The 103,799-nt window shown below is 41.6% G+C and overlaps 1 protein-coding gene across 1 annotated transcript; it reads left to right on the forward strand.

Moving 5' to 3' along the window:
- Positions 1–14,392: 14,392 nt before the first annotated feature.
- On the forward strand, positions 14,393–101,491 carry PLCXD3 (phosphatidylinositol specific phospholipase C X domain containing 3). The gene is made up of 3 exons (XM_052777750.1): positions 14,393–14,525; positions 67,481–68,189; positions 94,976–101,491. The coding sequence occupies exons 1-3, from the start codon at positions 14,423–14,425 to the stop codon at positions 95,130–95,132; spliced, it is 969 nt and encodes a 322-aa protein (XP_052633710.1). The 5' UTR covers positions 14,393–14,422; the 3' UTR covers positions 95,133–101,491.
- Positions 101,492–103,799: the final 2,308 nt, after the last annotated feature.

Raw genomic sequence — 103,799 nt, forward strand, 5'->3', positions numbered from 1 at the left:
ACATGATGTAAAGGGGGATGGACTAATAATTAGGAAATGCTCCACAGTAAGACTCTACTGGTACTTTTCCAAAGGGATGAGGCCCAAAGAAAAGCCAAAAAAAGAGGAGGAAACCATTTAGCACAAACCTATGCAAGTGAAAAAAACCCAAGCAGGTACAAGGCAAGGTGGCTATTGCCTAATGTACTGAAATTAGGCAGTTTGGCTTCAGAGTACAACTGCTTAGATAGCACTCCAAGAAGTGAAATGTTGAAAGCTTAAACGAGGATGGTAAATGAATTCCTGCCTGGCAAAGGCAGGAAATGTGGTTAACTCTGGTTAACCGGGCTGGGATAAACCCTGAATGGTACTGCCAGGAGTAGTAATACAAACCTGACCCCAGCCACCCAGCTCTCTGGAGACTTTCATGCACCCACTTTGTTGCTGCCATTTCAGAGCTGATCCCTAAAAATGAGGGATGGTCTAGTGGTCTTTACGAAGTCTTTCCCCTCCAGGCTGTAGATGCTGGTGGGTGGGAGGCGCTGGCCTGGTGGTGTTTTCCATCTTGCAAAGCACTAAAAGAAAACCCTCTTCACAGGGCAGAACTTCATCCCAATGCTGATGTAGCAGGGAAGGCCCAAGGAGAGGTGATGCTCTCTGCCCACTCTGCTTCTGCATCAGCCCTGACATGGGTAGCATGTGCTTAGGGATGTGAAACATGGGTGCATTGGTTCCACTACCAGCGGGTGGTGACTCCATGGGAGATCCCAGCATTTCCATGCTCCATCCTCACCTGTTGGTCAGCAGGTCTTCCTTGATTTTAGTGTTACAGGATCTGGCACTTCCTACACAAACCACTGCGTTTTCAGCAGTGGAATGAACACTGGTATTTCAGAGGTTTTGTGGATTTCCAGTAAGAATAAACCAGGTGTGGGGATGAAATGTCGACAAGAGGGAGTGCTTGCTTGCCTGCTTTTTGTAACCTACAGGTGGTGTTAGCTCGCACCTGAAAAGCACCTAAAAAGCATTGGCTCAGGGAAACTGATACATAAACAGCAGCTTTTGCTTGCAAAACCTCAGCTTCCAAAGCAAATTTCACCTTAACTCAAACAGTATTTTTTTTCAGGAAAATAGTGCTATCTGTCATGATTGCATTTGGCAAGCCTCACTAGCTTTACAGTTGTTTAGAAACGTAGTGTTGGCCAACACGATACAATCATAGATGCAAGTCTTTTTGCTTCAAAGAGGAAACAGCTTTGAAATGGCAAATGAAGTTTGGCAAATTTTGGCAACTACTTTAACAGTGAATTATTACTGAAAATATTCTTTTGCTATGCAATTACTCTGTTTCCCATGAGAACTCCTGCTGAGCCAGCTCAGGGACAGCAGACGCAGTGGTACTACTTTCATAAGCTAAGGCAAAGCCTCGGTCAAGTATTAATAGACATCTACAGCTGTCACCTAAGCGCTGACTGATTTAAAATAGATTATTCTTTGCATACTGAGCATTTGGCAGGCTGAACTGAGATGCTTAGATCATGTGATTGATTTCCATTTTTATGATAATCCAGTGTTTGTTCAGTCTTGCCTCCTGTTTGATACCAGTGATAGGTATTTGGGCTCCAGAGTTTTCCCTCAGCTCCCTCTGTATATTGTGCATACAAGAGTTGGCATTGCAGTTTGGTTTGTTGCTTGGAGACAGCTGCAGGGACGCACAGTGGCATAAATCACACCTGACTCTGTTGCTAAGGAAATAAGACCGTCTCCTGCTTTTCCTTCAGGCCTTCCAATAAGAGAAGCAAACAAAATTTGTATTCAGGATATTTAAAATATTGCTTTAATTTAACAAAAGTGAAAAGGAAACTACATAATGCACATCTGCAACAGCTTTCCTGGGGAACAAATACAGCATTTTCTTTCTTCTGGAGGTGATTACTGGAAGCACAGGATTCAAACACATTGTGTGATGGAGGAGAATAGTTAGACACAATCTGGATTTGGGGCATAAAAACTCAATAAACTTTTTGGAGGGTTTTTAAACTTGCAGAGTGGTGCCTGCTGCTCACCCTAATGTTTATGGAGCTTCAAAGAAAAAAACAAGAAATCTTTGCTACCAAAAGCTTGACTGTAAAAGTGAAAATTGGACTTGAGAAGCTAGTTTTTCCTTTAGGAATACCATAAAAGAAATGAATTTGTCAAGCTAATGAAGAATCACAGATGCATACTTCAGTTGTCCTTGACAAAATGCTCGTTAAAGAGTTAGCTAAGAAAATATATTTGGGGAGCAACAGAGAATCTGTGAACACATTTTTCAGTCTCTCCCAGCTCTCCCTCAGGCTTCTTTCCCAAGAGGAAACTGGGAAGCAGCATGAGCATGAAGGCTGGTCAGATGGACCTACTGCTGCGGCTGGTCCCTCAGAGCAGTGGGAAGGAGTCAGGCATCCTCTGCTCTGAATTATTCTCTCCTCTTGTTGAAAGTGGTGTGCAAATATCTACCATTTTGTAAACACCACTTCACAATGTGCAGCATGTGTTATTTTGCCCTTTTTCAAATAAGACAAAGTTTCTCATCTTTTATCCTTTGCAAAATCCATATAAGTCCCCTAATCAGCACAGCATACCAAATCTATGTGTTGCATTGTGTTGGAAACAAAGTTCATCACTACAGGGAAACACATCCTTGGAAGCTTTACTCGTGAGAGGTATTAAGAGGTTTAGAGGTACCTAAACATTTAGAGTCTGTTACCAGTACTGGCACTGATTTGCAGGTCTCATAATTATTTCTTTATGTCTCATTTATTTACTTTGATTTATACAACCAATAAAGGAAGAACCTATCCCTGTCCCTAAGCATTCCTCATAACTTTTGAGATGTGTCTTAGACTTCCCAAGCTTTATCAGACAAATCACAAGCAACAACATTTATTCCCTCTTGTGAATCTTTTACAGATGCCAGCTTAAATGCTCATTATTTATCCTCCTGAGATGTTTTGCCTTCAAAATTCAGGAAACAGAGCTGGCCTTTGTAGGCTTGCCCAGAATACCTTTCTTTAGGCGAAACACAAATGTCGAACAATACAAATCTTTCTCAGTAATTCCTCCCCTCTGATGCAGGGCAAGGCTGATGGCATGAATGGCTGGTCCTGGTGATGACCCGTGGATGGTGGGTCCTGCAACTTTTCCCACGATGGGGGGCTTTGGAGTTGTGGGAGTCACTGAGGCAAGCTGTAGAAATGCCAAAGCAAAAACCTGCCCAGGATTTCACATGCACATTTAACCACCTGAATACTAGTATGCTAATCATTCCTTCAGGTTATTAATTTGTGTTGCATTAGTGAGTAGGGGTCCCTATTAGCATGTCACTGTAAACAACACCTGAGATGAATAATTTATTACTATAGTAAAGAAAGTGAACTGCAAGGAGAGGGAATAGTGAGGAAACAGTGAGGGTCAGGGTAGTACATAATGCTGCCAGGGCGTCTCCCTAACCATTACAGGGTGTTTTGTAGGTGCTGCACTGTAAGTGGATTACAAGAAGAATTTAAAAGAAATTACTGTTCTTTCTCCTGCCCTCTTATCTCTCACAGACACAGGCCGTTTTAGCAGACAGATTCATTGCCTTTTCATACTTATGTTTTAAATATTTTCTTTATGTGTATATGAAATGCCAGAATTTCCTTCTGTATCTAGCAAGACTTCCTTTTTTCAAGGACTAGGTGCACAGTAAAAGGACGTTCAGATTATACCAATGTACTTTCATGATGATTTGGTTTTCTGAAGGTATTATTCCTTGGCTGGCAAAGGATTTATCCACTGCTGGCACACACACAGCTTCTGAAATCCTTTGCTTTTATATTTTTCTTAATTATCCTTCTTCATTGTCCTAGAGCTCCTCTCCATGCAGCAGAAAGAAGGTGGCACTTTAAACCAATCTCAGCTGAACTTCCCTAACTTACTGAAAGTCGCTCAAACAGCTTCTCCCAATAAAGAGAATTTCTAGAATATTTTATGGTAAGAAGTAATGGAGAATAGAGTTGGGGAGGTGATTAATAGATATTCTTCTCTCTGAGTGTTGAAATCTCTCTAGTGCAGGTGATGCACCATGTCCCAGCTGGACTTCCAACTTCAAACGTGCATGCATGAAGCATGTTTCTCAAAACAGCTTTGCTCTTCCTGGAGGCAGTAGATTTTCAAAAACTACTTAATTTGCCCTCTGGGATGCTTTGGTTTGGGGGATTAAGGACATCTGTCTCCACACAGGTCAAGAAAATTTTCAACCTGGAATCCCAAGTTTATTTCCAGGGAAGAAGAATGATGCAGATCAGTGCGTGTTTCTGACTCTCATTTGCAATGGAGAAAGTAGCTCCTGCTTCTCTTCCTCCTTCCACAACACTCTGGCTGTTTAGCCAACAGTGTGACTTGCAAAACTCTGGCAACATCCCAGGGAAAGCCAGAACAGCGCTCATGAAGGCTGGCTCCCTCTCGCTCGACAACGAGCCTCACATTGACTTCAAAGGGGCAAGGATTTTACTCACTGTGTCTCCTCAGTCTGTGTGTGATTCAAGTCGTTTATCATCCAGACCATTCACAAACCTCCCGCTGCCTCTTCCCTTTCAGCAGTGGAAAATTCTTCCAAAAATGAAATTCTAAAAATGGGACAGAGTTTTGCTGGCTTTTTCACTTCATATGGCTAGTGGAATAACGCATCAACAGTCCTCTTTCTCAGATGGCATATGCTTAATATAACAGTGAGGAGACCTTATCAAGGCTATCTTTACAATTTAGCTCCTGCTGAATACCATTTCCACACAGAGATTTTCAACAAAATAGTTATGCCCTGAATCAATGTACATTTTCTTCCATTCATAAATACGTATTGTCTGATTTTGATATGGTTACATATGTACACTTGCATAACTCTGTAGATTTACATAGAACTACATCTCACCACACTTCAACCCAGAAAGAATCCTGTTAAAATGAAAGGCTACTTAAAAATCTTCAAATTGATCCTAGCACTTAAAATTACACCGATTAAGCCTATGTAAATATTCTGTTTTGTTCTGCCACTATGCTCTGCTCAGAAAGGTCTTTTCATCTGTCTGGAGAGCGATGAAACCAAACACCAGGCTTCTTTTCTCTCCAGCTTCTTCCTCTTCTCCAAGTCTATCTGCACCTTCTTCGTTTCATGGTGCCCTTGCTGGTGCTGGGGACTGCCCTGACAGCAGCTGCGGACACGACCCAGCCGTCCCCTGGCTCTCCAGAGCCAGGCTCCGTGCCAGCCCCAGCAGCTGAGGAGCTTTCTCTGCACCGCAGCCTGCTGACACCACATTCCCAGCACTGCTCCCACCAGCCCCCTCCCGAGGCTAGTTTAGTTTCATGCTCAGGTATGTGGGCTTCATAAAGCTGGAATTACCACGAGGAAAACACGCTGGATCTCCCCTGAGGTGAAAGAAAACAGCATGTGCACTGGCTGGATTAAGTTTCTGCTTTCTGCAGAAATTGGAAATCTGTTGCTTTGCACACACAAGAAAGGGTATTTCAATGAAGTTTGTATGTCTGGGTGCAGATTGCTGCAGAATTCTTTTGCTTTTTGTTGTCTTGCCTGTGTGAGCCCCCACCAACCTCCACAGAGTCTGCAGCCGACATGAGGAAGAGCAGATGCTGCACATTATAGCACAGTCATGCTCTAACCGGCTCAGCCCTTGCAAAAACACGTGTTGAAAGCAGCAGGTTTGTGGAAAGGACAGGGAATATTTACTGCTGTAAAGGGTTGCTTTTCCCTATTGCCCCAAAAAATTGTAACAAGAAGACTGAGTAGCTGAAGAAAAGCAGAACAACAAAAAAAGCAGATGTGTATTAAGGCAAAGTGATGGTACGCTGAGTTCAGGCTATGGGTAAAGGAAAGGAGCTGCCCAGCACTGTTGTGGGAAGCACTGTGGCTTTGTTTTGCCATCCGAGCGCCACTTTGGATTTGCAAGTGACACTTCGAATTTAGACTCCACTTTTGATGAGATATCTTTCTGCCCTTAAAAAAAAAAAATTAATCTCTAGTGCTTGCAGTGGGCATTGTGGAGGTAAGGCATGAACAGCCATGCTCCCAGCCCCAGCACTGGTCCTGCTGGCAAAGACGCAAGCACTGCCTTTCCCTCCAGCTGCTCATCCCGAATGGTCCCATCCCTCCTATCACTGTCTTGCTGGGATCCATCACACCTTATTTGATTTAGTTGATGGCAAAAGATGACTTTTGAAAGGATGATTTTAATTTGGCCAATGTCTATTTTTCAACAGGGCTCTGGATGTCGGGAAAAAGCAACCAGACTTTAAGGTCTTGAATCCAAAAAGCAGGTGCTGAAACCCTCTTTGTCAGACTATGACCTTATGTAGGTCCTTCACTGGATCAACGTCTTACTCTGATTTCCAAGCTACTGCATCCAACAAAAACCAGTTAAAAATTGGTAAAATGGGAGAACACTGCTAAAATACTGGCAGGCTGTGAGGAGCACTGTATTAAAGCTGCAACCCGTATGAGCTGCTGGAAGCGTGCAGCACTAGCAGTGCGTTGGAGGGCGGTTTGCAGGCTCTCCTAAGCTGCTCAAGGGCAGTGGGAGGAGGCTGGTCAGAGCCAGACTGCACCTTTTGCCCTTTGCGTTGGTTTATGGTGCTTGTGGGTTATGTGGGGAGAAGTCTCTGATGGCCTTTTTAATCCTGGTCTTTCCCAAGAGAATTAGGCAAATATTTTACAGTTTAGTGGCTAAAATGTGTGACTTTATGGTGCAAAAAATAATGAGTTTTAATCTTAAGGGGATTGTATTTTTATTAGGAATTCCTCATATCTTATTTGCTCAGTGTCATACGGATCATTACATTTTCAAACTTAATTATCTTTACAATCCAGAGCTGCACTGCGTTTAATGAAACTGTTTTTAACAACTTTTCATTCTGGTAGCAAGTTGTGATGCACAGCAATTAGGGCCCAATCCTGTGGGCAGGAAATTCTTTTGGAAACTGATGCCTGATTTCCAAGCTCTAGCTAGAAATATTTACAGCCCTTTGGAATGGTTCATTAGGTACAGTGCGGTCAGGCAATTAAGGTCTTGGGTGCATAATTTAATTTGCCATGTAGGTCAAGGGTGAGGCAGCAATTCAAAGCAGAAAGAAGCAGAGCAGAGCCCACAGGAATCAGAAGTAGCTGGACGGCAGAGGGACAAACGGTCTGTGAAGGAAAAGCAAGACCAGCTCCTCCACCTCATTGCCCCATGGGATGGAGGTCCAGGGGCAGAGGTAAGCCCCAGAACTTGGCCTCTACCCTCTTGGTGATACGGTCACCTTTGGACATCAACCTTCTCCATGTCCTTGGGGGATTCTATTCCTCTTTTTGTTACCACCCACTTTTTCCATTCACTTGTTCTATCCCTCTTTCTCTCTCACTTCATTTGCTTGACCTGGAAGGAGAAATATCCCTGGTTTCAGGTAAGAAGTTTTATGTTGTTGCATAGGATATTACCTTTGAGCAACGACCACGTAGCATTCCTTAACATCACAAGATGGAGTGGAGCACACCATGGAAACGCTGATTTCCCACAATTAGTTGTCATCTCTGTTTCTCTAGCGCCTGTGCCAACCTCTTTCTACACCTTCCTCTACAGAAGCCAGGTGCACCACCCCTTTCTTTGGGGTTGAGACACTGCCCTGCATCCTGTACTACCCGATGTGCAAATCCTAAGCTGGAACAACTGCACTGCTCACACCCATCATGGGGGGTGTGTAATTAAAAAGGAACATTATCTCTCATCCCGCCAGCAGACACTGACAGCAGCCTGTGATATGGGGCTAGCATACCTATTCAAGTAGTATGCTAAAATCTCATTGGATCTGCTGACTATTTTCAACACCTTCTGGGAGTGCTTCTTTACCATGCAAGCAGCAAGAGCCTGTTTGGAAAGCCTCATCCAGGAGGCAGAAATGCATCTTGCATGGAACATGACTCCAGTTGCCAAGAATGGAACTGACCACTGTTAACACTTTGCAGCTCCTCTTGGAAAGTCTCTGTGTCATGCATTATCCTATTTAAAAATAGAAAAGACTTTTCACCTCCAATGGATTAGGATATAAGTACAGTAGATATATCCGCTTTTAACCAACTGATACTAGTTTTCCACCCAGGGATCCAAATCCCACTGAATTCAGTGGAGTATTTTCATTATCTTCACTGATTTTGGACTATTCTCCAATGGGGACAGAAATAAAAATAATTTGCTTGTTATTGCCTAATATTCTTTGCTTAAGCAGCCATTATACCTTTATTTGATTTCTTTATTTTCTCATTTAATGCAGTTCCCATTTCTTTTAGCCTCTTCTAAGTAACATTTACTACAGACCATGAATGGTTTGACTGATGTTTGCTCTTTTAAAAATAATCCTACAGCAAAGAAATGGGAACTACATAATAGTGCATATGTGCTGTTCAGTCATAGCCAAGATCAATTACAAGATGTCATTCTGAATATATCGATGGTAAAGAAACAGTTGTAAAATCTGAGAGTCCCTTTTTATAGCATATAATTTCCATACTTAAACAAATTAAAAAGTACTTTACTATCTATTTAGAAACACTATTTTCCCCTTCTCCCTCAATTGCTAAATAACCTGCCCAGTAGGTCTGAGTTCATCCTAAACGGCTGACACATACAAACTGATTGCATCTCCTGTTTCTGGGGGTCCGCTGTAAAATCTTGCAAGAACTATCCACTGCTGATTATCTCATCCATTTCATTCCTATTACTTTCACTGATTTTTCTTTGTATGGGTTTGTCTTTCTTACCACTATGTGATAACATAATAAATATTGTCAACGAAAATCATTTTTCTCTTGACTTGGTTCTGGCTTGCATTTTTAACAGTTTTTACCCTGCCTTGAACATTCCCAATATATCTATGCTAGCTACAACCCCAAAGGTAAGATCCCAACATCCAGACAATCTGAATTCTTCTGGAGTGTGTTGTTTATTATCATATTGCTTTTTAGTTAAGATTTTAGTTACACTCATCAAAATTTTCTATTCATACAAAGGGCTCTGTTTTCTGACAAAACTAAGTAGAGTCATGGCACTATCTGACTGCCTTGAAAACTTTTTATTCTTTTTTTCTGCTGCTGAAAAACTTAAAAGTTAGGAGGGGAGAGGCTGTTTTGGGGCTTTCAACTCTATTTTTTTTTAACCAAAGGTAGATATTTTCATATTGATAGTCTTTTGTGACCATGTCAACAGTACACTGGGTGGCTACATGGATTATGATCAGCACTGGAACTTGCTTCTGCATTGCCTGTGGTAACTCCACCACTAAACTAGCTCATTTAGCTCTTGTTTTTGGTAAAACACAGTTTTCTACCTTGAGAATGTGCAGAAATTCAAATGCTTGAGTCAAGCCTTCTCTGCAAGTTCTTCGCCAAGCTAAATGTGGGGCCTTCGAGTCACAGAGACACTTATTCATGACAAAACATTCATGGTTTCTACAGAAAATTTTTAAACATTGTCAGGTCTGTTTAGAAGTAAAAAGCAACCTCTCATCCTTCCCTGTACAAAACCTGCATACTTTGCCATGGTCTTATAGAACCAGCTAGAAAATAGGGCTTTTCATGTTCTGCCATCGCTGCTCTCTGTAATGCCATTAGAGTCTTTGCAGTAATGCCAACATAACCAAACTTGTTTGTTTTTAACCAGGTGAAAAAGTAGCCACTGCTGTGGTTTTAATCAAACTTCTTAGGTGAGACATAGTATAACTCTGCATGACAAACTTAGAAAAGAAAAAACCAAACCAAACCAAACCAAACCTTCTTCCAGAAACCTTGGAAGTAATCTTCAGAAAGGAGTAGCTACGGTGAAATTGATTTCCACCTGAGGACTGGGTACAAATATTATCATTCATCTTTTAGCCTCTTTATTTCAAGTTTCCAGAATTTGATTAACTATAACAAACTGTTTTTCTATACACTTTAATTATTTTATTCTGTTCTAATAGTAGCTGTAGTATGCATTTTGGACTTGTTCTTTATTTGCATTAAGACACATATACTCCCTTGGGTCCTCTGTATATTATTGTAATGTCTCTGCTTTGGTTGTAAAGTATGCAAGTAAAAACATATGTTGGATCTTTATATTAAGCCATCACGTTCACAGTCTCAGTAGTTCACAACAACAAAGAGGGGGGATAACACTAACATCCTGACATTTGTCAGAACAAATACGGCTCCTTCTCAGACTCAATATCAGCACTGGCATGGATGCTCAGATTTTCTTAGTAGAGAATAACAAATCAGAGTGCAGAATAAACCGCATTTTCTTTTGCTTGAAAAGCAGAAATAGACATATTCTTTCCCATAAAATGAAGAAAAGACTATTCACCCTGTTTCTACAAGCCTTTTTTCTGTCTACTCAGCAATTTTGTAAGATGTTTTGACAGGATGAATACTGCTAAATACAGATTGCTTAATGAATGCAAGGCGAGGTTGTCAAAGTAGCCAGATGAAGTATGAAACGACAACAAAAATACTTGTCACCTCTTTACCCATGTAGTCATTTAAAAAATGATCTCATTCAATCAGTCTACTTATTTCGACTTTTTAGGATTTAATGTACTTGTCTTACAGATTAAAAATTACTTTTTACACCTGTTAGCCACGAGGAGTAACAAAGTTGGGAATAATAAGGATCCACTGCATTCTCAGGTAACAAGAAGATAATTGGGAACTCAGCTGCAAACAACTAGAAGAGCTTTGCTGCCCAGATGTGACTTGATGGTGTCACTTAAAGCCATAAGAGCTGCAAACATGGGATGGCAGCCAGGATTTGTTCTGAAAAACTTCTATTAATAGAAATGGGCAGTAAGAAGGAGAAAGAGACCAAACCTCATAAGCAGAATCCACTGAAAAACTTCAAATATTTAAACAATAGTAATTCTTCTATTCAAAGCCTCATTCTGAATTCAGCAACAACAGATTTCGAGTAACCTCTAAATAAATCAGATATAATAGCAAAATTACAGGGAGACAATGCCCCATTAAGCCATTTTTTCTTTTACCTTTCAGAGTGGAATGTATTCTATGTAATTTAGAGAAAGAGATCCTGTTACTCCTCTGTTATTCACACGATTAAATTAGATGCCAAGGACATATGAAAAGGCAAAGTATCTGACTGTTAAAATGACAAAGTGTAACAGTGAATGTTTACCATTATAATGCTAATTTTTAAGAGAATAAAAACAATGGAACGCCTTTTTTAAAAATTACATTAATTTTGAGTGCTGAAGCGACATTCCTACTGGCTAAATTACTCTGTTTTTCTGTTCCATAGAAGCAGAGGTGTCACTATCCATCCATGCTGTTATAGCTTCAGACTGGAGAGAACACAATACATATGAACAGATAGTACGATTTCAATTTTCCTTCTCTTCATGGCATCTTCAGTGAACTCAGCATTGCTGTGAATAAAAGAGCAAAGATGGTATTTTTTCAGTATCTTGGCACTGCCTTTCATTTTCATTGTACCTGGCCTCTCTTAAGCTTTTAGACTATCTGATTCCTGGAATCCACTTTCTTTGACAGTTCAGACTTCTTATGCGTAGGGATTTCAGTAATTTGTCAAAAAAATGTGATTTTTATTTTTTTACTCTTTTTAAATAGGAAAAAAAGTTTGTATGGACGCTCTGATTTTGATTTAGAGGCTGCCATTGTTTATAAATCGGTTAAAATTAGTAAAATGGCACGTTCAAGCTAAATCACAGTAAGGTGTTCTTCAATCAAGACATGCAAAGAGTTTGCTCTGGTTTTTATTAAACTCTTCACAAGCAGATACATAGATAAATGTTGAAGTTTAGAACCACCGAAAAGCTCCAAAAAGCTACCTTTTTATTTTAAGGCAAAGCTTCCACATAAATGTTTCTCCAGGTTGCTGTAGAAATGTTTCCTACTTTCTGACCCATAAAAGCTTCCTCTCCTATCCCACTTCCCTTCAAATTATTTAAGCCTGCATTCCCACAAGTTCACACAGACCCAGTGACAGATTTTAAGCCTGCTATTTTAGCAGTTACAGTGCATTAGAAACAGCGGCAAACCTCTTCAAACATGATTAGTGTGAGACGTGTTAGAGGGGACTGGTTTTTACAAAGCAGAGTATCCATGGTTTGAAAATCCAGACTATGAAGAATCTTACTTTGGGCATTAAAAGAAAGAGAAGAGGATACAAAAGCTCTAATTACTTGTGGAAGCAAAGGCCAACAAGTTTCTAGTCAGTGCAGAGAGGGATGTTTAAAGTTCTCCAATAAAGTAGAAAGCATTACTGAGAGACCTGGAATGATATGAGATAGTTTAGGCTTTATTATACATAATAATAAATTTTAAAATTACAGCGTTTTGCAGGTATTTGTTGTATTTTGCTCTGAGCTACACCCAAAGCTTTAGGGACTGGAAGAGATCAACAACAGTATTAACAACTTGTTTAACCTTTCAAAAAGCTATGTACTTCAGTTTTATCTCAGAAAAGATAGAACACACAGCAGAGTGGATAAAAATTCAGCAGCAGTTTTCCAGGTAACCAGTGCAAGCCATTAATAACTTTGCCACTTAAACTGATTTGATCCAGTCATGTTGATAAAAACATTCATTACTCCTTGCTTGAATGCTCTTTAGAATTCTTAAATTTTTTTACTGTAATTTCTTCCTGTACTTTGAAGATGATGTAAACTAACATCTTCCATCTTTAGGTCATGAGTTGGCTTTAAGTCTTTGTACCCAAAATGTGGATTAGTCTTCCCCCCCCCCCCCCCCCATGTTTACTAATACCAGTGACTTTGGAAGTAGCCGGTTAGCATCCTAATAGGCAGGATGTAATACTGCACAAAATTAAACCTGTTTCAGTGACTGTTTGCTTACTCCTCCCCCTTTTTCATGTACTACTCGATTCAGACTGGACATCTCCCCCAAGGTCAACCATCTGTTCATATTTCCCCGGTCAAATCCCACCTTAAGTGCTATTTCTACGGCAAAAAGTGATTCAGCAAAATTTGCTTTATTAAAATACCTCAGAAATATTCACTCATTTTTCAAGAAATCATTCCTTTATTTTGTGGCTGAAGGAAGAGCTTTTCTTCATACTTGCTCTGGAAACGTGGACAGAAAGAGAAAAGAGGGCTATTATTAGTTGTTCCCTGTATTTTTATTTCCAAAGCCAGCTGTTACAGAAGATGTTGTGTGCGAACACAAACTACAGGACCACAGCTGACCCTCCTAAGAATTCAAGGTGAACAGACAGTTGATCCTGGCTGAGGCATGGCTCTCTCCAGGCACTGTTCTTGGCAGATCTACCAGGTGAACTTCCACACGGGTATCAACAACTTTGATAAAGAAGTCATGAGTCATGCTGAAGTCAAAAGATCAGGCTTGTTGTAACAGTTCAAGGTGGCTCGCAGCGCCTTACCAGGTTCATTCATTCATTGATCTGGCGGCAGTAATGTAAATGCTTTGTTAATGCCAACACTTAAGATGCTTCTCCAAAGACGGTTATATTGGGAATGAGAATGGAAGATGCTGCCTTGGATCATCCTCAACGGACAATAAAGAATCAGTGCCAAAGAAATCAGAGGTCGCAAAGGGGCGTTCAAGTAAGGAGCGATGTTTTTTTCATGTCAGTAACCCACTGAAAAAGGAGAAGTTCGTGCCAGAGGCGGACAAGCCTGCCCCGGGAATCAGGGGCGAGACAGGCCCGCGTCCCAGCGGAGCAGCCATTCCGCCAACTAATCGCCAAGGTCAGGGCCGTTATTGCAAAGTCTCGGGGCTACCCAGGGGAACAAAAGCCCGTCAGTGCGCCTAACCGCCGTCCCAGGAGCAGATGCCTTGCCGGCTACGGCTCCGCGGCCGAGGCCGAGCTCTCGGGTGGGCTCTGCTGCCTCCACCCGACCGGGGAGGGGGGGGGGGGGGAGCGGCGAGGGGCTACGGAGCCGGCCGGCGGGAGCGGGGCACGTTGGCGGGTGCGAGGGGCCGGTGCGGCTGCGGCTGCCCGCCGGGGCCTGGGCAGTGAGCCTGCTCCCCCCGCCCCCCAACCGCCCTCCGTGTGTGTTCGAGCGGGTTCGCCCTCCCGAGCACCCCGGGCCGGGCCGCGCCGCCGGTGACGCCGCCCGGCCCCGCCAGCACACGCCGCTGAGAGGGCACCGGGCGGCACCGGCGGGGAGGCCGCGGCGGCAGCCCCGAGGGGTCTCACGGCACCCGGCGCCGCGCCGCAGGCAGCGGGGGGGAGGGAGGGAGGCGGCGGGAGGCAGCGGCCGGGGGCTCGGTGGGGCGGGCGGGGGGAGGTGGCGCGGGGCGGGGCCGGGGCCGGGGCCGGGGCCGGGCCGGGCTGCGCTGGAGGGAGCCGGAGCGGCGGCGGGAGAGCGCCAGGGGCACGGCGGCGGCATGGCTTCGTCGGAAGGGAAGAACGATCTGTGGTTCGCCGACTGGATGGCAGCTCTGCCCGGCAGCATCCACCGCACCCCGCTCACCAACCTGGCCATCCCAGGTAGGCGCTTCCGTCCGCCGTCCCCGCGGGCTGGGATGCGCCGGGGAGAGGGGAGCGGAGCGTTCTTCATGCCGCCGAGGAGGCAGCGAGCCCCGGGCTGTGCTGCTGTGGCTCTCCTCCGGAGATGCCTTACCGTGCTCCCGGGCGCTGCCTCTCGTGTGAGCGAGCGCGGCCGATGCGCGGAGGAGAGGTGCCTGCAGGACGCGGTTCTTGCGGCCCCAAACTGTAACCAACTTGGAGGTGACGGGTGGCAGAGTGCACAGGCTGCATCTGTTACCTGTATGGAAAAGTGGCGTGTTCCTATAGCGCTTTACTGGCCTAACAGTCTGTTTATTGGACCTCATGTACGACCAAAGTGCCAGAATTGCCCGTTTCCTCATCCACTCGTGTCGTGAGGTCGGGTCTGAGCTCAGGGGGAGCCGGGGAAGGGTGCAGGGCTGCCGGCTGTTGCCAGGGCAGATGGATCGCACCGCTTGTGCGACTTCATTTCTTGTCGCCATCAGAAAATATTCGATCTCAACACTAATTTAAGTAAGATGAGAAATGGCAGGTTATGGGGCTCTGACTATGAACTCTTTCTTTCCTGCACCCTCTGCCTTTTTTGGGTAAGGTATTAACTATAACTGTAGACTTACGTAAAATACATGTCAGAATCCAAAACGGTAATTGATTCACATGATTCCTGGTTTGAGGGAGCACCTCATTTTGCAAGACCTCTTTGTCAGCATCCTGTCCCCTCTGAGATGTCTAACAGGAAGGAGGTTTCAAGAGATGCTGAAGCTCAAATGTCTCTTAAGCTCCTTAGGAGAAGTGTTCACTTCTTGCAAGTTTTGTGTAGCAGCTGCTGGTGTTACAGCAATTTTTATAACACTAGTCAGATATTTTTTTAAGACGTTGTAGTTGCAGCAACTGTTTGCTGGCATGTGTTTTCTGTAGTTTCATTTTAACACAGGTGTGCCCTTTTAAAATGCTGTGTCTGTTAGTTTCTTACAGTTTACACAAGCTATGTCTAATATTTTACTTGCTACACTGTTTTTTGCTATTGGTTGAATATATCCTGTATAAAATTTTGTCCCTCCAAGGCATAGGAATTCAGCATCTATAACTGTTACGTCAAATTGTGTTGGAGCTGTAAAAGATTTTGCTGTTAATAACTTTTCATTAACCCACAAGCTGCGGAATGTTCTTGCAGAATATTGGCTATGATGAGAAATTAGTCTGTTTGCAATTCATTGGGCCTTTACAGGTTAAATGTGTTGGTTTAGAGACTTTTTCATGGGTTTGAGGAGATCATGATCAAACTTACTTGCTTCCAGACACAGGAAACTGCCTTTGATATGTATGACCTTTAACTGGCTTCCTTGACTGAAGCATCATGAGACTGTTATTGGTGCATATATCTCACCAAGATATATCAGTTACTTTCTCATAGCCTCTTTGTAAAATACAGGATGGTTTTTCACAGTGGACGTTCTTCAGAGCTTTGGCAGCGGTAGTATAAGCTCTCACACTTTGTTAACATGGTTAAATTAAAAAAAAACCCAAACCCAAACAAACCCTACTGTGGCCTGTAAGTGCTGGTTAATCCCAGTACAGCATTAAGCAGTGGACAAGTTCTGCAGCCTGTAAGTGCAGGGATTGACCCCTTACATTGACAGAAGGGTTTTATTCATGTAACAGCCATGCACAGCCTTGCATTTTGTGAAATTAGCAGCAAAACTTCTATGACTTGAGGGCCATAGTGTTAAGACCTTTGAAATTTGCCCTTCTGTTACTGCAGATTGACACAAAGGTCACGTATCTGCCTATCTCACTTTTAAAATGCTAGTTTTGGCAAATAGAGACGTATGGAGAGGGGGGCACTATACTTCATACGAATTTTGTCAATTAGGGAGCCTGGCACACAGGCTATAGGCATCAGTGCAGTTTAAATACTATCTTCTAACAGTAGATTTATTATTATATTCAACATACAATATGGAAATATACAGTATTAGTACAAAGGTGAACATGGGATTGGTTTCATCTTTTAAGAAGAAATGACCTTTGAGACATTCATAATGTTTATTTGGAAGTTTCCTCCCATATGACCACAGGTGAACATTAACACTATGTGTGCATAATAGCTATTAACATATAACTGCTGTTCAAGTAGTTAAGGCAAGGAATGTGTAGAATCCAAAACCTCATATGTCAAATCTTCATAGTTTCACTTGCAAATTTTTAACTGTTTTGGAAACTAACATTTAATTACTAATGTATTCATAGAATTACTACTATATCTTGTAAACAGCATTTTGTTTACATTGCCTTTTTCATTTTCCTTACCAAAAGAAGTTAACAGTACATTTTTATTTTTTTCCAGCAGATTGTAAACTTCCCTTGTGCAGTAGGAATACTGATTTTGACCTTAATTCAGCAGCATAGAACTTGGTTCCGGAGCCAGAGTAACAGTCCAATGCTAATGTTGAAGGAATCAAACTATTAGCTTGAAAATGTTAGAATGAATTTTCCAAATGAATGTATCATCACTTATCCAATACAGAGGATGTTCCGCTATATTAGGGGAAAAATGTTGTTGTTTTATTAAAAATCATCAGTACATTTCTCATTGTTTAGAAGGAGTGCTTGGAACTGAGATGATACACTGTGTTGTTTTTGCACAGACGTGTGTAATATTTTAACTGCTGCAAAGAGAAGCACAAAACCCATAGTATTATGTCATGATACTATTTAAACAATACTGTTGAAGGTATGTTATGTTCATGTTATGTTTAAAAACATGATTGATCACACATCCTTTTTTTTTTTTTTTTTTCAATTGGTCAGTTGTTAAGCTTATGCAGGCACAAATCTATACTATTTATCACCACTTATGCTTCCATAATCAGTGCTGGATTTTGTTAGTATTCCAGTAAATTCATTTACTCGTTTCATTCTCTCGTTCAAGCCAGATACATTTGTTTTCCTAAGATAGGAATCCAGTAGATGAGGCAGAGATCTCTAATATAACTTGGGCCAGCTTTGTCAATCAGAAACACTTTTCCATTTGGATTTCTTCCAAATATGAGGATGATGTGTTATATCATGATGTTTTCTTCTTTCATTGTGCTGTCTATGTCTGTGTGCTCTTGCACTGCAAATGGCAGATTTTCCTCAAGTGAAGGTTACCAGTAGCAAATAATAGTATACACTATTTGGAATGAAAATAATCTCTTAGCTTCCAGAAAACACCATGCGTATTTAATCTTCTATTGCTATGACAATTAGAATAATGAAAGGATATATTCTTAGGATTTCAGCCCAAGGTGTATGTCTCCTAGTGTTTGTAAACTGCCTCTTGTGTTAAAAGATATGCCTGGCTAAACTCACAACAGTCTGGGTTAAGGAAAAGGTGGAGGATTTTGGATTATTTTTTTTCTTGTTTGGGGAGGAGTGTGTCTTTTGGTAGTTGGTAAAGTGTAGTTTTGTTCAATGCCTGTGCCTCTTTGACCATGATAAAAACCAGTTTTTTGTAGATAATGTACGTTTATAGAACTGAAATCTTTGTGCCCCTAAACTGAGGATAGAAGGTGAAGTATAGAGAGCCTACGCATTCTGCTGTGTTAATGCCGTCTTCTTAATCCAAGTTGAGGATATAAGCTATGTGCAATGCAGTAAAATACACATCAGTAGGCAGCATCTCCTTATGAATTGACCCACTTACTGATCAATTAACTTTCTTATTGACAATGTGTAAATATATATCTAGTTTTATATCAGTCTGAGTTTTTCTACAAATAATATGTGTAATACATGTTGCCTTTTCCCCTGGTGCTAATATTCCAAGCCTCTGAGAAGTCTGTAAGAATAATTTATGATGGAAAAAAGTAACTAATCCCTCCACCAAAATTGATGCTAGCCTAAGATCTGCTGTATGAGGAGTCCTGATGTGTGCTAGGGACATGTCTGTCCTTCATATAATGTAGATGAAATCTTCTGAATGAATTTGAGACCCAAAATATCCCTTGAGTGCATAATTTTGAGAGCTGGGACTCTTCAGGCTTTCATTTCATCGGAGAGTTTTCTACTTTCTTTGAGCAGATGAAACCTCAGCATGTGCTCTCATCGCTAGAGGATTCACCATGAGCAATACAATTATCAGGGAATATTATTTTCACAGTGATACCAGCTTGGCAGGTATGTTTGTTTAATGTAGTTCCTTCTGAGGAATGCACAGGACCTGACTGGCTTCTTTTGTTTCTCAGATGAGAGGGGGGTTTTTTTGTATTTTGACCTATAAAGTTCTTTTTCCATCAACCAGAAAGCAATTACTAGACACAGCAGAGCTTAAGTTGGTTCATTTTAAATAAGAAGCTGTTGGCAGGTGGAATTTTTTATGCTACCGATCTTTAGAACGAGGCTCTGAGACTTGAAATTTGTATTTCCCACTATCCCACTGTCATCATGCTTTGAAAAGAAAGAGCAAGACCTCATCGAGAAGTAGTTTACAAAGAGGGAGGATGTGTGTTAGGGTCACAGATGTATTAAGAGATGGGACACGGTATGGGGAGACTTGGGAAAATCATGCATATTACTGTAGCTGGAATATTTTAGCCATTTTATGACAGCACTGCTGAGGTAACATAACAGCTCTGTTTCAAATATTTTGAATTCCTGTCTTCCATTGTAATACCTTGCAAGTGTCAAGTCATTACTTCTTGGGTGGACACTTCTCATTCTCAGCCCCACAGGGAAATTCTTTCATCTTAAAAATGGCTAGAAATACTTCATTGTTGGTTACATAGATAAACAACATTTTCACTATTTAGATGGTATTAGGGAGCTCTTTAATTTTGAGTGTGAATAGCTGATAAATTGGATGTTCTTAGAGTGAACAGAGATTGTCTTTGGGAAGCACTTGGGACTTGTTTCGTCCTTGTCTGTCCACTAGTGGTCAATAGAGTACCTCTGCATTGCTTGCCAGGGTCCAATTCTGTACAAAATTAGCTCTGCCTAGAGCCATAAACTGATGATACAAGTAAACTTATAAATAAACCTATAATGCAGTTTGCCCATTATCTTTTGACATGCATGCATCTGGAAGAACAGTTTCTTTTTCCAGTGCACCCTGTACTCTATTTCAGTGTTCTACTTGAAATAAGCACTTTATGCTTTATTTTCCACTCAGAAAAATGAGCAAAGATATTTTCATGACTGACCTTCCTAAAGCTCTCTTCTTCCTTATTGATGGTCTTCTTTTTATATCACTTTTTATCTACAAAACAGTCTCTCTGTGGCCCTGCACATGCTAATGTGTCATTTCCAACACTTTCAGAAATATTTCTGTGTGATACAGTTTCCTGTGGCATTCACCATTAATTTCCCCTGCTGTGACACATTTCTAGCATGCACAGAATGAAGCTGTTTGCTTCCTCACACTGCCATAAAAATCAAACAGTTCAAGCCCTTCAGTTACTTGCCCATCTGCTACAAGAAGTAATTTGAAACTGCTTTTGCTTGGTTTCCCAACAGGAGCTATTTATTTAATCCAGCAATCTCTGTCCACTCTGTCTCCTGCGGCTTAGTTCCAGCAGAGCTGGCTTCTTCTCTGACCTGCCTCGCATCCCACCACCATGGCAGGTGCGGCAGAGAGAATGGCTTTATTGCCATCTGGAATTACTCCTCTCTTTCCACCTCATTGAATTTCTGTTTCATTTCATCTCTTGGCTGAAAACTTAGTAACTGTTCTGTGTATCCAAACTGTCCTTACATTCTGAAAATTTTTGTGTTTGGTACGTGTTTTATGTTTGCTAACTTTCTACAGTTCTTAATATAGTGCAACTTGTACTGTATCTTTCACACAAAATGATACTTGGTTTGAAGACACTCAGACACACTCATCTGTGCAAGTAATGAAAAATGCAGGTGCAAAGTAACAGAGACTATAACTTTAAGCCCCCTAAGAGGGCTATGTAATCTCTTCTATTGCTCTGCATAGAGAGATAAATTCAATTTTAGCTACTTAATTAGAAATTAATTGTATATCTTTAATAAATACTTTTCAAATTTAGTAAACAGATTTGTGTTTAACAGTTCTGGTCTTCAAAGAGCAGCCAGTTCCAGGGAGAATAACCTCCATGCCCATCTTGTCCTTTCTCCAGAGTAGGTACAAATTATAGGTGCCTAATTTGTGAACAGATCTGCTTGTGCAGTTGTTACAGTAAAGTCCATGAGACACTGCAAAGAATATAATTTGGAAGAATGATGGTCAAAATCTGAAAGTTTGCATTTTAATCTAATCTTTTGCAAAGTTGAATGGTTTTTCGTTTGACCTATTGTGGCATACCTTGGTTTAATCTTAAATGTTCCATTATTTTAAACAGCTGTATGGTATCAGCTAATAACTGTACAGAAATACTGAAATGCTGACCTTGGTGCCGGGGAAGGTTATGGACCGGATCATCCTGAGTGCCATCACACGGCACGTACAGGACAAGCAGGCGATCAGGCCCAGTGAGCGTGGGTTTATGAAAGGCAGGTCCTGCTTAACTAGCTTCATCTCCTTCTATGACAGGGTGACCCACTTAGTGAAAGGCTGTGGATGTTGTTTGCCTAGACTTTAGTAAAGCCTTTGACACCATTTCCCACAGCATTGTCCTGGAGTAACTGGCTACTCATGGCTTGGATGGGCATACTCTTCACTGGGTAAAAAACTGGCTGGATGGCCGGGCCCAAAGAGTGGTGGTGAATGGAGTTAAATCCAGTTGGCAGCTGGTCACAAGTGGTGTTCCCCAGGGCTCAGGTTTGGGGCCAGTTCTGTTTAATATCTTTATCAGTGACCTGGATGAGGGGATTGAGTGCACCCTCAGTAAGTTTGCAGACTCTGCAGAGGGATCTGGACAGGCTGGATCGATGGGCTGAGGCCAATTGTATGAAGTTTAACAAGGCCAAGTGCCGGGTCCTGCACTTGGGTCACAGCAACCCCAAACAGCGCTACAGGCTTGGGGAAGAGTGGCTGGAAAGCTGCCCGGCAGAGAAAGACCTGGGGGTGCTGGTCGACAGCCGGCTGAATATGAGCCAGCAGTGTGCCCAGGTGGCCAAGAAGGCCAACGGCATCCTGGCCTGTATCAGAAACAGTGTGGCCAGCAGGAGCAGGGAGGTGGTTGTTCCCCTGTACTCGGCACTGGTGAGGCCGCACCTCGAGTCCTGTGTTCAGTTTTGGGCCCCTCACTACGGGAAAGACATGGAGGTGCTGGAACGTGTCCAGAGAAGGGCAACAAAGCTGGTGAGGGGTCTAGAGAATGAGTCTTATGGGAAGCGGCTGAGGGAACTGGGTCTGTTTAGTCTGGAGAAAAGGAGGCTGAGGGGAGACCTTATCGCTCTCTACAACTACCTGAAAGGAGGTTGTAGTGAGGTGGGTGCTGGTCTCCTCTGTCAGGTGGCTGGAGATAGGACGAGAGGAAATGGCCTCAAGTTGTGGCAGGGGAGGTTTAAATTGGATATTAGGAAAAATTTCTTCACTGAAAGGGTTATCAAGCATTGGAGCAGGCTGCCCAGGGAAGTGGTTGAGTCACCATCCCTGGAGGTATTTGAAAGACGTGTAGATGTGGCACTTAGGGACATGGTTTAGTGGTGGACTTGGCAGTGTTAGGTTAACAGTTGTACTTGATCTTAAAGGTCTTTTCCAAACTAAATCATTCTATGATTCTGTGATTTCAGTGATTAATAGTTTGTGCACTTATTTTCATGTATTTATGCTTCTGATAGAAAACTGTACCAGTGCTGCATATGTTTGCACAGCTAGACCACTTGGGGTCATGTTTCACATTTTTATAGTAAGGGTTCAGTTTCCTTATTGGGTATAGATAGGTAGCAAAGAAATAGTTTGTGCTAAGAAGCGGTTGGTTAATGTGGAGTTCTGAAATATTTTTTTTTTTTTTCTACCATTGGCTGCATGGAAGAACAGCTAAACAACAAAAATAGAAATTACAGTTTATAATACCAATAGTAATCCCTCCTTAAACTGTCATCTGTCCAAAATGCTTGTGGCAAAGCTGAAGATCTTTCTTCCCTTGTAGATTAGTGCCTGGCAGATAAGGACTAAATGCTGAAAGGTGCTGAGCGCTGCTAGCTCCCTTGGAAGCTGAGAGTCCTCAGTCTTCCATTAGCTCAGGTCCAAGTATCCAAAGAAAATCATCACTGTGTGATGTTCCTACTGTAGCAAAATGTCATAGCTACTTAAAAGTTGTTTTTCTTGAGGTGAAAGGGAATGTATTGTTTCCTCTATTTGGAAGTACAGATTTGGTCTTTTTCTATTTTAAAACCATCTCATAGTTTTCACTGCGATCTAATTTAAAACAAATCACTAGAAGAGTTTTCTGATGCATTGCCACCTTTTAAAACATTTCTGTTCATATTAAATAAAGTTTAATACTTGCTTCATCTAATCTCTTATCTGGTTAGCTTGCATACCTCATGCTTAAATACTTCATCTTAGTGTTTCAACTATGAAATAAAACATTGCAGAATAGCTAGAAAAAGAGAAAGGGAGGGAGGAAAAAATGGATTTCCTTAGCTGTGGTTCCAGGCTTTGCTCCTCTTTGTGTGTGACAGTTAGAGTGTTTCAGATGATTGGAGATGTATGATGTGCTGCTACTATGAAGGTGACAACTACCCACGAAGTTTATTGGATTATAAATTTTGCTTGTGATTTAAAAAAGCTAGGATAAAGGGCACTGAAATAACATGGCCTTTAAATAAATTCTGTAGCTTTTTTTTTTTTTTTATAAAACAAAACCCAGTGAGATGAATAGTATACTTTATGCTTTACCTTGTTGTCGTGCTATCATCCACAATGTATTTGTGTTTTGATAGAAGATTTAAAAAAAAAAGAATTATTAAACATTTGGCATGTATTTATACTTTGGCAGCCATGCAACTTGGTTTTATAACTACGAAAGGTTGCTAAACTGGGACTTAAGTGAGAGTAGAAAAAATGTACAGTATATGAGTTACGTGTAGTGCTATGCAATCAAACTGTTGGCTTAGGGCCTCAAAGTGTATTAGGTTGTTGGTTTTGCTAAATCCTTTTGTTAAAACTTTGCATTTTTCAAAAATACACACTTTGAACTAGTATGGATGTTCACACCAAAGCCAAATCACATGTTTGTACATGTCCTGAACCAGCGCGTGACTGGAATTGTCCTCTCGTGTTTCACTCAGATGCCTGCCATCAAAAGGTAGAAGAGATAGTCATTTTCATTATCTGTGAAGCTGCTGTGTGGTCCTAAGAAATCTGTTAGAAATCTCTGCCATGTTTTCTTCTTTGTAGACTGGGGTTGGTAATCTCAAGAAGACTGAGCCACTGATACTGAGGCTGGCCTTATTCTTAGGAGGAGAGCTGGCTTAGGAATCGTGCCCCATGGGTTGTGGAACATTTCACTGACCCCTAGGCAGTGCTTTGGAAGAAAAGCTGTTTGTTTTACACTGCAAAGCTCACACAAGCTTTTGGTGGAGTACTGCTCTCCAGCCATGTGAATGCTACCCAGAAGTTGCTTTGTCAGTAGAGGAGAAGTTTGAGTAGGTACTGGTTCTAGTTGCTAGCACAGGAATCCCAACATGTTTGCTGTTTTAGGATTAGTTTTATTTCTTTCTGTTGAAGCCCTTAAATTTTGCAAGACTGTTTGTTCTAGTTCTGTAGATAATGTTCACAAATATTGTCTCAGAAGCCATGTGATCCAGGGAGGTGGCGTTCCTTATATATCACATATGCAGATTCACGTTCTCATCGTGTAATCCAAAAATGTGCGTCTTTTGCATTGGTTCCCTCAGACTTGAAGTGTCTGCTTTGACATCGCAAAAGTGGCTTAACTGTGTATGATGGACAGATCAGGAGATCACTTTGACGCTACTGCAGAAGACATCTGCCAGTTGCTTTTTCCATTGCTGGAACGCAAAGAGGTGCTCTGTATTGCACTGCAGTAGGAGTGAATCATTAGTGCATGGGGGTGAGCTGGAGCTGGATGAAGCTGGTTTAAGCTGGTTTTGAGCAGAAGTTCCCTGGTTATCCTCAGCCACAAAAGGGGGGAGGAGGGTGTTGACTGCAAGTTCTCCTGGAGGCGAAGATCTGACTTAGACATTGAATAGCAGATGCTATGGGTTTTTCTGCATTCATCTCTGTATCTTGACTGCACTAAAAAAAGTGCTTTTAGGGAGTTCCACCATTGGATCCCCAGAACCTCTTCTCAGCAGGTGCATGCTGGAATTAGCTGTGCTCACTGCCTGTGCGTAACGGGCCTTGGAGGACACCATAGGAGTCAGCAGTGTATTTTTTTGGTCAACAAACTGTATGTTTAAATTCAGGACTACTTAGGCCATGTAAGTATGTGAATCCAAGTCTGGAATCTTCTGGTTTGGGCAGTGTTTGTGGGTTGGTTTTTTGGTTTTTCTTTTTTTTTAATGCTTCAATTTTCCCCCAGTTGGTGTAGTTCTCTCACCATCTCCAGGGTTGAAGTGCAGGCTTTTCCAATGGCATGGAGATGCTCAGTTTTGATGAACTTTAATCTTCAGAGCATTGCTTGGTTGGAGTTCTGGCTTACCCTGCTTCTGATGCAAATTTGACAGCCTTTACGCTTTCCAGAAGGAGACGTTCCCTCAGAAGAGTCCTGTCTGAGATGGGAACAGGGAGCACATGTATTTTGACCTTCTAGTCATGCTTCAAGGCTTTATCTAGTAGTGCAGGCTCTTGCTGAGAGAGGGAGCTGGACTTGTGCCGTTAGCCAAGTGTTATTTAGCGCATGTGCCTAGTGAGTGTTTTGAGAAACATTTTATAAGTTGACTATAAATAAGGAGAAATGAAGCCAGCTTCAGTAATTTTTGGATGTAGCTGTCTTATAGGGGAAACAAGACAAGGGACACTGAGAGACATGAACAGTGCATGTACAGATGAATGCTGTTGCTTCTAGTGTGCAAGAGGCAGGAATCCCTTTAGAAATCACAGTGTGGAATATGGAGAAAACCGGGATTTCCAAGATCAGTTTTAATGAACTGGCTGTCAATGATGCAGGCTGTTCTGGGTGGAAACAATGCAAGTATGAACCGATAAAACTAGACACTGGCTTGTTTGAGCCCAGGATGATGCTTGGGTGGTACTGCTGAGAAATGGTTTGCTTTTGTGCCATTATGTATTTGGCCTTGTTGCATCCTCCTGTTCTGCAGGGATCAGAACAAGTCAGTGAAAGGTTGGCTGGTCTGGTCCACCTTATGGTTTCAACTCCTAGCTGTTTGTTAATGTACTTTCTACACCACAAAATTCTTAGTTTCCTTTGAGGCTGGATCCTTTAAAAAACAGGAGTAATCTCTGCTATTGGAAAGTGTTTTTGCAGGAGAGTTTTGCAGGAGAGCCCTGTTGGTAGACAGGCAAATAAACACAACGAGGATTAAGCCGAGCCGGGATCACATAGTGTGGGAGATGCGAAGGTGGAGATCTAAGGCCAGCGTGAGAAGTGCTGTGCTGAAGGAGATCAACGGTGCAGTGGGTTTAGTGACCTGGCTCTGGCATCTTCTCTGGCCCATGTCAGGGAAAGGGCTTAAGGATGAGGTGAGAATAAAGGGATATTCCCCCTCTGCTATGTACCCATTTACTCTTCTGGCTTGTGGATTTCTTGAGCCAAAATATTGCATCCAAATTATGCTATATAACTCCTGATGGACTGCTTTTACAGTGGCTTTCAAGGGAGAGCTGTGTCCCTTAGTCTGTAAATGAGACTGTAGTAGGGACTTTCCCTATTCCTCTTGGCTGCTGGAGAGTACAAGGTTTGGACGGCTATGGGAGTGGGCACAAGAGGGTTTGTGACACTGGGTCAGTGCTGGGAGAGCGTGACTGGGACAAGAGAGGACTGAGACAAGTTTGGGTCCCGGCTTCTGGGACTGCTTAGGTTTTTGACACTGAATAGATACTGGATGGAGCAACAGAACCTGCGCTGGGGGCAGTGGATGAAGCCTGAATGCCTCCTTCCCAACCGAGCATGGATGTTCATCTTGTTTGGGGTCTCCTGGGTGGGGCCTGTGAATCTCGCTCACAGCTGCAGAGATGTAGGGACATGGCTGGAGGATGTCCTCTTCTTTCTCCCAATGCTCAGTAGTTTCTGGCTATTTATAATCCATATAAATCAACATTTCTCTGCTTTGGATGAAACGTATTTTTCCAAATCACATGCATTGTGCCACCTACCTTAGAGGAACTAACATCTGTGGTGGCCTCTTTCCGGCCCAGCCTGCTTCTCAGGTAAGTCTTGAGGCAACAGTAAGCCACCAGTATGATTTTCAGAACTGGATTTTATCTCTCTTTGGCACTGCTTTCCCAGATGTGCCAAGAGTTTCTAAATCTTTAAACCGCCTTTATAGGCTGTGAATTAGCTTGAATTTTATCAGGGAGAGGGGAGGTCATGGTGTTTTGTTGTCATTTTAAATTTTTAATAATAGGTGTTTTCGTATTCCAAATGGTATACAGAAGCGCCGATAAACAAACTTAATGCCTTGAAAGCAACTTCTCCGAGTCAAGTGAGAGGTAATGCCCTTTCCTTTTGAAACTGCTGTTGTCTACAAGAGCATGCTGTTCCTGGAGCACAGAAGCCAAGAAGCTAAATGCAATCCCTTTTACGTCACACTTTCCTTCAGGTATCATTTCAGCTGTCCTAAGTGTGGGATACAGGCCAGAAACACTTTGTTAGAGAATATATAAAGCCAGTAGAAATATGGAGAAGCATTCTTCTAACATGGAAATCACATTTAAAAGTAAGTGGGGATAGGCTAGCAATCATGTCTCTGTCTTAGATAATAATTTGTGAGCACTGATTTAATCTAGGAGGCAAAAAGTAATGTGTTTTCAAAACTCCCAGCAATTTATGGACAAACCAGGAAAGATCCAGGACAGAGAGAAGGAAACGTTATGCTTGAAGTAAGCTTTTTGCATGAGTTCAACCTAGTTCACAGTTAAGTTTGGGTGTTGGTTTTTTGGTTTGGTTTGGTTTGGTTTTGGACAGTTTATTGGATAATAGAATTCACCAACTGCCAGGAGAAATTTTGACATTAGTCTGACTGGACCTGATTTTCCACTGCCTTGTCCCATGTGTAAATGCAGAGCTATAATGAAATGTCACTAAATCAGAGCAGTTACTCTGTATTTTTACTTTGTGCACTATGTGGTGTGGAACTGAGTCTGTCTTGGTTAGCTCTTGATGAATAAATTGTTCTGAGCAGCTGAAGAAAGCAATGCTCATTAGATGATAGACTTAAATATGGCCATCTAAAATACCTGATGCAACTCATTTGTCAGAAGGATGAGTACCAACTTATGTTGCTTCCAGTCTTTTAAGTGAACCATTATTAAATACCTGCATGAAAGAAAAGATGATCTGTCTTCAAAGTGAAAAAATCGCAGGCTTTACAATTCAGCCTTATCCAAAAATTCCATTGTCTTTGATTATGACCTAAATATAAATTAGGGAACAACTAGAGAAAAACAGGATTTGGGATTTTGCCTATTGCATTTTGAAGTCAACTGACAGACCCACAGTGATGACTAATAGTGCTAGATCAGGCTCTTAGTCTGTTACTGTAGCGTGTTAAGGAACATGCAGAAGAGGAGGAAATAGCATATAATTTAATCTTTTTTGAGACAGTGCGCTGCTGAAATGCCACTAAGTAGTATTTTGGTTTTGGTCTGCATTATAATGATACTGGAGCCAGCTGGCCTTTCACAGACTTGCTCATTTTTACTGTAAAATTAAGAAAATAAATGAGGCTTTCAAATGAATTAAGATTTATTTATAATAATATGTTTTAATATTTAGGCAGCAGTATTTCGAAAACAAGCTAGCTTATTTTCAAAGTCTTAACATATCTTTTAAGATGTTCATATAATTGAAGTCCGGAGAACTCCTGGGACAAGTAAAGGTTGTAATTTCTGGTTTTTGTCTCCCAGTTCAGATGTAGTGATCTGTTCTGGAATTACTATGGAATTGAGATACAGGTAGAAACAGACAATGTTCTCTAAGAAAGGGCTTTAAAATGTCCGTGGTGTACTTGAGGCCATGTATGGTTGTTTCACGACAGCAGTATTGGTCTGTTTTCTGAAGCCCTGGAACACCAAGGCTCATTATATCTCTTTTGAACAGCTTCTTACAAAAGACCAATCCTCTTGCTTTGGTGTCTGATCTTGGCTGGATTTTCATGTCATATTACTAACTATGGAATAGTTTGAAAACAAGTATTTTAAATAATACTGAGATGCAAGTGGAGAACAGAAGAGCAGCTGTCAGAAACACTGTGTGCATTTGTGTATCTCATTAAAGGTAAGGATTTATGGAATTTTTGATGCCTGGACTAGGTGCTGAGAAGAGCAGTAGAGCTGGAGATCCTTGAGACATCACAGTGCAAGTAACCAGACTGGGTGACTTTTATATTAGCCCGACCAAAGCATGCAGCAGACACATCTCTGTATCAATGTGTAAGAACACTGATGATTGGTGGTATGGCTGATCTAGGACGGGGCTTCTGACTTCTGGCTTTTGCTCATGCTTCCAGAGGGAGATGTGAGATCAGATTCAGTGAAGTGGACTTAGAGCAAAAGACATGTACTTAAAGCTTGTCTCAAAAGAAACAATCAGAGCATTGAAAATGTGTGCATCATTTAACCATCTCCATAGCCTCCGTACTAAACACAAATGTGAAGGATTCATATTCTGTATTACGACAGGATGTTTTCCATGTTTCATGGACCAGAAAACTAAATGTCTTGCTTAAAATGGGGGAAGCTGAGGCAGGAGTAAGAAATGAATGTGAGTTTTATAGATCTTAATTTAGTGACTTAGCCTTTGAACCATGCTTTTTCTGAAACAGTAGTGTAATTTAGAATTCATGTATTCTGCTCTGACAGTGAATTACAGTGTTGTATAATAGAGGACAAAGAGAGTATCCAAAGCTTCTTGTGACAGCTGACACATTAGGTTTTGATATCTTGTACATGAGACTTGTGTGGTTTGCACTGTGTCGTACCAGGAAGGAAAGGAAATGTTTCCTACAGGAAAGCAACACAGGTTCATTCATCATCAGAGGGTGTGATGGCATATGGAGTGCTAGATTGCATCACCCACCTCTGAGGTGGTCTCTGAAGAGAAGGTCCAGTCAGAGGTGAGACCAGATCATAAGTGATTGCAGCAGATCCTCACGGGTTAGATGGTGAGCTGCAGGAGGTGAGGTTCCTGGCCTCATTTGAAAAGCAAAGAAAGTGTCACAGCAGCTTCAGCTAAATGGGAGGTTTGCAAGGTCTCCAGAGAAAGGGCTGGCCAGTTAGCAACAAATTCTGAGTTAAGGGTTGCACGTGCTGTCCATTGGAGTTACATGCAAACACTGCCTTGCCAGTGCGCTGGGTGTTTCCTGGTGCCACCCAGCAGTACTTCTTCCCCTTTCAGCAGGTGGACCATAGCCAGCAGGTTTTATCTGTGTCCTTCAGTCACCCGTGTGAAGAACCAGAGTGTGGGATTTGCTTCCTGAAGTGGAGATTGTTGAGTGTTGCATATCGCTGTAGTCTTTAATATATGTTAGGGACAAGGTGTGAGCACTCAGAAGCGTCCGCTAGCACTGTCTGAAAGCTTGAAGGCACCAGTAGTTCCACTGATTCACCCAAAATCATGCAAGAGAGGGAAATACAGAAAGTTAAAAGGGGAATAAATACACTGAAGGCTGTCGGGATGAGGACAAGCCATTTAGGTTACTACCCTGAATCCCTGCCCACAGATTAGGGGGTGAGTGGTGCCAGATTTAGCTCCATCTTTTTGCAAAGCATTGCTTCAGAAAGCATTTAGAGCACAGCCCAGGAGTGGTTTGCTGACTGATTTCGCTTCTAAGGGTTGAGCAAAGGTGAAAGAAAACATGTGCTCGGAAAGCGGAGGCACAGGTATTACACTGCTATTGGGAAAATAAGTGAAATTTACAGTAACAAAAAACACATTTTACTGCTAAATAAAAGTATATACCCAGGCACTTCACCACCTGCTAAGTTAATTTGTGGGCTCTGAAAAGGCTGCTTTACTTCTGTCGTTCTTGCATATGTTCTGAAAATATGTATCGTTGCAATATCCCTATCTATTAAATTTTGTCCTCAGGACCTCTGTTTGAAAATACTGTCTGTATATCATTGCAGCCCAAGCCTTTCTTCAAAAAATGTGAAAGTGACTGAATTTGCTGTGGAGAAGTTTAAGTAAAACAAATGATAAACCATGCAGGAAAAAGGTTTTTGTGAGCTCCCAGCATAATGGGGCTGTGTTCTGACGATTCAGCGCTGAGATCAAGATATTTTGCAGTATTGAAGTATTCCATGAGTGCCAAGCTAGGATATTTAAAGTGAAAACTGTTGATGGAAGATTTTTTTTTTTATAGCTGCCAAATTTAAATCAGGGTATGGAATTGCTGAGGGCCTAAAATGATGTTTGCCAGTAGACCTGTCCCTGCTGTTACATGCCCCTTGCTGCTCTCCTTGACAGAGAATTTATGTTGACTTTAGAGAGATAAGCTTCAAGTAATGTCTTTTAAGGGGGAGCTGATGAATGACTTTGGCAAAACCACAAGTGAGAACTTGTTTCCTATTGTCCTGTTTTGTATGATACTTGCTAAAAAAAAAAAAAAAAATCTTAGTAGTAGTGTTTGCATCCAATCAATGTGAGCGGCTTTCAGGTGAAGACAGCACTGAATTGCTAAAATTGGGTTCTGGACAGGGTGTTTTTGCACTGCTGCAATGTTTGGGTCCTGTTTCATCTAACGTTTTTCATTAATAACCTAGACGAGAACAAGCTCATTATGGAAATACATGAGTAATAACAATTGAAAGAAGCACAGGAGGAAAACAGTAGCCCATACTGCACCACAGTGAAATGAACTTCGTTTGGATAAAAATAAACTAATAGGCTGGGGCTGAACTGTAGAATTATTCAAAAGGCAGCTGTTTTTTCAGAAGAGGGATTTAAAACGTGATAATTCAGGAAGAGACCTGGAGGGTAGCGGTGGCTAGGATTTTGACATGTGAGGCAGCTGGGAACAAATCACCACTGCAGGCTTCTGGCACATGCTCAGAAGCACAGTGTGTAGCGTAGTGATTGTAGTCTGGTGTGGCTGCAAATGAGGTATGGTATTCATTGTTACTGGAAATACAGACAGAAGTGGAAGCTGGAAGTGAAGTGAAAAAGCCCTTTGAGATAGGCTGTCAGTGTGACGAGCAGTGAAGCACCCGGGTAGAGCTCTGGAAATTGGGCTGAGATCAGCAAGAGGCAAGAACAACAGGAAAATGTATCGATGGTGGATTAACTTACTGTGTGATTCAAAGAAAAGAAATGAGGTATGATCCATTTGAGCTCCTTTAAACGTGGATTGGAAGGAGTGCCTCGTTGTAAAACAGAAAGTTAGCACGTTACCAGGTGGGTGCCCTGCCTCACGTCAGAAACCCTTTCTTCCCATCCTTTACTCATCTTCAGGAAACCTAAGTTGAAATGTGGTGCTTTCAACCAGCCTCAGTTGTAGTAATGAGTGATTAATCACAATACTTCATCTGTAAAGACTTGAGGGCTCCTGGGGGATCAAGCTTATACAATCTTCTTGAAGCTGCAGCTTGGCACATCTTCACCATCACCTGCATCTATCTTCAAATCTCCCTTCTCTTCCAGCAGCTTTAGCTGTCAGGCCTCTTGGGCAAGTTACACTGCATGTAGATATCATCAGATGGGTTCCACCGAGCACTGGTCATCAGCTGCGCAGGGGACTTTCTGCTGCGGGTTGGCGGCACATCAGTGATGGTTTATTCCTGAGGGAACCTTCCACGGAACACTTCTAGAAACTTCTTCAGAGATGAAGAATGTTCATCCATGCCTCATTGATTTCTCTTGAATTGAGATCACCTTCTGGCAAAAAATATTTAGGAGAAGTAGTTTAGAGAGTAGCAATTAAGATGCTTTTATATTTCTTCATCAGGGACAAGTTTGGAGGGGTACTGTAAATTCAGAGTTTGCTGCTAGTGCAAACCACAGGTTAGTTACTGGAACCATTGCTCTATGAAAATTGATGCTGCTAACGGCTTGGTAAGGTTATTTTTGCCATGCTGTATAAAAAGTCTAGGCAAGCACTGGAAGAGTAGATCTTCTTAAATGACATGACCTGCTCTCTGAGCTTTTCTGTTGCAGGGGGCATCTTAAATTCTGTCAAAATGCAGCACTCCTTTTCAGTGAAATTTTGTGCTGAGTAGCTCCGTCTGGTAAGGAGACGAGATCTGTAACCTTGGAGCCTCTCTCTAGGTGGTGGTGTGTGTGGCAGAGCCTATCCAATTGAATTACAGCCTGATAATTATGCAGAAATCACTCCTCATTAAGAAGCAAAATTGGAATTCTTTTGCTCTTACCAGTAAGGTTTTTTTACATGAACAAGCCCACTGGTAGGACTGCTTACACCTTAAGAAACCTCTTACAAACTGGAAGATGACAACCACAGTTGAGCCTTAAATAGTCATGGGTGTAATTCAGGTGAGAATTAAGTTAATGCCTTAATGCTTTGCTGGAATCAAAGCACATTCTGTGTTAGAAGAAAATCTAAAGCAGGGAAGATGTGAGGAAATATATTAACAATTAAATGCAATATTACTTTCCAAGGTACAGTAATAGTTTGAGGTTAGCTGTCCCAGAGCCATGGGGACACATCTGACCAAACACTGTGCAAGGGCATTTCCCTGACAGCTGTGCTGCCTGTAGCTCACTTCCCATTGGTCTTGAGATAGGCAAGTTGAACCATTATTTTTGGCTACTGCCTACACTGTCCTTACTGCTCTGCCAGCATTTCAGCCTTTAACCACATGAAGAACCTCTGCAGGATCCAGGCAGAGAGAAAATTTGGCCTCTCCATGTGTGGTTCTGGGGTGCTAGTCGCGTCCTGTGGTGCAGACAATATATATTGTAAAAATAAATACTTAAAAAGAATTCCTGTTTGTTTTAATTCACACAGTTCCTGAATGTGTGTGTTAAGATGTTGTGATGTCTAGCAGGAAGCCCATGTGATTATCAGATTACCCTCATCTCCTTTAGAGAGTGATGCTCGTTTTCTGAGCTGTCCCAGTATCTGCAAAGGAAAGAAAGAACCAAGCCAAAATCCACACAATTACCAAGTATTTGTTACTCTGTTCATGCTACTTGAACAGCCCTTCCATCCCTAATACAGTCCTCTTTTTACCCTCGTAAAGACATTATGCCTTTCAAAGAGTATTTAAGGCTCGGGTCTGTGACAGTGTCATTCTGTATGAAAGTGTGTTTCTGACTGTGCTCCATAATCACAGTTCTCTGGTTGCCTAAGAAGAGGGTATTGCTGTATAATATGTCAGAGTAGGTATTTCAAAGCCTCAAGAAGAGCAAATGGTGAGGAATTGCTTCCCTTGGCCAAAGGGAGGAGGGGGAAGCTGGCGACATCAGAAGAGGCTGAAATCTTTGCTGCTCCTGTGTATTTCAGTCTCAGCATCCTTGGGGATCAGTTGAAGATGATGTCCTCTAAATTATTTCATGAGCTGCCCTTTTAAAGCTTTTAATGATACATTTCATTCTGACACTAGAATTTATGAAATTCTGAGGAGACCATTTGGTACCTCAAGACTGTGAAGAAGGTTGGTGTTAGAGACCCTGTGAGATTCATATTTTTGATGGAACTGTCTCTTCCTACAGAGTATGAAAATGTTTCTGAGTCTGATTAAAGAATATGAGCAATGTTTTTTCAGGATGGCTCTCCAGTAGGAACATAACCATCACAGCATGCTCTGGGGGTAGTCAAGAAGTGAAATATAAATGTCATTTTTACTCCATATATATTCAGCTTGGAATTAAACTGTGCATTTTTACCAGTGACTGCTAGCACAACTGATAGATTGAGAAGTGAAATCTGTTAAAGGGAGATTAGAGTTCTTTCCAGAAAAAAACACTCCATCTCAGCATGAGGTTTTGGGGTTGCCGTAGAGTCTCTTGAATGGAATTACTCTGTGGCTTGAACCAGTTTCTTCTTCTGTGCAATGCAACAGTCCAGCATAAATAACCATTACCTATTGTGGCTTTAGACATCTGTAAAGAGACTCTGATATGAAATCCCCTAAGACTGTCATTGTCTATTTTGCAGTAAATTCCATATTATCGGGAAAAGAACTGGGAAAGTAACAGATGTTTTTCTTCATTAGCAGTTGACAAAAGCCAATGAAAGAAGTACTTTATTTGAGATGGAAAAATAGGCATTTTCTCATTCAAAAATAAAAAGTTTTACTTAAGTCATGAAACAATTTAAATGTATTAATTCAGTAATGGCAAGATATATCAAACCCAAAGGACTTGTTTCAAACCAGGATGTTATGTTTAAAGTGCCATATAAATAGCTGTGCTGCCATCTCCCCATTGTCCTGCTCTCCAGCAGTGACCGTATGCAGTCATAGGGATGAGCAAGAACAGGGGCAACCAGATCTGCTGCTTCCCTTGTGTACTCTTGCAGTTTCCAGCTACTAACAATGGTATAAACTTTGCTTTTGTTTCACTGAAATACTTGTGCATCTTCTAAATCTTTTGGTGATGCTGGATGGAGAGATGCATGCTTTTTCAAGACCATGAAAAATATTCAGCTAGTTCTGTTCCGAAAGCCTTTAAGATCAAAGTAGCATTTTATTCTGTAAGTTTTTCCGTATCTTGAGGGTTTTCTAACTTCTGTCTGGGTCATTTTACACACAGGACATTTCTTGTAAAGGATTCATTTGCAGGGAGCTTAATGCCCCTGTACAGAATGCTGTGTTTCACCAAAACTACGTATATTAAGCTCACATTTTAAAGCTATTTTAAAAAATGAACAGATTTCTTATTGAAGCTTCCCTTTCTGTGACATCTGTAATACAGTTGTTTTTTTTTTAAAACCACTTATGTTACATATTTCAGTTTTTGGTGAGTGTGGACTCATGTCACAAGTAGGACTTGTAGGATGGAAACTTTTGGCAAAGAGCCAAGATGAGCTGGAAACACTCGAGAATGACGTACGTTTCTGTCTCCAGTGTTTTAAATCCATCTCTCTTGTGGAGCTGGCTGTTGTAGGCTGTTTTTATTGCACAGGCTATATCGAGGTCTAATATGATTTTGGTGTGAATCTGTAGATATTGTCTGTTAATTCCCTTGGGTGTTCCTGTTCTGTAAACCCACCATGTAAGATTACTTTTCTCTAAAATAATACCTTGCAGGCATTCTTGAACAATAAAATGTGTAAGCTTGGATTGATAGGTGATCACACATAAAAAATTAGTATTATCTCTTACTGATTTAAGTCATTTTATGAAATCGACAACATGTCTTGTTAGTTTAGGTCTAACAAAAATAATCGTTTTTCTATTACCTGCAAGACCTGGGAAGTGTGGTGGTAGTACCACTTTGCAGAGGCTTCTGAGATCTCTGTCAGAAACCAAACCATTACCACTTCTTTTTATTAAAAAAAAAAAGCCTGCAAGAGGCAGAGGCTACTCCTGACAAGGTTATGAAAGAGTATTTCACTGCAATGCCAATTTTGCTGTCTGCTTCTGGAGGAATTTTACCTGGATGGCTAGATGACTGGTTTACTTGAACCTGGCCTGAAGCACTGAGTCTTCTTTAGTCTTTTAGGAGCAAAGGTTTGGTTTTTAGGAGCCAGAAACAGGCAGTGATATCTGAAAATAATCACTTAGACAATATGCAGAGAATATGTGTGCTGACACACTATTGCTCTCCAGATTGAACAAGGAGTGATAATTGTGGCACAGTTAATCAAGGGCGTTTAATCATCTCTACAACAATCTCTTACAACTAGATTTTTTTCTCACTTTATGTCTTCCTTCATAGTCGTTAGACTTACTTAATTGACTTTCACAACAGATAGTGCAATCCTGTTGACTTGCAGAATTTTCGCTTTCCTTACTCTTACTGTCTTTTGACATTAGTTATGAAACTTTTCGTGTTCAATCTTTGAAAAATCAAACCATTATTTTGTAGTGTTGGAATTAGGTAGTTTCTTTTGCCTTTTCATCCTTTTTTTTGCAGAAAAAGTAATGGTTGGTAAGGGTTTTCCTTTGGATGTTTATTTCCCTGCAGCAGAGTAAGATCTGAAATATGGACAGTTTAGAATGATTTTATAAACATAGACTGTCATGGGGTAGATTGGGGTAGACAGAGCAGGGTGTAGCAGTGAAAACCACATTGTTTTCAGCTGTAACTTGTATTCAGTTTTTCTGGCTAAAGTATAATCCTTCCAGTATCACAGTTGCTTAGGTAGAGCTTTGTTCTGAGGATGTTTTATAAAAACTCAAATTCTAAAAGCTTCCTCATATGCTCAAAACAGAAAAAGTCATGTGAATAGTGTACAATGTGGCTGTGATACTGGTTCAGTAGGTTAAAAACATTTGGCATATAGTAAATTAAAAGTATGAAAAGGTACTTCTTGAATGCAGTGACCCAGTGAACTTTCCTAAACACTCAAAGCAATTATGTGTGGGAAACTAATTTGGGAGAGTTTAATCCCCACTACTCATAGCAGAATAAACTGATGAAGCTGGCTGATAAATAGGCTGCAAAATGCAGACAGTATTATTAGTCCCAGCCAAATTCACTGTTTCAAAGCAAACTGTGGACTAAGCTACATAATGTGAAGAGTGAATCTGTATGCTTGGAATATGTGAAAAAGCATGAAGAGCTGAGCTACAGGATAATGAAAAAAATCCCTATAAGCCACATAAAGCCAGTGAACCTTCTCGATAGGTGATCAGCAAAAGGTAGAGTTAATGTGCATGAAAATATTCTTTAATTCCCTGTTTGTGACACAAGCACTGGAATCCCAAGAAGCAAATGATATCTGTATCTATTTTTAAGGCTTCCAGGTGCTTAATGTCAGGTGGAGATTTACAGAATGCAAATACTTTTCTGTGGTATTTAATTTAAAAAGTACATACCTGCCAGTTTAGGATTTTTGCTGGGACTTGCTCAAGTAACATGCGTATATGAGTTTATTTTCACAGGAACTAGTAAAAGTTTAAGTGTGGATTTTCAAATGCATCTGGAATTCACAAAACCATGCTCTTGAGAAATCAGAATTAGGTCAGCGCTGAGGTCCATGTACGTGTTGCCCTAAGCTGGCCCATTTGAACCATAAGTAAATGCATGTGGGCTCCCTTGAGGACAGGAAGTTTTTTATGTTTTCAGGGCATTTGGAAAGTGGCCCTGTTATGTGTCTGTGTTCATGATGCTTGCCCCTTCCCTAATGCAGGGCAGACTACTGTCTGGCTCTGTCTGGGTGTCCTTATTTCACCACATGTTCTTGAATTCCCAAAGAGGACAGTGAGTAGGATTAGGATGTAACAAATGATTGTAAGGATCCATCACAGCCTTTTAAAGGTGGCTGTATAAGTTGCAGCATAACTCTTTAGGCTCCCATTCAAAGGAGCACTTTCTTGTTCATATATATACACACGAATGAAAAATTTTTTTTTAATTTGTGTATGTGTATATATATATGTACATTTATATGTATGTGTGTGTATATGTATATATATGTGATTCATCCAATCATGTTTTTTTTCCAGCTGTTGAGCTAGGCTTTCATCTATAGTGTTCTTCTCAATTATTTAACCTCTGTGTATAGGTCTTCAGGGTAAAGAGGTAAAAACGCATTGTGACTTTTCTGCTCCAAGTTCATCACTACTTTATTGGTGTGTTGGAGCTGGTAATATTCAGTGTCCTTAGCTCTGTGTTGGAGACCAGCTGTGCCACTGATCTGAGAGGTGGTTATTAAAAGTACCTGAAAGGCTACCTTCTCTTCATCAAATATTGTAACCAGCTAAACACAGGGCTTTGTAGCTAACTTGCCTTCTCAAAGCTAAGTGAAAGTAGTAGCATCACTCATATCTGGACTTCAAGACTACTAGCTCACCTTTCCTCCAGCGACATGCTTTAGTGACTGGGGTTTCTTTTCTTAAATTCTGGAAGTTGGCTCTTTGAAACACATTGTTAAAAATGGACTCCCAGGGGCAGGCTGGTCCAACCGGTCCCTCTCTCTGCTGTGCATACTCAAAGCGCTTGAAGATTAAAGAGCCTGGGCTTGCTCTGTGCTGTACTTGGGCACAGGCCTCGCATGCTGAAGAGAGTAGTTAGGAGATGCGTTATTTTAAATCTTGTTGAATTTGTGCAGTTACATAGAATCCTAGAATCACAGAATAGTTTGGGTTGGAAGGGACCTTCAAAGGTCATCTAGTCCAACCCCTCCTGCAATGAGCAGGGACATCTTCAAGATCAAATGCTTGCTAGACCAGCATGGTGTTACTTTGGTGAGTCAGCTCCTCGTTAGACTAACCCTCCAGGTAGGAGATCCAAGGGTGTTCCTGGCAGTAGCTGTGTTACTCTTCCTGCACTGGGACAGGTATGCAAACCCAACATAAACATGAACAGGGATTTGAAAAATTAATTTTCTCACCATTTGTGGCTGCCACCAGTAGTGTTACACAGATTTGTCTTTTTCTTCCTTTGCACTCTTTTGTCTGTCCATCTCTTGTCCCTGTTTTAGATTGTATGGTGTCCAGGGCAGAGGCTGCCCATGGCTTAGCATACTCAAGTTCTACACAGGGGTAATTTTAGTAAAATCCAAAATTCTTTTAAAAAAACCAAGAAAACCAAACCCCAAACCAAAAGGGTAAAGGACCACACTTGGTGTTGCACTGGCTGTTGGGGTTTTTGTATGACTGAGTGAGAGTAGAGGTCTCAGGAACTGAAAAACTGTCCTGGGCCAAATCCTAGTTATTTTGAAGTCTGCCTTTTTGAAGGCAAGGCAAAACTTTTCCTGCCCAGGAAAGCAGATTACCCCTTCAAAGGATAAAGAGCTAGGTTTCATGTGATGCTAAAGTAATAACTTGGTTAAAAGATAGAATAATTTGGACATGCATTAGTCATTGCATTGACTCTAATACATATGTGTGTGTGTGTGTGTATGTGTACATACATTTCTCTGGTTTTGTTCATTCAGGTGACAACTCCTTGTTGAAAGTTCCTAAGAGATGAAATTAGAATTTATTTTGCAAGCTGCACAAAGTATATGGGACAAATCAAGTGATATATGAACAAGCTAGAAAAAGAAAACTTGTTTAGAAAGTTCTTATGTCTTTGTAGGAGACCTGCAAAAGCTGAACAATCCTTTTTCAGAGTAAACATTGCCACTGCCTGCTACAATTCTCTCTGTTCCTCTGTTCTCTGCATGTGTGGCACTGTTGAACCCATGGGTACGCTACACCGGGTGGTGCAGAAGCAGTTGAGCAGCAGTACCTGTCTTGCTCTGACAAGAACCCATGTGGGTACTCTCAGAGAATAGACATAAGTTGTGTCTGCTCAGGTACTTTATAGTAGTGATTGCTGTACTGTTTGACAAAGAAAAAAGAGTATATTTGTCAAGGCAAATTATTTTTATTTACTAGATAGTTCGTATCTTTACCTCTTGTAAATGAAAGTACCCCAGAGAAGTTAGGTTCAATTGCCAGATCCTTGCACAGACACTCTACTGTAGTGTCTGGACATCTCACAGGTTTTTAAAAGATAAATGACAATTATTTCCTTTCTCTCAGTTTATTTTTTTCTCCAACATCTGTACCTGATCTATCTGATCTGGCTTGAAAAAGCTGCTGGGGGGGAAGCAAACTTGAAGAAGTGGGGATTGTGTTCTGGTGCAGGGTGGCTTTAATTCCCCAGCTCCTCTGCATGAGAGCTGCAGCCCACCTTCCCACTGCAGGTGGCTGCCAGGCACTTTTAACAGCCTCATGCTTTGATCTTGCATGTTTGCAAGATTACACTTAAGTTCAATAACCCTGTCTTGGGGGCATGTTCCCTGCAAATAACTCGATGTTGATACTTCCTTTTAGGTTGTGAAAATATAGGGCCGCAGGTCACGTGCCATCTCTCTGCCTCAAAGCCTTCTTCGTAGCTAAAGCATGCCTTTGGCAAAGCTCCATCTGTGTGTGGACAGCAGTGTAGAGTGGGCTTCTTCAGGACTCTGACCATTAACAGCAACTTCACACAGAAGCTTCCCTGGAACACATGTATTTTACCTGTAGATGAAAGCATGAGTCATATGAAGCAAAATAACAAATGCCTATATGCAAAACCTCTTCTACATTTCCTTGGCTCTGCTGAGAATCTCCTGCTCTGTAGGCAAGGTTATTATGACTGTTTCTATTCCTGTCGCCTTGCACAGCCTTTTCTTCTGTTCTTGTCTAGTCTCTTTTGCTATAGATGATCTGCTTTATTGCATTGTCTCTTCCTGTCTTTTCTTTGAGGTTTTTCCCTTTTCCATTTATGAGTTGTGATTTTCAATATCTTCTCTCTCTACCCTGCCCCCCCCCCCCCCCCCCGCCCAGCTGCTGAATATTTGTTTTTGGGGCAGTGGTTGGGAACCATTAGCAAGACAGTCCTCTTTGGCCAGGAGTCATCATTGCCGAGGATCAGTAATTACTTTCTCTGGACAGGCACAGATATTTCAACCCCCTTCTTGAGAAAAGAGGCATGGAGTAAAAGTTAAAAGCAATTAAGAGAGCTGCTACAGTGAGATTGGAATTTGTAAGACGATGTGGTCAGAGTACCCACATTCACCCGGTGCCACAGTTTGTTTCCAGTTCTAGTGTTGTTCTGGTGGGTTTGAAGGCCTTCAGGAATGGTGATGGTTGTGGAAAGAGCAGTCACCTCTCCAAGGACAATATCATGACAAATGTGTGCCAGGTCAGAAGTCCACAAAGGATATATGGACTACGTTTTCAAGCTGAAATGGATGCTATCCCTGTAAATGCACATATCATCTGTTGGACCGAAGGAGGAGTCTTACTTAATTTCACTGTGATGCTTCTTTTTAAGTGAAAGGTTTACATCTGTAGACTGAAGAAAATGGACACAGGAACCTTGTTTGCTAGGATTCATCAGAGGTAAGAAGATTTTTCAAAGTGTGGAATACGGATGTAGAATTAAACTTTTGGCAGTGAAATGGGCACTGGCTTTGGAGGTTTTAGGCAAACTCTTGTGTCCTTCTACTTTCTTCAGTTAAATACTTGTCATCCTCCCGAGCTTTGCTGTGATTGCTATGTAGGACACTGCTGGATGCGTACTAAGGACATTCACTACTGAATGGAACCTAATAGGGCTTTGAAATATTGATGAATAAAAGGTTAATTTTTAATTCCCCATCAGTCTGAACTAATTGGAATTCAAAGTGCTTTTGTCCAAGAGACCTTCTGACATTATATAGTTTAATGTATCTGCACACTTAAATAAGCATGGAGCTACAGGATTTTACTTTGCTGGAGGCCAAGGTGTTAGGTTTAATACAAGAAAATGATTTTGTGTGCTTCTATTTATAGTTACGTCAATGGCCCAAATTCTGCTCTTGCATATTCTTTAACTGTCGTCGCATAATGCCACTTCCATTGAGCTAATCCAGCCATAAGGTCTTCAAGAGCTTATGCCATGGATCATATATTAATAAATTAATATTGAGCCCATCTGAACAATGATATCCTGTAAGCACACATATAAAACTTGTTGGTGTGTATTTATGCATTCCTTCCTTTTACTGGATCACAGACCTGCTATGGCTTCAGTCTTGAATGCCTGCATTTATACTTGTGGCTTGAAAGACCTGAACCAGCTAGAGCAATGGTCGTCTCAGTTCTGTCCTCATTCCTGTTTTGGTTGTCTGATGGTCTTGCCTAATTAGAATTAATAAATTTCTAATATGTCTGTATTTGGAAATATAGAATGATGGTCACAAATTTGGATTTTCATTAGTGGGATAGAACTTAAAATACAGTGGAAAAGAAATGTTAATCCCTGTTTTTCATAGTCAAATGTTGTTTCATTTGAAACGGATGAAATACAACTAACATGTTATAGCCTTTTTCTGCTGCCAGGATAAAGGAGCTTAATAACTCTACAAGAAATAGTGTTTCTATCGGGCAAAGAACTGAAGAAGGTGGGGAAATGTTTCCTTCTGCCCCAGGAAAATACATTATTCAGTGACTGCCACTGTGATATGTGCCTGGCTGAGCCAAAAACCAACGTAGTTGGTGCTCACATTGCATTTCTTTTTGAGTGAGCATGGACTGTGTTTGCATAAGAAAAAGCCACTCGGTAGGTATGGCCACAAGGAGAAGCTGCTAATCATAGGTCACCAAAATATCTGCTTCACTAGTGGTTGTCCCAAAGATCGGTTCCATTTGTGTATTTGCCATTGAAGCATTTATGTGAGGCCATCTCTGGCATTATGAGTTTAGTTACTCCACTGCCAGAGAAGATAAACTTGGACTCTTTTGCTCTTGCCTCCTTATTGTTTTTTTCCTGCAAAACTGGGGAGATGATTGCTGGTATATGCATGGTAATAAAGCTTGTCAGACATAGCCAGCCAGAATTCTTCTGAATTCACATTTAATTTATTCACAGCGCAGCATGCAGCAGAGCTGATGGCTGCAAGTTAATGTGCTGCACTTTAATGAGATAACTGTTTGCCTCCCAGGTTTTGAGGTTTATGCTAGTTTTATTTGTCAACCTGGCCAAAGCTAAAGCCATGAGGAATCACAGCTCTACACTGAAATATTTTATTTACTTAGCTGATGCTTTTGCCAGAAGAGAAATCGGTGAAGTAGTTAAATAGTGCTGCTTCTATTTTAGAACAGGAATTTTTTTTGGAGCCTGCAGTTTACAATATGTCCTTGTCAGTGTTCTGGCTCATGAGTATTACCTAGATAAAAATATTCTATTCACAATTTCTCTGTACTTGTGGAATTAAATTTCCACCTTGCTTTGAAAACTGATCCCCTCTTCTTGTTTCCTTTAGAGGAGTATATTGCTTGGGAGGAGGGGCAGGGGGAGATATGTAGGAACTCTGTAATATCAAATGCAAATGCAGAAATTTCAGTGTGATGGAGAGCTGCAGAGTGTCCCATTAAACAACAGATTATATGGCTCCATTCAGGTTTTGAAATCTAGTCCATGCCTTGCGTTACAACTCAGTCTTTTAACAGTGGCAGTGCCTCCTCATTAACTAATTACTGCATCCATAATGAAAAGAAGATGAACCCTAGTCAAGAAAAATGAGGTTATGATTTATCACTAATGAGACCATTTCTGCGTGCGGTCGGGACACGCCGGGGTCAGGATGCACTTGGGAGCATCACCCCTGCAGATGGCTGTCGAGTGCCAGCCCTCGCAGGTCTGCCATCCGAGCCAGACCCTCCCCGGCGTGGGCAGAGAGGAGCACAGTGTGTGGACACGGTGTCTCTTATGGCAATCTTGCAGTCTGAATGCTTAAATCAATGTAAGTGTCCTCTGAGAGGTTTGCATTGATTTGTCTAAAGCCAGTTAAAATAACATCTTAAGTCTCACTTGTACGCCTGCCACTCTTTGGTGGACTTGGCAGAGCTAGATTAACAGTTGGACTCCATGATCTTAAAGGTCTTTTCCAACCTACATGATTCTATGATTCTATGCAGAAACATTGTTTCTGTACACAAAAGGGTGCTGGGAAGGGGTCTTTTAGATGGAGCTAACATCTTTTGTGTGTGTTAACCTTTAACATCTAAAACCTGTCAAAGTGAAGGTCAGACTGACCCTTCGCTTCACCATTGTACCCTTGCATTATGTTCTCTGCAAAACCAAAGCCTGTTAGACTTGCCGCCTTTTGCAGCAGGAATACAGCCATGATAAGAAACCGTGTAGTTCTCTGTCAGTTTTGTGCACCATTTGTGACACAAGCTATTGCCCGTTTGGATACAAATGCATAAATAAATAATTATTAGGAAATAACTGATAGATTTATGGGAAAATGCTATAACAAGCTTCAGTTGAAATGTGCCTGATGTTAGCTATAATCCTCTCTTCTCTTGTTTCTTTGCTGCTAACAGAAGGTTGGGGGAGTGGAGAGGGATGGGCAGGGAGTGTATAGGAGGGGATGTGCCACTGAATGTAATTGGTTTTGGGAACAGGGACAACCAAATTTATGTGCAGCCCTTCACTGAGAGACTTCAGAAAAAGACATACAAGGGCTGTGTTTGGAAATATTAAACTGTGTTTGGCAATCGAGTCAGGTAATGTAACCCATAGAAAGCACAAGATTGAGCTGACCACCTATGCATTTCTTCAACCAAATTAAAAAAAAGTTAATTTCCAATGCTGTGCAGGTGGAAAGAAGCACATAGACAAAATATCAGCACATTTGCCTATGTGTCATGCTTTTTATTTATAGGCATCTTTTCTTTCTCTTGGACCACGAGCTGCTTGTTAACGTGTGTGTCTTCTGCGGATGCCAATAGCATATCAAAAGGAAAAGTTGTGTATGTGTGCAGGGAGGGGTTGTGGAGGTGGCTGGGGGAGAGGGGGCTTTGCCTTTGAGCAAGTGCTACCTCTATAGCGAGACAGTTCACACAGCTTCTGGGGTTTCTTTCTCATCTTAATGACGGAACCTTAGATATTAGAGCAGTCTGACATTAATAGTTATTTACTTGGCAGGGGGAAAGGTAAATTACTGCCATGGATTGCCAAGTGCCATTTCCTGTATTGTTCAGAGCTGGCAGCTGAGTTTGTTACCTGTTGATCAGGAGTTAATGGGATTAGCTTAATGAAGAAACTTAGGGTTCACAAAAATATTAAAAGTTTAAGACATTTGGGTTTTTATTAGCCTCCTGCTGGTCAAGAAATATTCTGTTTAAGGACTTTGCTCCAAATTTGTGTCCAAGGGTGTCCAGTCTGACGTTATTTTTTTTCTTGGTGCTTTCCTAGGGTTTCCAGGTCAATTTGTTGCTGCCGGGGGGTGTTTCCATCACGTTAATGAGATTACTTTTGTTTTGTTTTGTTTTGTCTGTTATCAAATTATTTTGGCAGCATGTTAGGGTTTGCTGTATAGTGCTTGGTTTTGTTTCAGGAATTTTTTTTTAGTGTTTTGGAGCACATTTCTTGTTTCAATTACTTCCTGTGGAGTTGAGTAGCTGAGTGAAAGAGGTGACTTCTCATGTTTGAAATTCTCTACCTAGTTGTGTGTAGTAGTTAAAAATGAGTAATACACTATAGGTTTGGGGGTGTAGGTCTTCTGGGTATGGTGTGTAAATTTGAGAACTAAATGGTAATGTAGCTTCATTTTTCTTCATTTTGGGCAATCTCCATTCAGACACCAAATTCAGTATCTTTCTATATTGTGGTAGTTTCCTTACGGCTGTGATAGTCCCAGGCCCATAGAAAAGATAATCTCTTTTGAGGACTGGTGGCTATAACTGGAAAAAAAATGATAAACTTTTAGGTATAGAAACGTTTCTCCAGGCCTGAAATGGAAGCAGCAGACTTTCAGGTAAGTAGAAAAATACAACCTGACACTAATGCTAGTGCCATCTAGGAATAAACACAGTCCGAGTAACATGTCAATCTGTGAAACATGAAATTGTTACTGTCTGGATATCAAATGGAGTCCAGCCTGGGTTGTGCTGAGTGTATCCCAAAAGATGGTTTCCCTCGGATCGCCAAGGACTGACCATCTGGACACTGTTCTCATGTTGGGGGGAGAGAAATACCAAGATGGCTTGTGTAATTTTAGTTTGTCCAACACAAAGTATTGTGCTATGTCTCCCTGTAGGATGCCTGTCTTGTAGCTTACAGAGAGGGCTCAGGTAGGGTTTGTGGTGGTTCTCTCTGGGCTGTGTGTGGCTACGTACCTTCCTCTCTACACCACTCGTATAGAGCAAATGCACAAAGAGAACGGTGCATTTCCTCATGGGAAAATGCAGGACTTGTAACAGCAACTCTGGTCTTGCAGGCTTTCCTTCTTTTTGTTCTTGTCCATACCGCCCTACCCATCACAGCAAACACAGGGTGCTCAACCCTGGTTTCAGAACCCAGCTTGTCTCAGCCCAGCCAGTGAGTCCTGGGAGCCCTAGAGGGTTGGTTCTTGCCTGTGTTCCTATAGTAAAGGCCCCTTCTCTTGAACTTGAGTCAGCATTTCCCACAAGCACCATCACCTTTTCTCTTATGCTTTTTTCTGTATTTCTGTGGTGGGAGTCCTACTCCAGTCTTTCCCTAAAATTGAGCTCTACTGTGGTGTAAAAGCATGAAGTATTTAGCAAGCAATTGATGAACTGTGACCTTTTTTTATGCTGTTAGTTATTATCTTGGTGTTTCTTTCAGCTCTCCTCTTTTGATTTTTATTCCTACTTCATTCCTTTCTTTTTATGCTTAGATAGTTAGATCTTGCAGAGGTACAGGATATCTGTGATGTGTCTGTGTAGAAGTTTCTCCAACTCTTACCTTGAGCAAGGCAGCCATGCTCCTTGGTGAGGACTTCTTCAAGCTATCCCAATACAGATGTCACTGCTATAATTGTACCTCAGTGAGACAGAAAAGAAATGGAGGTATTGCTGAATATGGGAGAGTACATTTAAAAATTAAAAAACCCCAAACCAAACTGAATGTTTCTGGTGCTAAATTTGAAATATTGTGGGCCTGGATTTTACAGACTTCGTGCACTCTCAACTGTTTCCACCTCCCTGCAACAACCCCTCTTTATCCCTTAACCATACTCCTTCTGGAGCGTGTGGCCTGATGTCTGGAGTTACTGAGCACCTTCAGGTCTTTCTGATGTTCTCATGTGTATGCTCACAGCTTAGTTCCTAAATAGGAATTTAGAGCATGGACACTTTAAGTTTTTGCATACAAACAGGGATCATATGCCGTTTGGGCACTGAGCTGCTCATGCATGAGACTGACTCATTTCTGGGCAACTCTCATTGCTTGCAAAATGCTGTGGTAAGAAGTAAAGACTTTCTACTTTTTGCTTGTCTGCCACAGAGGGGTTTTCAGGGTCACAGTTTTAGACTATAAACTTCTAAATTCCATGTAGATGGACTTCAGATTCTTTTAAGGTACCACTTTCAGCCTCTCGAGACCCTAACTTGCCCATTAGTAATACAGAGATAGTATTTCCCTCCCCTTAAAGATGCATTCATTAATAGTGGAGGTATGTATGCTGGGATTGATCTCACCTTATTTTAGCTGCCTGAAGTGAGCTGTTTGTCTCATTTAAAGAGTGGAGAAAAAGAATCACGTCCACTGGTGAATTATCCTAATGTATTAGACACCTGTATCTGAACAGGGTAAATACACACCAGAGGTCCCTCTCTTTCTCTCTTATCTCTCCAGGAATTTAGATGACCAGATGAGAGGCTTAATTTTAAGCAGCTACAGTTGAGTGAGGTGGTCGGGGTGATAAACATGGACTAGCTAAGTGGATGTTCATCTGTGTGATGAAATTAAATACCCAACACATTCCTGCTCTTGCAAACAGCACATGTTCAGCTGGGAGCGGTTTTACTGCTAGAATTTTGTAGACATTTCCCACCATTTTTAATTTTTAATGCTGAGGGTTCAAGTCCACCTATACTGAGATCCTGGAAATCTCTATGTCTAAATATCACTGTACAGTTGCAGGAGCAACATCATAAAAATGTTTCTTTCCTTTGGCTTGGTTTCAAATAGGGTGACATCATTTTTATCAAACTGCCTCTATTAGTGCCTTAATTCAGCAGAGATTGCTAAGTAAGGTTACTTTTCCAGCCAAAACGTCAGTCAGAACTGCATGCTCCACAGAGTACTGTACAAATTATGATTTTTAACATCGCTATTGTAGTAATTATTCTAAGCATCTTTCTTTTATGACAGTCACAAGAAAAGGGATGACTTGTCACTGAGTTTCCAGACTTTAATTTTCTCCCTATATAAGTGTGCTCTGCCAACATCTCTTTCCTCTCTGGCTGTGCAGTGTTTCTCCACTGCTCATACCCAGCTGGGAGCTCTCTGTCTTAGTTACTGAGCTGCCACAATAGAGGGCAGGAAGGATCCAAACAGTCTTTGTGTATGTGAACAGGTGGTTTGAATGTTCAGAAGATCTGATGAATAGACAAACATATGATTTGACTGCTAGGGAGATGATTTGATGGCAAACAAAAGGTCACATACCAGCAAAACTGTTAACTGGTAGCATGAGGGCGGGGACTGCTGATCTGCTCGCTATTCATTTTCCTCCTACACTGAGAGGCAGATTCTGCCTCCATTGCAGCTGCTCTTGGTGCACAGGATGAGCGAGCTTTTGGGGTGATGTGCCTGTGCGCAACCACTAAATAGACCATGCAGCGGACAAGGATGGATTTCAGCACAGATTGGTTGCCATATGTCTCCTATTCCTCTTTATGGGCCATTTATGTGTGGTATCATACACAACCCCCTGCCTCGCACCTGCATTCACACTTGCCTTGTCATCCTTGAATACTTCATTTACTGTCCAGAGTGCAGTGCCCTTGTGTGCCTCTGTTGCTGCTTGACTATTGAAAATAAATCAGTGCCATGAAATCTGACTTTCTGTATGCAAATAAATGAACTATCTTGTTTCTGGAGTTCTTCAAAGGAGGTTTATGTGTGGAAGAAGGAAACAAATAGAGTTTAATGTGGATTTGTACCTCTGCACAGAGAGGAATATGTTAGTGAAGTAATGCAAAAGGCGGAATATATCTTTTGCTTGGGCATCAAGTGCAATTCTGGCCTTTTTTTTTTTTTTTTTGACAGCTAAGCACCTGGAGTGAGGAGTACCTGTTCTTGACGTGCACTGCAGCAAATAAAGAAGCCATTGTATTGCCAGTCTGCTCAGACAAAATAGCTTGCAATTCAAAAACTTTTCTTCTCAAAGTTTTGTGCTGATTATTCCTTTGGCTTTCATTCACCTGCACCAGGTTTGCTTTTTATCCCTACTACTTAGGGGAAATTACAGTTCGCCTAGCAGATCCAGCAAATTCATAAAACTCCGCACTTGATAACTGGGCCACATTAAACCTTCCTGGAACAATGCTCGGAAATCAACTATGGATGTTGAAGAACTGTATAGTAATGAGATCTGAACTTCCGTAATGCCAACAGCTACGTCACTATTATAAAGGGTAGAAATCTTTAATTTCAATTTTAAATTCCTGCCTCTTCAATAGCAACAATACTGCATGTTGTAGTTACGCACCACTGCCAGGCTTAAAACTTGTCTATCTATCTCACTTGGAAGAGCCTAGATATCACTGACTCCCAGCAACAGACAAGACTCCTGTGAGTCAGAGTTTCAAAGGTCTTTGGGAACACAAAGATAGAAGTATATGCTCAGAGGGTTTTTCAAAAGAACTGAAGAAGATTAGTTTCTGTGTTCTATTGAAATGTATTTAAAAGAATACTAGTCCCTATAGCAAAGGAATGATTTCTTCCTTTTTTCTTTATTCTGTTCAATGAAGACAGATTTTAATACTTTAAGTTTGCAAGTGGCTTTCAAAAGAACAGAGCACTTAATTGGAAGACAGGTATGTCATAATTCATGATGCGAAAAGAGGTCTTTTTTGTTGCGTTAGTAACTTCTGTAAGATGAAAGCAACTGCTTGTTGATAAAGATGCAAAACTACTTCATAACAAGTGCATCGCAAATTTTCTAGACAGTGATTATAATGTGTGAATTGGAGTTAATTAAAGTATGTCAGTAACATAATGTACAAAATGGCTGATTGCCAGTTGCAGGAGCAGATTTAGGAGCTTCCTGCAAATTTTAATTTTTGATGAATATGTTTAGATTTCAAAACATGCCCTCCGATAAGAGGTATTTATTCTTTGTTTATATGTCAGTGCTGTAGCTGATTACGGACTAGGTGTTTGTCATAGGTGAGAAATAATTTTCCATGCAATTATTTTGATACTTTCTTTTTAAAATATTGAACATTTTCACCGTATGCAAGGGTGAATGTTTTACGGTTGTGAGCACAGCACAAAACCGTACTTGTGCAAAAAGGCCTCTTGTGTCGCATGTGGGATCTGTCTGATCAGTGACAATCCTACCGTGGCGGGAGGGGAGGACAATGTCCTCCTTGCGGCACCATCTGGAGCACTGTGTGGCTCCGAGGACGAAATACAGGTTCTGCAGCTGCTGTTGTGGCTGAGTTCAGCTCGCTGAACTGGCAGCAGCACCGAGGGGTTGCCAGTCTGCCCATGGCGCATGGGTTTGCGGGATAAAGGGTGGCAATGTAGCATGTTGGCTGTTGTGGGTGAGAGGAATATCCTTATGGTCCGTGACAAGCATTAACAAGAATATTGTTAAGCTGTTGACTTGAGTGTCTACTAGCACCAGGTACTGCCTCAACTGAAAATTCAGCAATGCCTAGCTCCTACGTGGCACTTTTTACTATGAGACTTTTAATGGGAGAGAGTGTATTAATATCCTCTATTTTGCAGAAGTGACCATTGAGTGATGAAGAGATTTCTACCAAAGCTAAGTGCTGAATTTGTCTTCTGCACCGCTTGCTCTCTGGGTCACAACCATGTGTCAGAGGGATGGGGAGTCCTGAGAACTTTGGCTCTACGTGCTCCACAGCTTCAGTGATGTCCTGGCAGGAGGGTGGTTCTGCATCCAACAGAGAGGTTAAGGTTGTGAAAAAGCTTTTAAACAAAGTTAAAAGATGAAGATCTAGGTCTCTATCCAACTCAGTCTGCTTTTAGATTACTGCACGTGACTTGCTGGATTGTTTTTTTCCCAGTGCAGCTGCTCCTAAAAGAAGTAAGAAGGATTTTATTTTTCGAAAGATCTCAGTTACTCAAAATTTGTCAAATTCCTGAATTAATATATATGTCTATAACTGGAAGAAAGGCAGAGAGAAAAAAAAAAAAAAAAGACTGTCTGATAAAGACTCAGCTTTGACAGTCTCCTTGAAAAATACCAATAATAGCAGTATGGAACAGCTGTCATTGTGTTTGGCTGTGGAGTGGGACTGTCAAACTGAGACACTGTCTGCCAGTGCCATTTATGAAAGAATTACTTAATGGTTTAAAGCAAAGGGTCTCCTTTCACACAAGCCACTCACATCCTTTCACAACTGGATCAGAAATGGGCCGTCCTGAGCAAGTCTTTGCAAATATCTTGAAATAATAAATATTCAGGATGGCATAGAGCTAGAGAGTGGAGGGGAAGGGGATGTTAAGGCAGTTTGGTCTGTGATATTCCTGCCTGAGTAATAAGGGCAATCTCTACCCAGAAGAAAAGGGTGACACAGAAGTTACTACAGAATTCGAAGGAAGCATGAAAGAATTTGTGCTGGCATCATCACTGCACTGTCAGTGTCAGCTTTACCAATATCGTCAGTTTTACCAATATCGTTAGCTTTACCAGTATAGTCAGCTATGGGATTATTGCAGATAACAATATTTTGACTACTAAGCTGAGGAAGTGTCACGTTAGAGCTGGAACACAGTCAGTCTAGGTGGACTGCAGTCATTGCCATGATGCTCGGACAAAACATGGCTTTTTTGGAGATGTTCAAGACTGAAGACATTCCATGTTTGGATGCTCTGAAAGGTCCTTAAAATACATTTACTAATTGCTAAGTTTTACTGTATCAAAGTTAACTTTTGAACCAGGGGGATGAAAACAGCTGAAATGAGTTAGAGGGAGGATGAGCATAATATCCAATTACATGTTAGGAAATTACTATGAAATGTTGTATTTATGTAGTGTTATGTAGTTATGTAGTATGAAACACCTAAACTAATTATTGTTTTTAAAGACATGAGCGTATCCAGTGTAAATTAGATGTATTCTGAGCCTGGACAAAGTGCAGATCAGCTGACTGTTCATTCAGGTAATCAATAGTACTGCCTGTGCTTTTTCATTGACTTCTTAATGCTAAATGGTAAACACTAACAGCCAGATCTGCACCAGCCTAAATTGGCATAATGGGTCATTAGACCTGTACTGATAAATACCAACTGGGAATCTGGTGTGGACTGTAGACTGGAAATTTAGGAAATGGAATACTGCTATTTTATAACTTGTTTCATTCATTTCTTACAGTCCTCTGTATTGTATAGTGGCTTATTTGATTGCTGTATTGAATCAAGTAGGGATACTGTTAGCAACAAATAATGCAAGAACTGGATTGAAATTGGATTGCTAGGCACAGTGTGTTCGACAGGACTCTAGGTTGATTGATCGTGTGGGGCTTTAAATTGCCTGTTCAGTGATAGTAGGAGAGATGACTAAAAGGCAGGCATTGACAGTTTGAATCCTTTCTATTCTATGTGTCTTTACTTGTTGCCATTCTGTTTGCAAAATGAAATTATTAGTCTCTTTATGTTCCTGGACCAGAGAGGATGTGCACCAGGTGATGTGGCTGATTGATAGACACATTTTTCAATCCTAGGTAAGGCTCTTCCAACAGGGGCGCTTGTAATGCTTACATGTATTAGTATGGGGGGTTTTTAATTTGAACTGCCAGCTAAAATAGCATCCAAGTGAGTTCCATTTCCTGCCTATTGGTTGAGATTGAGACCTTTCTTTAGGCCTCTGGTGTTTTGCTGTGTTTTCTGTTCTTTCCTAATATCTCTTGGTCTTCAAGGTCAAAAATGAAATGAGTCACTTGTGTGGATAGGAAGATTATTCAGAGTTATAATTAAAAGCACAAAAACGTTGGAAGGGGTATTATTAAACCTCATATTTTAGGGCTTAACATTATTCAGAAGTCAGACCATGGCAGATTATCCCATACCTCTGTCTGGAGGGCTCCTAAACCTCTGCTGAGGTATAGCCCCTGGCAGAAAGGGGATACTGCCTCGTCACACCATGGCTGGTCTGACAATGCTTACCCGAACCACGCGCTGGGCTGCAAACATACTTGCACCCAGCTTAAATGGGGTTTATTTTTAAACTTTCCTGTTTGGTTGCAGAGAGTTCTTCTGTCTATCCACACCTCACAATCAAGGAGTAAAAACGCAGCTTATCTTTGTTCATGTTTCCATTTTATAGTGAGCAAATAAATAGTTTTATTTAAACTTGTTCTCTGGATTCTGCTTTTCCAACTGGGTGTATCTTCCTACTGTTCCCCTCTATAAAGCCTCTTGGCTCATTGTCTTCTAGTCTTGGTGTCATCTCACTGCAAGAGGCTATTTTTCGGCATTGATCTAGTGTTTTATAGGTGTAGTTGCTTTTCTTCACTCAACATGCAGCCAGTCGCATTTTTATCTTCTGTACATGCTCCTAGAAAGGATAGTTTACAGTGGCTGCATGTGACTGTGGAGATCTTCCATGAGAATTTGAGCAGCAAAGCATGGTGCAAGAAGGTGCTGAAAAACGTGCGGGCAGCATTGCCTGTGAGGAGGACACGCTCTAACACCTGCCACATGCTCTGGGTGCCAGCAAGGACAGAGTGTGTCGTCGTCTGATGGTTCATGATGTCTTGCAGCCATTGTCTTACAAAAGCCACAACCATCTTGAACTCTCACACACAAAATCTTTGCATGAGTTTATTTCCTTGTTCTGCAGTTGGATGTAAAAGTCAAATACTGATTATATGGAGGAGACAGAGAGGCCTCCTAGAAAGGTTTTTTCCTCTGTAGTACTTTCCCAGGGAGTCATGTTGTAAAGTAGTGGTTGTATGTAGTAAAGCAGAGCTGGGCTGTATTTGCAGACTTCTGGTCTTGAGAAGACCAGTGACACTGTGGTGTGGTAACTTGGTGGAGGGGTTATGTTTATGGCCAGCTGAATGAGCCTGTGTGCTTCCTCATGGTGACACAGCTCCAGTTGCCCATTCTCTTGCACCCTGTTGAGATACAGCAAAGCAAACTGACTGTGAGGGACCCTCTGGGCCGGAGGGATACTCCATTTGCACATGCATAGCTGGTGACTTCCTGAAGTTCAGGCTTCAAGTGTGTGGGCTGTTTCTCTGGATTTTTGCAGGAAAAAAATGCTTTGGCAAAGATGACGTAGTGTTTTCCATTCGCATCGCAGGGCCCAAGGGAAAATATTTCACTATTTCCCTCTAGTGAACATGAAGTCAAACATTACAGTGTCTTCGCTTATAGTTGAGGAGACCTTGCATGAGAGAAACTTCTTCTAGAGCATCTCATCTCGGTAGGCATGCCTTGCATTCAGCGCAGTGGCTAAGGGAGTTGTTTTGTTTGTAGCAGTTTGTCAAATGTGCCAGGCAATACACAAAAGTAGAACAATGTCTGATGTGAAGATTTGAGGCAACCAAAGGATAAGGAAAGGTGCAGAGCTAGGGGAATGGTCGAAATATAACAACTTACATGCTTCCCTCTTCCTCCCCTTCTTCTGCAGTATTTTACATCCCTTTGTTATCTCTCAGCCTTGGCATGGTCAGTCAGCTAAGTTGATATGGACAGCTTATTAAAAGTGGTATTCTAAGAGGGTTTGTCTGTGAAAGCCTTTGTGAACTGACTCAGAAAAGGGAATAGTATTTCTCCCACTTGCTTTCCCAGCTTTTTCTCACAAGAATCAGATGAACTGCTCAGATTTGCCCCAGCTTTTCAAGCTCAGTGACTGAGAAAATCAAAAAGAATCTAGCCTGGATTTCTTGCATGGTAATAGAAAACTCTATCAACATCGTCCCTAGGACAGCCCATCCTGGAGTGCTGGTAAACCGACTGTCAGTGCACTCATTACAGTGCAGGAGTCATCCTTATTCTCTGCGTTGCAGGTGTCCTGGCAGCAGAGTTTGATGCTTGTGCAAACAATTGAAAGATCTTTTAAGATTTTAAAGTTTTTGTGGAGATCCATCTCAGGTGGCAGCAGCTTTCTCGGAGGGATCTTAAAAGTAACAGAAAACCTGTTTTAAGGCATCATTCTTCCACTGACTTTGCAATGCAGTCTCATTTTATCCAGCCACGCCTCCTGGTTTTCTTTTTCTTGGCCTTAGAATAATGGGTAAAGATGCAGAAACTGCATATGCTCTGCCAGTAATTTCTGTGAGCTACAAGATCACTAGCACTGTTTGGTAGTGGTGATCAGATTTAATAGAACATACTGCACCATTGTTTGTTTGTTTGTTTGTTTTAAAAAAAAAAGAGACAAGGGAGAGCACAATGAAATAAGAACTATACTGAGGTTAATACATGTGTCAGTGTAGCCATGAGTTAGGAAAGGGCTATATTGTATATGCCAGAGGAAAAAATTGTAGGAAGAAAATGTAGATCAAAGAAGAGGGGAGAGGCAAGAGATGAGGGAAATGCAAAATCGAGTACGCAAAAAGTTCTGTGTTGCCGAAAAGATACAATAAGTGGCAAGAGAGAGATCTGTGTAATCAGAAGCAATTATTTCAAGGGAAATTACTCTTGTTACCAAGAGTACTAAAGGATATTTTGCATGAAAAAAAATCAAAGAAATAAAAGCACAAGAAGCAGAGGTTGTCTGATTTGATCCTATTTTAGAGTGTGAACATTGAATTACTTGTGGCTATACATAATAAGTACTGCTTTATGTGTGCATGGAGAGGAAGAGATATGAACACATCAACGGCCTGCTCTCTTTTTTATAAGCCTCCTCAGTTGCATACTGCCCTCCAAGGCTGTCCTGTCAATTGTAGCATTAGAGTTATGAGCAAGAATTATGATTGGAAGGCACTCACTGTGGGGAGTTGCCATTTCGCATGCTCAGCAGAGCTGCCTGGGGTCATCACAGATTTTTGCTAGTCCCAAAGCTGTTGGCTCACAATTCAAGTGCCGCTGATTGCCCCAGGAGATATGACTTGGATGCTGATGACATACTCAGCCAGACTGAGCTGGTGCTGGAATAAAATATGCTCCAAACTATTCCTGGCACATTAATTTTATGCTTAGAATCAGATATACCTCTTGCTATTTTTCCTCCCTGAAATGTTCACTTCCTTGTGTGCTAGTCCCTGAATTAAGAAGAAAAATAGCTAATATGGTACTTCTGAGACTAGCGTTTAACTAAAATGTCAGATCTGATAGACATCTCTGATGCATCTGAACACACAGCAGTGAGCTTACAGAGCAAAAGGAAAAAACAGCATAGTAGATTTGTTTGCAGTGTTCTCAAAAAAGCAAAAACTTGAAAGAATTGTCATTTGTGGAGTGCTGGTGATAGTAGCTACAGCTCTGCCCTCCAGTATTTTATTTCCAAGTGATTAGATAGCTAATTCGTCTTCAGATTATAGTTGTCCATAAAATACAAGTTTGTATGTGATGCTTATTAATGTGATATAGACTGTTCTATTCAATCAGTGTTTGACCTGCATCATGCAAGCCATATTGTTGTGTCTGGTCTGCTGCTGAAGTTGTAACTTCTGATGATCTTAAACCGTATGTTTTAGGTCCTTGGTCAATCCTAATGTAAATTAAAAAAAATTCTTTTAAAAAATTGGTAGTTACTCTTGCTGTTTCAGAAATAAGAGCTGATTTACTAGTTTTTGTAAGTTTGAGTTGACGTTCTTGTTCCGTGAATCCTGCTGGAAAACCCAGCCTGATAGGTGAAGGGAGCCTTTTCCTATTAAAGAACAATTGCTATGTGTCTGCTCACAAACCATTGTGAAATCATGTTTACAGTTTCACTTGACTGACCAAATAAAAATAACTTTTTTAGTGGCTTATTGTAGGGCAGGTTTTAAAAGTTCTAAGGCTTTTGCACCTTTTAAAATTTTCAGCGCAGTGCATAAACGTCCAACAGGGTGGGATTTTTTTGCATTTGGTATATGCACAGGTGTTATTACTGCCTTCCTCCCCCACATTTTCTTCTGTGTACAGCCGAGAGGTTTAGATCACATTTGGAAAAAATAGTGGGGAAGGCACACCAACTGATTCTCAGTCCTCAACATGATCATTTCCACTGCTACATCTATAATGCAAAAATGTTCCCCATGCTGTTTTCATTTAGATGTCTGCAGGAAATCTGGTGGCCTGACTTGTGCTCGGCAGAGCAGCTGGGTATGGCTCTAGGGGCCACGGAGATGGGGAGAGGTTGTGAGCAGTGCTGCTGCCCAGAGCTTGCCCTGCTGCCACTGTGCCATTGGGTGATGTCTCCACTGAGCAGATTAAATGTGAGAGTTAGCATGCTTTGCTCTGCGGTATGGCCTGATCTTGCAGGTCTTTTTCAGGTTTCCAATGTAATCTCACATTTGTCTGAGTGAAGACTGGATTGTTTAGAACCTACATTTGGTTAAACTAATAATTCGCTTAATGGTGAGCTTTTAGAGTACAGTAATCTGGGGCTCTTGGAAAGCCCTCACCATTTGCGTACTGTTCCACCGTGCTGTCTTCTGTGTGCTGTCTGCATGAAGTCTGCAAGGAAGTCTGTCTGGAGGAGGTTTGACCGTGAAGAGGTGGGAGGCTATCTACACTTAGCAGTGTCTCAGAAAACATTATAGCACCTCCTCCTACACAAATAATTACAGGACAGTGAGGAAGTTACTAAGTGAGAGGGTAAACATGCTCACAGGAGGGCAGCATGTGCTAATCTTCTGTTAAAGAATAGTTTCTTTAGCAGAATTGGCCTTGTGATGTCCATAGCTGTGAACGTGCTCACACTGTTTGGAGAGCTAGAAATACAATTACAGCTTGTTTTTTCTTATTTCTTTACTTTTCCACAGAGTATTGAGAATTTGAAATGTGGAATTAATCGATGTGGTGTTCTAAGAGCAACAGGAGCTGGTCTTTGTATTTGCAGGAGGGAGCTGTAAGAGACTGAATGTGGGTACTTTTAAGTACACTAAACATATTAGTATGAATTGAATAATGAGTAACCTAATCAGATTTTTAGCCAAGCTTGCCTGTCATACTGTGATAGTTGCCAGTTATCTTGGACCTTAAACCAAGTAGATCCTTCCCCACCCTCCAACCTGTTCGATTTTAGAAGTGAGTTCCTTATAAGAAAGCAGCAGTGCTTATGTGAGGCACTGATCTTGACTCAGTTTAGTGACCAGAAACACTTCCCAAGTGCAGGCACTGCCATAGTCCACAAGCTGTCTCTTAAAAAACAGCTTAAAATGGTAACAGCTTTGGCCTGAGTCAAGAATGGTTTGTCATGGTCATGGAGATTACTGGCAATGTCAACAGTCGTAGGCTCCCCTTGGCAGCAATTGTAGCCATGGTCAAAAGTACAAAACAAAATGACTCTCAGGAGTATTTCATAGGTGATAAAGAGATGCCAGAGGAACGAGAGTAAGTAGTTGCTTAAAATCCTTTCTTGTGCTGGAAAATTTTATTTGTTTATAGGGAAGACAAAGCCAGAGTCATTCCAGGTCTGAAAGTTGGTCACTAGATACAGGATGCCATCTCCAGACTGATGGACTACCTGTTCTTCTTTCTTCCTAGCTAAGAAGCTGGTTCAGACAGGTCTTTTTGAGCAGTCTTCAATGATTTGTAGTAATCTGTGCAAACATTTTTCTTTCTTTCACTTCTCTTTGGACTCAGGAGAAGGGGAGGTTGGACCAGATGACCTCCAGAGGTCTCTTCCAAACTCAAGTATTCTGTGAATCTCTGATGGATAAACCCTCTGTTCAGTATCACATTGATCAAAGAGCAGTTGCTTTGTGCTGGATTTTGAATGTTTTGTAGTTTGCCACATGCAGCTGTAGGCTGTGTCCGTGTATCCAGTAGTTGGTGCATCTGTTGCGATTGTGCTGTGACATTCAACGTGGATTAAGGTGCTCCATCTGAGATGTTTTGGCTGAGAAATGCAGAGTTCCACTTATGGCAGATGTAGTATTAGAAACCATGTCTGGCAGAGGTTGACAAAATATGACTTTGAAGCATTTTTTAGTGCAAAGTAGTTCTGCTCCCCCTTGCAAGCAAACCATGTTAAAATGTTCGCATACTAATTACTGTGCACCTATCTGGTTCCTCAGATTGTCCCTTTGACACACAACTTTGCCTGCAATAACAGTCCCAATAAGGCAGCACTGCACAGAGTCCTGATGCTGTCTCCCTAGGCACCGGATCAAGGTCTGAGGTATGGTTATGTGCAATTCCAATGGCTGGTCCAGGACTTACCTGGTGGCAGAGGCAAAATCCACCTTTATCTCCTGCAGGAGGAGGAGGAGGATTGAGGGGGAGGCTACCAATTCTGGGAAGTAATGGAGCAGGAAGGAAGAAAACATTTCCTTTCCTTTTCCCACATTATCACTGAGGTCTTCAAGGCAGAAGGGGATACCTGTGGAGGAAGAGAAGAGTTTGTTGGAGGCAATAGGACTGGCATAGAGGACATGGGCAGACTGGGGAGTGGATATCTGATGGGGAAATTGTGATTATGCCGTATTTGCAGCAACATCTAAATTCTTGCAAAGTTAATAGTAATGTAACAAATGTTGCTTTAACAGCTTCATTCTCTGTCACTCCTGTCACCTTTTCTGTGTATGTTCTCAAACATGACCAGAATACATTTTCTCTTTTGTCACTGCCTGCCTCTACTTGCTCCCTGATATTCAATGACTTCAATTTATCTGGTGTTAATGTAACTCCAAAGCAATTTGGAATTCTATTCTTCTGAAAGAAGCTAAAGCAAAATGGGGCTCTTTCCTGCAGACATTCGTGCACATAATTAAAATCATTCAAACAGTTAAGCGTACTTAGAATTGGGCTCTGGATTTGTACTTTATTGGTAATCTCCCATTGAAAACCAAGGTTAATTCATCCCTGTAGTTATAGTTTGTAAGCATTAAAATGCCTACTTACCAGGTTAAAACTGTTGACTTTGGAAGATTTAACTTTCTGGATATTAAGTTGTTTGTGCTGTATGACCTGGAAAAGATTTTATTTAAACAGTGGAATGATTTGCGTTCGTATTATCTCACAGACATTTCAAGTTTGTTTAATGGGCTTATTTTAAAAATGTCTTCATTTTGGCTTATGTGTTTTTTTCAATAGAAGCTTCAGGGCTTTATATACAAAAAGTGACATAGCTCTTCTGTTTTCAGCACTTGAGAGGGGGGTGTTTCAGTTTGATTTATGTATGGGCTAGCTCAGCACCTACAAAATGCAGGCATATAAAATATTTTTTTCTTACTTTCTGATCAGACAATTCACTTGACTAAAACCCAGATATTCTTACATATTGAAAAATATTCCTCTCATGTAAAGAAAAGTTCAACTTTTTATTTTTAATGAAAACCCCAATTTCCGTGCTATAAGACCAAGTTACAAGAATGTGTGGTGGTTTGACTGACAAGACTCTGGGAGGAGCATCCGCTGCTCTGACTTTCCATTGAGAAGGTTTCCTGAGCCTTCAGAAGGCCAAAAGGTAGGCACAGTCCTGTTGGTGCTGCAGGCAACCTTGGCTGAAAAGCCTAGCTAATTTATGGGCAGTGCAGGAACTCGTGGGTAGGGAGTTGCAGAAATCCCATGTGACTGTTGGAGGTTGAGGTGGGCGAATGAGACTGTGGATGAGCTTCCTTGCCAGGTACCTGTACCTTTAGCTAACTGTGGTGGTTTGGCTCATTGTGACCATGGGGTTTGGGTGGGTAAGAGCTGGGAGGTGGCCAGCTCAGTCTGTGCAGGCATCTTAATTTAGCTACAGAATAGAACAAAAATTTGGGGGATTGCAGGGAGAAAGCTCCCTGGTCCCTCTGCAGAGGAACAGTTCTAGGCTCCTCAGTTCCTCAGTTCCTGTTCACCAGATCTAAGTTGACTTGCATGGGGATGTCCGTGCATCTTTAACTGTTTGCTTCATGGTGCTTGGAGAACTGCGCTGTTTCTCATAGGGTTTTGGCAGAAATTTTATCGGTAGCAGAGTGTTGTCTGTACACATTATTACATCATAACTTAAAGTGATCAGATACATGGCCAGTGGGCCTTTGTGTACAAGAATGGGTCATACCTGTACTCTTGTTCTGACTCTGATTTGTTCATTATCTGGATTTTTGCATTACCTCAGGTAGTGTCTGCCTCTCTTCCCATGCCTTTGGATTGTGGAGTGCTGAGTGTATATAGGTAGCTAAGCCCTGTGATCTTCGGTTGGTGTCAGGGGCACATAACTGGTAATGAACACTAGAAGAACAGCTGATAAGCGAGGCAGTTACCTGTGGGGAAGCTGAGTCACTGCACTATCTATAATCTCTTTTTTTCCCAGTTGTTTTTGGTTTGCTCTCCTGGGTAATCTTTTTATGAAACAAAGCTTGTATCACCCAAGTAGTTTGAATGCTAAAGGTAACTTGACTGTGAAGTCTGAATTGCATTGCTCTTGGCAGCACCTTTTGACTTCCAGAGATGTGTTATGGCTTTGATGGAGAGAACAGCGCTCAGCCATCTTAAAAAGGAGGTGAAACACGATATTGAGGTGCACCAAATCTATTGTTCATGACTAGACTTTGCTATTGCTTGAAATAGCAGTGCAGCTAGGTAAAGATTCATAGGGCTTTTTTCTTGTTTGATTGATTTTTAAGGCCAAAGAGGACAGTGAGAACAGGCCAAACGAGATCGAGAGAACATCTGCATTGGTCTGCTGCGTACCAGAGGTCATGGAATTTGTCCTAGCTGTTCTCCACGACAAGAAACCTGTTGTCATCTGCTGTCAGTCACTGTAGAGCTCTCATTGACAAGTACGTTTTCGAAAAAGTTAGGCTGCACTGCTTGTGACATTTCAGCAGTAGTCACCAAGGAATGTCATCTCCTAAATATAGGAGGACTACAGCAGGTAAAGCTTTTAATGACACCCAAAGCAGTAGTAGAAGACTCCACTTCCAACAGCTGTTGGATAACTCCCAGGGCAAAGACAAGAGGAGCTTGAGATCTGTGGGAGAAGGGGAAGAGAGTAAAACACGCCAAAACCTGTGAAACTTTGCTTCTATCTGTTTGTGTTTTTTCTGTGACTTGTGGATCTTCAGGGTGTGATTGCTGCTGTTGGGAGCATGTTGGGCATTGCTGTTTGATTCAGTACCTCTATTTTGGGTGCTGTTTACCAGGCTGTTGTCAAGAGGGATGGCTAGAGCCAACAGTGAGGCAAGGGGAAGGCAGAGCAAAGTTCAGCTACACTTGCTGATTCGAATGGTATGTTAAAGCTTAGCCACAAAAAATAGTAGCTTTGCTGTGCCTCTGTGGGACTGAAGAAATGATTCTGAACTGAAACACACTCTCCCTGAGGGACTTTTTTCAGCACTAAGCCCAATTATTTTTTAAATGGGAGGTTTAGTCCTCCAGGGAAGCCATAAATACGTCCATAGTTGAGATGTAGTCGGTTATATATTCCTGATTGTCCTATTGCAGGAATTCAGTAAAGAAAACAGGAGACTGCTATCCCTAGTAAAAGTACTAGCAGCTGTTTTCTTGCAATCTAAGAGATACTGTACATTTTACTCTTGAATATCTAATAGTGTTCGGCCGCATATAAGTTCATGAAAATTTAATGTCTCAATGGTTGAAACTGGCCACTTTGGTTTTTTGGATCACAGCTGGTGCAGACATTTTGTCTCTTGATAATTGCTTCTAAGGTTGACAGACAAGAAATGAATCTTTTTTTATCTTGGGGGAGGGGTGAATAAGCAGACACAGAATAATTTACGTTTGAAAGGAGCTCCAGAAGTCATCTGGTCTATCCCCTGCTTAAAGCAGAGCTAACTCCAAATTAGATGAGGCTGTCGAGCCAAGCGTTGAGAATCAGGGACATAGACTGCAGCCCTGCTGGGCTCCCACTCCAGGGCTTAACTGGTCTTGTGGGGAAGTTGTTTTTTCCTTATGTCCGAGTGAACAAGTCTTTTTCCTCAAAGCTGCTTTCTAGCCAGTTGGTGCTACTGAATAGGATTGTCTGTCCTGGGTCCATCTTGCCTTTGAACTTCTTAAGGTTCCTGTCATCCAGCTTCTCTGCTCTGCTGAAGTTTCTTTGAATATCAACTTCCACCTCCAGAGCATTAACCTCTTCCCCCAACTTGGTTTCACCTGCAAACTTGCTGAGGGTGCTCCCCATCACGTTGTCTCTGTCACTGATGAAGATGTTAAACAGAATTGGTTTGTAATCAGCTGCAAGTTAGACTTTGAACCTTCACCCACAACCTTTTGAACCTGACAGTCCAGGTAGTTTTTCACATAACCTTATAGGGCACTTGTCTAGTTGGTGTCTTCCCAGTTAGACTGCAAGCATATTAAAGGAGGTTAAGTAAAGTGCTGAAGTAAAAGGAAAATTTTGTTTTCCCCAAAGCCAGTCATTCCATCCTAGAAGGCAATCAGGTTGGTCAGTCATGATTTGCTCTTGCTAAATCCATGGTAGCTGTTCCCAGTCACCTTTTTCACTGTTCATAAGCTGGAAATGGTTTCCACAAGGACTTGCTTGCTCTGTGATCTTCCTTGGGACTAAATTGAATCTGACAGACTGTGGTTCCCTGGATTGTCCTGCTTTCCCGTTTTGAAGATGAGTGTAACTTTCGCCTCCTCCAGTCAACATGACCTGCCAAAGGTGAGAGAGAGTAGCCTTACAGTGATCTTGGCCTGTGCCTTCTGCATGTTCAGATAAATCCTGTCTTGTCCCATCTGCTTATATGTGTCTAATCTATGTAAGTAGTCCTTAACTCAGTCACTTTTTACTAATGAGGAGCAGTTTGAAAAAGAGAAGGTACTAGGCAGAGAGACATGTGGTGCTTGAGAGCAGACCTTGCTAGTGAAGACTAAGGCAAGGAAGACACCAAGTACTTCAGTAGTTTCGTTGTGCTGCACTACGAGGTCTCCTGCCCTGTTCAGTAGTGGGCCAGCATTCTCCTTGCTCCCTTTTGCTGCTGACATCTGCAAGGATCTCTCTGTTGCCTTTCTCATCCCTTGCAGGTTTCCCGTCCCTTGCAGGAACTCCAGTGAACCTGTGCTCTTCTAACTCCCTCCCTGCATTCCTCCTCTGTTCCTCCTAGGGAGTCTGTCCCTGCTTACACCTTCTGCACATGGCTTTTTAAGTTTGAGCTCACTCAGCAGTTATCCATTCAGCCAAACTTGCCTCCTGCCTTAACTCCTTGTTTTCTTGCACGCTGTTCATATGCTTTAGAGAGGTTGTCTTTCAAGTTCCACCATTACCCCTGAGTCTCTCGGCATTTAAGGTAATTCTCCAGGCTACCACTTAACAATTTCCTGAAGAAGAAGCTAAGACTGCTGCTTTGAAGTCCAGGATCTTTATTCTGCTGTTTGCCTTCCTTGCTTTCCTCAGTATTTTAAACTCCTGTATGACATCGTAGTCACTCTGTCTAAGGCTGCTGTCAGCCTTCATGTCCCTAGTCATTTCTTCTTAATTTGTACCATGTCCACCAGTGTGCCTTGTCTACTTAAAGGAGGGCCTGCAGAATAAAAGTCTTTGATGCTTTCCAAATTGCCTGTGCCCTGCTGTTCTGCTCTTCCAGCAAATGTCTCAGAGTTCCCCATGAAAACAAGCCCTGTAATTAGGAGGCTTCTTCCAGTTGTTTAAAGAAGGCTTTGTCCACTTTCTCTTGACTGGGCAGTCTGTAGCATATGCACACCATGTTTACCCCTTGTTCGCCACCGTGTGATCCTGATCCACGAGCCTTCATCCTTGACTCCTTGAATCAATGATATGTTGCATTGTTGAAATAGTGGGAAAACAGCAAGCAATATTTTTTAAAAGTGCTAGACACTTAGAAAGTGGTGAGAAAATATGTTTGCACACAAGAGGAATATTAGCTTATTCCTCCTCCCTGTGTGACCCAGGACGAGTCATTTCCCCTCTCTTTGCTTCCCCATGTCTCAGACTGAAGTCTCTGTGATAGACACTGTCCCACACATCAGGTCAGTGTGTTCCCTGCCCTGCTATAATGAAGATACCTGATGGGCAAGGACTGCTACCTTCCAAAGACTGCAGGCATCATTGCGTTAGTATTTCTGAAAGTACGCTGCATCCTGTCTTTATGGGAGCTGAGATTTGGTGATACAGAGAACCTGTAAGTCCATTTCCCAGTAGCAAAGTAGGATGGGAATATGTCCCCATGCACCAAAGCAATGTTGGGAGCAAACCTGGTTGCTAAGAACAAGTGTATGTTTGTACAGTATTCTCTCATTACCAGGAACATAGGGATTTGGGGCATGACAGTGGAAAAGACCCTACTCTAATTTGCTCTGCCAAGTGTAAGGATTTTGAATTTCCCCAAGTTACATGAGAAAGCTGGTTAGGACAACAGGGCAGGATGAAGGCAAAAGGAAATGTAGATGAGTGCATGATGGAAATAAATATTTCAATGACCTGTTCAGACTACTTACACATGTGGAAAGTTGAAACATTTGCTGTATTTTTCAGTCAGGAGGTATCTTTACATAGTCTTGAATAGCTGCTATCATCTGCTTCGTTCAGTGTCAGCCAAGTTAAGTCAAGCCTTATTTTCTTACTGTAGTATTTAATAAGGCTTACTTGTTTGGGTTACAAAACATGGAGGTTCTCAGTGCACTGTGTGCTTTTCTCTGTACATTCCACATAGGAATCCCCATTTTTAGGGTCAAATATGTGCATGAAGACCTTAATTAAGAAAAAATGTTTTTCTAAACTATCCTGCTTGTAATGTTCAGTCACTTCTACTGTGGTGTTTTCCCCCCACTGCACTCTCTTCTCTGTGTTTTGCATTACCAGTAGCCAAAAGCTACCTGCTGACAAGTTGTTCACCTTAGTTTTCTGCTGTGAGAACTTTGCTGCCTCTCTCGACTTAAGTAGTTTCAAGTAGTGTTTGGCACTGTGTTGTATATTGGCCATGGTGGTCAAGTTTAGCCACCTCTTCTGCAACTTCAAGTTGCGAGTGGCTGTACATCAGGCAATAAAGGTCAAATGGTTTAATTAATCTTAATACCATTTTGAGCCTACTGCTTCAATCAGTTGATCATGTTTATACATGTACTTATTCTGACATAAAATCCTACTGAAATAAAAGAGACTTCAATAGAAAAAGTGAGGGTTTGCAAGATCCATCTCTTCCTAATATCAGTAGCTATGCCTTATTTTAAACAAGACTAGATTTAGTTTGATTTCTAAATTAGTGCAGGTTACATTGAGCAGAACATTCAATGTATCTCATTGATTTTCCCTGTAATACTGTTGAGACACAAGTCACAGCTCTAATCATTTGTTTTACCATTAAAATTCTGTATGCAGATCTGGTCCCTTGGGATATCAGTGTGTAACCAGATGCTCCATGATCTAATCAGGTTCTGCAAGGAATATGCTATTCCTTCAACACTTAGCAGTAGAAAGCTTCATCAAAATGGAAAATTTATCTAATATTTAAAAGTAAAATGCAGTTCAAAGAGACAACCATGAAAAGCAGGGCTGTACAAAATTTAAAGACATTTCTCAGATTAAACAAAGCCAAATCCAAGCCAGAGTCTAAGATGATTTGTCATGACTCCATTTATTGTTAAAGAAGAAAATGTTATAGCTGTCACTTCAGTTTATAGGGTTTGTTCCAGTTCAGTTAAAATAGCATCACCGTCAGAAATACTGACTAGCAGGATTTCATTAATGGGATACTTATTTGCCACAGCATGCGTGCTTTGGAAAGTAATTTTGAAAAGCGCCTACAAAAGTATCATCAGCAGGCAAGATTTGTGCTCTGAACTCATTTTGATGCTAGGATTTGGATCTCTGAGGGCCTTGGTGCTCCAGTCCATTACAGAAATACAAGTCCTGCTGACCTTGAAGGAGTTTTGCAAGTGGTGTGAGGTAGGCTGAGGAGCAGACCTGCTTGCTGCAGGGAGTCTGACCAGAAAGCATCCCCTCCGGCTGGGACAGCAGGAGTGTGGCTCTGCCTGCGCCCAGACAGTATTGCTGTATGTTCAGAGCCTGCTGACTTCACTGAGCTTAAAGGCATAAGTAAGAGCTAGAAGACAGTGAGGGAGTGCCCAGACAAACAGTGGAACAGGCACTACCTTTCCTTCAAGTTCCTGCAAGGTACTGGTGGGGTAAATGCTGCCAGACAAATGTAGTGTATTGAGAAAAAGGGCGGGGGAGGAGTTCATTGGTGAGTGTTGGTACAGGTCAGAAAATTATGTTCATTAAGAAAGAATCACTAATGACTTTTAATATATGAATACAATATTGATTGTTTTCCGTTGTTGTGTTTTTAGGGTCTCATGACTCATTTAGCTTCTACATTGATGAAGCCTCTCCAGTTGGGCCTGAACAGCCAGAGACGGTCCAGAATTTTGTGTCTGTTTTTGGGACTGTGGCTAAAAAGCTGATGAGGAAGTGGCTGGCTACACAGACCATGAACTTCACCAGCCAGCTGGGGGCAGGTATACGGTATTTCGATCTTAGAATTTCTACCAAGCCCAGAGACCCAGACAATGAACTCTACTTTGCTCATGGTTTATTCAGTGCCAAAGTCAAGGAGGGTCTGGAAGAGATCAATGCATTTCTTGCTGATCACCCAAAAGAAGTGGTCTTCTTGGACTTCAATCACTTCTACGGGATGCAGAAATACCACCATGAAAAGCTTGTCCAAATGCTCAAAGACACGTATGGAAACAAAATGTGTCCTGCCATATTTGCCCATGAAGTCAGCCTCCAGTACCTGTGGGAAAAGGAACACCAAGTGCTAGTGTTCTACCACAGTCCAGTGGCTCTCGAAGTACCATTTCTTTGGCCAGGCCAGATGATGCCAGCTCCCTGGGCAAACACAACAGATCCGGAAAAACTGATTCAATTCCTCCAGGCATCAATCACTGAAAGAAGAAAGAAGGGCTCCTTTTTTATATCTCAAGTAGTGCTGACGCCAAAGGCTAGTACGGTGGTGAAAGGGGTTGCTAGTGGTCTCAGAGAAACGATCACAGAAAGGTAAGTTTCTGGCAGGTAACGTGCTCAATGTGTGTGTTGGTAATGCTGCTTTTCTAATTCCTTTTAAAGACACTACAGCAGATGTGTTTCTTCCATGCTACTGTGGGTTAGTCAGAACTTGGGCATAATCCTAAAATATTTAAAGAGAAACACTTTGAAGGAGAAGCTTTTGTATCTTGAAAGAAAATCCAGCACTAAAGCCTAATGAGATTTTATGGGATTGGCTTAGCCTTTTTTTTTCAGAATGTAGGTTTTTCCATTTGTTTTGTTTTTCAAATGTGGTTTCTTAGCATAAGCACTGAACATCTTGCCTCGGATTTCCTTACTGGATGTGGATAAATCTATCAGAATGATCTAGATTATTTAAGTTTTTATTTATGCATCAGGCTTCAGGTATTGAGTAAATAATGTTTTCATTTTGGCTCATCATCAAAGCCTGATACTGCAGAATTTGCATCCTTAACTACTTTTACACACCTTAAAGATGCGTGGCTTTTCTCTCTGCATACCATCACACATTATATCAAAGATCTCAGGACACCATTACTGTGAATTTGCCTCCTAACAGGCCTTCATTTATCATACAGGAAAGAGACTGCAGACCATTGTAGAGGTTCTGAAATTGGAATACTGTGTTGACAGGCCATTAGTTGTTACATTACAAAAAAAGCTGTCTGTGCAAGACATGCATTATTTATTCCATTCTGACTTTGATAAATCACAGCCAATTTTCACCTTAAAGGCATATATGTGTTCTTGACAACTTGGTAGGAAACCTGAAATTTAATGCCAAGACACAAGAGCTATGTTTTTTTTCCCCTTAAAAAAAAAAAAAGGGTTGCAGAGTGTAAGAAATTTATAATGGGGGTCAATGGCCTGCTAATGTTCTGCTCTCTGCATGGATGTGCCTGTGCCAGGAAGGTCTATTGGGAGCACTGTCCCCTTGTATGAGATGAATGACGCAGTGCCTGTGACACTGCAACCTGCAAAGAAAACATGCCTCATATTTGAGAAACTCTGAGCCAGTTTTATGGCAACTTTCCCAAGCAACTGTTAACTTGAAAAAACAGGGAAAAACTTTACCTGAAATGGTATAACACTGACACAGAAGGTTTTATAAGCAGTGGAATATGATTCAGAAGTGCTTGTGCAACTGCACTTGCAGCTGTTTGTGTATCCTCCACATATGTTTATATAGGCTCCACTGGACTGGGCATCTCCCTTTCTGCTGAGTCTGAAGAGCCCTCCTCTGTACTGAAGTACTACTTTGTTGATGGATTTTGCTTTTAAACACCTGGTTGGTCAGGGATTTGTTTTCCCTGGTAAACATCTTTCTAAGTGTTCCTTAGAACATGAAGTAGCATAATCAAGAAACCACCACGTTCTTCTTAAAGCTTGCTGCATCAATAAAATAGCCATTAAAAAAACTTTTCTTCTCCGGCTCATAGTGTGCTTCCTTGAAGCTCTTTGGAAAAATAGAAACTTCAAATGGATTCCAAATATGGCTGAGCTACAAATTACTTAAGCCTTTGAACTCTTAGTATGCCTTTATCTACAGCAAATTTTAAGGTTATAACTAACTTGAAATGCCAGTAAATAATTGGGCTGGAATACCAGGAAATGTTGTTTTTCGAAATTGCAACTGAGATTTTTCATGTGAGCCACACGTGTGTAATCACGTCTGCTGCATGAATACTTCCTTTCCTTTCTTTGCCTAACTCTCTTAACCATTGCAAAAGAAATGTAGCTTTAAAATTATAGCCAAAGCTACTATTTAGTCTTCCAAATGTGGCATCTCATTTTGAATTTTTATTTGTATTTTTATTACAAAAATACACTGCGGGAAGACACAGGCTTGGAATGTGTGTTAATCTACATAGAAACTGAGCTTGTATATTGAGTTAACTGCTCTAAAAGCAAACATCAAGTATACTCAGAACTGCTCCTCACTTGATCATGATCCTGTTAAAAAATAAATAGATGAGCAGTCAAAGGATGCAGCACAATTAATAGAACTTACAGAATTCTCTTCAATCTCATGGCATTAATGTTTCAGCAACTTAGAAGTATGTAATTCATACTAAAGGAGCTGGGGTATATGTTCCAGTTGTGCTGTGTTTGCTACTTTGAACCACGTCATAATTATTTGCAAAAAGATTATTCTGTACTTTTCAGAATAAATACATAGATCAAATCCAACTACTGTGTCCAGGTAGATAATATATGGCCAGTTGCAGCATAGATTTATATATTTTAAACTATTTTCTGCTTATTAATAAACGCTGGCAAACAGCTTTGCACTAAGAATGCAGTATCTTCCTTTTAGCAGCAGTTTTGTAACCATACTTGAGTGGGGTTTTTCCCTCACAACATTGAATTTTGAAAGATCTGAATGCAAGTGTGGAATAAGGTTGAATTGTTCAAATAATTCTGGTGTGGGCTTTTTTCCCCCTGAATAAAGTATTACATTTAAGAAATGTTCCTTTGGCATTTTCAAGTAAAACCCATAGTTGTCTCTTTTTTCCCCCATCTGTACGGTGGCTGTTTTCATTTACATATTGACTTATTCTGAAAACAGAGCAAAGTTTAGATCCTTTTCGGATCCAGCAAAATATACCAGGTTTTGATCTCTTAAGTTGTTTGTTAGTCATGAGATTATTTATGATTTGAAGAGTAGTGGCCACCTTAGAGGGAGAAGCTGGTTTCTCTCAGTTGCAGCATCTATCAGACCAGGAAAACTGCAAGCAGACACTGTGCAGCAGTTCATGCTCCTTCCTGCTGCTTTGTAGCTCATGTTGTGAAAGAGCACGGTGAACTATTCCTCCGTAGCCAAGACGGTTCATTTAATAGCTTTTTATCGTGGCTGCTTGTGGTGGTAGAAGTCCACATGTTCAAACTGCAGTAGAGCAGTCTCCTAAGGTGATACGTTTCAGAAGGAGAAGTGATGTTCTTCCTCAACCTGTTCCCCACAGCACAGACATGCAAGGTGGGAGGCCCACGGTAACCTTGATTGAAAAAAACAGTTTTATGCTTCTAAGACTGAATTCAATAGAAGATATACCAGGACTCTTTTTTACTGATAGTGCTTGCTCATAAGTTTTGCTGTCATCACAGGTAATGCTCTGGGGGACAATAATTTGAAAGAAGGAGAAACTGTAATGTCATCAAGCTTTCTATCCTGCACAAATACAAGAGGGAAAAACCATTTCTCATAACATCTTCCTAGGACCACAGATCAGCATTACAAAGCTTTGTAACACAGCTTTCATCTTCATCACTTGAATGAGAAGAATTGCTTCCATGCATGCACGTTATGTTTCTTGGATTTGATGAAAAACTTTGAGGACTAACCATATGTTTTCAGGCTTAACGTTCTGTCATGCACAGTTTAGATGCCAAGAAATACTCTTTGATTAGCAAACAGTACGTACCAAATGAATTACGTTCCCTCGGCTTATTGAATCAAATTCATAGTGAGGCAGCTGCCTTTAGTACATCTGAAAGACCGTTGTGAAACAACCTTTTGATGAGTGTAGAGCTGTTCTTCATAATAATCTAGATTGTTTTCTGATTTGCAGTGAAATTACTAATTTTATCCCTGACATTGGAGACAAGCGTGATACTCTCTTTGTTGTCTCTGAGGTGGAATAATGTAGAAGAAGAAGATTAGATCTCCTTCAGAGGATGCAAAAATCCTGTGATACTTTTAAAGCTTTCAAGAGATAGAAAATAAACACATACCCAGCTGATTGTCACTTGATTTCAAATTAATCTCTAAGGATAATGTTCCTAGCTCACTTGTGACTAAATCCTTGCCTACCATGCTAAAGCTTCCCCCTTAGCAACCAAAGCAAATAAAAAAAAAAAAAAAAAAAAAAAGTCCTGCACATGAGAATGAACCATTGAAGTGGAGGCAAAACAGCCACACTATTAACAAAAGCGGTGGTAAGTAGGCCACAGAAGCTCTCTGGAGAAAAGCCATCTCTGGGTGCAGGCATAAACTAAGTAGGGTCAGATTTAGCTAGCGAATAGGTGGATATTATATGAAAAATAATCCCTGAAGTTGCAAGAAGTGGAATTTTTTTGAGTCAGTTACTGAGGGTGCACTCCTTCTCCAAGCCATATCACAGCCAGCTGAATTTTTGAGAGTTTCTGTGTTGCTGGAAGTGGGATTTGATGATATTTTCATCCACACTTGGTACTGACTGACACCCTTCTTATTTTATGTGAAAAAGAAAAACAACAACTGAAATGGCAACTGTGGCAACTGTATTTTGCTAATTGTCTGGGCATCTTTCCTGCTTGTAACCTTGGTGTCTTTCTCCATTATGGGCTGCAGGAGAGCAGCAGGCTCTGATGAGCTGGTTTGGGTTTAGGACTCGGTGACCCCACAGCAGCACAGGTGGTGTGTGAGCTCTTTAACTGCCAAGAGGCAGGTGTAGACTTGGTCCCTCACTGATATGTATGGTACAAGCATGCTTGTCCCTCACTGCATTTGATTTTGGAGGCAGCTGTCTTTTTTTATTTTCTTCTTTTCTTTTTTTTCTTTTTTCTTTTCTTTTATGTTTTCTTATTCCTTATTTTTTTCTTCTTTTTTCTTTTTCTTTTTTTTCTTTTTTCTTTTTGTCCTTTTTTATTTTGTTTTTTTATTTTACTTTTTCTTTTTCCTTGTTTTTTCTTTCTTCTTTTTTTCTTTGTTCTTTTTTTTTTCTTTTTTCTTTTTTTTTTCTTCTTCTTTTTTGTTTTTGACCCCAGAAGGCACAAGCTATCTTTCTGGTATATATACTAGGGACTTTGAAAGTACTCTAGGCAATCCGGCCAAATACATAGTGTTTCTATTCTTCCTCAGGCTATCCCTAATTACTTTTCTAGTCTTTCCACACAAGAGGCAATCTCTGTGTTTGCACACAGAGCAGCACAGGGAGACCTTGGTTTCATTTGAAGCATCTATCTGTCGTATCAACAGGCCTGCACAGTGAAATCCCGAATGGGCTGTGTATGTTCAGGCGGATTTTGCAGGCAAGCGTTTTAGTGGCATTTCATCACTGGAGTATCCATCTGCACAAGGATTTTAGTATAGCATTCCCCTGGGAGGTGCTGAGTGGTTGTGTCTGATGGCTTTGGTCATGAACCTGGAATAGCATTAAATTGCCACAAAATACAAAAGCACAGGATTTTTAATAACTTTGTTAGGGAAAAGTATTTATTCTACATACCTATTTAGGTATTATATGTGGGATTTAGTCGAGAAAGGAAGTTGGCATGGTGATCACCAGCTCTGTGACCACCAGCATTACCGGTGGCTTAGCTTTGGGGTGTTTGTTTGGGGTAGCTGGTGTTTTCTTGAGGGGGGCGGGAGTGTCTCACAGTCTTTTCCTGTATTTGGCCTGCTTGTAACTTTTATCATGTTATGCACCAAAACACCCGCTTGCAGTTACAGTATATGCTGTGTGACTACTTGTAAAGATATTTTATATGATCCCATCATCACACTCTGAGCACAGTCAGACCCTGCATATACAAAAGCAGCAAGCATGTTTCATCACGAAAAGGAAATGTTCATTCCCTCAGCCCCACTGCTGTAAGCTGTTGCTAATGTCTACTTGTCTCAAAGATTTCATGCTTCAATCTGGACGGCTGCTGTAGTGAAATTGCAAATGGCTCATTAAGTCAGTCGGGTTTTCTTTGATCTTTCTGACATTACTTAGATCAGTGAGGAAACTCAACAGCTAATAGATGCTAACAAGTGCTGACTGCGGGGGAAATGCATTTGTTGATGCTGGGCCTGGGTCTGCCTACCTGCTTTTACCTCATTGTGAAGGGAACGATTCCTTGTTGGGTTGGTCCTTCCTGTCTTCATTTATAAGGTACAAAATGAGCACAGAGATTTACACAAACAAGCCTTTCCAGATTTATTCACTAGGTGGCTTTCAAGCTGATAGTGACTTTCTGTACAAAGACATTTAGTACAAACTCAAGCAAATACAAACTCAGCAGGTATGGCAACATCCACGTCTCTTATGTTGTATTAGCACTTGCGTGCTATGAACCATTGCCTTCAGGTCTATATGAGTAAGTACATCTATAGGCACATCCTTGTCAATTTTTAAATGGAGAACTGGGCAGTTCTGGACTAACTAACATGCAGTCACTATATGTTTGGAAGTTTGAATTTTTAATCTCCTGTAGCTGCTCTGTGGTCCTGGAGTGGTAGGATGTGGATAGAAATTGTCAAAAAATTCCTGTCAGCTCTTAAAAACCTTGTTGCACATGCTGTATCATTCCTGATGGATTTGGGCAATTATCAGCATCCTCCAAAGCCATAGAGAGCTTTCAACTGTAATCTAGAGAGAATGCATCTACACTCTCCTAGAGAAGTCACCTGCATATCCCCAACATCTGCAGTGGCTATGTCCCCTTGGATGGTAGGCTAAGGAAGCCTTATCTACAGAAAGCCCCTGGGATCCATTGTCAGAAGGTACACCAAGCCTGCAATTAATTTTATTAAATGCTTTCCCATGCTTACAAACAAGTAGCCTTTGTGGACTGAATGAGCAGTTAGGCATGCAGGCTATAACCACAGTTGTGTTTGGGCAAAGCATGCAGAGCAAGCAGTAAGGGATCCTGGCACCCTGATGCCTCATTTGTACAAAAGAAATGGCTGGAACAGAGGGAGTAGAAAAGGACTTGTAAATAGGGAGGGCAGCCAGGCCAAAGGTCTCAGTTATGTACCACCTTCTGTATGATGCAGAACTTGCACAGGCTATAAAAATGCTCATGTGTTTCTTCTATTAAAACAGAGATGATAAAAGTTTGTTCCCCAGGAATTCAGTAATGTCTGTGGGATGCAATGCAATTCTTTCTTAGGGAGCCACTGTCACTGTGAAAGATGCTGGTTTGATACAATATAAAGCTTATTTTTTATTTCTTTTGTTCTTAAAGCCTGGAAGTGTTTAACCTCATTTTATTGGTCTTTGCTCTACAACTTTACTCCTAGGCAAACCTTTCATAATTCCGTTTTCTTCCAGGGTTGATTTTTTTGGGGGGGGGGGGGAGGGGGGCATATAAGATATAAACTTCATGTACTCAGAGATTATAATAAGAGTTTGTCTATAATTATAATGATAGCATTGCATGTATTGTCCCAGGCTGTACAGTTGCTTCAACAGAGCACGGCCTATTATAGTAAAATGTCTTTCAGTGCTTACCTCAGTAAGAATAATAATAAAAAACATGTCTTTAAGACACTGAATGATCATACAGTGGATTTGATGTTTGGCAAGATTTTAATATTGTCACTGTTGATCTGAGAGTTTTTGTAATTAAGCAACTGTCATCCAGAATGTATTGTATCATAAAATAGTGTTAAGATATGAAGGAGACTGAGTGGTTTGAGTGGAGTAGGGGCCATGGTGAGATGCAGGCACTTTTGCACTGAAATTTTTTGTTTTCTGAGCTATAGCACAAAGAAGAAACCTTACTGTCATTTGTTTCGTGGTGCGGTATTTAAACCTACTTAACTTTGTCTTTCAAACACCACCATGATGCTCTCGGTTGTGCCAGCAAGCTCGGTTGTGCCAGCAAGCACTGTTGTGTAGTAAATGAAGAATGGAATCAGTTCTTGGTTGATGTGCTCCTTAATTTTGCTGCTGGACAGCAAAGGGGGACAGCCGTGGATGTTTATTCCCTTCCTACTTGGATTTACATACTCTGAAGTCTGAAACTGGCTTCTCTCCTTTTCCAGTGACACCCATTCAGATTACAGCTCGGAGGCAATGCTGTAATCCAAATAATTCCTACAGTTATGGTAGTGTACTGTGTTGCTTGAGTAACTGGGAAGGGATCATTTTAGCCAGTGTGTTCACTGCCTTGTTTCCCAAAGTTTGAGTGGATATTGCAAAGAAGCTTACCTCCTTGTGAGCAGGCTTTCTCTCAGAGCTAAGTTCATTATGGTTTGCCTTGGTTTTGCTGCTTACCAGAGGAAAGCAAAAACAGGGCCACACCACTGTTCCCTGCTTTTGATTGAGGAAAATGCTGAAGCAGTGAGTACTCTACTCCTCGCTACCCTTCCCCGCTGTCTCAACTGAGCTGCCGGTTGTGCGGGGCTCATGACTGCCATCCCTGCATCAGGAGGAGGACCTGGCTCTGCTTAGGACCACTATTTTTGCATCCTTTCCTTAGCTGCCTTTCACCATCTCTCTCCTGTGACGCACACTCTTCTTCCTTTGTTTTCATTTCTTCAGATGGGCTGTTGCAAGCAGTCAGCCCAGCAAGTTTCATTTCTACTTCACCTGCATGTGCAGTGATGGTTGGGATTTGGACAATTAAGATGAAATAATTAAATCTGAAACCAGAGTGTTACCCTCAGCCTTTAAAGTTGCCACCGGGAGGAATTAGAAGAGGATGTTTTGTACCCAGAGATGCTGTTTCAGGCTGTCTTCGGGAGCTAGGTGAGCGGTCCTGAAGCTTATTGCTGGAAGGTCATCAAGGTACTTGTGTGTTGTCTAAGATGGGCTCTGCTTCTCTGAAGAGTATGAGCATGTGGCATGGCGAGTGTCTGCACCCAGTTTGGTCCATCTGTTAAGCATCTTTCTACAGAAGGTAAAGGACAGCGCTCAACCGAGAGGGGTGAGTAAGGTCACTGCTGCAGCACTGGAAATGAGAGCCCTGCTCTCACCCTGCTCTCACACCAGGCACAGTAATTTCTTCTGAGCTTGTTGCTGTTCTCAGCTGAGAGAGTGTTTGGCTGATAATGATCTGTCTCACCTAGTGGCGTTTGCTGCTGGCTGCCTCTCTCCATCAGACAGCATTTCAGTGCTATTACTGTCTGGCTTTGCTAGAACAGGAGAGACATAAATCCAACTGAACAGTTTTCTCTTGGTGGAATGCTCCATCCTTTGAGCTCTGCGGTCTCAGGAATATTTGTGAAGTAGTAATCCATATGACGAACATCTGGGGTTTTTTCTTCTAAGCTATTTCTCATGAGAGTTATAGGTGCGCTGTTGCTTGAAAAATACTTTCCAGCGCAGGCAGAACTTTTCTTTATTCTCTAGTAACTGGAAATAATGCATTGAATGGACTGACCACAAGGCTCAGTTACTGTAATTCCCTCTCAGTAACCTTCTGGACTTCTGTCCTGCTTACAGCCAGCATCGACCATACTGGCTGTGCAGCTCTTCTCAGGGTACATCTCTTCTGAGATGCAGGCTCAAATCTGCTTTTTTTTTTTTTTTTTTTTTTTTTAGTGGTCTGTATTTTTCTCTAGGCCTATGCTTGTGAACTCTTGTCATCTCTTAAATAATGTGTCCACTGATGCACAATATACCAGCACGTTGGGTCACACAGACAGAGGCTGTGCTGTCTAGCAGATCTCCTCCCTGAGTCCACGCTGGGTGGAGGGATGCAAGGTCTCTCTGGGTGGTCTTTGATGCTTGATGCAGGGCAGATGCTCAGCTGAGGCTGACCACCATCAGCATCTGGTGTGACAGGTCTGTAGGAGGAAGGGGACTGCAGCAGCTCTATGATGAATGTGCAGCTTGGTCTGTATCCCACAGGAGGAGCATAAGCCACTGCAGGGATTCTCATGCTCAGTGCATGGCTGACATGACAGGTCTGTGTTTCCTTGTGCCAGTGGAACAGAGTGGTTCAGCACGACTCCATGTCACAGTGAAGGAGGAGGGAATGACCTCTCTTGGCAACCTCTCTTCCGACACATTTCGAGTGGATGGACCTCAGGGCAGGGACTGGGGTAGCAAAGTCCCTCCCACTGTAAGAGAAGATCAGGTTTGAGACCACCTGAGGAACCTGAACATACTGAAGTCTATAGACCCTGACAAGATGCATCCTAGAGTCCTGAGGGAATTGGCTGATGTAGTTGCCAAGCCATTCTCCATCATATTTGAAAGTCGCAGCAGTCAAGTGAAGTCCCTGGAGACTGGAAAAGGGAAACATTGCACCCATTTTTAAAAAGGGTAGAAAGGAGGACCCTGAGAAGTATTGACCTGTCAGCCTCCCCTCTGAGCCTGGGAAGATCATGGAACAGGTCCTCCTGGAAGCTATGCTAAGGCACGTGGAGGACAGGGAGGTGATTCGAGACAGCCAGCATGGCTTCACCAAGGGCAAGTCCTGCCTGACCAACCTAGTGGTCTTCTCTGATGGAGTTGCTACGTTAGCGGACAGCGGAAGAGCTAGAGGTGTCATCTATCTGGGCTTCTGTAAGGCCTCTGACACAGTCCCCCACAACATCCTTCTCCCTAAATAGGACAGATATGGATTTGATGGATGGACTTTTTGGCAGATAAGGAATTGGCTGGATGGTTGCATCCAGAGAGTGGTTGTCAGCAGCTCAATATCCAGATGGAGGTCAGTGACAAGTAGTATCCCTCAGGGGTCCGTATTGGGACCAGTACTCTTTAATATCTTCATCAATGACAAGAGACAGTGGGATCAAGTGCACCCTCAGCAAATTTGCAGGTAACACCAAGCTGAGTGGTGCAGTTGACACACCTGAGGGACGGGATGCCATCCAGAGGGACCTGGACAAGCTTGAGAAATGGGCCCATGCGAACCTCATGAGGTTCAACAAGGCCAAGTGCAAGGTCCTGCACCTGGGTCGGGGCAACCCCTGGTGTCAATACAGTCTGGGGGATGAAGGGATTGAGAGCAGCCCTGTGGAGAAGGACTTGGGGGTACTTGTGCATGAAAAACTGGACATGAGCTGGCAATGTGCTCTCGCAGTCCAGAAAGCCAACAGTATCCTGGGCTGTGTCAAAAGAAGGGTGGCCAGCTGGTCAAGGGAGGGTATTCTCCCACTCTGCTCCGCTCTCATGAGACCCCACCTGGAGTACTGCATTCAGCTCTGGAGTCCTCAGCACAGGAAAGACATGGACCTGTTGGAGCAGGTCCAGAGGAAAGCCACAAAGATCATCAAAGGGCTGGAGCACCTGTCCTGTGAGCAAAGGCTGAGAGTGGGGTCGTTTCACCTGGGGAGGAGAAGGCTCTGGGGAGACCTTATTGCAGCCTTTCAGTACTTAAAAGTGGGCTTGTAAGAAAGATGAGGACAGACTTTTTAGTAGGGCCTGTTGTGGTAGGACAAGGGGTAATGGTTTTAAAGTAAAAGAGGGTAGCTTCAGACTAGGTAAAAGGAAGAAAATTTTTACAACGAGGGTGGTGAAACACTGGAACAGGTTGCCCAGAGAGGCTGTAGATGCCCCATTCCTAGAAATGTTCAAGGTCTGGTTGAATGGGGCTCTGAGCAACCTGCTCTAGTTGAAGATGTCCCTGCTCATTGCAGAGGGTTTGGACTAGGTCCCTTCCAACCAAAACTATTCTATGGTTCTATGACCTCTTTGTTACAGTGTGTCTCAACCAGATATGTATTCTGGCTTCACTCCAGGAGGATTTTAGTTTATTGTTGATGCATCCCCTGCAGTCCCTTGCTATATTTTTACAAATTATATAATGCATTTTTTAGTCTACCTTTTCCCTGATGGTCTGTGATGTGGTTTGTTTCATCTGTGGTATAACAACCCTAGTTCATCAATGTGGAGTTCTCTCTCATTAAATAAAATATGAGATCAACTGAGAAGTTACCAGTATTACTGGAAACATGAGACTTCTCACAGTGTCTGCCTATTTTTAGTGCTGATCTGAACCAGTAAGAGCTCTCCAAATCATTAAAACATTTTTGTTTTTAAAGCTAATTTGAGATCACATCAGTGGTATATTTGTTAATATTTTATTTCCTTTTTTTAAGAGTTTGGTCTACATTTGTTGGTTTTTCTAGATGAGTCAGCAAGTGCATATTTCTGTAAATTGTTTAAACCCAGTGATTACAAACCTATTTTTTTTTCCATTGGTGCAGCTTTTTATTGAAAACTGCAGGTATCTTAAAGTCTACTCTTGTTTTCAGGAATGCATCTTTCAGTGTTTTTCTCCAGGCAGAAGTCTATTTTAGGAAAATACTTTATGTCAAAATGTTTCAACTTTGTACTTCTATTAATTCTGTCTTGTCTTCAGATTTATGTTACAGTGTTAATTGTGATATTTAATACTGTTTGTATATTCCCAGATTTTCATTTTTGTACTCAGAAATAGGTCTTGAACTTTATTTGATGGGAAAGGCCAACATTTTGTATTTGCTTTCTATTTCGAAACAAAATCAGAGTTTGAAATGCTGGAGTTTCTCACAGAACAGCAGTTCTTGGTTTGGGGCCAGATCTGTTTCATACCACAATGGGTGTCTAGTGCTGAAGTACCCAGCCTTTACTTGCCTCTTGATATCACTGTTGATCAAGTGACAGTCTGCAGACAATATCATACTTTTTCTCTCATTCCTACTGTCCATTTTAAGTTTGCTTATGACTATTGGAAATTACGGTTTTATCCATTAGCTATAGGGTGAATACCACTGGCCAAACAAAGTAGCAGTATTATTAACAATAATAATTCAGCTGGCGTACATGGTAATAAACACTGTAGAAGGACAGAGTTCTTCAGGGAGACACTATCATCTAAGTATTACTGTTGCATATCTCCAGGACTTTTACGTTTTTGCAGGAAAAATAAGTCAGAACCTGTTTTTATTTTTCTCTAGGAAAGTTCAACCTTATTATTTTGGCCAAAAGTGAAATGGCCTGATTGCCCTCTTTAAAATTTAAAATTATTTGAAGTCAAGGCAGACAGCATGATGGTAGATGCAGTCTGGAGTTAGTGATTTGGGACTATGCAGTGTGGAAGGGTCTGACTCAGCTTTATGACTGATCTGAATTTTGCTGTCAGTCATGTTATGTTGCCATTGATTGCATCATTGAGACATTTCAAGACTGTGGCCTATAAGGTTGAGTTAAAAGATGACTGTTAGTATTTGATTACAAAATCTGCCAGTAATGAATGTTAAAAAGGATGGCTCAAAGGTCAGCAGAAATATCTACCAGAGTGAAACAAACAGATTTTATTCCTTTCAGTGGATTCCTTTGCACAGTGCAGTAAGTAAAGTGTACCACTGTTACCTTAACGATAGGCCCTTGTGAGTTGGTTAAAATAACTGTATTAATCCTGCTTATCTTCATGTTAAGTTCTGCTATATTCAGTGTGGAGCTTGGAAGTTAATTTTTCATCCAGTGTTTAAATTGTCAGGATTCTTCTTGGAGCCTTCTTTGCAACTCCCAGTATCACTGGGGAAGATGTTTTATAAAAGCTGTAAGAAGTGAATACATTCAAGCAGAGAGGAGAGTGATCTGTCTCATCTCCATAGCAGAACTGCTGAAAGACTAGCATGAGCACTGCACACATTAAAGCAGACCTATAAAAACAGTGGTTTAGGGTAGAGAGCAGAAAACATAACGCCTTTATCTAAAAACAGCAGGGAATGGTCTGAGCCCCCACAAGCTTTCAGGAGAAGGTGAGACTTAAGAGCTTACCTGGAAAGAAGTGATAATTAAAGATACAGAGGTTAATGGAAAGTAGGGTAAATGTTGATGAAGTTTTGCCAAAGGTGGATGGTGTCAAATGATCTTCTTTTTTTTTTTTTTTTTTGTAACTACTTCTGTGGAGATTTTACAGGAAAATTTTGGGATTTCAGTAATGCAGCTGGTAAAGTGTTAAGTAGGATATTATCAACCAAAATGGAATTTGGGAATTGGAAATGGATTTGGGACTGGTTGGAAGCACCAGACTGAAGAGAAGGTAATGGCAGCATTCCTCAGAGAGCCTGGTTGTCTTTAGTATTTCCATGAAGGACCTTGGATTCAGCTGTAGGAGACTGCTAATAGAGTTTGCTGATAACACAAAGTGGCTATCACCGTAACAGAAGACAGCTGTGAGGCAACATACAGCAAGAATTGGATGCCTGCAGTATTTAGAAATGAGCTGGAATTCAGTGGTATAAAATGCAAGGTCATAATCATGGGAGCATGCTCTGGTAAGGTGGGATCTCATCAGCTGGGGAAGACAGGCAAGGCAGATGCTGGAGTGTCACCCATGGCTGGCTAAAGCTGAGCCCTCAGCGGAAAGCATCTGGGAAAAAGAGCGGAATCTTCTTGATATGCACCGAGACGTTTCCAGCATGTGCAGAAAGGTGGCGATATTACTGTCCAGGATAGGGATATCTTTTTGTATATCCTGTGCAATTCTGATCATCCATGTTCTGGGGAGTAGATTAAAATTGGCACAGATGCAGAGAGGGACTACTAACTAGGATAATCAGGGAATGAATTGGTGAAGACATTGAGAGAGCTTGTCTTGTTTATCCTAGCACAGTGAAGCCTGAGAGACTATGTGATTACTGTCTATAAATATCACGGGCATAAATGCCAGGGAGGGAAAAGAATAGTTTAGGCTAAAGGCCGATGTTCTCATAAGAGCAACAGTTATACACTGACTAAATACATTTTGGCTGGAAGTGAGAGAAGGGCTCCCTGCCATCAGAGCAGTGAAGTTTTCCAACAGTCTTACAGCTGGAAAAGCGAGAGTGAGAAAGCTGACTGCTTTTAAGATGAGTTCTGTCAGCTTTTGAAAAGAGGAACAGAGATCATTAGCAGATTCCTCCCAGGCCCCCTTCCACAGGAGAATGTCATGGCTGCTAACGCGCCTTTTTGAAGGCAGCTGTGCACAGTCTTGTCCGTGCCACTTGCTTTGTCACTGGAGGTGGCAGGACAGGACCACACGGCGCAGCATTCCTCTCTGCTGGGTTGCTCGCGGGAGCCCCGGGAGCAGTCTGGTCTCAAGGCACATGAGCAGCCACTGCCCGGGGATGGGGAAGCTGGCGCTCTTGCGGTATTTGTTCATAGCCCCAGTGGTTATTGAGGAGTCAGAGAAGTCTGTGTTTGGGGGACAAGTCTTCCTGCTGTGGGACCACCTTGGCAGGAACGTAGCCCGGGAAGCGTGTCTCTCCCAGCTGTAGCCAGAACAAACATTTCGCACTGTGAAAGAGCAGTGGCTATTCCATAATATCTCCTGGGTGCTCTATTTGGCATAATTATAATTGGTATAATGCAAGGTTTATCATATGAATACTTTGGGCTTGTTAACACTGGGTTGTGAGGAAAACAAGTGGAAGGAATGAGGAATAGTTCAGCAAAGGCTGCTCCTGGTAAATGATTCACAGCAATGCCCAGGATGCTATTTAGGAGGATATTGCCTCTGGGATCCAGCTGATGAACAAAACTGGTTTAGCTGTGTGAGGCCAGAGCTAGAAGCCAGAAAATGTATAAAGGCTAATAAGCAGCTTAGTCCCCCTTTCCGGTGAGATGAAGCAGTTGTTGTGGAGGAGCTAGTGGGTGTGTGATGACCCTAGACCTCCCCCAGCCTGTGGTCTGGGCAGGGGGGCTAGGTGGCAAAAACCTAGGTGGCAATGACAGCAGTGTAATAAGGATCCTTAGTGCTGAGTATCTATTTGATACACACCTTGCAAGGGAAATGATAAAATTAGCTTTGCAGGTGAAGGCTTGGTGAAGAAAGAGGTGGAGGAAGTTCAGTCCACGCAAAAAGGCAGTTGCTAATATAATCGAAGCAAATGACAGCAGGAGGCAGAAGAGGTGGTGCCTCAGATGGAGAGAGGTACAGCAGGGAGGAATTTTCATGCTAAACAGAAATTTGCTGGACAAACAGATTTGTGAGGACCATTGATACTATTTGTGAAATTGGGTCAAGCTTGATGACTACTTGTATTTGAGGAAAATATGTAGGAAAACATTTCATCTTGATATTTTCCAACTTAATGTTTTGGAATTAATGAAGTGTTCTGACAGTTTCAAAATAACTTTATTTTTAAAGGACACCTAATTTAAAATTATATAAATTTTAAAGGACCAAAAAGTAAGAGAAGAATGTTTAATTGGCTACGTTGAACATTAACTAGACATTTAATTTTTTTAATTAACTGAAAAACTGGATGTTCCTATATAATTTTGTCCCCTACCATCTCATTTCCTGACTTTTTTTAATCACAACATCATTCAAATCAGAGCTGTAACTCTGTCCAATTTCTGTTACTTGGATGTGCAGCCTGAAGCTCTTACTATATTCTCTGCTTCTTCTTGCTGTCCAGATAGCATCAGTGATGAAAAATGACTATTTCCCTGTACCTTTTTTCAAAGGCAATTCTTTTTGTTGTAATTTTCCATTTAAACTTTGTTGGGTGGATTGCTTCATTGTAATATGCTTGCTGATGTTTCATGAATGAAGCAGACTTCCTGCTTCTCTGAAGAATCATAAAGTGTTAAATTCCTGGGAATGATGCAAGACCTATCTCTTTACTGCAACTTTCTCTGATTTGAGTAAGGTTATTTTTCTTGCATTTTTCAACATTACATTCAATATAAATTATTCCACAGTATGTCTGTCTGAATAACGTATTGTAGAATATACTGAACAAAGTACTATCACAAAACAGCTGTGTGCAGTATCGTATACTTTGGTTGTCTGTTCTCTGCCACTGCAGACTGACTTTATATCTCCATTTGATGGAACAAAAAAATTAGAACCACTTAGAGCTGTTTATCTGAAAGAAAATGGAAATTGCTTTGCTCTGTATTCAATAGCAAAGGATTCAAATACAGGTGACATTTAGTTTAATTTTGAAGCATCTGCAGGAAGAAAACATTAATTTTGCAGGCTACGCTATTAGACTGAAAAAAAACCCCCATATTTTACCTATTTAATTAAGTAATTTAGATTTATTGTGGTATCCATTTCAGTGGAAACTGTGCAAGATGTGTGAAGTTCTGTTACAGGTCACACTGTGGAGTGATAGTGCTGGCAGCCAGAAGTTTCTTAAATAAACTCTGCCTTCCACCTAGTTGCTCTGCTTTCCCTGGTAGTGATACCTACATTTTTACTAATTTTTCCAGTTATTCAAAGTGAGATTTTCAGAATCGCTCTGCTAATTCATCTGTGTTCCAAGATTCTGGGCCGAGCCATCAGCAGCAAGTGAAACTGTGAACTGGGGAGTAGCTGGGCAGCTCTTTACCTGGAGTCCCCTACCAAGCTCCTCAGCAGGAGGAGCTCTTTGAAAGGTCCCAGATGACACATGGTGGCAACCCTTGGAGAAAACAAAGCCCTTGGCTGAGTCTGCTGGAGGAAAACTTGGCTGTGAATGGTCTACTACTGGCTACAACATACACCTGTGACAAAGTAGTTCCCACTCTGCAGTTAACTCTAACACCTGATTTGAATGCTTTAATACAGTGGATTCAAGTGTAATGAGTGTATGAATCAATCATAACTCTTTTTTTTAAAGAACTAGAGGATAGGGCGGAAAAAGCCACAAACCTGTAGCTATTCCCTTGATCGGTGACAGATGTTTTCTTATGTAAAGCAGAGGTTTTCTCTGTTTCACAGGCAGTGGAATAAGTTCCAGTTCCCATTTTTATAGTCCATGCTTATTGTAATTTCTGTGAATTTCTTGGCATTTCTTGAACAGTTGGATTTCTGTGTGGAACTGGGATCAGGACCACCTGTCTCAAGCAGGTAAGCTATGCCACGTGCAGGCACTTGTGTGAATGAGCGTTCAGGTTTATCTCTGTTTGGGCCACAATAGGTTGAAAGGAATGACGTTGAACAGCACTCAGATCTCTCTGTTCCCTTCCATTTTTCATAGCTTAAGACTTGTACCACTGTTAGGAAAATGGGAGATGTTTCTCCCTGTTGTGGTTTAAACCCCAGCTAGCAACTAAGCACCATGCAGCTGCTCACTCACTCCCCCCCGCCCCCTGCAGTGGGATCGGGGAGAATATCAGGAAAAGAAGTAAAACTTGTGGGTTGAGATAAGAACAGTTTAATAGAACAGAAAAGAAGCAGCTAATAATGATAATGGTAACACTAATAAAATGACAGCAGTAATAATAAAAGGATTGGAGTATACAAATGATGCACAATGCAATTGCTCACCACCCGCCAATCGATGCCCAGTTAGTCCCCAAGCGGCGATCCCCCCACCCCCACTCCCCCCAGTGTATATACTAGATGTGACATCACATGGTATGGAATACCCTGCTGGCCACTTTGGGTCAGCTGCCCTGGCTGTGTCCCCTCCCAACTTCTTGTGCCCGTCCAGCCTTCTTGCTGGCTGGGCTTGAGAAGCTGAAAAATCCTTGACTTTAGACTAAACATTACTTAGCAACAATGGAAAACATCAGTGTGTTATCAACATTATTCTCATACTAAATCTAAAACATAACACTATACCAGCTACTAGGAAGACAATTAACCCTATCCCAGCTGAAACCAGGACACTCCCCTATGTGATTTTCAAAGAGATAACATTATCATATAATCACAGAATGGTTTGGGTTGGAAGGGACCTTAAAGATCATCTAGTTCCAACCTCCCTGCCATGGGCAGGGACACTTTCCACTAGACTAGGTCGCTCAAAGCCCCATCCAACCTGGCCTGGAACACTTCCAGGGATGGGGCATCCACAGCTTCTCTGCGCAACCTGTTCCAGTGCCTCACCACCCTCACAGTGAAGAACTTACTTCTTCCTTGCATCTAATCTAAATCTACCCTCCTCTAGTTTAAAGCCATTACCCCTTGTCCTATCACTACATGCCCTTGTAAAAAGTCCCTCCCCACCTTTCCTGTAGGCCCCCTTTAGGCACTGGAAGGCTGCTGTAAGGTCTCCCCAGAGCCTTCTCTTCTCCAAGCTGAACAACCCCAACTCTCCAGCCTGTCTTCATAGGAGAGGTGTTCCATCCATCTGATCATTTTCGTGGCCCTCCTCTGAACTCGGTCCAACAGGTCCATGTCCTTCTTATGTTGGGGGCCCCAGAGCTGAATGCATTACTCCAGGTGGGGTCTCACAAGAGCGGAGTAGGGGGCAGAATCACCTCCCTGGACCTGCTGGTCATGCTTCTTTTGATGCAGCCCAGAACACGGTTGGCTTTCTGGGCTGCAAATGCACATTGTCAGGTCATGTTGAGCTTCTCGTCAACCAACACCCCCAAGTCCTTCTCCACAGGGCTGCTCTTGATCCCTTCAACCCCTAGCCTGTATTGATACTGGGGGTTGCCCTGACCCAGGTGCAGGACCTTGCACTTGGCCTTGTTGAACTTAATGAACTTTGCACAGGGCCCACCTCTCAAGCATGTCAAGGTCCCTCTGGATGGCATCCCATCCCTCAGGTGTGTCAGCTGCACCACACAGCTTGGTGAGGATGTACTCAATCCCGCTGCCTGTGTTGCTGACAAAGATGTTAAACAGCGTCAGTCCCAATACCAACTGTGAGGAATGCCTCTCGTTGCTGCTCTCCACTTGGACATCAGGCCATTGACCACAGCTCTTTGAGTGCAACCATCCAGCCAATTTCTTATCCACCAAGTGGTCCATCTGTCAAATGCCTGTGTCTGCAATTCAGAGATGTCATGCCGGACAGTGTCAAATGCTTTGCACAAGTCCAGATTAGAAGAGCAGTTGATGACCTTGTCTGACTTGATCTGCTTGATCACTGCGAAAAGCCAGCCTCTGAACACAGGCATCCTCATGGCAGGCAGTAGTTTTCCTGTTAATCCATGGACTATCGTGTATTTGTCCATAGTAGCATAACTACATGTGTTATAAGGCCTTCTTCAGTCATGATGTAAAAGCTAAATGCCTCACTTTGTGTGGTAGCAGTTGACGGTTTTAGCTCTGGCATTGTGCTCTTTAATTCCCTACTACATTGACCAAGAGAGTAGCCAAAATACTAAAGCTGCCTCATTAATGAGATCTTTTATATTACAGGGTCTGCTGAGTCCTTTTGCTGCTGTCTGCATTCCTAATGCTATTAGTTAATGCCCTAGGTGCAACGGCTAAAAACACTGAATCAGGGAAGAATAGAATGTTGAACATTAATCACCTCCAGAACCACCATTTGCTGGTATTAAATATTCCATTGCATTTTTGTACAGGCAAAGAGGTGTAGGTTCAATAAACTCAGCTGAAATGTTCTTTGAAGGGAGGACAGGAATGGCCCTTTTGAGCTCATTTCTGCTTCCCCTTAAAAATGAAACCCAGAAAGCCAACAACAGCTCAACAGGAGAGCGAAGACATCTGGCCCCTGGTGACTCTGCAGAGTACAGCACTATGATAATTATGTTAAAATATTAATCTGACCCCAGCACGGTAGTCTGTGTAATCTGATTAGATGCATTTCCAAACTGTATAAAGCAATTGGAGATGACTGAATTATAGATCACCATTTCAGAAGAATAAATTCAGGGCTGTTGGACGTTAATGTAGGTAGTTCTTGCAACACGACAGCTCATGGGCAGCGTAAAGTCCATTCAGGATCTGGGGAAAGGAATTCCCACCTGTGTGCCTTCGAGACTATTAATAATAAAATTTCACCCAGAGTTGCCCAAATTTTCCTATTCTAGCCAGTCTGGCCTTGGTAATGCCAATTTTGTGGCTACGCTACTGCTGCCTAGAGAGGATCTGAGGGGTGAGGAAGTAAATCTAAGGAGTTCCTTCCCAGCCCCTTCATGCTGAGCTCATGTAAATCTCTATGCTTCAGTTCATTTGTTCCTTGGTTGTGTTGATCCAACAATTTGGGAGGTCCTGTTATAAATCAAATCTCATCAATGAACTGGGCCATTTGGGACAGAGGGAGAGCAAAAATGATTGATTTGTTTCTGTTAATCCAGACTATTTTCATGTGCTGGTTTTTATTTTGTCCCTACAGGTCTATTAGCACAACTGAGAGAATGGTAAATTTTGATCAGGGAGCAGAAACAAACAGCTGGCATGTGAAAGAAAAGGACCTTTTAAACTAGTTTCGCCACAGAGAAAATTATGGTAGAATGATGTACTGTGGAATGGTGCCTAAGGTTCATGTTCTGCAGGGAAGCTTATTTACTGATGAACAGTAAATCTTTAGCGGGATCAGAGTGAGGACATGGTGACCACTCTTGAGCAGCACACCTTAATGCCATTATTTTTGGTGGCATCTATTTGTGGGTACTCCAGTTGAAACTCATGAGGATGTATAAGGGTATTTACATAGGGATGCTCTGAATACTGAGGAAGGTTGTGATATCTCCATCACTGGGGCTTGTAAGTACTGATTAAACTGAACATTTACCAGGAGTGGTTTGTATTGTTGATCTTTGTGTAGTTGATGCTGCCCAGGATGGGCTGGATGAACTTGAATGATTTTTCAAGGTTCTTTCCAGTCGTGCTTTTTATGATTCACTGACACACGAGACATCCACTGCTCCCACTGGAGCGATGAATTCTCAGCATCCTTGAAAAGCCGAAGTCAGTGTGTGCTGAATTATGGCTCCAGAATTAATCAGTGTGCTTGTGAGCGTGGGTAGAATTGGATGGAGGGGGGGAAAGTTAACAAGTATAGGGTTTCAGATTCAGGCTTGTGTGAGTACATTGTCCTGCAGAGAAGTGCTATTTTTCTTGAACAGTAACACCTATTTGCAAAAGGCTGCAGCGAGGCAGTGTGTGTACTTTGCTGGAGACGGAAGAAATACCACATGTCACTTTGCCCTGAGCAAGGGGACTTGCTTCAGTTCTCGCTGGTGTTACAGGTAATGGGCACTGAATGCTAGGCAGCATCGCACTCTGTAAATGAGACCAGTTTCTCACTCTGGATTCGGTTGTACTGGCTCCCTGCACTCCAGAAGAAAACCTGTTCTCTGCCTTTAGTGATCAAACTCTCACTGAACAGTGGACAGCCCTTTTGTTTTGCGTTCACAACGTTGCTTTTCATCCTCCTCTCCCTTGAAAGCTCTGCAGAGAGGAACGGCTGTTTTGCCACGGGAGGTCCTGTCTTAGAGCGCTGCTGTCGTTAGTCTTCTGTCACGTTGTCAGGCTTTGATGACTCAGGCATTAAAAAAAAAAAAAACCACCACCACCCCTCTTTCTGAACTAAAATAGCCTAAGAGCAAATTTTTTAAAGCAAATTTTAATGCAATTAGTTAGGTCATATTTTCTTTCTGAAAGCTTGTAATGGGACTCACAGTTTTGCTGCTTGAACTGAACCTACTTGGATGTTTAATTATTATTTTTTAAACACAATTCAATACCACTGGAGTCTGCTTGAGATCTTTGATGGATTAAAAAAAAAAAGAGGTCTTGTATATTCAGTAGCTTTGAAAAGGGCTATGCATGTTTTGTAGTTTAGGGCAGTGTTTCTCAGCTGAGTTCTTTAATGCATCAGAACATGGTTCCTGAAAGAAGTGAAAAACATAAAAAGAAATCTGCACGCATTTCTGTTTATACAAGCAAGCAAACAGAACAGGGGAAATAGGGGTAATAAAACAACTGTCAAAGCTGAGACTTTTAGGTTTTACTGGGTTGTAAATGAAAATAGCTGTAGCCATGCTATATGAGAAAGTACACGGCTTCTCAACAAAAAAAGTCTGGAAACAGTGATGTAGGGCACATTTGCATGCATGATGTAAGCCATCCTGATACCCAAGCCATGCCCAGATGACGAGTACCTCTGATTGACCTAATGAGGTGCCATCTAGAGATAAAAGCTAGTCTCAGAAGACATATAGCCACATCAAATATCTCTGCATGACACTGTGTTGTCCAGCGTAGGTAGGTCCCTACTGCCTAGATCTCCTCCGCTCTCCCCCTTCTCATGGAGACTTTTTGGCAAGTCCGAGAGCCCTATGGGAGGCTGCTGGGTAGCATGGGCGGTGGGGTGCAGCGGTGTTGGGCTGGGATGGGACCATAGCCCTTCCCACAAGGTCCTTCCACCTTGCAGCTGGTCACATCACTTTCATCCCCCTGCTCTCGCCCTCCTGGGTGTGAGGGGCAGCAGTCTGGTACCTCCTAGTTCCCAGTCAGTGCAAATAAATTATACATTCTACATACTCCTTCAGGACAGAAGATTTTTCACTAAGATTACTGATCCCAATCTGTAGTCAAACCCAGGTAACATGCCGTTCCCCTCCTTCCCTGCCACTGCTCAAGCCCCCTAGTCCTGTGGCTTTCCCCTCCCTGCCCTGCTCATGCCGCTAGCCCTCCCCTCCTGCCGGGGACGTGGAAAAAGGAGACAACTTCAGATCCTGGTTTATAGGGCAGTACTGCACTGGCCTGGCGGCGTCAGACCTGGCCAGCCCTGGCCCAGGTCAGTGGAGCTGCAGCAGGGTGAAAACAGTGCCTTAGGTAGTGGGGGCGAGAGGAGGAGACTCCTCTTTCTCCCCATGCAGGTTTTGCTGACGAGCACACCTTCTCTCTTCCCTGGCTCTAGGCTAAGGCAAGCAGCACTCTTCTGTGTGTGTGGCTCAGTGTTACATGGTGACTTCTGCAACCCTTAGGAGTTAGAAGTGATTCTTTCCAAGAACCGGGACTGTGGCAGCAAGGGCTGGACTGCACAGCTATGGGATGCAGCCGACTTCAGTAAGTTTAAGGGCTGACAGCATTCTGTGTCTGTCAGCTTTCCCAGCTGCCTGGCTTTTTGTTTGTAGCACATTAATGTAAGACTTTTCATCTTGTTTGCCCTTCAGAACATTTACTCACAGCACTGAAACCTCACAACATATCTCTGAGGCCAGTAGTACTCCTGATCAACTCATCCAGCTTTCACTGCATCATTTACAGCGGAGGCAGCTGAGGCACAGGAGGGCTGGAAGACTTGAGGTTGCCCTCAGGAGAGCAACTGTCCTGCATGCAGTTTCAATAGTGGCATTGCTGTCATTATTACCAGCATGACAGTGTTTTATTAGGAAAACTCACTACACTAGCACAATGCAGTTGTGGATGTAGTTACAGTATGACTACACCACTGTAGTTAGTGGGGTAACAGCAGAGATTATAACCTTGAGTATCTACAAGCATGGCCCATACTCACATGGCTGGGCTGTCCTCAGCCCTTGTAGGGTTGGGACCTGAACCATTGGTGCCAGAGCTTTGGTGAGACCCTTAAGCACAGACATCAACATCCTCCATAGGAGAGGCAGGACCTGCCTAACACAGAGGCGGTGATGCTATTAGGGTTTGCAAGCCGAGAAGCTTGCTTATGCTCATGTGCAAAATTGTTTCTTATCAACATTGCAAGAATATGTACAAAGACCATGGTATGTACTGGGTTTCTGTGAGCACAGTCATGTAGGTGGCTGCCACACAGCATGGTTTGTGTTCCTTTGACTAAAACCCTTAATGAGAACAATTACTAGTTTGAGGCATGCAGAGACTGGAAATTACAAGGAAGCGTGAGCAAGGTTTGTGCTGCTATCACAAAGGCACCCTGAGAAATGTTAAAGCAGGCTTATTCTAATAATTATTGTGAGCATGTGAAATATTTGTACTGAAACTGAGCAACGTGTGGTTTCTTAACAGTCATTGATGTAATGCACTTTCAGGATGCCACTGTGGGAGGAAGATGAACTGTATGGGCTTTTTCCATGAATTTCTATCATAAGCAGAGTTGTATAGCCTAGATCAAATCTTTAAAGTCAGTGGGATCTTTTGTTCAGGTATTTTTTTACAGGATTGTGTTCTTTGCCTTTGCTATGCAAATAAACTTTTTGTTGGATAATATGATTCACTTTTTGACTTATCTTCAAAAGCTCTCTAGTTTCATGAACAAAAGGTTCCTGTGACTTTATCTAACAGTTTGCATATGGGCAAAAGCTCTTGCAACTGTGTCCTGTGTGAAATATCAGTAAAATATGAATAACCTATTTAACTACCAAGCCTAACTGGAGATGAAATGGCAGGGCAAACTGAGTTTAAGGAGGCATGACTATCTGTTAAGGGCTGGCTTAATAAGAACACAGTAGGAAAAAGAAATTTCAGTCTATATGGCTAAGTGTATAGACAGCAAACTCTATGGTCTGGAGACAGAATTACATCAGAACCAGCCTCAGAACAAATAAAGGACACCAAAAGAAATTATTTATGCCTCAAAGGGGCATAAAATACCAAGGGTATCAACTTACGCAGAAGGAAGGAAGAAAAAAATCTGTGCCTGCCTACAATCAATCAGTTCACCTTTAAACCTGAAACTCTTTGAGCTTAAACAGGGTGATATTAAAGACAAAGGCAACATACTGCCATCTTAGAAGTTCAGCCTTGTGTCTTTGTCCAGTGTTCAGCAGTATCTCTTGCACATGAAGATGCAGTGGAGTTTTCAACTGCTCTGAGCTGCTTTTTATCACCTTGGTGGTCCATGCTGTTCTGCTGAGATCTGACCTGGTTCTGGTTGCTCCCAGATCTTTTCGAACAGTCCAGGCATTGGTGGATATTTAACACCTGACCTGTGCCTGTTATAGTTACACAGAGTGCAGGTTTTCAGGATTACATAAAATTAAATCTAAAGATGCTGGCTGGTTTCTTATATAGCAGAGTGCTTAAGTTCAATTTTATGACCTGGTATGCATACATATACATGCTTCAGTAATATTGAATCAATGAGTGAAATAAAATGTGTTGCTGGGCTTAAACGTGGATCTTTCTTAAGGTAGATTTAAGCTGAAGCAAAACCTTGGTGTTTTGCATTCTCCTCTAAAATCATAGAGGGGGCTAATTATAACTGCTTGGTTCTTTTCTGTACTACGTTGTTTTAAAAAATGACTGATTCTGGTGGCCACTGACAAGTACAATCTGTGTCTGCTACTAGTCCTGTTTTCTTTGGATGTGTTTTCTTAAAGCTTTTGGGAGCAGATTTAGGTTCAGCATGTTCAGCTTGTTTTAAATTCCTGTCTGACCAACATTGTACATGTACCTTGCCTCTGTGAAAAAGGCTATACAACATGCTGGCTGGGGGGGAATCACAGATTTATGGATTTTAGAGCAAAGGGAGAACACAATGTTCACCTAAACTGACTGCGGCCCTGCCCAGTCCGTAGGTTCTTTTATTTAACTCAGCAGCTTGAGGTTGACCGAGAGTGTATTTTTGGAATGACATCCAGGCTTGATTTAAGACTCCAAGTGCTGCAGAGTTTGTCACAGTCGTTGGGAGTTTGTTTCAATGGTCAATTACCCTTTCTCTCAAAAATACCTTTCCTCTGAAAAATCTGTACCTTATTTTTTTGGAGCTCTGTTAACTTCTGTCTTCTGAAAACTGGATCTTGCTGCTTGACTTCCTCAGCAGGACTGGGGAGCCCTTTATTTTCCCACAGATATTTCTTGTGATCATTAGTTTATATTCTCATGAGATCAGAAAAATTTCTTTATACTCACAAACCCAGTTAGGCAGACATCTTTTACACCTCAGTATTCCTGTGCTTAGGGTCCGACATAATAAAAATACACCATGTTAGAAAAGAGTCAATATGACTGTGGTGCTTTTTATTTCAGTTACTAGCCACTGGTTTATGATTAAATATAATTCATGGCTAGGATATTAATACTGGGAAACAAAGGGTATTCGGTAAATGCTGTACTTCTACTGTAGAAATCATGGTTGCTCCAGTGTCCCCCAAAATATTATTTTTGGTATTTCCTTGAATGTGTCAGGCATGCTTTGCAAATGGCTTGAGTTATCCATTAATTCGTTTTCCATAAACAGTTCCCATGGAGTCATAAGGCCAAATGATAGCGGAAAGGTATCTGGTCCATGCCCTTGCCCCTGGGCAAGATCAATAATTACTGTGAGCCTGTATTATCTTCCTTTCATTCTTTTCTACTGAGAAGTTGAAATGCAATCAACATACTATTTGCATAGAAAATGAAAATTATAAAAAGAAGGGTTTTCAAAAAGCCTGAGCGCTAACCTGTGTCCTTTCTTACATGGTTCCCTTAGAAAGCTAGTAGGATCAATAGGAGTCATTGTTGGTAAATCCTGCCTCGATGCATTTGTCTCACTGCTTTATAAGTAATTATTGTTCCTGTTTTCTCCTTAGGGCTCTTCCTGCAATGATGCAGTGGGTCCGAACTCAGAAACCAGGAGAAAGTGGTGTGAATATTATCACTGCAGATTTTGTAGAACTTGGTGACTTTATCAGCACAGTCATAAAGCTCAACTATGCCCTGGATGAAGGTGAAGATGACACTACTTGATAGTACTATAATATGTGTGTTGCTGCGTTATTTAGAATTGAAAAAAAAAGATTGCATTTTAAAAGAATTATCTTGTAAAACACTAATCTTCCTATAACACACTGAGGTGTTTAGGGCTTTAGTGGGTGGGCATAGGGGAAATGTTTTAATCAATTATGATCATTTTTCTACATTTGTGTTTCATCTGAAGAGCAAAACTAAACATGTTTACAATGTTTGATAAAAGAAGGCCATTTACATGTTTTCCATGAGGTACCAAATGCGATTCATGTCTCTTCTACGATTATGAACAGTGCCAATAGATTTGCTGCTTTTGGAGCAATGGGATGTATATTGCCCTCTGCCTGCCCACAGCAGGATTCCCAACAGTGTGAGCATTGCACCGGGAGACTGAGGACAGTATATCTGACCTGAAAATTTTAAGCTGCTACACTTCATCTATTAGGTGGTTTAACTGATTGTATTTATCAGTGAGCTACAGGTTTAAATGTCTTTGTGAAGTAAATTCAAAGCCATGCCTCTAACACACGCATAATCAGTGGACAGTAAACATGATGTATTACGTAGCTTGCACAGAGCACAGATTAAATCCTACTTGCTTTTCATTCTCAAAATGGGGTTTTCCTATGTCTCTGCCCCAGGTCAAGTCAGCAGATATGTGATGCTGGCCTAACTCTGTACTAGGAACTGCCAGTGCGAATTTTCCTTGATTCTAGCAGAACAAAGTTAGGACAGCTTGGAGCACCACTTCCTCCCAGGATTAATCTTATGTAAGACCCTGACCCATCGCCCACTGAATTTAATAGGAGAATTTCCTATGTTTAGCATGGAGCTAGCATAAATTGGGCATAGGATCAGTAACTTTGTGTACTGTAAGGCAGGCAGGATTTTGTCCCATACTGGAAATCTACTTTCTGCAGGACTAAAACTGAACTTAAAAAGAATAAGCGCAGTCGAAGCTTCTCTTTAAGGCAGCTGCGAACACAATACTTCTCTGCTGATTACAAAAAACATCAGTGCGAGTTTCATCAGTGAAAAATTGCTGTACTAAAGAGTGTAGTAGTTCAATTTCTAGCTAATAACAATACTTTATAGTCCTTAAATTGTTTGTGCGATATAATACTGCATAACACAAGATTGGAAGTCTACTTAATGGTACTGTTCTAGCAGCAGAATCGCTGATCATCCTACTTTTAATGAAACATACATAAAACTCAAATATATGGAAAACTTAGTGATTTATAAAATGAGAGCATTGCCACTGTATGACACCTAACTGGATACAATCCAATCAGTCATATCTCCTGGACACATCAATGCACAGGCACACAACTTTGGAAGGCAAAACATTTCATTTGTGCAAAACAATAGATGCTATAATGTCTTACAAGGAAAATGCTCTTTGAAATATTGCAGGGCTTTATGGGATAAGATTAAGGGCAAGTTTCCATTGATACTACCAGAACTTTTGGTTGAGTGAGAAAAGAGAATGGCTATTTTCTGTCAAATGATAAGGAATACCATCTACCATCGGAGTTTAGAAAAACAAAAAATGGTCTTATCAAACTGGTAGGTTACAGGAGGTGTTATAGGGGTTTTGTTGTTGTTTTTAGTTTAGGAAGAAGTGGAATAAAATGAACACTTGCTGCTATTTTGTACTGAGAGGGTGCCTTGGAAAAAGTCTGTGTGTGTGTGTGTACTATAAAGAAACATTTAAGTGTATGTGTAGTATAATGACACATTTATATGTATGTATATGACACAAAGACATCCATGCACACTTGATGCATAGTGATATTCGGGTTTCTGGACAGAAGTATTATAAATTTGGTTGAAAAAAACTGTGCAGCTGTTACAAAGTTATGATGCCTCCTTCAGTAGCAGTTTTTTCTGTGTAGGTTAGGACTGTAAGACTCATCCCCAGTGTAATCTGTGATCTAAGCCAGTTAGGTTTTTTACAGTATTAAAACTTTACCTGAACTGCCTCAAAAATTTACAAAGAGTCACAGCCCATCTTTGCATTGAACGACAGGTAGGACTCTAGTGCTTTCACCCACAACTAAACAAGATACGGGGTGGGTTGATGCACTTTGTTTGCATTTTCCACAGGCTCTCCAAGCAAAATTCATGCAACAGACACATAAAATGAAACATGAGCATGTATGGTTTTTTGAACCCACCCTATGTGAGTGTCCCACATAGAAACATCAAAATGTTGGCTTATTTATTGGCGATGTGGTGTGAAATGCTCTTTCCATTTTTCCGTTTAGCTGGATTTGTTTGCTTCCAGACTCCTCTTGTCACCCTTCAGCTGCTTAAGTATAGTCAAAAGAGTTAACCTATCCTTGTAATATAGTAAAGTAATCTGAATCCTTGGGTGGAGCAAAAACTAGCTTTCTTTTTTTGGATTCTGACTGAAATTCTGTTGAATCTGAGAGCATCAACAGCACCGAGTTCCTCCTGGGACCCCCCAGCTCAAACACACACCAGGCACACTGAGCTTTTCGCTTGCACAGAGATGTACTGAAGGCAAATGTTCTGCTGTATTTAAGAAAAGTGTGTGTGTGTGTGTGTGTGTGTACGCGTGCGCCTGTATATATGAATAAATATAGAGCTATCTTGAGCTTGTTAGTGTTATTATGAAATGTTTGCTTAGCATCAGTTTTATTCTAATTGTCATTGGGGTGCTGTAAAATAAAAGTAAAGCAAAAAAAAAAATCCTCTGACAAGAAGGATAATAGCCAAATCATATAGTTTCTTCATTAATGGGGAAAAAAATCTTAGCAAAATACTATATTTTGATCAGAAAAATCATGTTTTCATTTAGCTGTCGATCTCCTTTCTGTTGGAGAAGCACAGCACTTTATGTTGGGGACAGGTAAACAACTTGCCTTAATCACTAAAACAAAAAGTTGTGTGAGGGGCATACTGTCCGTGCTTTTCTGGTGATTTCCTCTGCAAGGCCCCAAAACTGTAAGTCCTGATAGGGATGCACTCCCTGTTGATACTGTTTGGGAGATCTTGCCAGAAAAGAACAAGCCAGAAGGGACTATGCAGCACAACTGGACCATTCAAGAGCCCCGTTTTGCCACCCATATGCAGCTAAAACTCTCTTTGATTTCAACCAGAAATGTGCTTGCAGGGTTGGGTCAGATGAGTTGTTCTGACCTGATTCATTTGGGAGGTTTCTACACATGTATTATGAGGAATCTTGCATGGGAAATTAGATGACTGTAATCAGCCCGTCAGAGGAAAAATACTTGTCTACACTATGGATCTTCATAAGCATCTATTTACTCAAACTGTCATGTCATTCTCCACTAAAACATTTTTTTTCTTCCTGTACTTATCTTCCTCCTCAATATGCTCATTGTATACACATCAAGTAGTATTGTTTTCTGACATTTTCACATGAGTACTTGATTCTATCTTTTCAGTCATACTTGAAAAATTGTGACTGTGCTGCACAACACAAGCAGTGTCTCAGCTGGTGTAAACCTACCTGGCTCCATTTTTCAGTTTACACAAGCTGAGATGTCTTCGTTTGGTATTGATCCTACCTGCAGTGATTTGGACCAAACAGCAGCTGGTCCTGGTGTCTGATTCCTGCCTTGTGTGGAGAGGGGTAAGATCAGAATCAGACCACAGGAGCCTAGATTTAAAATCAGTGGGTTATTTGCATTCCTTTGCTGTTGGTTACATTACTGGTTTTCTAGGTCCTGCCATTTCAAGCTGTTTTTTTAAACATACACGTGTGTGTATACATATGCATATGTGCATGAGAGAGAATGTATGATCCTGTATGCTGGGCTAAGTCTTTCTGTCATACTGATACAAATCTAGACCATTTCTACTAACATCAAAGTAATTACTAAACCTTTACCCTGGCATGAGGGGGAGCAGATAGTCAGTGTATTGCAAAGGAAATTTAAAATCATGGAGCTTAACTCCACAATATCAAAAAAGTGGAGTGTCCTGAAAACACAGCTCCAGTGCTGTTAATCCTGAATATAGTATATGGAGCACTAGTCATTAGCAACTGAGTAGGCTGTTTGGTGACTTCAGGAGTTCAGGTAACACCGTTTTAAACTTCTAAACTCCGTTTCAGTGAAGTAAAACCTAATAGTGTATATGATGTATTTGCCATATCAGTGGTAGCTTCTGTGTTACATACAGTCAATGTTGTTCTGAATTGTGTATGTTTACCCAATAATGAGGTTAAAATATGCTGTATAGTATGTGCAATGTATTGATTACAAGTATGTTGGAGTTCAGTGATCTGTTTAGTTTTTACTGTGCTGCTGTTTTGTAGGTATGTGTGTGTATAGGAGTATGGATTGTCTACAGTGTACAAGGAAATAATAATTAATCCTAAAGGAAAAGGGCAGTTATGTAACCTGCCTTAATGCATCCACATAATATTGTTTAAATCCCATAATTATCAGTTCTAATTTGGAACGTTAACAAGGATTGTCCATAGGGCTGACTCCCTCACTTTTCGGCACTAAGGAGTTAAGCTTGAAGTTACTTGGAGCTCACTTACATATTGGTAAATAAAGAATAGGATGTTCACCTGATCTACTACCTTGATTGTACAAGGTGGCAAAGATGTGGTTTCCAGTGTGATACAGGTCAGATCACTTCTGTGCACACACAGCTCCTGCTGATGCCAGCGGGAATTGTGGACATGTAATTGAATGGTCTAAAATTCATCTTCTGGAATACAATCATGATAGGAGGGTGGTGATACCCTGGCTTTGGGGAAGTGCCTGGATGCTATGCAATACTGCTCATGTCCTATGCTGGAACGTAGCTGTAAATTCGCAGGAGGAGCTTTGAACTCTGCTCCAGTCTAGGTTGGACTGTAAAAATTCTTATGTAAAAATGATAAATGTCAAAGGCTGAGCAGCCTGGCCTGGCCTGCCCATGTACAGCATTCTGCTTTCAGGAGCCATGGCAGCTTTAATTAAAAAAGCTATAATAATTTCCCAATGTCTTGCAGGACCTAGTGCTCTACTTAGGAATCGCTACATTGCCCACAGGTATGACCCCTGTAGCATTCCCACAGCCAGGTCTAGGTCTCTCTTCACAGTTTCTGTCTGAGATGCCTCTGCCTGATGCCAAGGGTAATGCTGAAAGATGTACTGAACTCAGAGAGGGTCCGCCTCATGCCTGACTGGTTGGACAGGAGTAGGCAGGGCATGCCTGCCTTACGGTACGTTTGGTGTGAGGTCACCTTCAGTCAGACACACCTGAACAGTGACTGAGGGAAGGCAGAAGTCTCATTTGAGACCCTCTTCTGTTATCTTTGTCTAGTTACAATGCAACATCTTCCCAGTCTTCTCCTTTGCCTCTGCTCAGTGCTCCTTATCTCACCTTCTGCATATGCATCCCTTTAACTGCCAGCTGTGAGCAACACTGCTCAGGGTGAGTATTACATATTTGTCATCCTCAGTACACCGTAGCAATCCACAAGTTCTTATAAGATGTTAAGTACGGTGCTAAAAGATGGTGGTGTCCCACATCTGATGTTCCAGGATGGTTTATCTCCACACTCCAAGTTATGTACACATGTCCTCTTATGTGGGCCTGACCTTGGCTGATGAGCATTCAGTTATAAATTTTCTCCCTCCAAATTAAAAACAGATTGGATGATACGCCAATGAGTATGTCCTGAGATGGAGGTACACTTAGGCTTTTTTTCTGCAGTGAGATGATACATACTAGTCTCTTCCCTCAGCTCTGGGTCCTACAAAAGTCAATTTGATAGGGAGAGATTCCTCAAGTAGCTGAAATCAGTTTTGCTGTGAAGCTGGGATCCTTAAAGCAGAATCCTGGGTTTATGTGTAATTGTTACTATTGAAAATAAAAATACATAGTTAAAAATATAATTTTAAAAAGAAAAAGAAGAAATATCTGGGCTTACCAGGACAGTTGTTACGTTTTTGACTGCCTCAGTCATCGGTAGCTTTAGGATCATGTAGGTGATGATTAGAATGTTATTGCCACACTGCCTCCTGACACTGTTCAGGGTCTCTGTACAGAAGCCTTATTATTCCCAATGAGCATTAATGCATTTGAATGACTTTCCTCCTTTTGGTGGGAAGGACAATTGTGTAACACTGAGGACATGGAGCTCCCTGTGTGTTATGCCCACAAAGGTTCACAGAGCTGCACCTTCTCTTTTTGGGATCTATTCAATGGTACTTTAATAAATGTTGTGTAAAAAATGCCTACAGTTCTGTATAGCAAATGTGAATTTTTATGACGAGAATGTGTACTTAATGTAAAAAAAGAGTAATATAAAATCCAGTTTCTTTGTACCCAGTGAAACATCTAATAAAGCTCTGGTACCTGTATCGTTCGTTTATGGCTTCGTTGCTGCATTCAAGCCTTTACATGTAGGAGGCTTCTTAAACACAGTTTTGCGATACGGGGTGGAGTCAGATGTTAGACCCAAGCTGTGCTGTTACGTTAGGACACGTGGACTGCCCCGTGAGGGCATTGCAGCGGGAGTACCATTTCCACATGGTTATTGTGGGACCCTTGAATACCACAGGGCGGTGTGATGTGTTCGTGCTGCTAGGGTCACAGCAGGCTCTTGGCTTCCTCTTTCCCTGGCAGGGCCCTCCAGCCCCAATTTGCCTCAAGCACCAAAGTGTACAACCCAGCTCAGTAGCCTGCATGAGCCCATGCTGCTACTCTTGCCATTGGTGGTATCTTGTAAGAAGGAGGGAGATGGAAAGCAGGGTCTAGACCTCTGAAATGTTAAGTCTGTCCCACTGCTCCCCTGGGCCCTGCAGCTCACGTGGGCATGGTGAGGAGTGCCCACCACCGATGCAAACTCAGCTTGCCAGCAGGTCCTGGTGGAGCAGACTAGCCAATGCCTCAAGCCTGGCTCGAGGACATGCCCACCAGCAGGTGAGTTCCTTCCGTCATCTCTCCGGTGCCTCCTGTGGGGTTTGGGGACCTGTTCCTCAGAGTGGGACACAGGCGACCCCCACCAAGATCTCTGCACCCAGGAGCACGGCCAGCAAGGCTGGGCTTTGCAGCATCCTGCAAAAGTGGAGTGTGGCACGTTAGAAGCTAAAGCCTTTGGAGTTTAAGGTTCATATTACTTTTTCTTCCTAGCGAGGCCGGAAGCATTGTTTTGCAGGACAGACCTCTTTTGCTCGCTTCTCCTACCAAGTCACAGGCAAACCCAGCCCAAGTGCTCTGCTCCCGCACTCTTCATGCCCTCTCACTTGGCCCAGTTTGAAGCCAAGGAGCCAGGTGGAGGCTGCCAGGGTTGCAGAAGAAGATGCCATGAAAGATGAGCAGTGCCAGGGAGGCCTGTCTGTCACTGCCTCCCTGCAAAAATCCATGCATTAAATTTGCCTGCTGCTTAAAATGTCTCCCCTCCTCTTCCTACCCCACAGGTACCGTCTTTCCAATGGGAGCATATGCGTTGCTCAGTACACAAAATGATTTTTCCTCATTGCAGAAGTGGTTCTCTTCTCTCTCCTTTTTTTTCCTAAACTACTCCAATAAAAGAATCAGCAGGCCAACTTTATCCTGCTGTTGCAATAGCTACTTTATTCAAATATGGGTTGCCTCTGTCCTAACTAATACAGTGGTCTGATGATACGTGAGAACACAGCCAGCTGAGATGCTGATGCTTTTAAGAAAGCATGTGTAACACTAGGTGAGACATGTTTAGTAAATGGTTCTGATTCCAGAAAGGAATTTTATATTGAATCACTGGATTTGAGGGGGGGGGGGGAGAAAGATGTTCTACTCTAATATGTTTTTAATTTGATAAGAGAGTTCAATTAAAATGCAACTATTCTCTTGGAAGGTCAATTTTAAATAGATTTTATGGAAATAAGCTGTTTATGGGCATAGGCACAGTGTAAGTGTTAAATAGGACTTCCACATTTTTGGCCCAGTTTCTTGCCCCTTACTGCCCTAGCTGCAGTTTCTGCCATTATTCATTTATTTTTGTTTTCTCTCCCAGCAACTGTGAAATTTCTGAGGAAAAAATAATTACATTGTAAATGTATTGATTGAAATCAAAGTAACTTAAATAACTGGTCTTAATCAGGTTTAAATCTTCAAGTACAAAACAGTAATTTAAATAATTAAAGTCTTGCTTTCCCTTTTTTCATCATAGTTTTTTGTTGTCTAAAGGCAGGACAATTAAGCCCTGATTTAGCAACTAAGTGGAATAGAATATTAGACTTGGTATGTCTGTGCTAAACAGGAGAGTAAGCTATACACATGGGTAAGACAAGTATCTGTTTTAATATACATTCATGTGGATTGTTGTTTCCTCTTTTGTTTTGTGAGAAAACAGCAAAAGGTATTTCTTATTTAGGAAATCAATTTTTTTGAGGTTTTTTCATGCTGTCTCCTGAAAATGATGAGAGCGAGTTAACACATACAAAATCAGCACTATGGCTAATAACAAAAGTATTGTAAATAAAATGGAGCTAAATATGCTGGATCCCAAAGAAAATCTATATCAACACTGAAATCTATGGAAGGTCATTTACTAAATGAAAAAAGTTTGATCAAGAGTTCAGGATTTGAGTAGGATTTATTTTTTTATATAATTATCAAATTCTCTTATTTCTTTAGGACCAAAAGGCCCCCAAAACATGCATATACTTTTTGTTCAGAGATGAC

The sequence above is a fragment of the Harpia harpyja genome, chromosome Z (genome assembly GCF_026419915.1).
Source record: "Harpia harpyja isolate bHarHar1 chromosome Z, bHarHar1 primary haplotype, whole genome shotgun sequence".
NCBI lineage: Eukaryota > Metazoa > Chordata > Aves > Accipitriformes > Accipitridae > Harpia > Harpia harpyja.

Excerpts from the sequence above, each read along its gene's own strand:
- PLCXD3 (XM_052777750.1), top strand. The coding sequence starts at position 14,423 with ATGGCTTCGTCGGAAGGGAAGAACGATCTGTGGTTCGCCGACTGGATG. Across the intron at positions 14,526-67,480 it reads CACCAACCTGGCCATCCCAG|GGTCTCATGACTCATTTAGC; the intron begins GTAGGCGCTTCC and ends TTGTGTTTTTAG. Across the intron at positions 68,190-94,975 it reads AGAGAAACGATCACAGAAAG|GGCTCTTCCTGCAATGATGC; the intron begins GTAAGTTTCTGG and ends TTTTCTCCTTAG.